The sequence below is a fragment of the Miniopterus schreibersii genome (genome assembly GCF_964146895.1).
Source record: "Miniopterus schreibersii genome assembly, chromosome: 2".
In the NCBI taxonomy this organism is placed as follows: Eukaryota; Metazoa; Chordata; class Mammalia; order Chiroptera; family Miniopteridae; genus Miniopterus; species Miniopterus schreibersii.
This window is the reverse complement of record NC_138102.1, coordinates 128,781,413-128,899,632: the sequence shown is the minus strand read 5'-3', so window position 1 is coordinate 128,899,632 and position 118,220 is coordinate 128,781,413. Positions and strand designations below refer to the sequence as shown.

Sequence of the window (118,220 nt, the reverse complement as noted above, 5' to 3'; positions counted from 1 at the left end):
AATGCTAGTTCTTTCTGTGTTATATACATTGCAAATATTATCTCCTAATCTGTTACTTGTCTTTTAACTTTGCTTAAACATGTTGTACATGTTATTTAAATTGATCAGTCTTGTAACTTTGCTTATGATGCCTTTTGTAGTAGAGAAGTTTTACATGCTGTTCAAATGTATCAGTCTTAATGGAGTCAAACTTATCTATTCCTATATGTCTCTTGCATTTAGAGTCTGGTTTACAATGACTTCTAGCTTCTCAAAGTCATAAACATATTCCCCTATATATTTTTCTAATATATTTAGAGTTTTATAGTTTATGTTTGGGTCCTTAAACTCTCCAGAATTTATTTTTGTGAACAGTGTTAGGTAGAGAATCTAACTTTATTTTTACCAAATGATCAATTGTCCCAATGCCATTTACTGAATTGTTAGTATTTTCCTAAATTGGGTGAACTAGCCATCTGCAAGAATCACCCACACTAAGAAAGGTTACACATAGGCTGCCAAAATTGGACAAATACCCCAGACTTATCTAAGTGAGCAGGATTTGTCTTTAAAATGAAAAGTGTAACTTAGTTATTTTAGAGCTTGTCTGGAATAATATATAGGAAAGGTGGGTTATGTTTATATACAGGAAGTATATAAAAAGGGAAATTAAACAGTAAGAATTTGATAATGATTGTCTGGCATGGGAATAATCAATTCATTAGAGAAATACATAAAAATTTCCAGGCCTTTCCATGGCTTGAAAGAAATAGCTTTTTACATTAGTAGTGGGGGTTGCAATTGCAAGTATTTGGAAGTTCTAAGCAGTAGGTCTAAAATGGAGGGAAAATCAAGCATTTGTACTCAGAAATAAGAGAAGATGAACAGTCATTAACTGGAGAGGTGCGTGACCTCCAGGGTTTCACCTGTCAAACTGAGACTCAGGTGTCAAGAACACAATAAAAACCCCAGGCCTTTCCAGACTGGGGAATCATAAAGATTACTGGACCAAGAACTAGTGGACATTTAGGTGATTTCCAATTTTTTGCTATTATCAATAGTTCTGGGATAAACGTCCCAGGACAAAAACCCTTGTGTATATCTTAACTTCCTTATGACCAACTGCTTCCTGCAAGTGTATTCTCTGGATCAAAGAAAGGGAATGCCAGTTTACAGTGCTGCGACCAATGTAAGAGGCTACTTGTTTTTGTTTTTAAACATGTCTTTATGGACTTCAGAGAGAGGAACAGAGGGAGAGAGAGAGAGAGAAACAACAATGATGAGAGAGTCATTGGTCGCTGCCTCCTGCACGCCCCCCACTGGGGATGGGGCCCACGTGCCCTGACCGGGGATCGAACCGCGATCTTCTGGATCATAGGTCGATGCTCAACGGCTGAGCCTGGCTGGCCGGGCAGAGGTTCCTTGTTTTAACATGCCCTTGACTATACTAAATTTGGAAAGATATGGATGCATATAGGTCTCCACGAAAAATAAAACAAAATGTTTGACAATTTTATAGGTTAAAAATTTCTATTTCACGGCTCTTTTAATCAGTTAGAAAAACTTGTCGGTTATGTTTCTAGAGAAAGGAACACGCTTTACATTATATTGCAGTTACCACTGGGGTCCAAGTAGAAAGCGTTCTCCAGGGCTTCCCTGGTGACAGAGAGGAAAAACAGTGGCAGGAAATGTTAAGGAAAAAAAGGTAACATGATAAGAAATGAAGAACAGAACAAAAAACCCCCGGAGAAAGGAAAACGCAGGAGCGAGAGGGCACAGCCGCCGGCTCTCTGCTCTGCCGGTGCTTGTCCGTTTCCTTGCGCAGCTGTCCTGTTGGATGTTTTCAGTTCAAAAGTTCAGCAACTGCATCTTCCTTTCTCATTAGAGGAGGAAATTAAAGAGCAAGCGCAAGTATAGGCTGAGAAGTAATTACTGGGGCCAAAAGGAGAACTCAGTAGAGAATGTTCCTGTGTGTGTGGTTTTTTAAGGGAAACCCAGGTGTTGCAATGTGCTAACTCACCACCGTCTTAAGGCTCTGACTCTGAAAAACTGGCCACCCTTCCTTTTAAAAGATTCCTTCCCTAGTTTGCTAACTTGTGGCTGTCTTGTTACTAAATACAGCAGGAACTTTAAACCTCTCTGAAAAAATCTAAAAATGAATTCAAATTCTAATAGGCAGCATTCCGGTACCTTACGATGTTAGTCAATTGACTACTTATTTTACTTCTTTCTACCTCTTTGGATGGTTCCCATTTAAGGGAAGTCACTGAGCTAAAATATGATTTAAACACTTTCAAGAGGCTTTAGTTTTAAGGTAACAAAAGAGAAGTTTCTCTATAAAAGAATTTAAGATTTAGAAAGCGGCCAATGGTAGCAATGGCTCCCACTAAAGACCAGAATATGACACAATCTAACTGTGGTTTTGTTTTCAAGTTTAGAGGCTATGGTCCGTTTTTAAAAATCTCGGTAAAGGCTAAATGTTTTCTCTCATTACCTTACCTAAAAGTGTCCTCGTCATGTGTAAGTTATTTAAAGACATAAATCCACAAATACACCACATTAAAATAGGAACAAAAATTAATAGAGTAATTTTTAAAATTAAATTATTGTCTTTAAAAAGTAGGGCTGGGGCGATTGGAGAATTTGTCAAAGGGTAAGAACTTGCAGTCAGAAGATGAATAAGCCTGGAGAGCACAGTGATTACAATCAACGATTCTGTATTATGTACTTCAAAGTTGCTAAGAGACTTGATATTCAATGTTCTCACCACAAAAAAGAAATGATAACTATGTGAGGTGATGGCTATCTGACACTATGGTGGTAATTATACTGCAACATATAAATATATTAAACCCACATGGTGTACACCTTAAACTTACACAATGTTATATGTCAATTACATCTCAATAAAAATAAGTAAAAAAAAACTAAATACAAGACCAAGGGATATTTATTATATAATAATTATATAATTATATAATTTACTTGATTTGTGATATGTTTTCTAAATCAATGGATGCTTAAAATATTTTTTCCTAAAATTTTGGTAAAGCCAATATCACTTAAAAGGTGAAAAGAAAACATTTAAAATTTAAATATCAATTTTAAAAAACAGACTAGAGTCTTTATCACAATTATAAATAAATAAATAAAGTGTTGTTTGGGTTTTTTTGAAGCAAACTGGAATCTAGAACTTTGCCCAGCGTAGGTGAAAATAGTCATTTGGCTCTGTGTGGAAGGGTAAATTCTGTGTGACCAGTCACGTCAGGAGTTTCTTGAAACACCACTGCAGCCCTCTCAGACCAGTATCAATATATTTTAAGCGGGAATATGGCTGTGATCCTTAATTCATATCTTTATCAAATATTTATCGGCACAGTGCAAAGAATTGAAAGATAGTCTGATCAAAACAAAGTCCTCCTGCTTTTGGAGCTTGTAGCGAAGTAAAGTAGAAAGACTGGAAACAAATAAATACATAATTCTAAAATGTATTTTCAGAAGGAAATGCAATTTGTATTTTCAGAAGGAAAATAACTGGGTCCTTAAAAGAGAGACTAACAGGAGCTTGCAGATGTAGATGCAGACACAGACTCCATGAGATCTACATGAGAGGGAGTTATCCTGGCAGAGGGTGGGGTGAGCTTGGCAAACAGATGGAAACTCTGACAGACACTGTGAGTAACAATCACTGAATTACTCAGCCTCAGCGTTTTGGTTCAGCTGGTGATATATTAATATTTTCTTGTTCATGAATGTGTCATTGCATAAAAGTTCAGTATTTTGCATATGGTTGTGTTCTCTGGACTTTAGATTGAGGGCTCTGTGATGAAGGGAAATGTCTTTCATTTCTTCCACTTTCCTGGCTTTAGTACAGTGTGCTACATGCAGAGGACTCTTAAATCCTGCTACCAGCTGAATAGGGAAAGTCCCCTTGGTTAGATTATTTCACCGGGGGATTAAGTATTCCTAGCATCTAACTGAGTGTCTGTCCTAATCAGTGCTCAGTAAATATTTGTGAAGAAAAGACCAAGTGAATGAATAAAGGTTTCACTACACTCATAGGTCTATTTCCATGTGTCCAGTTTAACCACTCATTTAAGCATTCAGCATTTCAGGTAATCATTGAAAATACGCTGCATGCCAGGCACTGTGCCTGTGCTGGAGGTGCAAAAGTGAGCAGAAACAGACAAGGCCTAGCCCTTGTGGAGTTTATAGTCTCTATCCAGTACCACAAAAGTCAGAGGTAGAAAACTGATCAAGCATGTACTATATATATATTTTTTCTTTTTCAAAAAATATATCTTTACTGATTTCAGAGAGAGGAAAGGAGAGGGAGAGAGAGAGATAGAAACATCAATGATGAGAGAGTCACTGATTGAGCCCGCAACCCGGGCATGTGCCCTGACCGGGAATCAAACCCCGATCTCCGGGATCCTAGGTCGACGCTCAACCGCTGAGCCACGCCCGGCGGGGCTGTACTATATTTTCTTTGTCAGGAGAGGAAGGACACTGGGGCGGGGGTGAATGAAGCTGAAATTATACCCCAACTCAGCACATTCCACCAATAGACATTCCAATGCCAGAATCCAATAGAACCACTGCTGCTGCCCGGGTTCTGTTATCAAAGCAGTGGCAAGCTTTGGGACTACCAGCAAAATTCCTTACACCCCTGCCATTTGCTGTTGGGACCATTGACCTGCAGGGAACTCTAGCAACCTTTCCACACCAAAGGAGGGTGAAGTGCTACCCAACCTCACTCGTCTGTTCTGCCAGTTAAGTAGCTCAGCAACTTTCATACAATATATGATTGTTACAGGACAGAAAGAGTTTGTTCATCTGGCGCTAGCAAAGGCAAACACTAAACACCTCAAGAATTGCAGTGGAAAAAACTTGGTCATTTTATTTTATTATGAATTGCACCACCCAGCAGAAAAGCAAGCTAATGCTCAAAAGCCTAAACTCTCTGATCCAGGGTTTGGGAAGGATTTTTAAGTGTCTAGGTAGAATACTATGGCATGTGGAAGCATTGGTGGGGCAAGTTTTATTGGAGGACCTGGGAGCTTGGTCATTCGTGGTAAGGGGTGTCAACACAGGATCTTCCTGGACAACTGGACCCTCTGCTTCTGAAACTTATGGTGTTCAAGGTCTGGTTATGTCCTGGTCCTCTGGTTCCACTGGGGGTGGGGGTAGAGCAAGACTTTGGTTCCTGGCTGCAGGAGATCAAAGTTCTCCCCTCTGCAGATGCCTTGGCTGCATGACTTGCAGTTTTGGTCTGTTGTCTCCCAAAAGTAACCCAGTGTCTCATTAAACAGGATAGGGCCATTGGAGCTGGTTCCGAGGTTACATGATTACATGTCAGATTTGGTTGGGGAAAATGGGAGGTTATAAACTCCTCATTCCTCCAAAAGGTGACCTATATTGCTCCTGGTCCTCCCTTAAAAAGTTCTGCTGTAAAAGTCATCAAACATGTTGAGTTTAATCTTACCTTTGTGGGAACCAGAGTGTAAGACTAAGAATTTGGTTTAATTTGAACTTAATTTTGAAGAACAGAGTAACTGTTTTCAACAGGACAATATCCTCAAAGAAATCCATGAAATATTTGATTACCTCTAAGGACAGGATATGATATTAATTATGCTCCATATCATCCTATTACATATTCTGTTAAAAATTTGATTCATCAGTGTCTTAAAAAAACAACACCCATTATAACTATGTAGAGTTTATTACAGTAAATACAGGAGAGTTCGCTATTACAAAACCGATCACTATAATCTTACCATATTAACAGATTAAGGAGAAAAGCCACCTGATCATCTCCATATTCGTAAAGAAGCATTAGATAAAACTGAATACTTATTCATATTTTAAAATTTTCAAAGAAACAGGAATAGAAGGAAACATATAATAAAAGGCATCTACCTAAAACTTACAGCAAACATCAAACTTTAAAAGCATTTTTATTAAAGTCAGGAATACAACAAAGATGCCCACTATCATTGCTACCATTCCACAACATAATAATTATTCTAATGGTTACAAGACAAGAAAATGAAATAAGATATAAGAAAGGAAAAGACAAATTGATTTTTTTTTTTAATCCTCACCTGAGGATAAGTTTTTATTGATTTTGGAGATGGAGGGAGAGTGAGAGTGGTAGAAACATTGATATGAAAGAGAAATATTGATCGATTGCCTCCCATATGCACCCTGACCAGGGACAGAACCCAAAACCTAGGTACGTGCCCTGACTGGGAATCAAACCTGCACCTTTTGATGTACGCGATGATGGTTTTATAGATATTATTTACATAGAACATTCAAGAGCAGCTAGTGAAAAACTAATAGTATTTATAAAACAAAATGCAGTAATATTGCTGGCTGTAAGATCAAAATACAAAAATCAATAATTGTCCCATATGTCAGAAATAACTAAATAGAAATGAAATTTAAAAAGAAATAATTTACAATAGCAATAAAAATTATGAATTACTTCCTTTAAAAACTAGCTAAAGATACAAGAGCTTTAAGGAGGAGTGATAAAATATTATTAAAGGTTTAAAGTGAAATCTGAAAAAAAAAAAAAGGAGCAATATGTTATGTTTTTTTCTGAGGAAAAATTCATATTGAAAAGATGTCAAATTAACCCAATGAAATTTGAATAGAAATCTCTATAGGATTCTTTTTTATCTATTAGACTAATTCTAAAGGTGACATCCAAGAACAGCCAAAACAATACTGAGAAAGATAAGGAGAGTTTCCCTATTAGATATTGCAACTGACTATACAGCTTAATACCATATGGCCCAGCACTTTTTCTTGTATGTATGTAGCCTACTGTACTTACTGTTTATGGATTTATAAATTTATAGTCCGTGCATAAAAACATAGACTCAATGGATATACATCAAATTCATAATTATGGTTGTCTCAAGAGAAGGAGGGGACTGAGGTTAAGAATTAGAACAGGGGAATTTCAACTTTTTTTTTAATTGAAGTATAATTGACATACAACATCATATAAGTTTCAGGTAAACAATAGTTATTCAATATTTGTATATATTGCAAAATGATCACCACAATAAGTCTTGTTAACATCCCTCACCATACATAGCTACAGAATTTATTTTCTTCTAATGAAAACTTTTAGGATTTACTTTCTTAGCAATTTTCAAATATGCAATACAGTATTATTAACTATAGTTGCCATGATTTACATTTATTTGTAACTGGAAGTTTGTACCCTTTGACTACCATCACCCATTTTCTCCGCTCCACCACCCCTTGCTTCTCTAGCTACCACCAGTTACTTCTCGGAATCTATAAGCTTTTTTCTTCTCTTTTCTTTTTTTAAGAGTCCACATATAAGTGAAATCTTATGGTATTTGTCTTTCTCTGTTTGACTCATTTCAATGAACTTAATGCCCTCAAGGTTCATTCATGTCACAATGGGAAGTGAAATTTCATTCCTTTTTATGGGTGAATAATTTCAAGCGTATATCTATATAAACCACATTTTCTTTACCATTCATCTGTCAATGGATACTTAGGTTATTTTCATAACTTGGCTATTATAAATGATGCTGCAATGAACATAGAGGTGCATATATCTATTTGAGTTAGAGTTTTTGTTTTCTTCAGATAAATGCCCAGGGTGGGATTGCTAGATTATATAGTAGTTCTATTTTTAATTTTTTGAGGAACCTCCATGCTGTTTTCTATAGTGGCTGCACCAATTTACATTCTCACCAAGGGTGCACAAGGATTCCCTTTCCTTCACATCCTTGCCATTTTTTGTCTTTTTGATATTAGCCATTCTACCAGTGACAGATCATTGTGATTTTAATTTGCATTTCCATGATGATTAGGAATGTTGAATATCTTTTCATGTATCTTTTGGCCACCTGTATGTCTTATATATCAACTTTAAAACACATGTTCCATTTTTAAAATATATCTGAAGCAGAAACGACAAATGTGAATTCTAGGCAGTGGTTACCTTGGATATGAATTGTTCTGTGAATGCTTCTGCATATTTTAAACGTGTCAAAATAAAAGTTATTTGATTCTAAAAACAGAAACAAAATGTACATCTGAAAGGGGTGTGGAATGGCATCAAATGTAAATTGTGGTTAAAAATAAAATAAAATAAAAATAAATAAAAAAATTAGAAACAAAAAGCCTGTGTTTATATTCACTATTTGCTGGGACTTGCTTTTTAAGTAACACTATTCATCTCTAGACGTTTGGAATTTGGATTGCTTCTGTAATTTTAGATGATTTCATAAAAATTGTTAAACTTTCAGCATTCTAAACATTCTAAACACTGTTTCTGAGATAAAATCATGTTTTTGTTTTTTACCATTCTTTCTGAGATAAAATCGTGTTGTTGTTTTTTACCATTCTTTAAAGATTAGCTGTCTTTAATAAATACAAATATGTGGTCTTCGTACCAGGATAAAAATTTATTGTGGATGTGTTTACAGAGTTTAGGTCCCATAGAAGATAAACAGGCTCAAGGTATCTCCATGTCTTGGAACAAAGGAAGATGTCGACATACTGCTAAAAAATTTAGCAGAAGTTTGCCCCCAGAAAAGCCCTGAGTAAGCACAAGGGCAGAGTGACATGGATAACTGTGGAATGCAGAGAAACAACAGCAGCTGGTCTGCATCTTTTCTTGACGTTAAAGTCACAAATATCAAGAACTGTTTTTAGAGTGAGCAGATCCAGTGTGCTTACTCACTTTTTTTTCTTTTACTTCCAGCAATATTCAGTATCATTACTTGACTCCTCTGGTTCTTTAGACACCATTGTATGGCCCTGTGTTATTGTGATAAAGGTGAGAGTTTGTAATTTTTTTAATAAAAAAGTTTTAAAATAGTAACTTTTATTTTTCAATTACAGTCGACATACATTACATTAGTTTCAAGTGTACAATAGAGTGATTAGACATTTATATAACTTACAAAGTGATCACCCCGACAAGTCTAATAGCGATTTGACACCACACAAAGTTATTACAATGTTATTGACTATACCTTTACCTCCCTGTGCCTATTTTTACAACAAGTAATTTGTACTTCTTAATCCCGTTCACCCTTTTCACACACACACACCCCCATCTGGGGACTGCCAATTTGTTCTTTGCCCGAGTTTGTTTTGTTTATTTGTTAATTTTTATTTTATCCTCACCCGAGGATATGTTTTTATTGAGCGACAGACAGACAGACAGACAGAGACAGACAGACTGGCTGCCTCCTCCGCATGCCCGCACGGAGGGGCGGCAGCTCAGGCAAGCGCCCCGCCCTGGAATCCGCCCGCAACCTTGTAACCTTCCTGGGCCTGGGACTCGCTCCCACCACCTGGGCCACCGGCTGCGGCTCCGCTTATTTTTGTTGTAGCTTTTTTTAAAAAACCAAACGGAATCGTCCTTGAATAATGCTAATTAAATCAATTGACTATGTTTAAGAAAGATTCTTTTCTAGAAAGCTAGGGCGTGGAAGAAGGGAAAGATATAAAACGGCCCTCGTTCACTTGGAACCGAGCGCTTCTGGCCGCAGCAGCAGCTGGTCGTGCCCAATGACGGTGCTTTGCGGGTTGAGCCAACGCACTTCTACGCCCCTGTTCGTTTTTGAGATTGCCACGCCTGTTGCCAGAAAGGGGCAAGTCCCTCAGTCAGTGTCGAGCGCCTAATACCTGTATGTTTTTAAGGGAATGAATGCCTATGTTCCATAAACAAAGCCAAACATTCTAGAAGCATAGGGAAACGTAACCGCTCTTCTGTACCCACCAGTCTTTTATTTCTGAAACTAGAACATTTGCAGGCATCCGCGATACAAGCCTACATTGCGCTATTTGTAGTCTTACTTAAAAAAAAAAAAGTCTTCATAAATTCGTATGCGACTCCGCGGCTGGAGGTGCAGGCTTAATATATCGCACAGCTGTTAATTTTGGTTTCTTTTTTGGTAGCGGCGCTTAAATACTCATTTGCTTGCAGTTTCCATCCCGGTAAGGAAGTGTAAACACAAGAAATACAAAAAATAGCACAACGGGCAAAGTCCCAAAAATCCCGCGCAAACCAGGCGGCTGTGGGCAGGCCGGAGCCCCCAGGGGAACTCGTGGCGCGAGGGGTCCAGTCGCGCGCACCGGGCGCCCCTTCCCCACCTGCCGGGAGGCGCGCGCCCGCCGCCGGGACCGCCCCTCGCGGAGGCCGCGGCTCAGCCCCCGCCCCAATTGGCCGAGGCCGTGGTTCTCTGACGCGCGCGCGCGCACACAAAGGCCCGGATGGGCCGCGATTTCCGGCGCGCTGCCCTCGGGCGGTAGGGGTCGCGATTTCGGTGGCCCTTGTCCTGCTCGGCTCCTTCTGGGGCATGTGCGGGCTTGTGTTTCTAGAAGGGAAATGGAGCAAGCAGCCGGGCGATGACGGGCAGCCCTAAGCCCTCTGACCGAGGTCCTGCCGCTTCCTACGTCAGGAGCCTACTCCGCACATAGTAAGTTCGAGCGCCCCAGGGGCCGGGGCCCGCGAGTAGAATAGTCGCCGAAGCCCTGGGTGGAGCGCTGCTACGGCCCGTGAGGGGAACTGGGCAGCCTGGGGGAACCGCCACCCCACTCGAGGCGCGGAAAACCCAGCTTGGTGAGGAGCAGTTGTCGGCCGGGAAGCGCGTGGGCAGTTCTGGGTTTGCGCCGTGACTTGGGTCTCTCCGCTTGCTGGGGCTTCCAGCGTTTTCCCTGCGCGCAGCCTTTGTGCATTTTGTGGAAAGGGTTCGCGGAGGTTTTGCTGGAAGGAGGGGCGCTAGTAACCGCCCGGGGCTCGGGCCCGCGCGCGCGCTCCCGGCGGGCGGGCGGAGGGCTCTGCGCGCAGCTGGGTGGAGGTCACGTGGGCGAGGGGCGCGGAGGCCGGGCCGCCTCCTAGCTGGGGCTGGAATAATGACAGGTGTCTGCTCCGCAGCCAGTCGGGAGCGGGCGCGGAGTCTGGGCGAGGTCGGGCTGGTTCTGTGGACAGGTTGACTCAGCTTTTCCTCTTGGGCTGGTCAAGTTCGGACACGTTCTGAGTCCGCGTAAGAGGAGCTAAGCCCTGACTTGTCTCCAGCTGGGCTATTTAAACCGCGACTTTTGCCAGCTGTATTCACTGTGGTAACAGGCATACAGCAACCATTCTCTAGTGATCCAGGTAAGGACCCATTTGCAGATGGCTTTAGTTTTAGTAAACGCAGCTTTATTTAAAGGTATTATTTTAAGTTTTTATCGTTTTTTAATTTTCTTCCCCACCCTTAGGCAGATGTGCAATACCAACATGTCTATGTCTCCTGATGGTGCTGTAAGCACCTCACAGATTCCTGCTGCGGAACAAGAGACCTTGGTTGGTATTTTGTCTCAAAGTGTAACTTTAAAAAAAATTTACTTTATGATGTAGTCAGCTGAATTCCGTTGACCACCCTAATCATAGCATGGCTCTTTAAGTGAAATTGTATGTACATAGCTTAAATTCTGCTACTCAGGCATAACTGTGGAATCAAAGTTAACTATAAGAAACAGTATTTTCTTAGCTTTTCACCACACTGGATTTAAAAGTGAGTTCCATTCCATTCTTAAGCTTGGATGCTGAAGTTTATTATATGACAGTTTTTTTCTGTTTTGACTGGTTAGCATTTAACTTTTTAAATGGTTCCTAAAAGTCACAAAAGTAATTCATGCTTATAGAAATGTAGAAAGTAAAAAGTGAAAATTCTAGTCTTTTGACTGTCTTTTAAATTTTTAAAAAATGTATATACCCTTGTATATATGTGGACATGTGAATTTTAATGTTATTGTTCTGTTCTAGTAAAATGAGATTAAACATAAGTACATCCATGTCAAATAAAATTACAGAATTGTTTTTAATGGCTGCATAGTATTTCACAACAGTAGGCCATTTAAAAAAATTTATGCCTTTACTCTGTTTTAATTGCCTTTAGTTTTTGAGTATTACAAATAGTGCTGCTTTGTACATATATTCTAACACAAGTGTTACTTAAATATTTCTGTAAAAAAGATTTTATAGGCTAACTCATGGGTCTTAAATTATATATATATGTGATTGCTACTGGTAACTTGCTAGCTCACCAAAAGATCATTAACAGTGTGGGGCTAAAAAAAATATTAAAATTTTTCCTCCCACCTTCTAAGTTCTAGCTGGGCTAATAAACTAACAGACAGATTAACAGGAGAAAATCAAAGTTTTAATAAGTGGGCATGGGTAATTCACATAATCATGAAAGTTCCAAAGACAGTGAGGCAACATTGGATGTATAAGACATTTTTGGACAGGAGAAAAGCGGGGATGGGGTATTAGATTTGAAAAATGAGAGAGGGGCAATTTACAGGTATTTGAGGAATAACAGAACTTACTTATTTTTCCTTACTTAGAAGGAAAATTCGTGCTAGGCAACTCAGAAGTGGGGCAGAGGGTATCTAGCTAACTGGTCCCGGCAAGGCCTACTATTTATCATACTTAATTCAAATTAGGCTAAGGCGACATCCTGTGATCTCCTTCCTAAAGCAGGTTTTTCTGTCTGAATCTCTTGGGAAAGGTGGGGTGGGGAGGAATGGTCAGAAATTCTTTCTGAGTCCTTTGTTTCCTGATAAACAGCTTAAAATCAGTATCCCAAAAAGCAGCTTCAGTATAGCAAAACTTTGGTTCCCTTTAGTCTAGTTGGGTGGCCCTGGAATACAGGTCATATGTTTTTCTTTTTTTTTTTTTAAATACACCTGTGTTGATTTGAGAGAGAGGAAGGGAGAGAGAGCTAGAAACATCAATGGTGAGAGAATCATCATTGATCGGCTGCCTCCTGCACGCCCCCTACTGGGGATCAAGCCTGCAACTCCAGCATGTGCCGGGATCAGGAATGGAACCTCGATCTCCTGGATCCTATGTCAACTCTCAACCGCTGAGCCATGCCTGGTCGGGCTGTTTTTCTTTTTTTAGCAATACCTATCACTTACTGTCTGGTGCATGGTATAGAAGAAGCTCAATAAATGTTTATCAAGTAGATAATTGAAATGGAGACCAACTAAGAGGCAGCATGATATAGTAGGAAGAAAATTGTGGCTTGTAATTGAGGGACATGAGTTGCAGTCTCAGATCTACTCTTAATTATCTTGTCACCTTGGTTTGGTTATTTAAATTCTCATTCTTCAGGAACCTAATCTGTAGAAGGAAAAGATTGGCAAAAGGCCCCACACTAAAGATTTATTTATTTTTCTTGGATTTTGTAATTTAGTTTATAGTAAGCTCATTGGAATATTCCATTTATGGCTGAGTTTGTAAGGTAGGAAGCAGATGACAAATAGCTGGAGGAAAAAACGTAATTTTCACTGGATTGGCATGGATACTGGCTTTGATGGCAACTGCTAATACTTGAGAAGTCTATTTGGATAATAATTAGGTCCTAGCATTTTTTTTCAAACTCCCTAGACGGTCTGTGGTATTCAGTTTATGTAGTCTGTTACATTTAGTGAAAACATTATGTAACTTATGACTTATTTTTTGAAGGATAACCTTATGAGATTGTTAAATGTGTCTGCTACCTTTATTGAAATTATGGACATGTTTGCAGTGGGGCTTATAGTTTTGTAATAATTTTGGAAGTATAATAGCAAATTTTTTTTCATAGGTTAGACCAAAGCCATTGCTTTTGAAGTTGTTAAAATCTGTTGGTGCACAAAAAGACACTTATACTATGAAAGAGGTAAGCTGAACTAAGAGCTAATGAGATAACTAATGTCTTACTAGCATTTTACTATATTTCCTTTCCTAATATGTAGTACCTAGATATCTGGGCAGAGTTAAGGTTTGAAAAAATACATTTTAAGGTTTTATTTAACTAAATCAGAAGCACTGCCCCTGCCTCCATAAAATTAAAAGGAAAAGATTTGAAAGCAGCTTTTTAAAGGGTTGTTAGTATAGGTAGTTGTGAATGTGGTTGCTGGTTTAACCCTCTTCAGATAAATATTGAATGTATTTGAAACTAACAATTTTCTTTAATGCGCAGAAATGATATTTCTATTTCAGGTTATATTTTATCTTGGCCAGTATATTATGAATAAACGATTATATGATGAGAAGCAACAGCATATTGTGTATTGTTCAAATGATCTTCTAGGGGATTTGTTTGGAGTACCAAGTTTCTCTGTGAAAGAACACAGGTAAATTTTTCAGTTTAGTCTATTGTAAAAGGCCAGCTGGGTAAATGTTTGAGTTTACCTCCACCCTCATTCCCTTTTGTCAAAGAAAAATTGTTACATATAAAAGATGCTAAAATTTAATTTCTTAGCAGTATAGCATACAGGGTGGGACCAAAGTAGGTTTACAGTTGTATGTGAAAGAGAGTTTATTCTTGTATTATTATTTATTAATTATTGTTTGGAGATGTAATTTTTGGTATTAAAATTATCTTTGACTTGAATTCTGATATGTTGAGAGGTTATATACTAGGGAAATTATTGACTTGGAAAAGGATATGAATAGGAATATTTATTTTTGTGAGTTTAAGGAGCTGTATCATCAGTCCCAAAGGTAAAAAGAAATAGTTGGATTTGGCACTTCCCCCTTAACCTTGAGAATTAGAAATAATATCTTGTGACCAAAAAACATAGCATGATATCAGTGAATACTGGAATAAGTGAATTGTCTTCCTATTAGGATATAAGTTCCTTGAGAGCAGAGATTTGGTTCTATTCTTTTCCCCGTTTCTAGAACAGTGATTGATGTATAGTAGGTTCTCAGTCTGTATTTATGAAATGAAGGAATACTGCTTTATCTTTAATACATTTTAAGATCAAGGAAGAAAATCCATTAGATGACTGATCCAAGGTTGATGAAAGTCATAATTAAGTTCCTATAGTGGGTTTTTTATAATGCACTACTTTGTTTAGGTAGTCTACTTCTAAACACAGAGCTAGACAATTTCTTTTTGAAAATAAGTACATATGTTAACCCGCCTTCTGTGTTTATACCCATTCTCTGCGGTTTGTTAAAGTCCAAACAAGGCCCATTTCAGGAAATGGAGACAAAATCTTTCAGCTAGAGGGACCCTAGTAGTGATTGTAAAAAGTAGCTGTATGTAATTATTCTGCAACTGATTATGGTGCTTTTTAAGACCTAGAAGCTTGATGTAATTTGAATGCAGTGATTTAAAATTTGGTTTGTGTGCACTAGTTCATATAATGCATTTAAAAGTCTGGTTAACTCCGGTTTAGTACATTTTTATCTTAAAATATACATTTCTTTTTTTTCTCCCTACAAGGAAAATATACACAATGATCTACAGAAATTTGGTAATAGTCAATCAGCAGGGTAAGTTAATTTTTGAATACCATAAACATATATCATGAAAATATTTTTAAGACATTTTGTATATGTTTAGTCATTTTATAATTATAATTCTCTTTAAAAGTTGCTTTAATTTTAATAAAAATATGATAAATTTAACAGGAAATACATATGAACAAAACAACATAACCCTGAGGTTCTAATGCAGATTTACAATATGTAAGGTTAAATGTCTGTTTACATCAGTTTAAGCCTTGGGATATTAGAGTTAGAATTTGTTTTGAAAGGTAGATCATTTCAAAAGTTCCTGCTTAGTAGAGAAGTGATCAAACCTGAAATGTATTGAAAGGCTTTGGGAAGTAATATATATACCTAGGTAGGACCATTTGAAAGGATGGGTATTTTTTGTTGTTTTTTTTTTACTTTTATAATAGACAAAGCTTTGTTTACCAATTTGTTTAGGCAAGTGGCATTTTACTTTCCTACCTTAAGACTTGTTCTTAACAGGTTATTTTTAGGTTACTTATCCCTTTAATAATCTGACAAAAGCACTGGGTTCTCATTCTAGAAAGATACACATATATAGTGGTATGCTGGTAAATGTTTAACAACCCATTCTCCAGGGGAAAAGGCCTGATTTGTAGTGGTTGCTGATTTCCATGTTGTAAATACTCCCACCATGGCCATTTGTAGGATACAAACATACAGAATTGGGAAGAGATGTGCATAGTGTGTGCTTGAGTGATGCTAGGAGCTGGCTCCAATACACCACAGATTTCTTAAAGCCCATTCTAGGAAGTCAGTTGAGAACTGTTCTCAAAAAAAAGAAAAAGAAAAAGAACTGTTCTCAGAAGCTTTACTTCCCAGAACCCAATATGTACTGACCACTCCTTTGTGCTCCTACTATTCTGTATTTAAATTTTGTTATAATGCTTTGTTACAATTGTTTACATTTCTTTTTTTTTAAAAAAATATGTTCTTACTGATTTTAGAGAGAGAGGACGGGAGAGGGATAGTTAGAAACATGGATGAGAGAGAAACATTGATTGGCTTCCTCCTGCACACCCCCAACTGGAGAGTGAGCCCACAACCCGGGCATGTTCCCTGACTGGGAATCGAAACGGTGACCTCCTGGTTCATGTGTCAACGCTCAACCACTAAGGCACACCAGCCAGAGATATTTCTTTCTTATGTCCTGTTCAGGTCTGCATTCTGCATCACATACACGCAGTACAGTGTTTTATTAATACGGTGTTTAGTAAATGTGTTGAGTACTTATTCTTCCAAAGTTAGGATTTAAGACCCAGAAAAGGGCATCACCATCGGTAATTATTAGTCTGGTGACTTTATTATTTTACAAAGCTCTTTATGAAGTCAAATGAAGGCAAATAAACAACTATAGATAGTATCTGTAGTAGTTTTTTCTGTTTTCTAAAGTATTATCTCTGATGTATTCAGTTAAACTAACCTTGGTAGAATTTTGAAAAACACCAAAAAATAAACAAACATTGGTAGATTACTAAGAAAATTATGGTAATGAGATGGTAACTTGTAGATTACTTATGTTATTTCCATTCTGAGTTTGTTTCAGGTTTCAGTTTAGTAGCATTAGCTTTAGAACTCATAGTGTTCTAAACCTTGTCACACCTAAGTGCTTCCTTTTTCATTACATCTGCTTTGTAATACCTATTATACTAAAAATATGTATATGTACAACTTAAAATAAGTGTAATACCTTCCTCATACAGAAGAAATAAACTATTATGACATTGTATATAATTTCAAATTGTTATTACTCAGGCCTGACTTCCCATTAAGGTGAAAATGTCTCGGAGGGAACAGTAAAGCACATTGGATTATGATATTTAGTAATTTGTATACCTGAAACTTTGACTTTTTGAGATCTGTGCCTGTATATCCAATTAAAAACTAAACTCACCCACCTGAATAGGTTTCATCCACTTTAGTTCAGTATCTTCTCATTCAAATCTGTTTATCTTCTGCAGTTTCTGTCTTGGTGAATGGTACCACCCATTTATCCACCCAGGGTAGAATCTTGGAATCCTCTAATGTCTTTCTCCCTTGCCTTGTATATCAGACACCCTGATTTTTACCTTTTTAATTTCTCTGGAATTGATCTTTTTTCCATGCCTTAGTTTAGGTTTTAATACTTTTTCATTAGTAATACTAAACCTATACTTAGTTTAGGTATTTTTGTAGTTAATGTCCAATACTGGTTTTCCTGCCTCCGCTCTTTTTCTATTTTGCCTGAGTGATTTGTCACTCCTGTGCTTAAAAAGACCATTTAGGGGTTCTTTATTGCTCTCTGGATAAAATACTTGTGCACTAGCAAGTCAGTTTTATCTTTTGGATTATACCTTTTTTTTTTGAAATATATCTTTATTGATTTCAGAGAGAGGAAAGGAGAGGGAGAGAGAGAGACAGAAACATCAATGATGAGGGAGTCATTGATCGGCTGCAGCCCACAATCTGGGCATGTGCCCTGGCCAGGAATCGAACCTTGATCGCCTGGATCCTAGGTCAATGCTTAACCGCTGAGCCACGCCCGGCTGGGCTGGATTATACCTTTTTAATGGGGAGTGGTTGCAACAGTACCTTAGGGAAGATTCTGAAGTATCAGCCAGAAAGAGTGCGGAGAAGCGGGATTGCCAGTATGAGTGTTCCTTGCAGTTTTCATCCTTGTGTTGTTTAGCAAGACAGGATCCTTTATGGTCCTATTTACATTCCAGTGATTGTAAGTAGTTTCCTGCAAAAAGCACTGATAGTTCATGTCCGGATGTTTTGTTTACACAGTGTTCCCTCAGTATGGAATGGCCTTTTCTAGTCCTACTTCTACACCTTCTTTGAAACCTTTCCTGATTCCTTGTTCCTCATACCCCGTCCTGTCCCTCCCAAAAAATCATTCTTCGCCACTGATTTATCTTACACTTTTATTGTGTGTGTTATACTTTATAATTATTCTCATGTATCTTCTATATTGAAAGTGGTTATCTTATGTACATCTCCAGAGTCTAACACAGCGATGGCACCTGGGAGACACATATTTAATGTTTGTTGAAAAGTTAAATTGTGTGAGCATTTTGTCCTGGACTATCTATTGAGTAGCCCTTTCTTAGTTTGTGCTTTTCTGTTTTTATTTTCTATCAGAACCATCAAATTTAGGCACATCTGTGAGTGAAAACAGGAGTCACCTTGAAGGTGGGAGTAATCAAAAGGTAATTTTGAAATTAATTCATTCTAGTAAGATTCTTGGAAATTGGAAAGGTTACTAAAACTGAGAATTAACTTTCTGGTGTTACAAGTTAAGATGTGTGTCTTTTTTCCCTTGAATGCTTAGGATTCTGTGCAAGAGCTGCAGGAAGAGAAACCTTCATCTTCAGATTTGGTTTCTAGACCATCTACCTCATCTAGAAGGAGAACAATTAGTGAGACAGGTATTTTTGAATATTTGTCATTTTCAGACAGCTTTTTAGTGTTCATTTTCTAATGAAATTAGCACATTTAGGCTTAATGAAATTGTGCTTTTTTATTTTTATTTAGGTGAATGAATTTCTGAGTTTCATTCTTAGTTTTATGTGGTTTATTTGGTTTAAAAATTGCTCTCTTGGCAACATTTTTCTGGTTGACCACAGCAGGCATGGTTTCCTTTGCCCCCTGGATTTTATAGTTAGCCAGCTTCCTAGTCAGGATAACAGAGGACAAGGAGATAAACTCTGTTTCACTCATTGTTCTTAGTCACCTTAGCAGTTAAAGTATTTGTTTCTAATAAATGATAAAACATCAATGAGTTTGAAAACGGCAAATAGCGTCTTAGAAATAAAGACAAGATAAAGAAAATAGTTGAGAATTTGAGAGGCTGTTGCCTAATCAGAAGTCATCATAACTAAAACTATATGAATCAGGTGAAAGAAGATCAGTGACGTAGAGAAACCCAGATTAGAATCTTGTACATAAGGACAGAGGATGTCTTATTAAGTACATGGGGCTGGAACAAAAAGTTAGTTATTTGGGGGAAAATTCGATTTGTATTTGTAACTTATGCTGAAGTGAATTCCAGATGTACCTTCTAAGTATATTAAGCATTTTTCAGAAAAAAAAGTCTTGTATCTTAAAGTTTGATTTATGACAGAAATCCTAGATTATTTGTTTAATATAAACTGTGGATAGATTAAATTGTGACTTAATGGAGATAATGTCCTGAAAGAACTTTAAAAGGCTTTTAAAAATAGTTCTCTGGACAAATCCAATGAAACATTGTTGACTGTTGAAACAGCAGTTTAATTTTATTGGAACTAAATTTTAGTACAAACAGGTATCTCATGACAGCTCAGTTTCTAAATAAATCTGTGTAGCAATTAACTTGTTTTTCCTTACATATCCAGAAGAAAACTCAGATGAATTACCTGGTGAACGTCAAAGAAAGCGCCACAGATCTGATAGTATTTCCTTTTCCTTTGATGAAAGCCTTGCTCTGTGTGTAATAAGGGAGATACGCTGTGAAAGAAGCAGTAGCAGTGAATCAACAGGGACCCCATCAAATCCGGTAATCTTCTTGTTTAAATAAAATGACTTATTTTAATAATACTATTTTTTTAAAATCTAAGTTTGGCAGTTCTAATATTCAGGTAGAATGCACATATATGATATGCAGTTGCTACTGTACACAGTGGTACATTTTTTTCTCCTCTTTTTTTCTTTTTTTTAATATTTATAAAAGTTGATTTAAACCAACCTGGTGCCAATATGCCAGGGAGCAAGATCTCAAATGCTCCTGGTAAGTTTTTTTCCAAATAAACATATGTAGATCTTTATCCCAACCCCAGGTTTGGGGAGAATGGTGTAAGGTAGTGGAGTTGCATTGAGATGTGTTGGTAAAATTAGTACCAATATTAATAGTTATTAATGTCACCCTATATATTGGAGAATCTTGCAGGCCACAATACTAGTAGTAAATTCAAATAAATTAGAGTATAGGGTAGTCTGAGAATTTAGAAGTTTTGTGTGTTTTTTTTAAGATTTTTAAATAGATTTTTAGAGAGAGAGAAACAGTGGTATGGGAGTATAACGTTGATCGGTTGTCTCCTGCACACCCCTGACCCGGGATTGAGCCCCAACCCGGGCATGTGCCCTGTCCAGGAATCCAGCTGGCAACCCTTTGGTGCATGGGATGATGCCTAACCAACTGAGCCACACCAGCCAGGGCAGAATTTAGAAGTTTTTTTTTTTTAAAAAAATAAGGTAACAAAAATGAAAATTTGATTCAGTTAGATATTTTAGGATTCTAAGGCAAATTTGTCTTGACTATTTAGAATAAAAATATTATTTTTACTATAGTTGCCAGCAAATAAGTTGGCAGAGTCTGAGCTTCACATTTGCCATATGTAGATCTAGACATCAGGAAAGTCTGTTTACTAGTGCTGTGAAATGGGTATATTATTGCATGGATGACAGATACCAGTACTTTTTGATTGATAAAAATTCCAAAGTATTAGCCAGGAGTAAAATTCTTAAGAGATGTCACTGAAAGGAGTTCTGTGAAGTTTTTGCTAATAAGAGTACTTGGAAAATGGAATATTTTCTTGTCATTAAACATTGGTCTTTAAAATTTTATTAAAATGAGAACATTTGTGATATTGCAGTGCCTCGTGGTCCTTATTCTGGATCTGAGTGGTTATTTTTTAGTTCTCTAGAAGATGTAAGGGACTGAACCAGTTGTGATAGTAACCCTATTCTTTTTATGTATTCTTGTTGCTTGTATTTGTTTTTCTCTTCCAAAGCAGTTATTTTGTGGATATAGATGTGAACACTTCAGTTAGTATTTAGTAGAGCTGTTACTTATGTAGGCCACTAGATGGCATGGATAGAGCAAGTTTATTCAGTAGATATTTAAGTGTCTTTTCTATGCCAGGTTCCATTTGGGGAGATACACCATCAGTAATTAAATAATTAAAACATTTAGTAAATGCTGTGAAAAAATATAGGTTTTTGAAAGCAGATATGTGTGATCTGAAAATTGAATCCATTAAAAGAAAACTTGATGTGTATACAAACTTCATGTTCGGATAATTGTATTCCTTACAATGTCCCATTAAACTTAGTTTTTTAAAAAGTTAGTTTGAGAATTCTAGGTAAATGATATTTAAAGTCCTTGTTGCTTTCTACCTGGAACCACTGCCTTATCAAAGCAATGTAGAGGCAATTCCTTTTGTTTTGTTATTTCTATCCTACACTTTCTTCAAAAATTCCTTTCTATTAGAAATCTTGTTTTTCAGGTTAAGTCCCTAGTTGTGAAAGCTTTTGGTAGGGCAATTTTAAAATTTATTTTACTTCATATAAGAATGTTATAGTCATCATTTGGTCTCATCATTTACCAATTTGTAAATGGAGTTAAAGGAAAATGTATTTCCCTCCCATCTTTTCTTTACAGTTTAACAAATTTCTGGAACCAAGGCTATATATTCTAGGCTCTATACCAGGCAGTTTACATGATATTTTATTATCTCAGCAGCTTCAAACTTTATTTATAGATGGGAAAACTGTGACTCAGGGGTTTCAAATAATTTAAGATCCCTTAACTAATAACTGTCACAAGTGGAATTCAGATAAAACCAGGGATTTCTGACTTAAAAATGTAATATCTTTCTAAATCAAGCCTGTCTGGTGCTTTTAAAATATACAGTATTTAAAGTTTCTGGGTCATTCTCTTTAGAACATTAGCCAGAACTTTTAAAAACTTTTAATATTACTTTTTTCATAGTGCCCTAGAACCAGGGTGGGCAATTTTTTTCTGTAAAGAGCCAGATACTAATATTTTGGGCTTTGTAGGCCATATGGTCTCTGTTGCAACTACTCAACTTTTGCCATAAGGCAAAAGCAGCCATAAATGATAAGTAAATAAATACGCATTGCTGTAATCAATAAAAGTTTATTTATAAAAATTGCTGTGATCAATAAAGCTTTATTTATAAAAATAGATGGGTGCTGGGTCAGTTTGCTGATTCCTGCCATAGAGGATGCTTTCTGGGACTTAGTTTTTCTTGTGATTTACCCTCTTATTCTAAACTTAGTGTACTAAAGACTACTTCATTGAAATACTGTATCCAGTGTGTTGGGTTACTTTATTAAAGATATTGTAGTCTACCTTGACTTCTGATTTTATCCTGATTGTTAATAGAGCCCTTGTTAGGAATTAGAACTGCAACTTGATGAATGCTGCTTTTACTACTGCTTTCTTAACCTCACTTAAAAAAACACACCAGTATTTTGACTTTAGTGGTTATAAAATAATATACTTTGGCCCTGGCCATTGTGGCTCAGTTGGTTGGAGCATCGTCCTGTACACCAGAAGGTGGTGGGCTCAACTCCTGGTCAGAGCACATGCCCAGGTGGCAGGTTTGAGCCCCAGTCAGGGTGTGGGTGTGTACTGGAGACAGCCTATAGATGTTTCTCTCTCACATCCTCTCTCAAAAATAAATAAAATAAAACAATATACTTTGTTTTTGTTTTTATAAATGATGGAAACCTTATTAGAGATCATTTAATTTAAACTCCTTTCATAGATGAAGTAACTGTTGCCTTTATATGTTAAATATGTCCAAGGTTTAATAGCTACTTAGTGGCAAACCTAGAATAAAAATGTATGTATCCTAATTCCTAGACTTTATATACTTTGTCTAGTTCTAGCCTTTTGCTTTGCATGTGTTCCTACCCTTAGCCACTGACAGCAAATACTAAGACTGAAGGTCTTATTAGGTTCTTATCCTAGTCTAAATTTTTTTTGGATTTCTAATGACTGAAACAAAAAAGATTTAAACTACAGCTTCTGGAAGAACCATTTGTTCTTGCAGGTCTTCGGACTTGACCTTGGCCTCCCATTGGGACTTGCATTTCAGAGCAAGGTCTTTGGAGATGTCCTTGTTGACAACAGTTTTGTCCAAGGGGACACCCACAGAGTACTCTTGTGGGCATGAGGTGATTGTAGTTATAAACTTTCACAAAAGACTTGATTTTTGTCTTGCTGGCAGTTTTCTTCTTGCCCATGGCAGCTGTCAGTTTGCAGCGACAGCAGTCAATTCCAGCCACCAGAGCATGGCTGTAGGGGCTGTCTAATGTGCTGTCATCGGTGTTCACGTCTGGCCAGGAACAGGATCAGTGTTCACATCTGACCCGGGTTGCATAAACTTGCCCATTTATACAATAACCACTCAGGGCTACAGCAGAAAGGAAGTTTTTACACTATTAGTTAGAGACCTAAAATGAGGGATCACATTGGCAGATACAGAATTTTTTTCTGAAAATTTTTTTGAAATAGCTTTCAAAAAATTATTTCTGAAAGCTCCTCCAAAGAAATTCTCAGAGTTCATTATAAAACATAAATCTCATAATTATTGTTGTAGCTACTAGCATCCTTCCAATCTGAAGATATAAAGATGATTAAGACACAGTCTTAACTTTTTTTTTAATCCTCACCTGAGGAGTGAGGGTATTTTTTTCATTGACTTTAAGAGAGAGTGGAAAGGGGGGGAGAGAGGAAGAGAGAGAGAGAGGAGCAAGGGACACATTGATTGGTTGCCTTCTGCAACGCCCCAACCCATGGTGGGGTTTGAACCTGCAACCCAGGTATGTGCCCTTCATGGGGAATTGAACCTAAGACCAATGCACCACAGGCTGATGATCTAACCACTGTGCCATGCCAGCCAGGGCAACTTTTTAAAAAAATCCTTATCCAAGGATATGTCTTTTAATTGATTTGAGAGAGAGAAGCATTGATGTGAGAAACATCAATCAGGTGACTCCCACATGTTCCCCGACTACGACCTGGGTATGTGCCCTGACTAGGAATCGAACCCACCACCTTCTGGTGTACAGGATGACATTCCAACCAACTGAGTCACACCAGCCAGGGCCATGGTCTTAACTCTTAAAGTGAGCATAATTCAGATAAGAAACAAGTGTTCATAATTATGTTTCACGTAATATGTGTGGGGAAATATAATAAGTAATATATAAGTAGTAAAAATAATAAAATAAAGTAAAATAATAAAATAAAAATAATAAAAATAATAAAATAATAGTAAAAATAATAAAATGTTCATAGAGTTTTTTAAGATATGATTTGACAGAGACTTTGGCAAAAAAGGATGAGCAGGTCTTAAAAACTAACGCAGTTAGGGAAGGTGGAAGTTGAAGTGCCAAGTTTGGTTGAGGAAACAACCTAGATCTGGCTGATAATATTTATGGGAGGAAGGGAGTGTCTTGTTGGAGATAAGCTGAAAATGTTAATATAATCATATTGTATTATATGTTGAATACCAAGGAGATTTGCCCTTTTTCCTAAATGAGGTGTTTTTTTAAAATGTTAAATTCAGTCTTTCTTTAAAAAAAAAATCTTTATTGGTTTCAGAGAGAGGAAGGAAGAGGGAGAGAGATGGAAACATCAATGATGAGAGAGTCATTATTGGCTGCCTCCTGCCCGACGCCTACTGGGGATTGAGCCCGCAACCCAGGCATGTGCCCTGACTGGGAATCGAGCCATGATCTCTTGGATCCTAGGTCGATGCTCAATTGCTGAGCCATTCCAGCTGGGCTATAATGAGGTTTTGAACAGGGAAAATGATGTAGTAATGACCCAGAATCTTAATCTCGTGTCAGTGTGCAGGATAGAACTGAGGAAGAGTTAGGCACAGGGATGATTTAGGAAGCTGTTACAGAGGCCAACAAATAATGTACAATGTCACTTTTTTTTCCTCGATGTTTCTAGGATCTTGATGCTGGTGTAAGTGAACCATCCGGTGATTGGATGGATCAAGATTCAGTTTCAGATCGATTCAGTGTAGAATTTGAAGTTGAGTCTTTCAATTCAGAAGATTATAACCTCAGTGAAGAAGGACAAGAACTCTCAGATGAAGATGATGAGGTAGTTTTATTTTCTGTAATTATTATCTAAAATTTTTAAAGTATTTTTCATATTTGTTGACTTATGACATTGAAATAATATATTCAGATTTCACTTTAAATACTTGAGCTTGATTTGTTCAAACTAGAATATTGTTACGTGGACTTCAGGCTTTGTAATTTCTTGTCTGATATATATATATTTTTAAATTTATCTTTATTGTTGAAAGTATTACAGATATCCCTTTTCCCCCTCATTGATCCCCTCCACCCTGCATCCACCCTCCCAGGCCTTCACCATACCAATGTCTGTGTCCATGAGTTACGCATATATGCATATAAGTTCTTTGATTAATCTCTCCTCACCCACTCCCCAACCCCTGCTTTCCCACTGAGATTCATGTCTGTTCCATGTTTCTATGTCTCTGGATCTATTTTGCTCCTCAGTGTATTTTGTTTATTAGATTCCACATATGAGTGAGACCATGTAAAATTGAATTAGGAAGAATCAGAAAACCTGAATAGGCCAATAACAACTGATGAAATGGAAGCAGTAAAAAAAAAAATAACTTCCAGCAAACAAAAGCCCTGGTCCGGATGGCTTCACAGGGGAGCTTTCTAATTCTTTAAGTTGTGGGGTTAGATAGTTTTACTAAAAATGTTTCTTGCTTTTTGAGGTAGTCCTGTAGTGTTATGAACTTCCCTCTTAGGACTGCTTTTGCTGTGTCCCATAGATTTTGGGTTGTCATGTGTCATTTTTATTTGTTTTCAGGAAGTTTTTGATTTCTTTCTTGATCCTATTGGTAACCCATTCATTGTTTAATAACATGCTATTTAGCCTCCATGTGTTTGAATGTTTTTGAATGTTTTTACTATAGTTGATTTTTAATTTCATGTCATTGTGATCTAAGATGCTTGATATGATTTCACTCTTCTTGAACTTATAGAATCTGGTTTTATGTCCTAACATGTGGTCTGTCTTTGAGAATGACCCACGTGCATGAACGTATATTCTGCAGCTTTGGGGTGAAATGTCCTATAAATGTCAATTAGATTTATCTCATCTAGTGTGCCATTTAGAGTCACTGTTTCTGTGTTGACTTTTTGTCTGGAAGATCTATCCAGTTAAGTCAGTGGGGTGTTAAAGTCCATGACTATGACTGTACTGCTATTGATCTCTTCCTTAAAGCCTTTAAGGTTATTATTGATAGGTCCTTATTTATTGCCATTTTAATTCTTTATGCCTGTGTTTCTCTATTTCTTGTTATTACAGCAGTACCTTTAACATTTCCTGCAATGCTGGTTTGGTGGTGATAAACTCCTTTAGTCTTTTTTTGTCTGGGAAGCTCTTTATTTCACCATCTATTCTGAATGACTGAATGATAGCCTTGCTGGATAGAGTAGTCTTGGTTTCTGATCCTTGTTTTGCATTACTTTGAATACTTCATGCCATTCTCTTCTGGCCTGTAAAGTTTCTGATGAGAAGTCATCTGACAGCCTTGTGGGAGCTCCTTTGTAGGTAAAAGGTTGCTTTTCTCTTGCTGCCTATAATATTCTCTCTTTGTCTTGAATTTTTGGCATTTTAACTATGATGTGTCTGGGCATGAGCCTCTTTGGATTCTTCTTGCTTGGGACTTTCTGTGCCTCTTGAACTTGTGTGACTTTTTCCTTCACCAGGTTAGGGAAGTTTTCTGCCATTATTTCTTCAAACAGGTTCTCTAACCCTTGCTTACTTTCAACCTCTTCTGGCATTCCTATAATGCAAATATTGTTACATTTCATGTTGTCCCACAGCTCCCTTAAACTGTCCTGTTTTGAGGTTTTTTAAAAAAATATATAGCTTTATTGATTTAAAAGAGAGGCGGCAGGGAGAGGGAGAGAGATAGAAACATCAATGGTGAGAGAGTCATTGATTGGCTGCCTCCTGTGTGCCCCCCATTGGGGATTGAGCCTGCAGCCAGGACTTGTGCTCTGACCAGGAATTTTGAACCTCTGTCTCCTGGATTATAGGTCAGTGGTCAACCTCTGAGCCACGCTAGTTGGGCTGTCCTCTTTTTTAATTGTTTTTTCTTTTTGGATCTCTGTTTGAGTGATTTTTTTTCTACCCTGTCTTCTAATTCACTGATCTAATCCTTAGCTTGTTCTAATCTGCTGTTTATTCCTTCCAATGTATTCTTTATTTCTGCTATGTCATTCTTCATTTCTGACTGGTCATTTTTCATAGTTTCTGTATCTTCTTTCATGCTGTTGAGCATCCTTACAATCAGTAATCTGAACTCTGTATTTGATAGATTGCTTATCTCCATTTCATTTAGCCCTTTTTCTGGAGACTTCTCTTCTTCTTTCATTTGGAGCTTTTTTTTTTTCTTCCCCATTTTGGCTGCCTATTTGGGTTTGTTTCTACATATTAGGTAGGCTTGCTAGGACTCTCAGTCTTTTTGGAGGGTCTCTGGTGCAGGCCAATGTCAAACACTGTTTGTGACTGGCCTTGAGGTCCCCTCTGTCGGGGCTGGGTGCATTTGGACAGGATCAAGATGCACACCAAAGTCTGCTTTTCCAAGGCCCAGGTCCAGAAGCAGATCAGGCAAAGACTCAAAGCACTCTGAAGTCTGCCTCTGCCTGCAGGCTGATTAATCTGATTCTCTTAATGAGCTTCAGGCTGTAGAAACGCCAGGGGTAGGGTGAATGGTTTTCCAGCAGGGTGGGGTAATTGCTTCCCCTCAGGCAAAAGGTGCTTGGAAGGTAAATGTCTGCCTGAGAAAGATGTCCTCTGCAGTATGGGAGAATGATTCAGCACAGGAATCCAGAGGGGTGGCCTTGAGCTCTATCTCCAGAGCCTGCAACACTAGATTCTCCTCACAGAGCTCCAGTCCACTCTGCCCGTCCTTTGCTGGAGCCCAAGGTGCGTGGCTGCACACAAAACTTTGTGCATTGGCTCTTTAAGAGGGAGAGTGCCTGCATTTCCAGCCGTCTCTCCCTGGCAAACAAAAACCCTGCTGTTTTTCACAGCCAGATGTTATATGTGGGCACCTTTCTCAGTTCTGGTGCTCTTGGCTGGGAAGCACAGCCTGGGGTTTAGGCCCCAGAGTCCTCAGTGGGAACCCCCCACAGCTGAGATATCCCTCTGGACCTTCAGCTGCTGCTTGTGGGAGCCCAGCCATCCCTCTTGCACCTCCACACTTCCTGCCAGTCTCTATGTGGTCTCCACTTTTCCTCCTTGGTTATGATGGTGCCCTCCAGCTCGTCTTCAGTTGCAGTTGATTATTCAGGATGGTTTTTCTATATTTTAGTTGTAATTCCAGTTTGGTCCTGGGAGTCAGTGTAGCTTCCACTCAGCCTGCTGCTGTCTTTAATCTCTCCTGATTTATATTTTTATAAATACGCCAAGAAGTAAGTAGACCTGAATGAGCATTGTTATAATAGTCTGCTCATTAAAAATACTTAATTTGGTTCCCCTCTATTAGTGTTAATTTACTTTTTATAAAAGTGAAGCATGCGTGCAGTTATATAAAGTCACATAGTATCTCTAGATCTGTTGCCTACATTTCTAGCTGTTTCATTGTTATTTAATAATGTTTACAAAATAAGATGCTTGTACTGAGTATTTTGCTTTATTCATTTTAAATATCCTATGTGACTTTTTACCATATTGGCTCAGGATTTCCCTAATCTCCATTTCTCCCCTTTTACATTCCCTCATTCCATTTGACCTTTGTCTCAGAATTTCTTATATATAGTAGTACATGCTATTTCTTTAGAACTTACTAAGAAGCCTTCTTGGTAGAAAAAATAATGGATTTATTTTATTAGGTATATCAGGTTACTGTGTATCATGCTGAAGAGAGTGATACAGATTCATTTGAAGATGATCCTGAAATTTCCTTAGCTGTAAGTATACATCTATTTTTAAGGTGTCAAAAAATTACATTGAAGTCAAGATTAGAATATGTCTAGTCTACTTCCCCGTCAGGCAATTTTTATAAAGTTAAAATCTTTAAAATTTTAATGATTGAAAGCATTTTTGTTCTTTTATTCATTATGTTGGGATCTGTTGCTACATTTCTTTAGTTTTTTGAGATGGAATTTGAACTTTTAAAGAACATTATTATGGAAGGTGATCTAAGATGGCGGTGGAATAGGCAGAAGGTACACCCACCTCTTCCCAGGACTAAACTGGAAATACAGCTAAAATATAGAGCAATTAACCTGAATAACCAACTGAACACTGGCTCAAGGGAAGTCTTATAACCAAGGATTTATGGAATAAGCCACATTGAGACTGGTAGGAAGGACGGAGATGCAAAAAGGGCTGGCCCTGCTCCCATGGGCCGCAGCTGAGAGTCTAGAGGGATGTATCAGCTGCAGAGGTTCCCCTTTAGGAGCTGGAGTCTCAGTCCGAAGCCAGCCCTCCAGCCCAGAGCACCAGAGCCAGGAAGAGGTGCCCATATAACATCTGGCTGTGAAAAGCAGTGGGATTTCTGTCTGCCAGGGAGAGGTGGGATTCTGCTAGAAATTCAGGCACCGTCTTAAAGGGCCAACACACAAAATTTTGTTCACAGCCACTCACCCTGGACTCTGGAGGAGGGAGAGTGGAGCAGACTAGAGGTGTGTGAGAAGACGGGGGTGAGAGCTAAGGGGACAACTGCTGGGACCTCCTGTGCTGAGTCCCTCTTCCTCATCACAAACCCTGTCGTTCTTGGGTGGAGCGTGCCACTCCATGCAGCATCTGCCTGGGAGAAAGCAATTGCACCACCCTCTGTTCTCCTGGTGGGCTCACCCTGTGGAGCTTCTGCCCTGCTAAGGAGTCAGCAGCCTGGGCTGGGGCTTAGTGGTCTGGGCAGACTCAGGGTATGTCAGTGACTGAGTTGTGTGACTTGGGGGCAGGGACTGTTGCCGTCACTTTCCGGTGATCCTGACTGGTGCCTCCCCTCACTGTAGATCCGATAATCCCATTCTCCTCGCTCCTGATGGCCCCACCCTCTTGACTCTTGGTGGTTCCACCCTGTCAAGGTCTGGGCATGATCCTGGACAGTGAGTTGTGTGACTCTGGGGTGAGGACCATACCCCCCAACTTTCCCCACACCTGACCAGGACCTCCCTCTCTGTGGACTCCCAGCAGCCCCTCCCTCCTGAGATCAGGCTCCTGGCAGAATCTAGGAAAAAAGACCTGAGTTGTGTGGCTCTCAGGAAATTTTTCTCTCACATGCCCAACCAGTGCAGAGCCTTCCTGTCACACTGCCAAATCTTAGTTTGTTTAGGCCTGATAAACTCTGCTTTCCTCACCCTGACTACTCCCTGAGACCCTGCCCACCACAAAGGTGTATGAGGACTCAGTGGGTGGCAGCTAGACTTACTATACCCTGGGACATTTGCTGAGTGGTCTCAGACCCAGCACTGGCACCAAGATTGAACCCATATAGATATGGAGAACAACACTTCTTGCCCCTACCTGGGCACTCAGAACCTATTGCATGCAACTGGAGGACTGCCAGAGGTTCTTTTCAGTGGCTGAGGCTAACAGGTAGCCAGCAGGCAGAGGCAGGCGGAGGCGGACCTTGTGGTTTCTAGGGACTTTTGCTGACCAGCCCCCGGGTCCAAAGCTGGTAAAAGCAAGCCTTGGCACACAACTTAATCCTTCCTGCACACACCCAGGCCCAGCAGAGGCAGCCACAAACCATGGATCACTTTGCAGCTCCAAACAGGTTGCCCAGGGCCAGTCATAGACAGCATCTGACATTGATCTGCACCAGAGTCCCTCCCAAGAGGCCTCACAGACAACATCAGAGCAGGATCCATTAAGCTTCACAAGTGGCATATCCAAAAGATGTTGGCAGGCACCAAACACTGATGAGCTGAATTCTGCTTCATGTGGTCAGCACCTGCACAGCAGCTTGTGCACTGTGGTCGGGATTGATCCTCACAGTCAGCCAACCTGAGGGTTGACTGCACACATGAATGGGCCAATAGCAATCAAGAGTCAGTTACAACAGGAGAGCCCACGTAACCCACACAAGGGACATATCTGGATCACCCAGTGCAGGTGATCAAGGAGACTGCGCCAGTGGGTCCCACAGGACACCTACTACATAAAACCACCCTACCAAGACTAGGAGACATAGCAGATCTACCTAATACACAGAAACAGAGGAAGCCAAAATGCGGAGGCAAAGAAACATGCCCCAAATGAAAGAACGAGAAATCCCCAGGAAAAACGAAATGAAATGGAGGTAAGCAATTTACCTGACAGAGTTCCAAACAATGGATATAAGAATGCTCAGGGCACTTAGGGGGATAATGGATGAAATCAATGAGAACTTAACCAAAGAAACAGTCAATGTAAAAAAGGTCACAGAAACCGTAAAGAAGAACGCGTCAGAAATGAAGAGTACATGAGGAGGAATAAACAGTGGGTTGGATGGTGAGGATCAAGTCACGGATTTGGAAGACAGGGGAGAAGAAAACGCCCAGTCAGAGCAGCAAACATAACATTACTATGGAAAACGTCACGTATGTACAGCATACACAATAGCTCAGGTATACTTATCACCAGCCTCTAATAGTTACCAAAATTTGCCAGTCTTGTTGATTATAAACATTTTTATATTATTTGTATTAGATATGCCATTAAAGAAATTAAGACTTAATATTACATGCTTCACTGGGTTCCTGAGGTATTGGAAGTTTTTTTAACGGAATATTTGCTTTAATTTCTGTTAATATTGCCTTTTATATTTGAATAGGAAATCTAACTTTTCTTTCTGAGTTGAAACAATTATCCAGATGCAAAAGTGAAGTTGTAAAATTTCTGAAAATTTTTTTGCTATATTAGAACATAATTCAAGTAATTAGACTCATTTGATGTCAAGTTGAGTGCAGTGTTTCAGATACAGATTTTGCAAATTTTGGGGCTTTTGGAAGGACCCCCAACCCCTGATATTACAAGACCTTTGTCTGGTTTTATCAGTTATAAGAAACTTACTTCAACTTGAGAAAACCAATGTGAAAGAATGAACATTCTCAACGTTTCTTGCTAATGTCTTATGTCATTTGTTAGGCAATTTAGATATGGTTACATTATTCATGGCAAGATAGGCAGGACCTTTTATGGCAAGTGTTACGTATAGTATCCTCAGGCAAGAACCGTGATTCAGTTAAGACAGGGAGATGGGGATGTTAGGGTAGTTCCTTATCCAGACTGCATGGTGAGAAGGTTTGAGAAGTAAGTTGGGATAGGGAAAGGCAATGAGCACTTACAGAGTTGAGAACATGGGGAAGGCTGGACAAGTAAGGGGCATACATTTTGGATAGTGACAGGGATGACAGATTTTAGCTGGCAGTTGTTGTTGAAGAATGTTTCAGCATTGCTTTTGTGGGTGAAGTTAGGGAACACTCAGCGGAGAGCCCTGGTTTTAGACCACTTCTAAAGGAGTCAATGGCAGATTGAGTGGTCATTTCATCTAGATTGATTGGGTGGACTCGGGCACTATCCAGGGTTGAGGCTTTAAGGGAGTGGAGTGGGTGTAAGTCTCATTACAGAATAGATTTACCCCATAGCATTTGTTTTAACTCACTGAACCAGCTGTGTATCTGTGTCCTCCAACAGATAACTCTATAGGTGCATGGTTAAGAGTTTAGCTAGGAAAAAGTACTTAAAAATCTCATACTTGAGGAAAGACTGTTTACTTGTTGAATGTTTTATATAAACATGTAATGCTGAAAATTGAGCTGTGTGATACATTTACCTTAGACATATTAATGTTACTGTTAATATGACTAGTCACTAAAGGGTTACAGAAACTAACTCTGTCTTATTTCACTGAAGGACTATTGGAAGTGTACTTCATGCAATGAAATGAATCCTCCTCTTCCATCACATTGCAACAGATGTTGGGCCCTTCGTGAGAATTGGCTTCCTGAAGACAAAGGGAAAGAAAAAGAAAACATGCCTGAGGAAAGCAAACTAGAAAACTCAACACAAGAAGAAGAAGGCTTTGATGTCCCTGATTGTAAAAAAAGTACAGTGTGTGATTCCCAAGAATCATGTGTTGAGGAAAATGATGAAAAGATCACACAAGCCTCCCAGTCCCAAGAAAGTGAAGACTATTCTCAGCCGTCGACTTCTAGTAGCATCATTTATAGCAGCCAAGAAGATGTCAAAGAGTTTGAGAGGGAAGAAACACAGGACAAAGAAGAAAGTGTGGAATCTAATTTTCCCAGTAATGCTATTGAACCTTGTGTGATTTGCCAAGGCCGACCTAAAAATGGTTGCATCGTCCATGGCAAAACAGGACACCTTATGGCATGCTTTACCTGTGCAAAGAAGCTAAAAAAAAGAAATAAGCCCTGTCCAGTATGTAGACAACCAATTCAGATGATTGTGCTAACTTATTTCTCCTAGTTGAACTGTTTAGAAAAGTAGCCTAGATTTGCCCTGCTGAGTGTGCCTCAGCGGTTGAGCTTTGATCTAGGATCCAGGCGATCTCCGTTCAGTTCCTGCTCAGGGCACATGCCTGGGTTGTGGGCTTGATCCCTGGTCTGGGGCATACAAAAATAAGTTCCACTTTCTCTTCAATGAGAAGTACAGTGTCTGATCTCTTAAAAAATATTTTGGAGATCCAAGGTGGTGGGAGACAAGGTGGATGTTACATTCACCTTCCAGGACCAAACTGGAATTATAACTAAAATGTAGAACAATCTGAATAACCAGCTAAAGTTTAGCTGAACAGAAATTTTATAACCAAGGACTTAGAAGAAGCCACATAGAAACTGAGAGAGAAAATGACTGACTTCAAGAAACCACCAGCCCCGGCCAGGTGGCTCAGTTGGTTGGAACATCATCCTGTACACCAAAAAGTAGTTTGTCCTGGTCAGGGCAAATACCTAGGTTGCAGATACGATTTCATGTCAGCGCGGGAGGCAGCCAATCAATGTTTCTCCTCCCCCACCCATTTAAAAATCAATAAAAGCATCCTCTGATGAGGATTAAAAAAAAAAAAGGCATATTTTATTTTAAAAAAAGGGGGGGGGGGGGAAGAAACTGCCAGAATGCTACTGTAAACTCCCATTTCAAGGAAATGGTGTGGTGTTTGTAATGGATAAATTTGAAGAGACAGCCAGTAGTAGTCTCATCTGTGACATTTCTGCTTCTGATAAGATCTTTTAAGAAAAAAATGCACTTTTTATTTTAACTTCCTACAACTGTATGGTTACCACTTGGTAATAAAAACAGCGCCCCTCCCCAATACTTTCAGGAGAACATTTAAAGTGTAACTAACTTAGTACCTTTCATGTAAAGAGAAAAGTTTGTGTAAAAGACTTAATATTTAAATTTTAGATATTCTTAAACCTTTTGATCCTTAGTTTCTGTTTTCAGAACCTGTTAAAATACTCTCCGAACAAAAAAGAAATTGGCAGTTATATTTGCTCTGCCAGTAAAAATGTTCTTGTCCAGCTTTGGTTTAGTAAAGGATAGGTGGTAATGTCAGTTTGAGAATAACCATCATTTACCCACAGACAAAACTTTAAGACTCCCTAGTACAATGTGGACTTGTCCTAGGCATCTTAACCTATATGTCAGGCTCTTTTTCACACCTAATTTCATGATTTAGTGCAATCTGTTGTTTAAGTTGAATTGTTAAGGCACTTTGAAGTGCCTTCGTGGGCTGGGTTTCACAGTTCCTGGTAGTTAGGTTTCAGACCTTTGCTTATGCCCAGTTTTGGAACCAGTGAATTGACAAAGAGTAATTAAGAAATTTAATAACAGCTGGAAATGTCATAACTTTGCTCTAAATAGTCTAGAAGTTTTGCATCACGTTTCATCAAGAATGATAGGATCAGAACAAAGGATTCCAAACTATCTCAAACTGCATAGGTTAACATCTTGATTTATATTTAAATATGAATCTTTAGCAAAATAAATTACCACTTTGATTGAAGGTCCCCAGTGTTTTACTCCCGTGTATGACAGTTGTACACCCTCAGGTAAGACAGTAAAATCGACTGAACTGTGTTTAGAATAGAACTGAAGGATAATTTCACACAGTAAGTTTGTGCCAGTTACTAATTAAACTGTAAAAACAAAACTGCACACGTGACTTACCCATGTGTACACATGCAAGTAGGAAACAAATGGCTGATGCAATTATTACCTTAGCCATAGAGTGGCCCTCAAATACAGTAAAGCTTTATTAATTTGGGATTTGTAATACTTCAAATATAGAACTAAGTAGAATTAATCTTTTCTGAGGAGAGTTGGTAGTAAAAATGAGATTATAAACACTACATTTAGGGTATGTTAATGCAATGACTGTGCTATTTACAGAACATTCGGATCTGTGCAAATAGTCTCTTTCAGGCCTATGCATTGCTAAGGTAGTCTTGATTGTCTAATCAAGTTTTGGTTTAGTATACTTAAATTTATTGATTTACAAGTTAAGGATTTATTAAATGTTTAAGAATTGTTTAAAGAATGTGATTATTGGATCTCAAAAACACTTAATATTTTCCCATAATAATGAGTCTTGTTAAAATAGAAATTATATTTGAATACCATCCTTTTGTGTAACCAGAGGTACAGGTCTGAATATGCTTGGTTTTGGAATGGCCACGCCTGCCCACTTTGGAGGTACACATATCAGTGAGCAACCTGATGTAATTGGGAGCCTCCAAGGTACTGAGTAAGGCCAACTTGAGAGAATGTTAAATTTTAATAGGGCCATGACATGTGTTTCCCCTCATCCTGTTCACATGGTACCACATTTCTTTCTGGTCGTCTTATGTGGTTTCTCAACAAGTAATAGTGAACTGTCTCTCCTGGAAGGGATGTAGCCTGGGCAGGGAGGGGCTAGCTAGCCACTGTGCCACTTGTCAGCATGAAAAATCCCTCTTGTGATTGCCTGTAATTTCTTTGGGTCATGTACGAAACTACATTCCTGAGGTCAAGAACCTCTTCTTGATTGGGATACACATACATACAGGTACTCAGTAAGAATTTATTGAATGAGTCAAAGCACTGAGACTGGAGTCTTGAAGCTGACTTTAAAGCAGGAGCCTGTGGGCCCCCAAGCTAGACTAGGGTTAGCTGTTGGCATCATTTAGTTTAGATTTTTATTTTTAATAAGGGTTCTAAAGACACTGATTAGTGTAGGTCTGTAGGCTCGTGACGATGACTGCAAGTTATGAGGTGTATTGTGAGAAGTTTGTAGTGGCACTTTATGGTTGGTTGGGTTCTGAACTGGGTTTTGATTTAGCATTTACAAAAATTTCTTCAGCTTAAAAAATACCCGTTGTTTAGATTGTGGCCATATTGTCTAGGATATAGCCAGCTTTCAATTATATGTAATAGGGAATTTTTGACATTTACAAATGATGTTTTAAAAGGATAAATATCCACTAGAAGGTGTTCAGAAGTGTTGAATATGTTAAATTGTAAAATGGATTGTAGCCAGTCTAATAAAAACCAAAAGAAAATAGAACAAGAGCAGTGTGAAGTGGAAAGCAGATGGAAGGCCCTACGAGTTCAGTAATTAATAGGTAATGCATTTGGAATGATATATAAAAGTATTGCTAAAATAATACTGTTTGGGATAAGAGAACCATAATTGTTCAATTTTTCCATTACTGACATGTTAGATGAATTTCATTTCTCAGCTAAATTTTAGTACTTTTGTGTGTTTTAAAAAATGTTTTTATTGATTTTAGAGAGGAAGGGAGAGGGATAGAGAGAAACATCGGTTGCCCCCTGCATGCTCCCTACTGGGGACTGATCCTGCAATCCAGGCCTGTGCCCTGACTGGGAACTGAACCAGTGACTGCTTGGTTCGTGGGTCGACACTCAACCACTGAGCAACACTGACCGGACAGTACTTGTGTGTTTTTGATTCACACCCTAACCTAGGCCACACCTAGTATTGGGCCTTTTGTCAAGAACACAGTCACATCTGTCTAAATTGACTTCACCGCCTATGGTCTCCCCCATTTTTGGTTCATATATGGGAAAAAACTTTATTGCTTGTTGGATATTATCTCAAATGTGCTGCCTGATCATTTTAGACTTTTAGAGCTCTAGGTGCTTCTTTTTCGTCATTCTCTCACCTTTTGTAGTGCAACAAAGTTCATTTGCATTCTGACTCTCCCAAGACTTAATTTTCATACTATGGAGTGGAAGGGGCTAAGTTCTAATAGCAAATCTGATACTTGCTTAGTGCCCTTAGAATTAGAGACAGTAAATGTATAATAGAGCCTAGGATTCAGTCTGGCAGGTAGTAACGACTTCCAATAAATCAGATGTTTAATCTCATTGCATCCATTCATGACCACAACTTCCAACACTCAGCTGAGGTAACCTTGAATTAGTCCTGTCTTTTTTCCCTGCATTGTCTCAGCTCAGTACTCTTCACCTTCACTGACATGCCGCTTTGTCCCCTGCCACAGCAGATGATTGTAGCATCCTTTCATGCCACCTTCCCCCGGGTGCATTGTGTGCACAGTAGGCATTCAGTAAAGGATATTGATTGGCAAGGAAAGCAACCATACAGTTTTTCCTAGTTTACACCAGGAAAAAAAGGCAGTTTTAAAAATCCTGAAAATAAAGAAACAGTTATCTTTAAAAGTTGATAAGGTGTCAGAGTAGTAACAATTGGGAAAGCTTTTCTTAAAAAACAAAACATCCCTATTAAATACTTTTTCACCTTTTATCACAATCATTTTTTTTAAAGAGGCATGTGAAGATCAAATCTTTTTAGTTACGTATTTTTTAAACCACAAGGTGGAAGCACCACACTGGGTTCTTGACTTTGGACAGAATATTCCAGGAGAAATTGCTGGGCTAGAGAGAAAAATGAGAGTTCTGTTCCCAGTTACAGCAAGCTTCACATTTCAGTCCTGAAATCCTTCACTAGTTAGCCTTCAGAATTTCATGAGACACCCACTATGCATAAAAATACTGCGCATTAGTGTTGAAAGGTCTTTGATCAATTTATTAACTTTGACCTAAGTTAATCACTAGTATAAAGTCTGAAAATTTTTAGTGAATATGTAAGGTGTAGCAATTGTGTAAACTGGTGCTTCTAAAATTTGGGGTTCCATTTTTTAAATGAGTTGCTTTTCATTATAAAACTAGTAAATAGAAAATTTCAAAAAATGGACTAATCACTTGTTTATACTTCATTTTCTTTTACCTTTCCCCCTATGTTTAATATTTTAAAATGTAGTTGATTTAAAAATTGTACCTTGTTTTTTTGTGGGGGGTTGAGAGAAATGGATGCTCTCAGTTGCAAATTTGAATATGGAAGTCTGTCTAAAATATACGGGGACATTTCTGCAAATGAGTTCTTTTGGAAATAGGAAAATTGTTCCCAATTTATTTTCTAAATTGAAATGGTTCTCACTTTTAGAAATTGATACCTTATGTAATTCAGCTGTTTCCTACTTGGCCTTTTCTCATTTAAACTTAACTTTTTTTAGCATGTTTCAGAGGGTAGACATAAACTCGAGCCCAACTTCTCTGTGACTGGAAATTTGATACTGGGTTTCCCTGATGAAGGGTAAGGGCTGTTTTCTAATTCCTGTAGGAGGCAAGTTAAATGTATGCTCTGTGTTTCAAATACACTATATTATTTAGGACATTTATTTATTTAGCAATTAGGAATAAAGGCTTCTCCCTGTATCAACATTTCCCAAAATGTGTTTGGAAATCTAGGAAGGCAAGTTCAAAGGGATGGTACTAGGCTAAATTATTTAAGAAAATGGTTCCATGGCTATGTTTGGGAAATCCCATTTCTTTGTTGCATGATTTCTCAGACCCTTTAATACATTCATGTGCATTGTGAATTTTCCAAAGCTTTTTTTTTTTTTTTTAACCAGAAGGCACACTTTTCATTATCTACAAATTAATTTGGAATGTAATGTGAGTATATATCATAAACTTATGAAAGAATTACCTGGGCTTTGAAGAGTTATTGCAGTATTGTTCCATAAAAGGTCATTAAATTTGGTGTTTCCCAGGCTTGATTCAGTGGTAACCAGTTCTCTAGCATGTGGACTTTGTTACACTTGTGTAACTATTTATTTTCAAAGTAATGTAAAGAAACAGCATTCATTGTTTACATGAATATTAATTTATTGAGAATAAGAAACAGTCTACATTTACTGAGTTCAGAGGTAGTCATGGCCAATACCCAATAAAACTTTACAGTCTTAATTTGCTCACTTAAAGTTCTTAATTAGAAAGTCACCGAGAAAACTGAAAATCATCGTGAAACATCTATAAATGTGGAGTAGTTCATATGCTAAAGCCTGATAAACAGTTTGTAAGCGATACAGTACAATACCTGCTTATTAGTGAGAAAAAGCCTATAACAAAGTTAGACTTTCTCCAAACTTCTGTTTTAGGTGTTAAATTTTTTTCCTCTTTAACGATTTTCTCCCTCTCTCCCCATGTAAAGTCATGAAGATATAAGGGATCTGTCATAAAATAGATATTAACTGGTATTTTCACTGTGTACAAAGAAACTTTTCAGTAAGCAACTTACGCTGTTGCCATGAGACAATATGCTATGCTCATTTTTCTGGATTCCCGAGGAAAAGATATTTCCAATCAAGTGTCAGATATTTTTACTTTCTGAAGGCAGAACATGCAACCTTGCTTCTGGAACAGAATGTTGAGTACGCTCAACAGCTTGTCTGAATGTGACAAATGAGGCACCAGAATCAATACTGACACTTATCTGCAGGGAGTTAACAACATTGCTTTAACCCCCACCACCTAGATTCACTAATTCTTACAGAATTTGAGTAGGTACATCAGTTACTTCATGAAAGTTTCCTTAAATATAATTAAATGATTATTCTAGCTAAACAATGTTTTCAGTTTTCAGACCAATTCTGTTTGTATCTGAGGCAAAAGATTTGGTCCTGGAAAAGTTACATTGCCTTTAAAATACCACTGAGTGTTAATTATCCTTCCTCCACCTGGGCAAGCACCAAAAACAGCACCTGTGTGGCTCTCACACCACTGCTGCTGACAGTCACAGAATCAGTCAAGCAGACGCCTTCATTTTACAGGTAAGGAAACAATGTGGGGTGGGTGTGAACCCAGAGCTCCTCCTGCCCAATAAACATTTTATTTCCACGTACGTGCTATCTTTTCTTCTATCTGGAAAACCTTTAGCATATTGGTTTCTCTATAAAAGGAGTTATACCTGAACTTAGAATCTGAGGAACATACGAGAGAGGGGAAGGGCCTTAAATGCGGGGAGATGTGGGGATTTGGTCGGACGGTAGTCAGAATTCCATAGTTGTTTCTCCTCTTGGACACTTCACTGGATTAGTAGAGGGTGTAGCTGTATTTACTAAACCCTTGCTACAAACTGGGGCACAGCCATTGCTGAAAATATGTATCCCAAACCTCCTCTGAATTAAATTCAAGTTTGGTTTGGATTTGGTTTGGAGATTATTTTCATTGTTTTGCTTATATCTAAATAATTGATTCTGATAAAATTTCTGATTTAAAAAACATTTCCTTAACATTATGGTTCATGAACCAATTCAGATTTTGGTTCATGTTTCTTCAAAAATTGCTATCATAATTTTATTAACCAATGTCACCCCAATAAATTTAACAATAAAAGAATAAAAAATAAGATTAAAAAAGATAAAGAATTGCTATCTTGGAAAAGTTAGAACTCATAATGCCTGACTGAAAAATTGCTTAGGGCTTAATGGTAAATCAAGCCAAATTTCATTACTTTTATATGTAATATACCAAATCATTTTCTGCAATATATTAACATATACTTTCAAGTATAATGAATTATGGCTTATTTAAATAAAAATGATCACGATATTTAGGTTATTACCAGATTTAAAAGAAGTGATTAAAAGATTACAAATTCTGTTTAAACATGTATGATTTTGTGTAGATAGAATAAGCTGGGCACAAGAATAGCTCCTAAAGCCCACATACCTCCCATTTGTGTATGGTTCACAGTCTTTCACCATGTACCAACCCCGGTATAGGTTCATTTTCTGTTTGACATTTCCCCTTAATTCTTACATATGTTTTAAGTTGGGTTAATCTTATTATAGTGGAGAGTAATTGCTTCCTGTTGAGTACTGATGGTAAAAATTTTGTTTTTCAATTAAAAAAAGGTAGCTATAGTGTTAACAGGTAACATAATATCTTTACTATGAACCTTAGGATAAATGCAAAGTCCACTGAAAGCACCGTATTTGAATTTATTTCTTGATACATATATGAAAAAACTTCAGTCAGTGTTACTAGGGAACCGGAAATTGCCAACGCATGGGATCTAGTTTCATTAAATGACTCGAAGCCCTCTACAGTTTCTGGGGGAGAGAGGGAGTAGTAGATTGCCGGAACCCTTTGTTCATTCTTTCAGTTCCTAATATGTTCTCTGAGGATATAAAAATGCATTTTTCAAAAAAATTAAATAGCCCCCGGTCCCAAAGAGCTCACACTCTACTAGAGAAAAATCCCTCCTGGAAGTAGAAGATTATAATACAGTGTCATAAATCCGATAGTCGAGGAAACCAGTTTCATTTGGGGAGCAAAGAGGAGGGTCCCCCAGATTGACTGGGCGGGGGTGAAATGGGGAGGAATGGGATGACCGTCAGCAAAGGCTTCCTGGAGGAGTCGATGCCTGAACTGAGCTTTAAAGGAGGCGGGAGGAAGAAGATGTGGGTCAGGATGGCATTCCAGGCACAGGGGACACACAGGACATTAGGTGTGTAGGAACTACAAGCAGTAGGCTGTGGATTTTTGTTTTAAAGCGACCCCCTTCCCCAGCACTGTGCGGAGGATGGTTCTGGAGAGGAGAAAGCTGGGAGCAAGAGACGGGGAAAGCCGTTACAGCGGTGCAGGTGAGCTGTGACGGCCGAAACGTGGCAGTGTTAGTAGCCGGGGGGGTGGGGGTGGGGTGGGGGGTGTAGAATCAATCAGCACTTATAGTTAACATCAGTCTTTAGTGATTGACTGAATATATGGGATGATGACTCCCAGGTTTCCAGTTTGGTGGTGCCGGTAACTGAGAGAACACAGGCGGAAGAGCAAGTCTAGGGAGAAAAGTATGTTCAGTTTTCGACAGGAGTTTGAGCTACCTCTGGGTCGCATCCAGGTGGATATATATCCAGTGGGCTGTTGGATGTGAGTCTGAAGCTCAGGCAAGAGGCAAGAATTACACATTTGGGGGTTATCAGCATAACAAGACTGTGGCATTCAGGTACAGAATGGCAGGGACACTTACTTAATTGACCCCTTGTTTTGGGACTCTGTCGGCACCACCTTCTCATTCCATTAGGCCCACATTTTCTTGGGCCACTGAGACATGGTTGCCTATCTTCTTTCATATTTCCTTAGAACATCTGCAAAACTAAATATACCCAGTCCTGTCAACATTTTTCCCTGCCCTGGGAACTATGATATATGGCACTCTCTCTTCATATATAGGACTCACAGCAAGGTGTGGCATATGATAGGTGATCAATAAATGTTCACGTTCATTGCTTATATCCATCTGTCTCACTCTATACAGAATTAGCTTCTTTTTTTTTCTTGCAGGAACTTCATTTTTGCTTCTCAAGTTTAACTTCTTACAGATTTTTAAGACAACTTTAAAATTCAGTGTAAGTGGGCAGTACTGGATAGGTGGGTGTCTTCCATTCATCATCAAGACTAAATCATTCCTTTCGTTATCACCGCACATTGCTTGTTGCAGGATTTGGAAACAACCATTTATCTTCTTAGGGAAGGACAGTGGAGTTTGTCCAGTTGTCCCACGGAGGGAGTTAGATTTGCAGTAACCTGGCATGAGTGATCCCTGATTCCAGGTGGTGATGGGGTTGAGTTTCACATTTTGCTTTATTTGAACAATATGTGAAAAAGAGTCACTAAAAATAAGAACAGGCAAGGCTTTGTTGCAGCTGAGTGGCTTGGCAAAATTCTGTATAGAGGAATCATAGGACATGGAGGATTTGATACTGGGATAGAATCCAATTTCCCTTGGAGTGGAAGTAAAATATCCTTTTTAAGAGCACTGAAGTCCTGGGATTTTTTTGGAATAATCACCTTTGTGAGGTGTGGCTCATGTCCAGGGACTGTAACCTGAGAAGAAACAAGAAACAATTACCTGAATGATTTCAGATGTTTTGTGGTGCCAACACTGAAAACACTAAAATGCAGCCTTTATGAAACACATGTAACAATCTGCCAGGCCTCCCAGGCTAGTAACCACTTCGGCTCTGCTTGTTGAAACAGTTATCCAATGTCTGTTGATATGAACCATAGTTGTTAATGCTGTTGCCAAGAATTACAAAGTGAAATAAAGACAGGTCCGTTATCTGGAGATGTAAGTCAGGAGAAGAAAGCAGCAGACTGATCCTGTCCCATCACTTCCATGGAGAGTAAAGGTAAAGGGTTCACTGTTTCCCTTGTCCCAAGTCTGTACTTAATATCCTGACTGGGTAGCAAGATTACTTATAAGTAGGATTTTTTTCTCAATTTATTCCATTTTCCTTGCAGCTGATCTAAGTGTACAAGTTTATTGCTTCCTTAAAAAACTTTGATTATACTTGTTTTTGTTCATTACAGTCTGAATCTTCAGCTAGATTTGTGTTGTTGTTGTTGGGGGAACTGAACAGGAAAAAGAGAACAAATGCTGAACTAATTATAGATCATGTCTACTGAGAAATGCTGTCATTATATATGGTGAAGAGAGAGAGAATGGAGAATAACATTTACAAAACCATTCATTGGTGTGTATTTTAGCCGTGCATTTCAGCTTCCAAAGTCTTGCCTTCCAATCTTGTCCTTTAACTAGTCGCTAAAGCCAACATGTACTGTGTTAGTCTAATTGGAAATGAACTATTCATAACTATTCTATAAAGGTGAGGCATAGTTATGGGATTACATAAAATAATTTAGATTCACTACAAGGAAAACCTCTTTTTTATAGAAATGTCACAGTAAATAACCGGGAAATAGCGAGCCTTTTTTTTATACAGTCTCAGTGAATTGAGGTTTCCAGCTCTATCCACTCAGTGGGAGGAGAGATCGATGAGCTCCGCTGCTGGGCACTGTAGGAATAACTATGGAGCAGGGAGGCTCTGAATTCTATACTTTTATAAACTGAAAACCATGCCTTATTATGTCCTAAAGATGAAAAAATGAGATACAAAGCCAGGGTTTCCTACAAAATAGACTACCTTCTCCTAGGAGTAGTTCTGCTCAGAACAACTTCTATGATTGACGTTAGACCCACTAAGCAAAGTGGAAGAACCTTGAATTTCTTAGAGAAAAGTTATATCATCAAAGAGTAAGAGAGACAATCTGGCCAACTAAGTCAGGTACTTACTCATTTAGTTCATTTACATGAACCTACTTGGGTTTCAAACCAGTCCATGCTTCCTACCAGGAAGAAATGACCCAGAAACATGCACCTTAAATTAGAGTTAAAACCTGGAATTTTACTTGCATTGATTGGAAAACTCACTGTCATTTGCTTATGAAAGGACTGTAAAATATGTCCATTGCTTAATATAGTGGTAAATTTTACTTATAATGAATCCTAAAGAAATTGTGTCCAAATCTATTTTTTAATAGTAGAAATTATGTTTTATAAAATGGGCATTAAAATTGTATTTCATAAAGCTTACATGTACTATGACTACATTGTTTAATTATTATTAATAAGGTCTTTTCCCTTTTTTTATTATCATAAAAAGTATCACAAGAAATAGGATTTGGCCTTTATTAAAAAAAATTAACTGCCAGTTGGGGGAAAAACATGATTTTTTTGGTTTGTGCCTGTCATGCTCACCTCTCTCAGGCCCTGATGTACTACTTTTGAACTTTCCAGACTTATTTTAGATTCCTTCTGGGTGAGTAAATATTGTGAATTTTGTAATATTTTAATAACAATAACTAGGCCTGTGTACTTACATTTAACATATATGACCCAGGCAAGAGAAGAAGGTAATATTCTCCAAATTTGTTGGTTTTATAGGGGCAGATATGTTTTCTGTCTTGGACTTCTACAATTACATTGGGTAATGGATTTCCCTTATGATCAAAAACTTGACCCTTTACACCTGTAAGACAAAAAGATAATTAAATGTTAATACTATGTTTTATGGCATTTGAAAAAATTTCTTGTAATTATTTAAGTAAAATAGGCCCAATATTTAATAGCTGTGCTGAGTTAATAAAATGTTTGAGAAGAAAAACTTAAAAAAAAAAAATTGAGATATAATCAACTTATAACATATTAGTTTCAGGTATATAACATAATGATTTGATGTATGTATAGATTGTGACATGATCACCACAATATGTCTAGTTAACATAGTTACAATTTTTTTTCTTATGATGATAATTTTTAAGATTTACTCTCCTACCAAATTTCAAATTACAATACAGTATTCTTAACTATATTCACCATTCTGTGCATTACATCTCCAGGACTTACTTATTTTAGAACTGGAAGTTTGTACCTTTTACTGCTTTCACATATTTCTCCTACCCCCTGCCTCTGGCAGCTACCAATCTGTTCTCTGTATCTCTCAGTTTAAGATCAGGGGTGTGTTTGTTTGTTTGTTTTAATTCCACATAAGTGAGATCATATGGTATTTGTCTTTCCCTGTCTGATTTATTTCACTTAGCATAATGCCCTCAAGGTCCATCCACATTGCAAATGGCAAGATTTTATTCCTTTTTATGGCTGGGTAATATTCCATTGTAAATATATACCACATTTTCTTCATTCATCCATTGATGGACACTTAGGTTGCTTCCATGTCTTGGCTATTGGACGTAACGTTGCATTTCTATACAATAATAACAAATTGTCAAGAAATTATCCCATTTCCAACTGCATCCAAAAGAATGAAACACCTAGGAATAAATTTAACCAAAGAGGTGAAAGACGTGTAGTCTGAAAACTTTAAGACATTGATGAAAGAAATTTAAGAAATCACAGGTAGATGGAAAGATCTTCCAGGGTTATGAATTGGAAGAATATTGTTAAAATGTCCATACTACCCAAAGCAATCTACAGATTCATGTAATTCCTTATCAAAATTCCAATGGCATTTTTCGCTGAAATAGAACAAACAATCCTAAAATTTATATGGAACCACAAAAGACCCCAAATAGCCAAAGCCATCTGAGAAAGACTAACGAGCTTGAGGCATAGCCCTTGGACACACAATAGAGAGGTGAAGGCCTGGGGAGGGGGTGGGAACAGGGAGGAGGGAGTCAAAGGTGGGGGAAAAACAGGGACATCTGTAATACTTTCAACAATAAAGATAAATTGTAAAATGTTTTATTGGTTCTTAGAGAGAAAAGAAGGGAGACGGGGAGAGAGAGAGAAACATCGACTGGCTGCCTCCTGCACGCCCCCTACAGGGGGTCAAGCCCGCAGCCCAGGCATGTGCCCTGACTGGGAATCCAACCGGCAGCCTTCGGTGCCTGGGACGACGGCCAGCCGACCGAGCCTCACTGGCCAAGGCCACCATAAAATGTTAACCTTGAACATTAAGGAAGCTTCTGTCTGACCCAAGTTGCCTTTTACTTTCTTTCCTAATTCTTAACTCTTTATTTTTTTCCCTCCAGAGAAAGAATTATTAAATGCCACAGCTCCTTCTCAGTTTTTCAACACAGGTCCACTATGTAAACCTCTGCTTTCATGTAATGTTTTCCTCTTTTGCATCTTTAAGATAATGTTTTATTTGTATTTATTCCTGCCACTTGGTATATATCCTTTTTAATCAGTAGGTAGCACCCAACTACAAACATCAGTCATCATTTAGTAACCCTATTTATTTGTTGGGTTTCAGTGGCATTATTCTTTGAAAAGATATTTCTATTGTGTCCTTCTTAGCAGGTCCTTTGATACGTTGTGTGAACACAGCACAGCTTGGTGCGACAGAAAGGACGCGTCGGGTCTCAAGCAGAATCCCAGCTCCGCAGTCACTAAACATTCCAAAGCCTCAATTTCTTCACCTGTAATTTGGGGGATAATATGGACCACCTTCCAGGATGGCCGAGAAGGTTAAACACAAGTAACACAACTGGAAGCTGAACAAATATTAACCCCCCTTCTTTTTAAATAGCCTTGCTTAGCCCATATAGTTTTCTTAATCTTTCTTATTTGGGTTAGGAAAACTATACACAGGACTAGAAGGGACGCAGCTATAGAAGTTTGGAGTTGAGACAACTGGATAAGTTTCTGGGATGTCAATTCAGCTTCGTTCCACCAAGGGCAGGAGTATGTGAAGGAAGAAGCTGTGTGTGTCCCTTCCTTCTTCAGGCCTCTGAACCAGCTTATCTTCCCGCCACTTAGAAAATCTGTGCAAAAAAAAAGCCGGGCTGGGCGTGGCTCAGCGGATGAGCATCAACCTAGGATCCAGGCGATCAGGGTTCGATTCCCGGTCAGGGCACATGCCCAGGTTGCGGGCTTGATCAATGACTCTCCCATCATAGATATTTCTATCTCTCTCTTTCCCCCTCTCCTTTCTTCTCTCTGAAATCAATAAAGATATATTTTTAAAAAAAAAGAAAAGAAAATCTGTGCATGTGAGAAACAGAGCTTGTGGTGGTGGTGGTGTGTCTGTTGGCATCTTCTGTACTTTTCATTACTTCTACAAAACCAACTAAATCAAACAAAACAAAAACCAAACAAAAAATAAAAACCATCTTTGAAACTGACTTAATACCATCCTTGAACATCTACGATAATACGGAAACAGAATTCAGGATGCTAATAATGAGTAGTTGGTGGATGATACCAAGAAAGAAAATGTCATGGTTCTTAAAAAAGGGTAGCAAATTCCTTCTTGGTTAGAATTGGTTATACTTGAACAGAACAGACTTCAATTTTCACATGAACTGTTTTTGGATGGGCTCAGGTACCCATTTGACACCCATGTATCAGTATGTTTCACCAATGAACAAAGATTTCAGGTCACCTGTAGTCGGCCTACCCTCAATACGGAAAAAGAGGAACAATTTGGATTTAGAGGAATCACTAAAAGTCTCCATATTCCAGTTTGACCCTCATTAACTGACCTCTAAAAATCCAAAGATTCATTTCCACATGACCCTTACCCAAACCTGGAGGCAGTTCTTCAAGCTAGGGAAGGCTGGGGTATTTGAGTATCACCGTTGCTGCCCAGATACAGGCCATGTCTAAATACGGAGTTTCTATTAGAGGGAAACCCCATACAGCCAGCCAAATAAAAGCTGTCTCCATATCTTACATGTCTTTACAATATTCTGTCCAGGCACCACCAAGCCTTTCACTTAGGAGAAGTAATTGTTTTACCAGAGGACATGATTTATTTTTACATGTTGAATTTGAAACATTGGAAAAAGACCAGTAGACCCAAAGAGATGCAGGGAGAGCCAGTACTATTACATCAGGGAACAAAAAGTAAAATTTTGAAAAGAGCTCAGATAATAAACAAAGGTGAATAAAATCTGAGACTTAAATTTTGTGGCCCCGCCTGAGAACGAGGGGGAGAAATGTACAGCCCTCCTTCCTTTGGAAATGTCTCAAGTTTCATGGATGAAAAGCCCGTGCCTGGTGGGAACTGGAATTCTGTGTCTGTTGGGCACAGTGCGGAGTCCAAGGTGGGTGGTGCTCGGAAGCGGCCTGTTTCACTCCCTTGTTTCCACCTAATGATCACAGTTGCCACCTATCCGGCATCTGGTGACAGATTTGTGTCTGTGTCCCACAGTCTTCTGGAACGCGGCATATACCAGATTCTCTTAGGCCAGGTTGCTTAGGTTTCTGGGTGCTGTGGGCCATCCCCCAAACCTCTGGGTTCAGATCTGCTTTGAGGAGAGAAGCCAGCAACAGGTAACACTGTGTCTTGTCATCGTTGCTTCCCCTTGGGGAAGGGGATAATCATTCCGGGCCCCTGCGGCTCAGACACCCTCCTTCGCTACCTCGGCCTTGATGCCTGCAATCCCTATTAGAATATAATGGCACTCTCGTCAGAACTAGAACTAATCCTACAATTTATACAGAACCACAGAAGGCCCCTGAGTAGCCAAAGACACCTTGAGAAGAAACAAAGTGGGAGGTATCTTGCTCCCTGACTTCAAACTGCACTATAAAGGTATAACAATTGAAACAATACAGCACAACAGATATATAGATCAGTGGCGTAGAACAGAGCCCAGCAGTTGACTAAAACTGCAGTTTGGACATGTGGCTTGCTCAAGGTTTTAGACAGGGGCAGACAGCGAAACAGCTTGGGCCTTACCAGGCTCCTGTCATCTTGGCCAGGCCCTTCCATTAGAGCAAGAGGCCTTTCCTCCCCAGATAAGATAGGCCAAGGCTTCACAGAGGTCAAAATCTCAGAGATTCAGAGGCATCTTAGCAAGTGGTGAGACTGGACCAGTGAATGTGACTGACAAATATCAACAATTTCCTTAGACCAGAACAATACCAATAAGGAGGTGTTTGTTCCCGTAGCCCACAAAGATATCCTTTGGTTTTCTACTGGGCACCAGTATGAAGAGAACCTTTCTTTCTATAAAGTAACAATAACTACACTGTATCAGTGTTTTGAAATAGGGTTTCATGATTAAACTAGAAAAAAAAAAGCAAAAAAACCCCTGTCTTAAACCACAAGGGGGCAGGGTTGATGTGCTAATGTATATATTTTTAGGCGGGTTGTGCATGTCCAATTATAGAGACAGGTAGACAGATACAGATTCTTTATAAAACCTAGTATAAATGAACTTGTAAGCCTTCCAAATTAATAATGACAATAGTTTTGCTACAGTTTGTATGTTATTTAACAGTTTACAAAGCTCCTTCACTGGCAATATTATGTCAGCATAATACTTCAGAGTCGGCCTTAATTCAGTGCTTGGTAAGTAACCTTTACAAGCAGGTTGGAATTCCAAAAATAGTGCAGTTTCGTGGTCAGTTGCCCTCCGCTGTTGATGCTGATGAAGAGGGATTGTAGAAAGAGCAGGCAGAGCACACACTAAAGGATCGATACGGGGAGAAAGACAGTAGAGAGGTTAAAGTAGTATGTGCCTCATGAGGGAAATCTAGTGGAGAAACACCAGAATATTAAACAAGAGAGGAGCCAAAACAAAGCTTGATGACAGTTAGAAAGGTGAAAGACCCAATAACAAGCTTAATAAATGTTATTAAGATACTAGTGAAAAAGAAAGATGAAATTTTGTAACATCTGTCACAGGGAATCAACCTACCCCGTGTGCCTCGGCCAGTCAGGCGCGGCCCTGTGAGTTCACCCACAATCTCTGTGTGCTTGTGTTGGGGGGGGCATGGGAATGGGGACACAGGTGTGAAAGGGGGAGGGGCATGGTTTTGGGATGTGTGGTTAAGGAAAGTTAATTCTGTTTGTACTCAGGCCTGTACCTCTGTGCTGCTCACTTTCCCCTCTTCCCACCATTCCCATCTCTTTTTCGCAGGTGTGAAGCTTGCAGAAAATTACAGCAATTATGCAATTATGCAGCAGCACACAATACAACCCTCTTCAACACAAACATACACACTCCACTTTGGCTTGAGGCAGTGGCATAACTATTGTGCCAATTCCCGATGTTTCTTCCCCCAAGTTGTTCTGAATGGAGAAAAGTAACTTTCACTCTGGCCGTGCAGAAGGGCTTCCACACCTGCCCAGGGACACGGGCTGGTCAAACGAGCGAGCCGTGTGTGACTCCACCACCCAGCAGGCCGCTCCTCTGAATCTGCAGCATCAGTATCACCGGGAAGATGTTAACCATTCAGGACCCACTGAGCACACTCTGGGGATGGTACCTGGCAATCTGTGTTTTAACAAATCCTCCCAGTGGGTCGACTGCTCATGTTTGAGAACAACCACTCTCTCCACATGTAGTCTGTCCAGACAGCTGTCAAAAACCCGGGCCGGGAAGATTCCCAGTGCCAGGTCATTTGGCGGAGTGGAGGGGGGGGAGGTGGTTAAAGCTAATGGTGCTCGATTGCTATCCCAGTTCTAGAAAAATGCAAAAACAGCACACCCAATGTTCTCTGAGTCTGTGATCTTGCATGGCGGGTGACAAGCAAGCTGGGTTTTCCTAACTGGGAGATGATACAACAGCAACAACCCGTTCTCCTGATCTTTTGTCAGGTTTCCAGGTCATTCAACATGAGAAAGTAGAGACATTCTGGATTTCACACCCCCACATTAAAGCAATATACAGCATGCTTTCTCTTCCATGAACTCATGGGCACTGCATTGCCCACATGCTGCAGAGGCCCAGCACAGAGAGTTCTCAACTGTTACTTCTGCCAACAGTTGCAAGTAGGGGTTTGCACTTTCTCAACCCAGAGGTTCTGCTAGATGTTACATTTTGTAACAGGAATTAATAAGAAAATCTTACAAACCTAGGTGCACCTGTTTTATGTATTCAACCAGCGAGGCTTTGTTAGACTCCCAGAAGAGCGGAAGCTTCTCCTCGCGAGGGTATTTACAGCACGACAGCTCCAACGTAATTTCAAAGCACTGCGCCCAGATGTAGTTATAATCTTGCATCCCACCTAAACACAAGCATATTTAATATTTTTTAAGGTCTGAAACTGGAGTGGAGCCAAGCGTCCCATACCTTGAGGACAAGTGAATCAGACAGTTGCACGGAAAATACATGTAAACAGGAAAAGATGAATTTGACATATTAGCATATAAAATCAGGGCCTGACAATTTATTACCCAGGCATGACCGGGCAGCCCTAAATATTCCCATATGGGTAACTAGATCACAGCTTACTGAAGTTCAACTGTGCATAAAATTAAGTGAGGGGGTAGGAGAAGGGTCCTATTTTGTAATCATACGTTGCAAAAAAGGATTCTTCAAATTACATTCCTTTCCTAAATTATATTTTAAACAGATGTACACTACAGTGAGATTGCTTTAAAAAATATTCCTACAAACCACTTATAAATACATTTATTATGTAACGCTAAGTACGCTGATTTGGAGGAACAATCATGGCCAGCGTTTACTGCGTATTTGCTCTTGCTAGGCACTATTTGAAGAGCTTTGTATCAGCTCACTTAATCTCACAGCAGTTATTACCCATACGTTACAGACGAGGAAACAATCACAGGTGGTGAGTAACATTCTCAGGGATTCCAGCCAGGGGATGACAGACCGGAGCAGAGGCTCCTGCTCGAGCCCCATGACAGCAAACTGCTTCTGGGCCAGAAAAACGGGGCTGTGCTGACTCTCGGGAGGGGAGGGCCCTGGGCCGCTGCTGCTTCGGGGGAGGCCGGCACCCACGCCTGCCGTCCAGCCCTTCCCTCCGGAGAGCCTGTTTTCAAAGGGTTCTTCTAATCATATTTCATATTTTCTAAGGTGTAAAACTTTTCATGTTTTAAAACCTCTGAACTGCAATGCGTCTTAAATTTGATGGTTGGAAAACACCGTCATTAGTCTGGCTGGAAATATTTTCCTTTCGTTCTCGGTAGTGCATTGTATTTTACAATCAATGCCATTTTGGATTTGATGAACTATACTGTAGTAACTCTGACGGAAGTAGTTTCTGCCAGATTTTAATATGTTATACTTGATATCTGCCTAACAAAATATGTATTCTCAGCTCCATCAGGGTATTGGGGAAGTACTAAAGTAGAAAGAAATGCTATACTTAAAAAAATGGTCAAAATAAATAAAAATATTATTTAAATATTAAACAGTAACTAGACTCCAGCCAGGAAGAATTTCTCTGTCCTTTCTATTTTTTTAAATAAGAGCTTTGTATTTCTCTCTGACCTCATTTTCACCATGAAAGAGAAGAGCGGAAAAATGGGGAGACAAACAAAAGCACTGGGCAGATGGCTGTGTCTCAGGTAGATAGGACTGAAATGGTAGAACAGGTGTGCAAAGCAGGAGGGACTGAGAACACCGAGTGTGGAGGGCGTGCGCCTCTGGGCGAGGCCAGGCAGGCCTGGCTCACAAAACCTCCAGGCTGAGCCAGATGCTTTGTTTCAAGCTCCTTCGAGTAGCTGGCTCTGCCTGCCTTTTTCCCCTCTCAGAAGGATACACAGCTTACACGCAAGCACACTTGGGAACAATTCCTGACAACAAGATTGGGTTCCTAGCTAATTTCCCACACATCTGGATCTGTCTTGAAATTTACACACAGTGCAGGTGAAGGACGGCTCTCCCGGGCGGGGGGCTGTATTTAGGACTCAGAGGGAAGTCCGGGACGTCGTGGTATCTAGCTGGCCCTGCCGCCTATCACTCATGTCTACGCTTATTTATATTTCCTGGAAAGCTGGCAGAAAGCTGCCCAGACACAACAGTGTCAGCTTATGCAAGACTACTGATAGCCTCTGCACCCAGAGTAACAACTGGGGAAGCGGCCTGTGTGAAGGACAGCCAGAGCTTGCTGGGGGGGGGGGCAGGTCAGGCAAGCCAGCCTCGAAGGGGGCACTGTCCACTGAGGCCAGGGAAACCCACTCCAGCCCACTGTCTTCCCTCTCATCCTTCCATCCGAGGTCCCCATAGGTCCTTCCCTCTCATCCTTCCATCCGAGGTCCCCATAGGTCCTTCCCTCTCATCCTTCCATCCGAGGTCCCCATAGGTCCTTCCCTCTCATCCTTCCATCCGAGGTCCCTATAGGTCCTTCCCTCTCATCCTTCCATCCAAGGCCCCTCCTATTATCTCTCAGTTCCCAGACTAGGACGAGTTCTCTGACATCCCTGGGCTCCTGCTTATATTATTCCTTCTGATAAGAGCACCCCCCCCCTTCTTCCTACCTGGCAGTCTCCTTACCTCCCCTCCCTCACCCGGCCATCCTGATCCACAAGGCTGGAAAACCAGAGGCCCCCCTCCCACTGTATCCAGCCTGAAGAGCTCTTTTGTTTAGCCTGCAAAGTGGCTTTAAAATCACAAGACTTCACGTACAAACCCAGCTTGTTTTACAAACTGGAAGATCCGGCAATGCTGGGACCCACTGGGGCACGGCAGCAACCACCTGGCTCTGAGCAGGGCTGTCCCCACCAGATGAGGCGCAGCGTGAAACTTCTCCCAGGTCTTTACCGCCTCCCATTGTATTTGGGCTTTATGCCCCCGTACACTGTACCTTTTCTAAATCCTATTTTTATGCTAATTATACTCCCTTTACAATTACTTATTTGCTTGCCGCTTTTCCCTACTAAACGCGGGGTGAAGAGCCGTGTTCCGTTCGTCATTCTTGGCGCCGCTCCGGCCTCACAGGAGAAAGGCTGGGCGAGTAGAAAGGCCGAACAAGGCAGCCTTGGGAGTGAGGAACGTGTCTGCGCATCTCTCCAGCGACCGGTCGCCCCCACTGCCCCTGTGATTGAAGGGACTGTCCTGTGCCTAACACACTTACGGCAACTGCCGGGGTCAGCAAAAACCAGCTGGTGTCTCTGGGTGCAGGCAATGAGGAGCCCGGTGGAAAGGACGAGAAACTCACCTTTGAGTGGGTACCAAGAGTATCCATTTGTAATCCCATTGGGAAAGTTCATTTTGCTTTTACACTGATCTCCTTTCTTCATGTTGACATTTCTGGAAGCGTAGGAATTGGCAAGATATTGAAAAACATCATCATCAGGGGTTAAGCTCCGGGAGTGCAATGTCCCAGTTGCTGTATGTGAACGACAAACCAAGACCTTTGTGTTGACATTAGAGGGAGCACGCAATAAATACCATATTAGCAAATACATCGTCACATCACACAGAGGTCCTAATTTTCTAGAGAAGTCCCCTACCCACGTCCGTGAATGCTCCCTCCACTCTCCTTCCTAGTGTTCAATGAACATACACAAGGTGACATCACACAAAATGAGCCATTACATAGCCAAACCCCTCCTGAATCAGCTTAACAGTTAAATATCCTCTTAGTCACTCTTGCTAATTTCTGGAGGTCAATAGAGCTTCCTTAGGCGCTATAGGGGTTAAATGAATCCACTGTCCTATTTTAGGGCCTTGGTACATACCTCATCCTGGAGAGTTTTAAGAGCAGTCGGCAACTGTTACTCATGATTATCAAAGAAAGGGAGGTTGCTCTAGTTTTATTTGCTCTTAGCCAGGCTGTCTCTTGTGAGATCATCTAAATACCAATTTTACTATTTCATTGATGAATGTCAAGTAATCCTGTTGTTGCCTGTCGATTCAGCCATACGGGCCATCTGCTGTTTGTAAACTGTAGCAGGATGGCTCAGGGTGAGAAAACGAGGCTCTTTCCGCCCCTGCCAGAGAAGTTAAGTGGGGAGGAGAGCTGATCCCTGATCAGAAGCAGAGAGTTTACAGTTTCCCTCTGGACGCAGAAAGCCAGCGCCGGCCCGTGTCTGCTTACCTGGAACACCATTATCAAATGGGTAACTGGCCACCAGGGCACCACCGTGGAGGTTTGCAGAGAGGACAAATGTCTCTGTTTTCAGCCACTCCATGATTGCCACAGTTTCAGGCTGCCTTGATACATTATTAAATTCAAAAGCATCGGGGAAATTTCTATTCAGGTCATAGAAGTTATTATTTTCCCTTTAAAAGAAAGAATTTTTTAGGGTTTACTGGTGGTATGTGAGGGAGCGGATTCGTGCAATGAGTAAACCTTTTGTTTGGGCTCCAGGTGATTTTCCAAATATGAATGCGGGGCTGGTGGATGGTTGCCTTGGCAGCCTCCAATGAACCACACCTGGCATTCACACCATACGCAGTCCCCCTCTCCTGTGACTTGCTCTCACCGATGGGACAGTAGCTACTGGGATGTAAGCAGGGGTTTGATAAGCGTTTCCATTTTGGGGCTTTAGCTTTTGGAACACTCCCTTTTGGAACCCTGAGATCCCAATGTTAGCCACGTGGAGAGTCCACACAGAGAAATGAGGAGCCCAGGTGACAACCCAGGTGAGACTCCAGACATATGGTCCCAAGTTATTTGTCTCAGCCAGACTCCAGCTGAAGCCCCAGACACCATGGCACAGGGATTAGCCATCCCTGTTCTGCGCTGCCCAAATTCCTAATTTACAGAGTTAAAAGTAAATAAAACAGTCGTCGTTTTATGTCCCGAAATTTTGGGGTGGTTTGTTACAAAGTATTTGATAACAGAAACCACTGGAACATGCTAGTTTATACAAATGTATTTCTGAAAAGGGGACTGGCCATGTTTAAATATGCTAGAAAAACTTGAAGGGAATCATGCGGTGAGATTTTATTTATTTTTGGTAAAAGCAACCAAACTTTCAGTTGCACAAATATAAATGTATATTAGACATTTGAGAAATTCCAAACTTCCCGAGGCAGCTTGAAACAAAATAAACTGTTTAAACCAGAAAGACTACTTTCCATGCTGACGGCGCTCTCACAAACGTGGTGAGCGCCCCTAAAGCCCGCGGGACTTTCTGTGAGAAGCACCAACCCCCCAACCCCACAAAGTGACACAGCGTGAGAAGGCCAAGGGTTCCTGCACGCGCAGGGACAGTGGCTTAGGACAGGAGGCAGAGGGGCTAAGGTGGGCAGACTAGGCCAGCTGTCCACAAAAGGGCTAAAATTACAACGAAGGTTGTGCTGAGGCCTGAATGCATTGAGCCCAACCGCTGGCCACTGGGATGCAAGGCAGCATTTTCAACAGGGAGGAGGTAAGAAGAGAAAGGGCCGAGTGATTTGGTTCTAAGCTGTCTTATTCTGAAGACAAAATCTTGAGGATCTGTTTATGTAAAGGAAGAATACCACAAGGCCCACTCTTCATTTTGGTTAGTTCTTGTACTGGCTTAATGAAGCGGGGGGCATTGTGGAGGCCCGGGCACCCCCTGGGCCCGGGGATTTGACAATGATGAACACGACGGGCGGGATGCCCGCCCTCAGGTAGCTTCCAGTTTAGTCTTTAAACAGGAAACGAGGCAGTGAGAATGGGGCGGGAGGGAAAAGTGCCAGGGGAACAGTGTAATAGGGGACGAGGCTGGAAGGTGGGCACGGGGGGGGGGGGGGGGGGAGCGGCCTCCGTTGGGATTTTACTTTTCATCCTAAAAGCAACACAGGCAGCCCTGAGGAGTTTTCAGCACGGCAATGGTGTGACACACAGGCTATGAGATGGTTCCCTAACTCCTCTCACAGGGCCAAGGGGACCCTTTCATGGGGGCCTTTTGGTTGTTTTGTTTTACTTTAAATAAAGATCAACTAGCCCGTCCTTACCTTCCGTTAGTGTAAAAACAGTCAGGCTTTCTGACAGCTTCGAATCCATCTGGGTTCATTGAAGGCATGATGTGGATCCGGGTACTATTGATTAACCTGGTGATTTCAGGGTCTTTTCCGTCGCTGGTTACGAGATATTCAATTAAATGTAGCAGCAGTTCCCGCCCGACAGTCTGCACGTGGGAAAAGGGAAATCACTAGGTCAGAGGAAAACAGCCCCCAAAGCACAAATTCCCCAGCAAGGCACTCTGCACGTGGTAAATGTCACCAAAACCAGCTGCGAGAGAGGCCACTGTTTCTCAAGCACATGGACACTCTGGCAAGTGGCAATCACGGGTGTGCTAAAAATTATTTGTTAGTAAAAGTTTTTTTAAAAGTTAATTTAAAAAATACCCATCTGTAAATAATTTACTTTTTAAAAAGGAATTAGAATGAACCCAAACACAAATTAGAAAGAATATATGCACCCCTATGTTCCCTGCATTATTTACAATAGCCAAGCTATGGAAGCGACCTAAGTGTCCATCAGTTGACCAGTGGATAAAGAAGCTGTGGTACATAAATACAATGGAATATTACTCAGCCATAAAAAAGAATGAAATATTACCATTTGTGACAGCATGGATGGACCTAGAAGGTATTATGCTAAGTGAAAGAAGTCAGACAGAGAAAAACAAATACCATATGATTTGTGGAATCTAAAGAGCAAAATAAATGAACAAACAAAATGGAAACAGACTTATATAGAGAGAGAACAGACTGGTGATTGCCAGAGGGGAGAGGGTCTGGGGGGCTGGGTGAAAAGATGAAGAAATTAAGAAGTACAGATGGTAGTTACAAAATCGTCATGGGGACGTCAAGTACAGCATAGGGAATATAGTCAATAACATTGTAATAAGTATGTATGGTGTCAGATGGGTACTGGAAATATCTAGGGGAACATTTTGTAAAGTATATGACTGTCTAACCACTATGCTGTACACCTGAAACTAATATAAAATAATATTGAAAGTCAAAAAATTTTTTTAATGAAAAACTTGGTGTCATTACCATTTTGCTAGGTATATGTTTCTAATGTACATTAAAAGAAAAGCATGACTATGAAAATAACATGATCTTCACATCCACCTAAAATTATCTTATGTACCAAGGACTGGTAAACTGAAGGCCTGTGAGAGATCTTGCTTTAAGATTCCCAAGGAAGAGACTTACTATTTTTCTTATTTAAAAAACTCCCCCAAACCAGTAATTTGCATTTCAGCCTTACTATAGAAAGATTTGATTAGGCTGTATCTTGTAACCCTGGGTTCAAGGAGTCTGTTTCGGAGTAAGGAATGTCACCTCTTACATAAGGTCAGATGCTGTCGGGGGTTAGGAAATGGGAAGTCGGGCAGCAGGTGATAAAATAGGGACAGCAGGCAAGAAAAGAGTCAATTACAACCCCACTGTGGGAATTCATTGTTGTGACAAAGGATGAGCAATTCCTTTATGGCCCTCACTGGCAAGCATGCAAAAGACCATATTTTATGAATTTGCTATCCTAATAAACACAAAGTAATCGGGACTAAGAAAATTTGGCATATGTGAATCATATATTCATAGGTAGCCATGAAATTCAGGGTGGAAATATATTCAATTCTGACTTCATTTTTTTCCCTACTCATCTCTATCTTTTCCCTCTACTGTGATTTTCATTTTTACAATCAAAACTGCCCCCTGAAAAAGTCCTTACAAACTAATAACCAGAAAAGTCAAACTGGGTTTCCAATTCTGTGTTTTGCAAGCAACCTCCATGAGCCATTTATTAGCTACCCTAAAACCAGCGGAGAAGGGGCTGATGACTTTAATTTTCAAGGGTGACATAGTTGAAAGTGTGGTTGATTCAAGGAGCTCTTCAGGCAAGGGGCTGGGGAAGGGGAAAAGGTAAAGGAAAGGGAGGAGGGAGGGACCAGGAATCTCTTGCAGCTCCTGAAAATTTCAAACGTGGTTGGAGACCGTGCGATAGTTCGATTAGAAGGACGGATCAGGAAAAACCTGAGGCCCATCCGAGTCCCACGCTGCACACAGAGGGGAGCCACGTCAGAATCCCCACGTGGTTCTGAGTGCGAATTTCCCGCTCCGGCTTCTGAGCAAACATCCTCACACATGCCAGAACTCAAGACCGGGGTAGGCAATGAAATTCATTCACCCAAAAGCAAATGAAAACAAAGAAGAGGGGAAAAACTATGATTAAACTCTAAAACTAGACTAAGAAACTGTGGTAATATGGGTCCAGAACAGAATATAAAAGTGAAGGTTTATGCCCCGGGGAATGTGGCTCAGTTGGCGGGAGCATCGTCCCACACACCGAAAGGCCTCAGGTTTGATTCCTGGTCAGGGCTCATGCCTGGCTGGGGGTTCGATCCCTGGCGGGGCCTGCGCAGGAGGCAATCGGTCAATGTTTCTCTCTCACATCAATGTTTCTCTTTCTCTCCCTCTCCCTTCCTCACTCTATAAACCCAATAAAAACATATCCTCAGGTGAGAATTAAAAAAAATTAAAGCCAAAATTTTTCAGAAGTTAAGATTTATAATTAACAGAGAGGGTAGAGGCTGGGGGCAAGGAAAGTAGAGAAGAGAGGACTTTTCAAGGCACCAATTTTTCTTCACTTTTCATAGCAATACTTGTAAGATACTATCAAAAATTTTAAATATTTTAAGTGATCACAGTTTCAAAGTTTTTCATAAATTTTTCTTGACTTTAGAAGAATCTCCTGATAAGTAATTTCTTATTTTGAGAAAATATGTATCAAGTTCACCAATTATTTTAGTTTCACTTCAGTTTTATTGTTAAATCCAAGTAAAATTAAATCTCGTATTTATTATTTATTTTAAAATAACATAATATGACACATATTTTATTTTATATCCTTTTAATCCCTTTCATTTTCTTACTATGGAAATATACAGATGTCTTGAACGATGTCTGGCAAATATTAATGATGGTTATTTTTAGTGACGATGTCCTGAATGACTTTTATTTCCTCTTATTTTTCTGGTGTCACTTTTCAATTAAAGAAAACCTATTACTGAAAAAAGAAAAATCATGACTTTTTTCAAGAAAAAAGTATGTGACAAAGATATTTTCTGTTTGTCTTTATATGCCAAACAAATCACAAGTTCTTCACTGCAGAGGGTAAATAAAAATCTTGGAAATACAATAAAGCACTAACAAAGAGTCAGATGATTTAAAAATGCTGAGGTAAACAGATGAAATTTCAGAGGGAGTTAAACAAAGTCCTCTCTTTTCGTTGGGCCATATTTTTGCTGCCTCTGTAACAGATTTTTGCCAAATAATATTCAAATTAATTCTTTCCAACCTTAATATAAATGTCTCAAACACTCATGTTTTATGTATAAATTCCCTTCATTTAAAATTAAGTCTTTGAATATGAAACCTTAGAGAGTCCAAATTTTAAGAAAGAATGTGATCAAAACAGTGTCCAGTAGCTTAACCGGCCTTTCATTCAGCCGCTCACTTCCTCTTTGGGAGAGGGTGGACTTAACAAGAGAATCCCTAATTAAGAAACCAAAAGCTGAACACACCAGCCCCTGGAGCCTTCCACTCGTGACTTATCTGGTAGTTAAAATGGCAACAACCCAGAACGCAGAAAATATTCCTCTATCCGTTTTCATTCAGTTCAGTCATGTTGGAATTTGCCGGATAGATAAAACTGAATGCTTGAGCTCTTTCAAGACTGTTTATAAACAAGTAAAAATGTTTTGTAGAAACAGTCCGCACAGAGGCAGTGTGCCGTGTGAGACGTAGCACAGGAACTTCAGCTATCCCAACACTGGGACTGGTTTTGGAAATGCTACACTGCAGTGCAGCGTCTGGGGAGAAAATAAGCCTGTCAGTTCTGTGTCACCACAGTGGTGTTACAGATTTAGTTCATTTGTCTGACTGATTAGCTAAATCCTTCAAATAGCCTAAATATGACAGTATCCGGCACACGTTCACCTGGGTTCCGTCACCTGCCTGTGGCCCCACAACTCTGCACACTGTGCCCTCCTAACAGTGCTCACATCCGTACAATGGCCGGAGGGACCCTGACTGACCCCGCTCCCCCCTCCACCAGCTGAGCCTGGAGGGCAGAGATCTCAGGAGCTTGCTCTGTAGCCCTGGTATCTTACCCAGCTCCTGGCGTATCATGTACTCAAAAATTACTGTGGGCAGATCCATTACAAGGTCAAGACTACTCCAAGGAGGAACTTTCTGAAAACATGAGGACTTCAGGCCCTTAGTGAGGGCAGATGTACAAATGCTCAGGTTATTTCATTTGAAGGATTTTCAGTATTGAACAAATTTCACAGGGGTGGGGCTAACAATTCTGGTCATGCCGAGTATTTGGGATTTCTGGTCACCCCAGCCCAACCTCACCAAAAGGGAGATAAAGGGAAAAAAAAGGATATTTATATGAGGAATTAAATACATGCCTAAAAGGAATGAGATAGGTCACCTGGAATAAAGATTAGTTATGTCTAAATCCACAAAGAAAGAATTAATTATCCAAAGCCACACTGCAAAACTGAGGACATTCTGCTATCATCTGGGACAGGAGTGGGGGGAAAAATGTGGGAAGTGGCATTTGGAAGGACAAGCTCTAAATTTTCTTTTTTTGTTTTGTGTTACTAAGTTTGGAGCCCCTTCTGTATGTTGACTACACATCCCAGATTGTCCAGGACAGGCATTTTCAGATAGTATGTCCCACTGTTCATGGAAACATTAAAATATCCTCTAAATACAAACATTAAGAGATACAAACTACATCTCATAAACTGTCTCATTTCTAGAAGGTGTGTGAAAATCATTTATCTTTTAAAGTTGAAAAACAGGGTCCCTATTATCTAGGAAATGTTTTTCCCTTCAACCTATATGCCTGGAATACAATTAATGATACAAATTAATGCCACCAAATGTGAAATTCTAAGTGTGATGTGGATATTTCAAAAGTCTATACTCGAATAAACCACTGTAGTAAAAATAATGCATTGATGTTTAAGAAACAGCTTTTGGAAAAAAATCTCCAAAAAAAATAAATAAATCAGAATTGGCAATTCAGTTAAGCTTAACAAACACATATTGAATACCTACGACCCCTGTACTACTTACCACCATGGGCCCTGAGGTCAAGGGTACCTTGTGAACCCAGACTCTGACCTGTACTTTGCCTATTACTGGATTAGTTTAAATCTATTGGCATCCAACTTTTTAAGCACATAGTCAGGCCTCACCTCAGTGTTTCCATTAGAGAGGAATTAGATATGTCTTAACAATCTGGAGATTATCCAAGTATAAGATTTTTTTTTTCTACAAAGGAAAAAAAAAAGGGATAACCCAGTCGGCATGGCTCAGTGGTTGAGTGTTTACTCCCTTCTAGGTAAATGTACAACAAACATGCCTCCTGCAAAGGTGAGCAAAAGAAGCGATGCCCGCAAAGCACTTACTGTGGTCTATGCTCCATACATGTTGGCTTTTTTTATCATTTTCCTGTAAAGCACTGTATAGAAGGTAACCCCTTTCCTCAGCTCCTAGTGGCACCAGGAAGGCTGAATATACAAGATCTCAAATTCATAATAACAAGTTCTCAATGGCCCTTAGAGCCCACAAACACTGTTCCCAGCTGGGACACACAGAGGGTAACAGGACTTCAGGTCCCCACCCCAACACACACTGGGACTTTCCCCAGCTTAATCTCAGTCCTCAGATCAAAGGGAACTAGAGAGCCTTGATCTAATGGGTCACATTAACTACCCGGAGAGCGAGCCTCCAGAAACTCGGGACCGTGCATGGAAGGAATGAGCAAATTCAGAGAGGAGACAGGGAAAGGACTCTTGTTTACCTTTGGAAGTTTCAGTTCAGAGAATCAATTTTTGAGCAACAGGCTGCAACCTCTGAAATGCCAGAAATTCAGTAATAAACGCCTGAACTCAATGAGTATCACATGTCTCTGATTAAAAATGGGTTCCATGGGACCTTGATCAATGGGCTAGATAGCAAAAGGGAAAGGAAGTCTGGGCTGCTATCTGCGATGAACGGTTGCTTTATTAAAAACAACTTTGGTCAGACTCCCAGCAATTTTAAGTCTTTTAAAGCACAGCCCGTCATGCTCAGAAAGGTCACAGGGGGATTGAACTTCCACCCGCCTACAAATCAGGTTCAAAGATCAGCTCCTTTCTTGGAAGCAAGTGTTTGTGTCTTAGTTCCAGATGCCAGCAGTGCCCTCTCGGGGCGGGACGGGTTGGCAGTGCGCCGGGAGGGCAGGCTGTGTGCGGATGTCACCGGGGTGGGTGCCGTTCCTGTAGAGCCCAGGCTTGGGGAGGGCGAGCAGGGCAGGAGGCTCAGCATTTGATCAGGGCATGGGGCCCACACCTGCACCTTCAGGAGTTTTAGCAAGCTGGCCGGCCAGACTTACTGGACACGCATTACTTTGACATTCCTTAACGTTAGGTGTGTTTTACAGGGTGTCCCTCATCATTCCTATGTAAACCTTCTTTACTGTGATGACTGGGAACTCTCTCTGCCCACCACTTGATGGCCTGGTTGTATGGAGTCCTGGTGAACTGAAAATACTGCAGTCGTCATATTCTAAAAATATGCTGAGGAAGTGAGGGGAGAAAGTGGTAAGCATTTTCAAATTCCTAGTAAGAAAGGCAGGGCAGGAAGGAGTGGAAAAAGGGTATTTTGCAAAATACAAAATAAGTAACAGAGAACAAAACAAAATAAAAATACAGCTTACCCCTAGGATCCAGACGATCGGGGTTCGATTCCTGGTCAGGGCACATGCCCCGGTTGGGGGCTCGATCCCCAGTCGGGGGCGTGCAGGAGGCAGCCGGTTAATGACTCTCTCATCATTGATGTTTCTATCTCTCTCTCTCCCTCTCCTTTCCTCTCTCTGAGATCAATAAAGGTATATTTAAAAAAAAAAAAGAGTGTTTGTAGAATGGTGGGTGTGAGAGAACCCTAACTTTGATTGTCTAAACTTGAGCATTGAAAACATTGAGTATTAGATGAAAGGCAAGTGACAGAAGCATTAAAAAACCCAGATGTTATGAGTTTGGATAGTTATTTGGGATCTTTTTTTTTTTAACCCTCGCCTGAGGATATTTTTTCCATTACTTTTCAGAGACGGTGGAAGGGAGAGAGAGAGACAAACGTTGATGTGAGAGACACATCGATTGGTTGCCTCCTGCATGACCCCGACCAGGACCAGGGATCGAGCCTGCAACAGAGGACATGCCCTTGGCCAGAATCGAACCCGGGACCCTTCAGTCTGTGGGCTGATGCTCTAACTACTGAGCAAACCTGGGTAGCCCAGGATCTTCTGATTGTTTCGAGTTGAAATCGAATGTAGCCCCTCCGCTGGTCACCTTGGCGCCGACCGGGAGGTGGGGAGTCCACCCAGGAAGGAGCCCAGGGACGCGGCTGGCAGCTGAGTCTGGGCACCGCCGGTCTCCCAGCCCCAACACAACAGCAGCTCCAGGTATCCTCACAGGACACTGGGTAAGTAACCAAATGGCTGCAGTTGTTTGGGCCCTGGTTCCTGAATTCTCAGAAGGCCTAACAGGAAAACCTTTCCAGATTCTTTGCTATAATTTATGCTGCCTCCTTGGCATTTACACAGAGCTCAGAAGGCCTGAGGGGGAGTTTCTGTGGTGACACTTCACAGATTCAAGCCCCATACATACCTCATCTCCGTGCATGTTTGCCACGTATTTGAACTCTGGAATCCCAATTCTGTGTTCCTTTGGTGAGCGTCCCACAACAAGAACCCACAGGTTTCTGCCTTTATAGGGAAGAAAAAGATCGACAAATAAGTTGTCTTTGAAAATGACAAATGAACTCTGGGAGGATGACCAAAGGAAACAGCCGGTGCTGCTTCTCCCACCTGATGAACGTTTCATGATGACTCAAGTTTATGACTAATACCTCTGTGCTTAAAATGCTCCCGGTTTACTGTCAGCCCAAACCCTTTCAATTTAGCACAAATATTCAACTTACTCTTTGAGAGTGTGATCTTTAAAAACTGAAGACTTGTTAGGCTACACAGATCTTATTTTTCCAAAATGCTTATATGCTTTGCTCTGAGCTTCTAGTGCTTTATAGAAATGCTCTTGCTAATTCACACAACTGCACAAACTTAAATTGTAGTTGATGGTTGACTGGGAGGTATCATAACCCTCAGGGCAAGGAAAGTGGAAAAATAAAAAAATCGACAGCCGGGAAATAGGTAACTCAGGAGGGAGTTTGTTCTTCAGGTGAGAAATCTGAATCTTGTATTCAAATACCAATGGGACACAGCTCCTTTGCAGCAAGTGTCCTTGATGTGTGGGAGTCTGGTCAAATAAACTGGGACCCACGGTGTATCCTAACCAACCTCCAGGAGAACTTCTAGGTGCTAACTGTGTCCCAGATGGTGTGAGTGGGCAGGAAGGGCAGAGACGGCAGATCACTGGGGATTCGCTTTGTGCAGACATCACAGTCGGTACCCGGTTCACATTATCTCAGGCCATCCCTTGTCATAACTCACTACGATGGCTTTTTAACCAGACTTTATAAATGAGAACGCTGATCTTCAAACAGTATTAAACTGCTTATGATCACACAGCCAGCCAGTAAGAGGCTGTGATTTGCAGCCCAGAACCAAGACCTGAATCCTGCCTATTTTATTTCAATTCTAGGGCTTCTTCCACCAACAAAAACTGCCCGTCTCTCGAGAGACTTGGTTTCCTAATCAGGAAAATGAAGAGCTCCCTTTCAATGCTATGATCTCCTGGCTCCTCAACGCAAGCATTTTAGAATTAGAGTTGGGGAATGTATGTTTCATATCTATCACATATATACAAAGCTCAAATATCTGTGATATCTAAGCCTTCTGTGGAATTCAAGAGCCCAGGAAAGGAATTTAACAGCAGCTCATGGGCGAATGTAGAGCAGGTTTCCCTAGAATCTCAGATCTGTCCCTTAAATCGGGGGTCCCCCAGACTGGGAACACTCAGTAGCTATGAGGAATCTGGAAAGAAGCAGATACGGGACTTATCTTTTTCACCATTTATTCTTAGTGTAACAGTATTTTAAGGAAATTTGTCATGACAGGGTAATGGCTTTGAATTTAGTGCAAGAATTCCCAGACAATAACCCAAAAATGCATTTTATCTCATTGATGGCACATGCTCAGTGCGGAATATTCATTCATACATGCGCTTACTGCGGCTCTATCCAGGTATTTAACCAGGTGATTAGACTTCCAGAGAAGTAGGTCACACTCTACGCCCAGCTAGTTTCTGACCCAGTGGAGAGGAGCAACATGCAAACGTAAAGTTACCCCAGACTATGGCAGACGGTCATAGAGCCGTGTGTAAGAAAGACATTGTTGTGGATGTGGGATAAAAGGCATGGTCAACCTTTTCCAAGGATGGGGATCATGTAAGACTTTACAGATCTAGGGTTTTAGATCTGATGTCTGAACAGTGTTCTGAAGAATGATTCTGCATTTGCCACGTGGACAAGTCCGACCCACCTGAGATCTCCCGCCAGAACCATTTCATTAACCAGAACCTTCCATTACCCCATGACACCAATTCTCAGCTCATCTGGAGTTAACTGCACAAAGTTAACATCTGCATGTGAAGCCAGGAAGAGCTTGTTCTGAGGAGCGAGCTATCAAACCTGGCTCTTCAGGTTTCCTTCAGGGGAATTCTTTTAGGCGGCTATTCATGCTTTTAAAGCTAGAATAAGCACAGGTTTGTACAGAATATGGTCCCCTCATAGGCAAGGGGAAAGGTTCAATATCATCTCAACATAATATTTCCCAATTGTTATAGTTGTCACTCTACACCTGCGGCAGCTGGCCTGCTATACCAAGGAGAGTATAAGACATTAGAACCCTGACCCGATGTTATTTGGTTTAAGCAAAGAGAGAAACCAAACCAATAAAACCAAGACGTACTTTGATGGGAAACTCAACTTCAATTTTAGCACAAATGGCCCCTAAGTGAACTGCAAGATGAGAAACTCACCTTGAATAAACCTCAACGGCAGAGTCTAAGAAAGAAACCAGGCAATAAATCCAGAAGATATTCACGCTGCTTTAGGAAGGACAAGCCTCTTGAAGGGTTTTAACCGCCCTCTCCAAAGAACACTGGCTTGGACCAGAGCTAATACACAAAGGACAAAGTATTTACTTTTCACAGCCTAACTGCCAAGGTAAGAGTAACTTAAATAAGATTTTTTTTTCCTATCAAGGTTGGAAAGGTTACCTTTATTCCCCAAAGTTCTTGCTAATACCAGGTGCGCTTAAGAGCTCTGAAATGCTTGGTCTCTTTCTCCTCATTACAGGTAAACAGAACTTGGATTCCAAATATTTCAGTATCTGGGCACAAATCCCAGTGCTGCCCAACTGGGTTTGCTTGGAGGATTGGGGAAGTCTTACCATTCAGAAAGCCTCACAAGGATCCACAAGACAAGAAAGCAGGCAAGGAGTGCCACAAAGTTCTACAGAGTTGAGAAGAAAGTAGGAGAAACTTGGGAAATTAACTATAGCTTCAACAGGCAGAAATGGGAGCAGTGTCATTCCCACATCAGAATCACCTGGATCCTTGTAAAAATGCCAGTCTCTGAGCCCTGTCTCCTAAATCAAACTCTAGATGAGAAACCTGAAACCTGCATGTATCAGGCTCCCTTGGCGATTCTGAGGTCCATTAAAGTTTGAAAGCTGCTGAGACTGAGGCAGTGAACGTCCAGATAGATTTGGCAGGCAGTCGATCTTTTGGTAAAACCATCTCATTTTATATACAATCGTGAACATGTCTCTATGTTAACAAATATACTTCTATTATATCTTTTTAAATGGCTGCTTAATACTTTATAAATGAATGTACTACCATTTGCCCAACCAGTGCTCTATTGGTAGGTGTCCAACAGTAAGTAATTTTATGTCAATTTCAGCATGTCCACTGAAATTTATGTACAGAATTTATAACATAAAAACACTTTATCATGTGAAAGAAATCAGGATGCAAAATTATATAACTACAACCATGTAAAACAGACTGTTCATTAAAAAAATACCATGGAAGGAAATAGCTCTGTAGCATATAAAGTCTTAAATTAAGTAATGGATGAATCCCTTACCAGAATTTTTAAAAAATGAAGTTTCTAAATAAACCATATAAATTACGCTAAAAAAAAAAAAGTTGAAAATAGCACAATACTTAAGTCAAGTTATAGACTCAGCCTCCAAAGTTCCCACCTGCTAAGTGACTCATTACAAAAAGAAAACAAATACTGGCACACAAAACACAGGAACAAAAGGCACAGGCAAAAGTTCCCAGGTTGGCTGTGCCTGCAGAGTGGTATTCACGTGTAGTCACTTAACAGTGACAAAGATGAGCAGCGGGTACTAGGACTATCCTTTCACACGGGTGGACACGCTTAAGTGGCCTGAGGCCGTGGTTCTCAAGGTGCCGTCCCTCAGAGGCACCTGGCCCTCTGTCACAAATATGCGCCCTTGAGCTCCACCCCCAGGGCCTGAATCAGAAAGGGGGGGGGGGACCAGCAGTCTGCGTTTTAATAAGAATCCTGGGGATTCTCATTTGCACTAGTTTGAGAACCACTGTGACCAGGAACGGAGCTGGGGAGTCTACCCACAGAATCTGCTCTGTTCTTAACCTCTCTGCTGCACTGCTCCAGTCACCTAAGAGATGGAAATATCAAAGAAAAATCAGAGAAATGTGACCCAAGCTTGCTACGTACCATTTCTGGTGCTGAGGTATTTTTCTTTCCCCCCACTGAAGAGCTGGAAGGAGGCGGTTGAGAAGACACTGTGAGGTGCCTTTGAGAAGTTGCTCCCTTTGGTGTGCAAACCCAAACTGGTTTGCAAACCAGTTTACCAGTTTGTCCCCAAATTGCTCTCTATTTAAGGACATAGGCCAGCCCCAAGGTTGCGGAATCTGGAGTGACTGCACTTCAGGGGATCTGGCCGCTAGGTGTTTTCCCTGCAAAACGTTTGGCTACATGTCTACAATGAGGCTAAAAAGCAGGGTGGATGAAGTAGCAACAGAAGGAAAGACAGAGACAAAACCCATATGCTGCCTACAGACGCTGTTTCTGCAACACAAAATTCATGCGAATGTCTCTGCTTCACGGCCAGCTGCCCAGCGTTCACTGTGGCTTCTGTGCGGAGTCGAGGGGTTCTGGCCAGCCAGCGTGAACACCCAGCCTGTTTCTGTGCTTGCAAAGCGGGGAACCCACACTTGGACAGATGCAATGACTTCCCACCCCCCGCACCCCCCAAGTCAGCCATGTAAACCTCACGAAGCCTAACTGCTATTTCTGTGCAGTGGGCAGGAACCCCTGACCTTGTTCATGAACACAAGAACTTGTCAAGAAGGGGTCTGGAAAGGAATCGGGAGTCCCGGGAGTCCTGCTGCTACGAGTGCTCTGCTCTGCTGGAAGCAGCAGGGGCCTGGGCCGTTTCTTTTGCCCAAGGCAATTCTATACTAAACTATCACCTGCTACACATGCTGTACAGTTTTGTTTTCATAGCACTGGAAGGTGTCATGCGCATCCACCACACCTCTAGGCTGATCATGGACAGCCAATGAATCACTATTAAATGCACTGAAAACACTATATTAAGAGGGACTACCACAGTAAGACGCACTGGCAAAGCCTATCTCTCAGAATTTTCCCCTGGGTCATCTCATTGTATCTGCTTTGCACCATCAAATAGTATTTGTATGTGGACAGATACGACTCCAGAGCTGAAGTAATGCTTTTGAATTCTAGGAGTGCAAAGTTGGACATGAATAGAAAAAAAAAAAAAGACAACAAAAGCACCTAAATACTTGCCACGTGGTAAGTAAAGGGGGCGCTCTGGAGCGAGGTGAGCAGGGAGGCCCTTTGGGGACGCACTGAAACACGCGGAGGGCAAGGGCAGTGGGGTGGCATCTGGGCCACAGCGGCCCCAGGAATCAGGAACCGCACAGCAGGGACTGGCTCAGCCACAGGTATGGACGAAACAAAGCGGCAGCCGGCACTGCCACCTGCCACTGAAGCCTTCGTGGACTGAACGCAGCTTCCCAAGCTGACCAGACTCATTTGTAAATCTGGGTATGAATTTTTTTAAAAATCAGATACATCTCCATTGTGTAAGCGACCGTCTTCTACAAAGGCTTAACTCTTCCTTTTCTCACTTACTCATTCAACAAATAGGCACTACCTACCCCGAGCCAGGTTTTAGTCAGCTGAAACAAATGTAAGTCCCTCACGCCTTCGATTGCCAAGAAAAACACTAATTCTGGATTTCTGACATTGCTTTCATCATTTGAAAAAGTCCAAAAGCAGCACGATGTTTGGTAAAGTTTCCATTACATGGGGGTTAATCAAATGTGAATTGGATCCTTTGGCTCCACGGCTTATCCTGCAGTGGCTCTAAGGCGCCAACATAGAACAAAGCCTGCCGGCTGGTGTGGCTCAGCGGGTGAACGTCGTCGACCAAGAGGTCACTGGTTCCATCACTGTCAGGGCACAGTCCCCAGTAGGGGGTGTGCAGGAGGCAGCTGATCAATGTTGCTCTCTCATCAATGTTTCCTATCTCTCTAAAATCAATAAAAACTTTTTTTTTAAAGCTAGAACAAAGCCCTCAGCAAGGCTCACAGACTCCTCATGGACTGTCCCTTCCTTCCCCGAGCCTCCACAATCCCATATGCCAGGCCTTACCCATTCTCTCTCTCTCTTTTTTAATGCTCACCAGGATCTTACGTTTATTGAGAAGTGATTAATGGTGAAAAGAAAGCCAATGCCTTTTCCTCATCGGCTAAACAAGAAACTGAAGAAACATACACTATGTTTTATAATATTTTTCTCTTCCAAATGCATTTCTATAAACAAGTATTTACCACTGTTCTTAGCTGTGAAGTAAAATTAATCCTGACTCGATCACTATAATGTACAAGGACAGAACATTTCTTAGGACTCCCAGTACTTTCCTTTGATAACAAAGGGTCAGAGAAAATGAATCACCCTTCAAGACACAACCTTGGGTAACGCCATTAAATTCTCCAAGACAAAAATTCTTCATAAAAATGTTCTTCCAGTTCAGAAGGGAAAAACCAAATTCCCACTTTCTTGAAGCAGGTCCATAGTTTTGAAACTCAGGTGTTTTCCAAGTGCAAATGTCAAAATGGGGGGAGGGAAGGGTTTAAAAATTAGAGAAAACTGAATGTACTAACAGACTTTAAAATCCTAAAAACAGTAAAAAGACAAAACAAAACAAACAAAAATCAAGGCATTATGTTCTGAAATCATAACCAAAGCCAAAATAAACGGGACATTTTTCACCTAAACTACCTAGAGAGATTTTTTTTAAGTTTTTTTCTTTTTTCCCCATTTTCCAGTTAAGTCTTATGTCTTCTGTGAAATTCTAATACTTAAACTGCAAGTCTGCAATCACCTCTGAAGACAGTGAAATTAAGAAAAAAGTCCTAGTTCTCCTGAAACTCATTTTTTTCCTCTTAGGATATGCAGCTGCAGCCTTAGTCACTGGGTAAGCAGGAGTCTGGCCTGGCAGTATGTGCATTATCGGGCCTTGCCTGTGGACTCAAGTAGGGTTCAGAATCGTCATCATTTAATCCACCTTTTGATGTACAGATCCATTTTGCACTTTGTTTCCTTGACCTTTTGGTTTCTGCTCCAAGAGGCTGCTGGCGGACATGGCTCTCAATCCTCATGGGCGGTGACTGAGGGGGATGAATCCCAGCGGCCTGATCAGGCTCAGTGGCGGTGGCTTTTGTCTCTGACACTCAGGGTCCTTGGCCTGCCATTCTTAATTATGTGTATTTCCACAAAGAGCCAACCATCTGCCTTATCTTAATGCTTTCTCTTTCTTCTGCATGGACAGTCCTCAGTCCACCCCATCAAAGGGGCCAACTTCCACTTGCCTTTTCAAGGCTCAACCAACAGCCCCCTCATCCAACACCTTCCTCCCCTTCCCCTCCCTCGGCCCCTTCCCTGACCAGCCAGGCACTCTGAACTCTGATAGTGCTTCTGCATCCCCTCTCCTCACTCTTACTGAAGCCACAGGCTTTCCTGCCGGCAGGGGTTGCGTATCTCTGTGCTGTAGCACTCAGTGTCATGCCTGCCACATGCATGGGCGACTGATAAATATTGGTGAGTGAATGAATGGGTGGATAAATTAACAAACAACTGAGGAAGTCCAGTTGGATCCGGGGTCACCTCTGACCCAGAGATTAGATGATTTTCCAGTATTGATGAAAAAGTCTGCTGCTACCCTTCAAAGGCTCTGAATAGGACTCAGTTTTCTAGATCAATTCCAGAGCAAATGCACCTTCTTGGAGTATTTCAGTATGAGAGAGTGCCAAGATCTAGACCAACCATATGGCTTTGGGTTAGACTCTTCCGACATCATGGGGAGATGAGATTTCATTTGCTTACACATTTGCCCCCATGGCACTGATGTTTTTAAGTACCTGAGAAATGTAGGTGTTGGGTTCTATTTTCTTTCTTTCTGAACAAGGGAGTGGAGAGGTTTGGGGATCTCAATTTCTAAATCAGGGATTCTTTTTCACTTGAAAAAAGGAAAGGAGAAATCAATAAAGATATATTTAAAAAAAAAAAAAAAGAAAGAAAAAAGGAAAGGAAAAATCTGAGGATGCATTGAGTTGGAATGCATTTTCTTTTCTGATTTCAAGACAGTCAAGACTCCCAGAGAAGAAGAGTGACTTGTCTCATTCATTACCAATCATCAACCAAAACAGGATTCTGGACAATTCCTCCACCTTCCCCCTCTGCCAGCTCCACTCTCTCTATTCCTCCCACTCTATTCCCAGATCAGAGGCTGATGAATCTGTTCCCCTTCCTCTGAAAATTTTAATTTTTAAGCTATAAGTTATAAGAAGTTTTAAAAATTTGAGTTATTAAAACCAGCCATAATTCTCATGTCCCAGACATCATAATTTTCCTGTGTTCCCTTCTAGTCTTTTTTTTTTTTTTCATAGAGAGACGGGAAACTTGGTTTTAAATCCCTGAAGTGAAAACCTCCAGAGGCCTCATACTATAAAAAGCTGAGAACTTCCCTTTTTGGTCCCTTGGGAGAGAAGTCAAACATAATCAGGTCATCTTATCTAAAAGTACAAAAAGTACTTAAAGAGATTTTTTAAATGTTACTTTAAAAGATTCGGCAATTACAGCTAACACTATACGCTTAGTGTCCATTTAAGGCTTCTCTTTTATGGTTGGTCGGGCCATTCTGGCCCATGGTGATGTTTTGGCTCTTCCTCCCCAGTTGGTGTCTTTATTTCTGATGAGTTCCTGCAGGTGCCATGTGGCTATCATTTAGGATGACGTCAATTCACATCCATTTGACCCAAAGAAAAGACAGTCTGTTGGAGGTCTGCTCACTCTTAATGCCTATTTTTTGCTACCATAGGACTCATCTTTTAGTGGCAAAAAAAACAAGGGTAATTTATTTTCTAGTGTCCTCACAGGCTGCTTTGGAGAATAAAACTTTTTCTTTCCATTATCCTACTCCCTGAGTTTGTGCCCTAAAAGGCGTCCCTTTGAAAGTGGAGCAGGTCAGAGCCCAGGCAGAAGGATGGTGAGCTCCTGATAACAGGAGAAGCCCTGACACTGTCAAAATGAGGCTCCTTCAAGAACTAAACAAAGGTGAACTTCTCACTAGTACCATCGTTTAAATCTCACAAATGGCTCAATCGTTTAGTAATGACATCAAAACCAGTATTTCAGCAGCACACTATCTCAAATAGATGCCTCAAAAGAGCACCTAAAATTTCTTAAAAGATATGCCCTTAGTGGCACCTCATAAAAGGATGAAGTGTTTAGGCTCTAGCACCAAACTGCCAGCTTTAAACCCCTCCCACGTGGTAGGGGGCAAGTTGCTAAATCTCTCTGAGTGGATGAGTTTTTTCTCATCTGTGTTATGGGATTAATTTTACCTGCATATTATGGGGTTGCTATCTCATTTAATCCTCACAATCTTTACAAGGAGTGCCAGAGACACGGTAAGCTCATGTTTGTTTGGGGGCTTGAGTGCACAGAATTGGCTGATGACAAACTATAGGCCCTAGCAGATGACACAGTATTAGAGCAATTAAAGAAAAAAATTCAAATATAAACAGTGTCCATAAAATATAGATAGAGGCCATATGCCAACAGTCAGCAGAAAGGCATGTACCAGAGGGTCTGCAGATCAGTTCCGACAGACTGCACGCACGAAGATTTTTTAGAAGTGTGGATTCAGGAAGCAAGAGGCGCTACCTTGAAAGAACATGTCCTTCAAATTCTATTAGCACAAAAACTGTCACGAATATTCATACCACCCGATATCAGGTGAATTTACTTTTTAAGTCCAAGGGCTAAATCTCATTCAGGATTCCCAGGACAAAATGTCCAAGGACAGTGCTGGGCCTGGAAGCAGGTCACCTTGGCTAATTGTGCTGAAACATTAACATAAACGTGTCTTTCACAGCATTTTCCTACACGGTCTGTTGCCAAAGTGATTGAAGCCATCACGTAGATTTTAACTATCTCCAGGCTTAACCATGTTAAGATTTCCCGTCTGGCCCTGCAGTGGAGAGATTTCAGCTCATTACTGTAAGAGGGCAACCTGGGAACTTGTCGATGAAGTATTGGTTCATTAGGAATCAGTCAGTGACATAAAACTGGCTCGATACGAGCTGGCCAATGGCAACAAAAGGCAGGGGGACGGTCCCAGATTACCAGACTAAAGAGATATGACACCATATGCAATGTGTTTCCAATCCTTGATTGGATTCTAAGAGGGAAAAAAAGTTATAAAAGGCATTCTTGGAACCACTGCAGGACTTTAAAATGGTTTATTGAATGATCATTATTTTTCTTAGTTTAATAATGGTTGCTGTGGTTAGGTAGGAAGGAGTCGTTTTTAGATGGTGCTGAAGTATTTGGTAAATAAGCATGCTGTTTACCATTTCTAATAGTTCAGTAAAATCTAGATAGAGCTCACGAGAGACAGAAAGTAAATGTGACCAAATAGTAAGACCTGGAGGGCCTACATGAAGACTATATATTTATTTTACTGTTTTTACAATTTTTTCTATAAGTTTGAAAATTTTAAAAATAAAAGGCTGGGGTGGTGAGTTTTTACAAAGGTAAAGGTAAAAAATCATAGCCTGATCTACTGGCTTCTGGCTTCAGTATCTTGTAAAGGTGAGATGCACAATCACGAGAAGTCAGAGTTGATCGAGGAGGGAATGAAGCTCTGAGGTGAGAAATTCACAGGCTGCCTCTTCCCTTTGAAAACACAGAACTATACTAGAGAAGGGGTAAAAAATTACTATGTAAATATCCAAAACTAAGGCACCTTAGCGGGTTAAATCTCCGTATATATTGAGAAAGAAAAATCATCCTGATGCAAATGTGAATGTTGACTAAAGAGCAGACATTTTTTATTTTTATACAATCGGGAAAAAAACCTACAAAAATATTTTAAAATTATATGATTTATGTGGTCATTGAGCCTTCTGGTCACCAAGGCATTAATCTAGCCAAGTCCATTTGATTAACATAGGATACGAATAAGGAATCAGTAAAGCTTGAGTGTTGGGCAATTTAATCATGACTTCTATCTCTTCATCAAGATTGGACTTTGAAAGAAATATAAATTGAAATTTTTCTCTCTGCCTCAATTCTATCACTACCCCCTTTGGGCTTTGGTTAGAACAGATCAGCAAGACTATTACAGGAGAGGGAGGGCAGGCGAGGCAGGGTGAGTGGCTCTTGAGGAGAGTATGAGAAAGAAGGGCCCGATGTCACCCAGCCTGCGCACCTGGACTCAGGAGAAGCCCTGCTTTATCAAAACAGTGGACATCAGTGAAGGACCATGTTTGTGGCTTTCAAGGATTCTTTCAGTTTATCCCTTAACAAAGTCATAGCCTACATTTGAAGTCAACAGACTTAAGGAGCTATATGGATAACCATCCAACCTCCTTCAAAGGAGTGGTGAAAATGGGATTCACTTCATTTCTGTTGGTGTTCACTTTTAATATAGCCAAGAATATGAGCATACTTTAACATTATAGTTCTAGATCGTTTAAGCCAATTAATAAATTTCTGTAACAAAGTAGCATGTTAAGTTTGCTGTGCCTCCTGTTGTCAAGTCAATAAAAATATATTTACTTGAAAAAGAACAACAAAAAAAGAACCAGTGCCTACACATTCATATCACTGCAACACCCTACTTCAGAAACTGTCAACAGATTTCTCAAGCTCATGAGGCGATCGACAAGGGCGCTTTCAGCAGACCCATTGGCAGTGGTCACTCATTGAGGAGCATTACGGGGTGAGCTGCCTTAGTAGGCATTTCCATTGATTTGGGACTTTTCCAGCATTTCACTGAGAGTTTGATTATTAGCATTATGAAGGGGGTAGCATATTTAAATATTATCATAATCATGGGATCTGAGGAAGAACTCAGAGGTTTCAGGATCTGCTTAAAATGCTGCTATTTTACATAATACCCAAAGCATTTTCATACACTTCATCTTATTTAATCTTCAAGAGGAACCCTATGAGATAGGTAAGACAGGTGTTATTATTCTTGTTTTACAGATGAGAACGTGGGCTTTGAACTGTTTTTTTGTTTGTTTACTCTCAGATTATCGTTTGTTCCACATTGCTCCAATGTTAAACAGAACTTCCTCTGTAGCCCCTTAGGCACAATAGATATTTGCCTTTCTGAGAACAAAAACCTTGAGGCATCTAACTCCCAAATTCATGGGTCATCTCTAATGCCCAAAACAAAGGCTTCATCTCCCATGTTCCTCTCCCCCCCCAACAAAAGCAACTATTACTAAGTCACTTCTCCAAGAGTGGCATTAGACTCATAAACGAGAAGATGCTTCTGGAATACCGTGTGTTTACCTTCTTTTGTGTCTATAAGAGCTCTGAGACACCAACTGGTTACCACACAAAGCCAGTGTTATCTGCAAAGTAGGCCTGTGCACACATAAACAAAGAAACCAGCATTTATTTTGGAAGTTGCTAAATTTCCCAACTGTTTCTCCGGCTGTGTATTTACAATTGATTGATCACAAGTCTTTCCTAAGCTGAAGACCTTAGCTTTAACAATGCCATCTTGCACCCACAACTGCAGCTTTTGTTCTGTCTAAAGGAGCAACACTGACTGCTCAGACTCTGAACTGTCTGCCAGAGCAGACCCAAGATTACACGAGCCACCACCAATGAATGAACATCTCCCAAGGTCCAAACATCTCCCAAGCCCAACTCTCAGGCTTCATCAAACTATACAATTAGCTTCATCTCCTATCAGCTCCCACCTGAAAATATGGGTGGAAAAATGCCCATTTCGGAAGAAGCATCAGGAAATGCAGCTGTTACTAAGCCACGGAGCTTGCTCACCCATTAAGGCGCATCTTATCTTGATCTTTGCTAGTTTGTAGATATTTAATTAATGACTCATGCCCTGCCAATTTCACAGCGGATATGAGGCAGCTTGGTCACATAGCAAGCACATCGCTCACTGGCAAACTATTCTCAAAAAAGAGTGGGCCAGATGCCTAGAATTGATTTCATGCACATAAATGTATGATGCAAGTCAGGCCTCTTGAAAGGCACCTACGTTTCCATGGGCTGTGACACAGGAACCTCAGTGGGAAGTACAAATAAATATAAGGAGCCATTCCAGCGATGCTTTTTAACTCTCTTAGACACTTTCTCACAATGGGTCGAGGTAGCCTTGGTTCATCTCACAATCCCAGCTCTGCACCCATCATTTGCGGCACGTGGTGGCCAGCCTTTATCCTTTCTGACAGTGTGCCTCTATTTACCTCAATTGAGTTTAAGACAGGGACCTTATTCATGGCCTCACCTATTTCACTTCACTGCACTCAATGAAATGGCTGGGCTGAAAGGACAAGGCAGATGCTTACGTGAAGATGGGCAGCAAGATTTGCCAGGGTTTTCTCACTGCTCAACAAATCAGCAATACCCAGCCAAAGAATTACTAATAGGGCGATACCCTGAGACGTGCCCAACCCTCACTCAGAATTAGATGCGCTCTTACAGGCCAATAACAATGTATGGTTTAAGGCACCTTCTCCATTTAACTCATGTGTAAGTTGACATGACAAATGGGATGACAAAGGCCCAGTGGAAAAGCTGGGGAGGAGCAGTCTAACCATGGCTTTTGCAATTGGGTGGAAGGGGCAGGAAGAGGCAGTGGAGGGTGTGGATGGTGATGGAGCCACATGAGGATGACATCTATCTAATGGAGATCACCTTTGGTAGGATAGAGCCACGCCTGGAATCAACCCTCTTACCATTAAAATGCAGTAAGATTTTAACACGCCTCGCATATAGGCATCAGAGGGATTCAGCGAAATCTTGTTGCAGGTATTTTATATAGTGTTTCTGCGTTTTTGTTCATTTTTAAAAATCATGTAAGCTCTGTCTTACAGTGAGAGTTCAGACATTCTCAAAAAATCTTTTGCTCAGCTAATGTAGTCCTGCTGATGGCCACAGTTAAGCTGATCAACAGCAGACTAGGTCAGTAGCACCACCGTGTTTCTTACGAGCATCTCTCTGGGCTACCTGCAGCAGAATTTTCTGAGGTATTTATCACAACTGCAAACTCTTGGGCTCCACCCAGAATGGGAATCTCTAGATGTGAGTTCAGGAGTCTGAATTTTTCACAACACCTCAGCTAACTACCGTACACACCATTAAAACAACTCTTTAGTGAAATAACACATACAGAAAACTATAGATTGTACAACTCACTGTGGATTTTGTAGTGAACATATAGTTGTGTAACCAGCACCCTAGAAGCACCTCTGAGCCTACTTCCAGGCACTACCCCCTATTGTGGTTTCATTCACACTGTTGTGTAAATGTGAATCATTCATTCTCAGGGCTGTATAGTATTTCATCATGTGATGCAAACCAGACTGAGAACACTGCCTTCCAGAGTCCAGAGTGAAGCACAAGCAGAGCTGTTCCTGCATGGAAGTGCCACCACCTGTATCAGAAGGCACGCTGCTCATTTTTCCCACAAGGTCAAGCTTTGCCAGGAGCTACAGAACTCACACTGTAACCAAAGTCAGGTGGGCCAGAGCAGCACAGAGGCTCCTTCCAGGGTGGCCAGATAATCAAGGAGGCAGTACAGACATCTTTTCCTGACCCAGATGTTTCGGCTCTGCCGCAGGAGGGCTCTGCAGAGTAGAATTCTTTTCTGCCCACTGTCTTTGCTGAAATAGCCCATGTGGAGGTATTAGCACAGTGGTTATGCTTACCTAGAGCCAGGCTACCTAGGTCCAAATTGTAATTCTGCTACTTCTTATGTGGCCCTGGGCACCCTATTGAACTCTTTGGGTGTTTCCACATGAGTAAAATAAGGCTATGATTTATGTCTCAATAAAACTTGGAACAAAAGGCCCCCTTCAAAATAAATAAGACTACGATTATACCTCATGGGGTTGTTATAAGGAGTAAATGAGCTAACATTTGAAAAGCACTTAGAACAGGGTCTAGCATGTAGCGAGCAGGCCAACGTGTCTGATAGATGAATTGGGATTTCTAAACTCACTGGTGTAACACAGACACTAAAGGGTCGATGGGACTAGTCCTAAAAGAAAGAAAGGTATTAAGGTGATTTTGAGTGGATTAGCCCAGGCCAGTTCTCACCTCACTCCCTTTAAAGAATTGTATCTACTGAAGGTTCATTCATTTGTTACCCATATTTCTGCCACACAACATTCTCCTTCTTAAATCTAAAAAGGTGTTCATTAACAGGCCTACACACATCAGTAATGTATTTTTATTAACCTCTAGTAGCCAGAACTAATGGGAACCAACTCAGTCATTAATCGGAGTTGGGTTATTTTTAAATAGGATGTTATCCCAAACTCGATTTTGTCCCAGATGATGGATTCACGATTCTGTTACAACTAGAAATACTGCAGAATGCAATCTCTGGTTCATTTTAGCTTGTTTTCTGAAGCTATGACATTTTGTATATTTGAGATGTTTCATGTATTTCCTGAGCTGTGCAGCAACCAGGACACAAGGCCAGCCTCAGGCTCATGTTTTTGCGTCTGTCCCTATCTAGATCCTTAATGACCCAAATCTACTCCACAGGCCCACAGCCTTCTTTCCCCATTACTTTACCTTTCCTCCCCTGGACGGTCATTCTCTCAGTGTCTTTTCAAAATCTTCATGGCTCTATCTGCTTACAGAAATCATACATGATTTTTAAAAATGTGAACATTCAAAAACATAGACCGTAGCATGTGAAATTGACCCACACACCACTCCACTCACAAAAATAGATTCCAGATGGATTCAGGTGCTAAACATAAAAACTAAAACTATAAAAATATTGAAAAAAGTACAGACTATATTTATGACCTTGGGGTAAAGAAGGCCTTTTTAAATGAGACATAAAACATAAAAGCATAAATAAAAAGATTGATGAATATGACCTCATAAAAGTTAAAAAGTTCAGTAGGGCACAAGATATTGAAAATAATGTTTAAAAGACAAACCACAGAATGGGTGAAAATATTTATTACATATGTAATAAAGAATGTCTAAGAAAGCCTACAAATTAGAGAAACGGGCAAAGGGCATGGGGAAATATAAATGGTCAATCACCTTTGCATGTAAGTTCCACAAGGGCAGGAGCTTGTTGTTTGTTCACTGATGTCGCCAGCATCTAGAGCACAACCTCAATGTTGATAGAATGTGAAATAAGTGTAAAACATGCCCATTCTGATTTTTAATCATGAAAATACAATTTAAAATGGAAATTAAAAAAAATGTTTTTTAACCCATTGGATTGGAAATTAGGATGTGGGGAAATGTACATACTCATGTGGTATTGGGAATGAAATAATACATCTCATTTAAGGGAAATTTGCTAGTACCCCCCAAGTACAAAAATGCCTGTACGTTTTGACTTAGCAATGCCTACCTTGGGAAATTACTGAGCTCATGTGTTTGTTCAAGGGTATGGATCCAGCATTGCTGGAAATACTTCAAAGTTGTAAATGCCATAAATACTCATCAATAGGGAAATGATGAAATACTCTATGATAAAATCAAGCCAAGAATAGTATGAAGCAGTTAAAAACAGTGAGGTATGGCTACATGTACCAACCCCCAACACAAAGAGGGAAAAAGGCAAGTTGCATGGCCATATGCACGGAGTGATACCCATAAAATGAAACTGTATTCATGTGCATATATGTAAATGTATAGGAAAAAGTTTGGATGTGAACTTTTTTCCTTCACAATATATTCTGGACATTTCCCATGTCAAAACATAAAAATCTACCTCAATCAATTTTTATTGATTTTTAGAGAGAGGGGAAGGGAGAGGGAGAGAGAAACATCGATTGGTGGCCTCCTGCATGCCCCCTACTGGGGATTGAGCCCTGATTAGGAATCAAACCAGCAACCTTTCGGTGCACGAGATGATGCTCAGCCAACTGAGTTACACCAGCCACGGAAAAAAATCTACCCGATTCTTCAGGAAAGGTTGTATAAAGTTCCATTGGCTGGGTGCAGCATGAACTAACCAAATCTCTATTGATTTTGTGGGGTTTTTTTTAACAGCTTTATTGAGATATAATTCATATACCATATAATTCACCCATTTAAAGTGTATATACAATGGTTTTGGTATGTTACATTAGTTTTTAAAAGTTGGGTATAATATATAACATAAATTGTCATTTTTACCATTTTAAGTATACAGTTCAATAGCATTAATTAGGTAACTATCATTTTCATGTCTTACTATTATAAATAAATCTACATACTTTGTACAAACGTGTTTCTCTATAGGATAGAAAGCTCTCCTATGCTGAGGGCCAGTGATAAACAGTGATAAGAAATGTGGGCTGGTCTTTGCCTAAGATTACTACATTATTGTTAAACTTAAAAATATAGGGATATCCCAAAGCAAATGCAAACATGGGAAAACAAGAAACTCTTATTTTTCTATGTTCATTCACATTGGAAAATGTATAAATACAAGCCAATAAAAGAAAAAGATGATTTGTTAACCAGAAACTGAGTGTACATATGCTAGACCCCGATGGAATCAGTTGTCTGGTATCTGACAGCTTATCCTGAGTCTTCTTTGCCACCAACAACTGGGCCCTCACAGAGAGACACAGCCTTACTGTTAGATCTGGTTTCCTACTGTGGACTCCACAGTCTCATTAGACGGTGACGTTCACAATTCGCTTAATTAAGTGGCCTCCTGTTCCTCTTCTGAGAAATGGAGGCTCTAGCCCGGACGCTATAACTTGTATGGCCCAGGTCACAAGGTGTGCTGACAGGAATGAGGTCAACCTAACCCTGCAGGCATGGTGGGGGTAGGAGCCAAGCTCTGCAGACTGGGAATTCAGGTCTGGATCTGCCGGCTACTTGCTTTAGGGCCCTGGGCAAGTTTCTTAACCATTGGTAAGTCAATATCTAAAGTTGTCAGTTGGTATTTATCATATAAAATGTTTTGAAATTCAATGACATAAAGCACAAATTATGCCTTTCTTATGCCTGACACTGAAGATGTCCTCAATAAACAGCAGCTTTAAGTATTTTAAACAACAAAGCATGTGTCAGGGCCACTCTTCCGGGTTGCCAAATATTCTGATTCCTGTGACAGCAATAACAGTAGCACAGACTTCTATAGCATTTACTGTGTGCCAGTCACATTTTGAGCACTTAGCATCTAGTAACTTAGTTAATCCTCTTATCAAACTTATGATGTAAATACTATTATTTCCGTTTAACAAGAGAAAATAGGCACACAGAGGGTAAGAAACTGGTCCAGGAAAACAGTTACCCAATAGCAAAACCAGGATTTGAACCCAGGTGGTCTGTACTCTTCATAGTCTGTGTTCTTAACCACTATTAAACTGTTAGATTGTTTCTACAGATATCTGTGGATTTATGGGTGTGGGTATAAATATGGCATTTCCCCCTATTCTGAAATCCTCCAAATTTTAATACCTGATACCAAGATCTCTTTCTTACCAAGATTTTTAAAATTAAGATTACTTTGCTAAACACTTAATCTGTTTAAAATGACTGCCAGATGATAACTTGTTTTAAAGGTGGCTATACGAAAAGAACAGATATGAGAAAAGGCATTATTATACTTTCATTGGTCACTTATGACCTCTAAGATCACACTGTGATTCTTAGGAGCTTAAGATGTTTGGAACTCAAATGCTTGGAGAGTTACCATCTCTCATAATGGGCAGCACTCCGGTCCATTAGCTGACTCTATTTCCCTAGAGTTTCCACCTCAAAATTGAATGGTTTCTCACTAACCACATGGACCATTATGCCAGCTCATAATATGCCCCTTAGAGGAAACATAGTCTGGACTGCTGATGAATGGAGCATGCCCCAGGGTTGGGCAGCCTGGATCCCGTTAATTTACCCAATGTAAAAGGTTATTTTGTTTTCTTGCTTTAATTCATTTCTAGCTCCATCTCTAGCATGCAGGGAAAAGCTTTCCCCCCACCAGCAAGTGGGACCCCCGTGGCGAGGAATGACATGGTTACCCGTTAACCCGACCACCTCATTCGTAGGGTGCACAGGAGCTGAGGCTGGTCAGCATAGCTCAAATGTCCCTCTCGGCACCGTCATCTTCTCTTCCCATATGTCAAGGACTCTGAGTGCACTATGTCCTACCAATCTGTGGCTTGACGTCTTATGCACAGTCTCCCCTCGGGTTCTGCAGCCTCAGCATCTCAGCTGTCTTAGTCTGTGCTCACTGTAAAGCCCAAACTTCCTAAGAGCCAGATTCTGCCTCCTACTCTCCAGTCCCACCTTGTCTATCAACAGAGTCTGTATAAGTCTGAATCTCAGTTGTGAGGAGGGAGCTCCCCAGCCCAGGCAAATCAGTAGAGGTGGTGGACTGTTTCTGAGCATTTTGAGGTATTTAGAGAGATGGTATCTGCCCCGAGCATAGCAAGGATGTGGGTGAGGGGCAGGCCAAACGATCTTTTGCCTAACTCTACATATAGGTGATCACCCAAGACACTCTGTTATTTACACAGCTCCTAGCATTCGGCTGGACATGCAGAATATATTCGAGATTTTCTAATAGATACAATCTTGTTCCGATCCATTTCGGAGGGTTCTGAACCTTTGAGAAGCATCACTTACACACGTCCCACTAGAATACTGCGTTCCAAAGGGTGGGAACTGATACCCCTTGGCACACGCCAGAGAGCCTGGCACACTGCTTTGCTCATGGCACTTCCTCAGTCTATTCTTGCACAGGGATCATGGTCAATGAAGCAGTTTTCATGTTACCCACACCTGGTCGTGGAACCTTTACACAATGAAGTCCTATGTGAAAATTCAATGTAAAAAGTTAAAGCTGAGCTGCTCTGGTTTAAGGAAGGGGACCCCAAGCTGCCAGTCTCCTCACCCACTGAAGTATCCTGTAGGCTCTAGAGAGCATTTGAAAACTGGAAGACCTGGGGCCTTGAATCCTGCCAGACCTGGGTTTGAGTTCCCAGCTCTGCCACTTTCCAGCTAAGTTGTCTTGGGCAAGTCACCTTTTCCCCAAGCTTCAGTTTTCCATGTAAAACCGGGATAACACTACCTAGTTCCCTGATGGCAAAGGATTTCAAATAATGTGTGAAAGTAGCTAATATGTAGTAAGCATTCAATGAAGTGTCCAACTTTATTACTGATTCTCAAATACCCCTTTTTATTCCTTTTTAAACATATTTTCCCAAGGACAGAGAACAGAATGTTCTATGAAAACAGTTCTCTTGGGGCTACAAACACTTCATTTTTAGTGACGTTATGTGAGTCAGATATTTTCCCTATTTATCACTAACAATCTGTTTAAAAATCCACCATGATAACAAAAATCCTTCTGGAAACAAAATTACAAGTGCCCATCAGCAGATGAGTGGATAAAAAAGCTGTAGGACATTTACACCATGGAATACTATGCAGCTGTAAAGAAGAAGGATCTCGTATCCTTTGGGACAGTATGGATGGACCTGGAGAATATTATGCTAAGTGAAATAAGCCAGGCAGAGAAAGACAAACATCAAATGATCTCACTTATATGTGGAATCTAAAGAACTTAATAAACTGATGAACAGAATAGATTCAATGACATGGAAGCATGGATCAGACTGACGAATGCCAGAGGGATGGAGGAGGGTGGGGGGGGGAAAGGAGGAGAGAGTAACCAAAGAATTTATATGCATATATGCACAACCCAAGGACACGGGCAATGGTGGGGAGAGGGACGGGATGGGGTGGAACGGCTCATTGGGGAGAAAAAGGGGCCTCTGTAATATTTTAAACAAAAATAAACAAAAACAAACAAACAAATCCTTCTGCAACTTTGTGTTTTCCAGTGAGCACAAACTAAGACCCCTCTGTGCTAAGATACATGAGAATTGCCATCCAATCTTGACACTTGCACAAGGGCGGTTCCTCTCCTCAGCATGCAGACCTCCAGCTGCTTCCTGCAGCACCACCTACCCCCTCACCTACCTGCCTGCTAGCATCCAAAGCTTTGTTCAAGCATCAGCTTCCCTGATGAGCCTTTCTCAGCTTTACCAAGCACCCCGGAGGCCAGGCCTGTCACAGTGCTTTTCCCGGTACAGTGATTGTGCATAAGGCTCCCAGCCTTAGCTCCTCAGGAGAAGATCTAGGCCACGTTTTCCCTTGTATCCTCCCACACAGATTCTGGTGGGCAGCAGGAGCTCAATAAATATGTGTTGAACAAATATATAAATGAATTTAAAAAGACAAATTTGGGTTAATGACCCAAATCTATCAGTCACCAAAGATATCATTTTGGATCCCTCATCTCTTCATCTATAAAATCTACTTGTTCTCGGCTGTAAAATGGGAATGTAAATAACATGTCGCAGAGTTTTAATACAGCATAAAGGAGGAAAATTTGTAAAGGGCCTAGCACAGTGCCTGGCACATAATACTCAATGAACAGTAGTTGCTTTTCTTTCATTTTTCCCACCCTTGCTGCTCCTATTGAATAGCTTACCTAGAGCATGAGACCAAGATTAAGTTCCCGCTCAGTGCTATTACCTACCACCTGAAAATACAAATTGTTGTATTTCATAATAACAATGTGTCAGCCAGGATAAGCACCCCTGCCACAGACCACCCCCCCTCAGGGCCAATCGCATCTGTGTTTATTGAATGGCTCTTCCACCCACCCACCCCTCAGACTGTCAACTCCACTGGGGCAGGGACCACATTTTTTACTTCCATATTCCTATGCCAGCCCATGCCACAAACTCTATTAAGCATTCGACAAATGTTTGCTGAGGAAATTAAATCAATCTGTCCAGACAAAAATACTATTTAACTATCCTTAGAGACATTTTACTTAACTTTACGGCTATTAATTTTTACTTAGAGCTGCATTCAACATGGTTAACCATGACCGCAGCAAGGAAAGAGTTAACACGGCCAGCCTGTTCTAGCCACTTATCTCTGGGAGCACCTGCAGTCACAGCAACGACCCTGAACCAAACTGAGCAGTAAATTCCTGAAATGTTCCCTAATTAATGATGTTACTTTGTACCCTCAAGTCAGTGGGTCAGGACGTACCAGCCGAAGGCGCTGTTTAAAGTAAACATGAGGGTCCACGATGTGCACCTGGGACCTGGGACCTGGTGTGGGCCGCACCCCGGTTGGGTCCGTGCTGAGCGCCCAGCTCCCTGGAACTCGGGGCTGCTGAGGCTTGAGCGGGCTTCCCCAGGCGGGGTGCCGCCCGCAGCCCGAGAGAAGCGCGCACCTGCGGGACCCTCGCCGGGGGAGGAAGGCCTAGGCCGCCTTCGCCCCGCTTTGCCTACACACAGGGTGCCCTGCTTCCCCACGTTAACAGCTGACCACGCACTTAATTTTCACTCCTTTTCAGGTTTAACTGACTTGAAATAATGGGTGATGCCAGACTAAGCTTTGAACGAAGAAAATTTATCCTGAAGTGCCACTGGACTTTATTTATGGGGATACACAAAAGATAAAGTTTATGGTACAAACCGGCAACAGTTGAATTGAGGGCACACAAATGCCGAATGAAATGGGTCTTGAGCTTGTGATTCCACAGCTTCGAGTTACAAGCAGGGCCTGGACCAGAACCGTCATCAATTTGAAAACAGGCATTGACAAAAAATTGTTCACTTCTGTATATTCTTTTAAATTTTGAAAATGAACTGTATGTTAATAAACACTGACTTTATAATCACTTAAAGTGTGTATACATTTTGGGGGGGCACCCTGTGTATTATTATCCCGCTGTTCCTGCACTGCATCCTTTGCTTAATAACTCTTGCCTGTGAGTAAGACTTTATGTGGAGTCGTTAGTCCTTCTGGCAGTTCACTAGTGGGTGGCCATGGGACCCCAAAACAGCCTCCTTCTTGAACCGTTGCCCTCCCTTGATGTCTGTGACCCCAGTCTTCGTTTTCCTCCTACCTCGTTGCTGACTTTCTATCTCCTTTGTTGGCTTCTAGCTCTACCAGACTCTAAACTGTATATTGTCCTACAGCTCTAATTCTGGCCTCCTTTTATCTCCACCCTCTAGGTTATTTTATTAGTCTCATGGGTTTCGATATCATTTACATGTTGATGACTCTCAATTTTATTTCTACAGCCCAACCTCTCCCCCAAACTCCGCACACATACCCACTGTCTGCTGGACATCCCCATTGTATGTCTGTCTACGAAGGATTTCAAACTTATGAAAATTTGTCTGAACCAGGGCTCTTGATTTCACCCCAAGCTGCCCTCTTCCAGTTTCTCCCATCTTGCTAAATAAAACCTCATACCCTCAGCTGGCCAAGCACGAACCCTAAAGCTCATCCTGGATTTTGTATTTTTTTCCTGCCCACCCACCTTCCAATCCATTAGCAGGTATTGTTGGTTTTATTTCCAAAACAAATCTCCAGAAGTGGAATCCCTCCACTTCTCCCCTTTTCTAACCCAAGTCACCGTGACATTTGCCGGACTATTCCAGTTGGATCATTCCCCGGGCTTCTGTACTTGCCCCGAAGTAATTCTCAGTCAGCAGCCAAAGTTGTTTTTTTCACACCTACATCAGATTACCCTGCTTGAAACCCTTCAATTCTATTCCCAGAACAGAATTCAAACTCTCCATGTCTGCCTGGCTCCTGAGGCACTCAGTGGACGGTCCTCGCACGCCCTCCCACTCCACCCGGTACCGCTCTCCCGGCTCCCGGGCTTCAGCTCCTCTGGTCTCCTAACGAGGCGATGGCACCCTTTCCGCCTGCAGCCCTCCGCGCTCACCGCCACCTTTCCGCTCTCGACCAGCATGTGCCCGGGGGTCTGAAAACACATTCTGTACATTGAGAAGTACATGTTCTCAATGCAAAAGATGACCAAGTCCAATTAAATGTTCGTTAAAATTAGAAGGTGGTATTTCCCAACTTTTCTTTCTGTTTCTTCATAAATAGAAAGGAACTTACCAGTAACAAATGACAGACCAGCTAGGCTTATCTCTAGGTTATCTCTGGTACAGTGAGATTGTTCATCTGAGCCCCTAAGAGTAATAGAAAAAAAATAAAATGTATTCCCCAAAGGAGCAACCTCTATCTGAAGTTTAACTCCATGTGCGCCTGGTATTATTATTAAGGTGTAAATAAGCCTTTCTAATAAAAAATAATGGGAAGGCTCCCGTGGAATTACCACGTTGGAATAATCTGTGCTTCCCACATGTCCCCAGGTGCCTACACTTTCACAAGAGTGAATGTCCCCACCCACATTAAAAGAATGTTACTGGCCTGGCCGGTGTGGCTCAGCGGTTGAGCTTCGACCTAGGATCCAGCAGATCGCAGTTCAATTCTCGGTCAGGGCACATGCCCGGGCTGCAGGCTCGATTCCCATCTTATCGTTGATGTTTCTCTCTCTCTCTCTCCCTCTCCCTTCCTCTCTCTGAAGTCGATAAAGACATATTTAAAAAAAATTTTTTTTAAAAAAGAACTTTAACAGTTGGGCTCAACTGAGTTACCAACAACGGCACGGGAGGGAATATTAGGGACTAAAAGTTAAAGTTAAAATACCTTCAACAGTCTATCCATCTGTGTGTTTCCAAAACCTGTATCTTTCCGAACCACTCACAGCAAGAATAATTAAACGAGTCAGCTGCCTTCATCTTCAATCTGTACAACATTCCTGAGTGTGGAGGGGGGAAAAGACACTTAAAATGGAGGGGTTTCAACTCTCTGTTTACCTTTTTTGGGAGAAAGGCTTCATCACATGATCCATTTCTCTCTTTTTACATTCTCTAAATAGACACCTGAGCTATTCTTGTGCTGCTCAAATAAAACCAGGGATATTTACTTAAACTCTTCTTAATGGAGGTGTGTGTGTATCCTGTATTTACCCTCTCTTCTTTAGACCCACGTTTGCTTAGGTTTGGGGGGCCAAGGGGAGGGGGGAGAACCACTTTAGGCTTGTCACGGATAATTGAATGATGCCTTTTACCGCCCGGAACACACTAACTTCCCTGCTGCCCCCTCCTCTCTCCAGGAACCAATCTGGAGCTGCGGCCCACGAGGTCCTCCACCTCTGCCTCCAAGTTACCACATTACTGGCCGGGAAACAGTTTCAGCCAAAAAAGTTTACATGGTGAAAAAACAAGTTCATTTTCTTGAGAGACTGAAGTACTCACTACATACAATATGTGTGACTATGTAAAATTATATACTAAAGTTGCATATAGTATATGTAAGTATATAAAAGTATATATAAGGATATACATTCTATGCACTTATACAATAACATACTATACACTATACTGTATAAAAGTATATTTACATTCATGTTTCATTTACTACACATGGAAAAACTCTTCAGCTTTGACCCTTAGTGTGTCTGTCACATATAAGCACGTACTGGGCTGGGGTAAGAAGAGGGACAAAGCCTGGTCCCGGCTCTCCAGGTGACACGTATAGAGCTCCTGGGAGACGCTCAGGAAGAGGAGCGCAGATTCTAACCGCCCAGCGGACTAGAAAAGACTTCCAGGAGGAGGTACCATTTTGAACCAAGCCTCAGTTAACTGAATAAATGATCAAATGGTCTGTCACAGCCCCACCTGCCCTAAAAATGTGACGTTATGCTAAGTTTCAGCTGCTGTATTCATAATGCAACTGTGTGCTTTGTCGAGAGGAGCCCTGGGTACGCATCTGAGTACGCTGCCAGTTCTCACGGCTTAGTTGTGCTCCATCAGCGTGGCCTGGCTTCCTCAGAGGGATTCCTGTCGGGGAAAGTGAAAAACTGGGAAAGCGACTCATCGAAAGCTCTTCATTTAAGCAAACGGAAGAGTTCCTTAGTTGCTTTCGTCTGGTGAACTCTGTGGTGGGGAAGCCCTCCAAACATGTAAACGTTATCGTTAATGCCTCCAGACCCAGCAGAAAGGCGTTATCTTCAGCTCCGGGGAAATTCCTGACAAGCCCGTGGGGCTCGTCTGAGGGCGACGTGTTTGAAGTTGGCCGCACTCTGCCGGGCGGTGGAGACAGCCCTCCGGTGCGAGCTTGCGTGTGTGAAAGGTCACAGACCAGAAAATGTGTACCTGAATTGAAACAGCTGACATGCAGAGGGGGAAACATTCTGAATGCGCGACTCATGTCCGTTTGAACACATTCTCAAATCAGGACTTAGAAACCTCTCAGCGAACTGCTCCGCGGTGTGTAGTGCGCGGAGCTGCTATGAAGCCAGGAGGCGTGTCAAATGTTTCAGATCACTAGATAGGAAGATTTGATTAATTCCCTCCCCCTAACCCAAATGCATGTTGGCATTTAATATAATATTTAAACAAAAAATTTACCTGAAGATTCTTTTTATACTTTCTTGCTTTGTAGCCGTAGAGAAAGGGCAATTCTAAATACGCAAACGAAAAGAAGGAAACCGAGCTAACGGTGGCTCTCAGCCCTCACCCCCAGACACTGCTGTCAGCACCGTGGGACCTCCACGCACGCATGTTCGCTGACTAAGAGCAGAAACCAAACACCTTTGGACGCTGCTCGGTATTCGCAGAGGGTCGCTATCAGCTCTCTGCCTGTGACTGGGGACTCAGTTCCTAGCCTATCAGCCTACGACTCTTTCCATGTCCTGTATTTTGCAGCTCTCCCTTCACCGTGCTGACGTTAAATTAATAGAAAACATAACACATTTATATACACAATTTCAAAAAGATCAATGTAATGTTCAAACTGTATATAAAGGAGAAATAAAAAGAAAGCAACTTATAATAAAATGTGATATCAGTATGTAAAAATTTGGGCACGGTCCAGTAGAAAACATAATGAAAATGTCAGACGCTCATATCTACAGGGGCCTCCCTCTGTATCTGTGGGTGATTGGTTCCAGGACCCCCTTGGATACCAACTCCGAGGATTCCCGAGTCCTTTATATAAAGGGGTGTAATATTTGCATATAAGCTATGCACATTCTCCTGAATGCTTTAAATCATCTCTAGATTACTTATAATACTTAACACAATGTAAATGCTAGGTAAATGGTTGTTATATGGTATTGTTCAGGGGAAAATGACAAGAAAACAGAAATCTGTATATGTTCAGTACAGATGCAGCCATGGAAGGCCTAACTATGTAGTATATATACATCAGCAACAATATAACAGTTTTTTCAATTTTTTTTTTTTATTCCTCACCTGAGGATATTTTTTCCATTGCTTTTGGGAGAGATTGGAAGGGAGAAAGAGAGAGAGAAAGAGAAACACTGATGTGAGAGACACATATTGATAGCCTCCCGACCGGGGCTGGAGATCAAGCCTGCAACCGAGGTCTGTGCCCTTGGCCAAAATCGAACCCGGGACCCTTTAGTCCGCGGGCCGATGCTCTAACCACTGAGCCAAACTGGCTAGGACTCAAGTATTTTTGATCTGTAGTGGGTTGAATCCAGGAATGCAGGACCCATGGATATAGAGGGCTGACTGTATCTGAGAGTCACGGTGATTGCATCGATTACAAATGCAGACTAATTCAGCTGTGTGTCAGGATTTTATGAATGTGAAATATCTCTCAGTCAAGTTCAGAGATAAGCAAAATCAAATTTTTCCTCATTTTATCTACAGTTACATTCCTGGAAAGTTCAGTGTATGTTAACATTGTGGGGGAAACAGAGTTTGGTTTTAGGCTCAGGTAACTGTAAGCTGGTCTTTCCCCTATGGAGGACATTAGAAAATGTAGGGGACAGCCCGGCCCGTGTGGCTAAGTGGTGAGCGATGGCCTATGAACCAGAGAGTCACAGTTCGATTCCCAGTCAGGTCACATGCCCAGGTTGCAGGCTTGATCCCCAGTAGGGGGCGTGCAGGAGGCAGCTGATTGATGATTCTCTCTCATCACTAATGTTTCTCTTTTCCCGCTCCCTTCCTCTCTCTGAAATCAATTAAAACATTAAAAAGAAAATGGAGGGGATGATTTTTACTATGCACTGCTAATAAGATCAAGAGTATACACCAGGAGGGAAAACAAATGTATCCCCACCTCCCCACCCCCACCACCGCCCATCCCCGCCAAGACTTATCAGGCCTAAACCTCCCCTCAATTCCCCAAATTCCCTCTAGAGGGGGCTACTGCTCTTAATGAGAACCCCTGTTTTCAGAAGAAGGCAGTTTGGCCAACGGGTGTCCTGTATGTCCTGTAAGTGTGTAAACCAGAATCCCTGCCTTCTTCTGTTTTACAATCCAAGAGTTTTGCATATAGAAAAAAATCCGGTTTATACCCCAAAAATGGAATTCAGATTGCTTTGGATGAAACTGAATACTAGAAAGGGTTGAAGGATTTCCACAGATCACTCGCACAACAAAACCCCATGAACATTTAATATAGGGGATGCTTGTCAACTTTTTCAGAATCACAGAGGTTAGGGACAACATGTGGAGGCAACAAGAACAGAGAAAAGATAACGGGAAACTTTTCTCTACAGCAAAGAGGTTTAAGGGTTTATTCACTTTTTGGCACTGGACAGACTGGTTCCAGTCACCCCTCTGTCATTTACAAACTACGGACAATTCATTTTATCTCAGTTCTTCACATGTAAATATGAGGGTAATAATGGTATTCCATAGCACTGTTAAGATGATTAAGCGAAACGTATTTGTCAAGAGCCAGGCAAATAGTAAAATTCACTTGATGTTGGCTGTCATACTTTTTTAAGTTTCAAATGCCACCTGCTCCTAGAGTATTTCTGTTTAGACATAGTTGAGATTTGGAATAAAAATGGTTTCTAGATATAAGAAACAGTAAAATTCTGTGTTACTTTTAGGAAATTGTTTCAATTTTCTCTTTTAAATTATACTACAAACAGGGTAAATCTAAATAATTTCCTTATAAGAAAACAAAAAAAGCAGTGTCTTTAAAAAACCTTGAATGGTTATAAAACAAGGCTGATATCCAAAAGATGTTTCAGAAAAAAACTTGCATTTCAAGTTAAAGAAGGGGAAAGTCTTGCTAAGTCAGTGTAACTTTAAATCACAAACATGTGTATTACAGCTGAAATTTCTAGATTTTAGTGGTTTTCTTGATACTTAGTCCTCAATATGTCCCCCTCTTTTACATCACAAGGAGCGTTTTATACAGGATCTCAAGCAAACTGGCTTCATGACCACACTTGAGAAATGAGCAGAGCGACAGAGAACTAAATGTGGCAATATTTAACATACAATGTTGTTGTTTTCCTGAACAAGTCACCAGCCCAAATCTACACAGTCAAAGGCAGTAGACAATGAGAGATCCGTGCATGTGAACACAGTACATGCCTCTTAGGGGCAGGAATCTAAACCAAATCTAGGGAGACTTTTGAGCATCTGAAATAGTATAAAGATTCCTGGCAGAGGAGTTAAATAAATATCTGTTAAATGAATATATGATGGTGAGAGTTCTTGGGGAAAAAAACCATGAGAAATAAATTCTCTCTTATACATTAAACATAATGAAAAATTAATAGTACAGTAATCTTTCATCATTATCATCATCATCATCACCTCAACACAAGAAATCCTTAAGCATACACTCCAGTATTATTTATAGGCATTATACCGTATAGAACTCTAAGACATATTCATCTTGTATACCCAAAACTTTGTACCCTTTAATAAATACTACCATAATGTTTCAAAACCACTAATGCTAGTATTGATTTATGAGTAGTCTAAGACTTAGAAGAGGGTTTTTTTTTTCTTAGCATACATTTCTCTTGAGATTATAAATCAATACAATCCTTTTGGAAGGTAATTTGGCTACATGTATCAAATACATAAAACTGCTTAAGACCCAGTAATTTCCTTTTTGGAAATGTATTTCTAATAGCTGCTAATGTATCCCTAAGAGTAGCTTTTATGTAGCACTTACTACGTGCCAGGAGTTATTCTAACAACTCGGAGTCACACTGCCTACAAAGTAAAGAATCCAGAATTTGAACTTGGGCGCTGTGGTTCCAAAGCCTGTCCTCTGACAGCATTTGCTGTCTTAGCTACAAAGATGTTCACTGTGTCATTGTTTATAACAGGAAAAGTTTAGAAGCAAACTAAATGTCCACAAGGGGTATGAGTTAAATAAACAATAGTACATCCATTGATAGGATGCAAAGCAGGCATTAAAAATCAAGTTTTCTAAATAACATGTTTGCATGGACAAATAAGACATGGGGCTCAGTGGGAGAGAGGAAAGGCACCTGTTTCCTTTGGATGGTGAGATTATAATTTTCTTTTTGGTGCTTTGTTGTATCTACCAAATTCTCTAAAGGAACTTGAATTCTTTTTGACCCAGAAAAATATTACTATGAAATTTCTCCCTAGATCAGCATGGCCCACCAAAATATAATGAAAGTCACATACGTAATTTAAAATGTTCTAGTAACCATAACCATATTAACAAAGGTAAAAAGAAACAGATGAAATTAATTTTAAGTATTTCTTATTTAACCTATATATTAAAATATTATCATTGCAACATTTTATCAATATAAAATATTATGGAGTATTTTACTTTTTTGTATCAAGTCTTCGAAGCCTCTTTAGGACATCTCAGTTCGGTCTAGTCACATTTTAGCTGCTCAATAACCAAGTGGCTAATGGGTGCTGTAATGGACAGCACAGCTACAGATCCTTGCCAGGAGCTACACTTTCAGATCAAATGTGCCCAACCCATGAATCTTAAACTCTCCACTCCAAGTAACCATCTAAATTTGTGCAGGCTGCTTCTTTAAAGAGAAAAGAGATGTGCTTGGGAGATAGGTGAATCTGAATTTGAATCCTCCCTCTAACACTTATCAGCTGTGTGATTTTCAGCGAGTTAGTTAACTTCTCTGTGCCTTATTTGACCTGTTCTGTAAATGAAGATAATGCCTACTTTGAGTTGTTGAGACTGAAATAATGTACTAAAACACCTAATACAATTAATAACAGGGATTTTTATTATCTACCCTTTGCCCTTTGCAATCTTCCTTAATCAGATAAAGAAAACGTTTTAAGGCAAGACATGATTCTTAAAACAGATGACTAGAATTCTCATTCAGAATGGTCCTAGAACTAATTTTGGGGGGTGTGAAGAGTCAAGCAGTGGGAACCCACAATAAATACATTTGTATTTTAAAGCGTGCTACCTGATGGCAGGGAACAAATGGCACACATCTTTGCTTGCTTCACACAGCATTTGCTCAGCAAAATTCAATCCCTTAAACAAACATATAAATTACTGAATATGTACCAGGCATCCTACTACACAAAAGGGGTTAGGAAAAAAAGGGGGGTTGGTGGGGGGGGAAGAAGCTTCCTTAACTGAATGAAGGAATGAACCAATGACCACTGTACTTGTACTGATTTTTCTCAACTCAGTTGTTAGGGTTTTTTGTTTGTTGGAGGTCCTCTTGTTTCATGTAGATTTTCTTTACTATATCATTAGGTAGTGGGCTTTCTCCAAAGATTCAGCTGAAATACGGTCGGTCTACTATATCTGAATCTAGGTATAATGTGCATTCAACTTTTGTGTGATTTTCAAACACTTAAAAACTGGGGAAAAAAGTCACCCCATATAATAGGAAGTAATTATCATGACATACATCAATGGTTTTATAGCATCACTGTTTATAAAAAAAGATCATCAAAACTATACAGATGCCCCAAAGAGGTGAATGACTAAGAAAATTCAGATCATCAAGAAGATAAAATACTGTATAGCAACCCATTCACACCTGCAGGCTCTGTCAATTCATGAAACTATGCACTGCAATGAGGGAAAAAGCAGAATGGAACCCGGGATTACGACAGTGAACATATATGAAACATGCATTTACAAAAATTAAACAGTGTATTCAGCAAGGCAGAAATATGACTTCCCCTTCTGGGTAGTTTGCCCGTGTTCCTAACAGAAAAAGAATAAACATCACGTATGCTGAATCCTGTTTGCTAAGCAAACGTATCCTACACTAGAGGGCAGGTTGGCCAGGAAAAATCGCCCGTCTACGGAAGAGGCCAGCAAAGGGGCACTGGGTTCCCTGCTTACCGAACCCGCAGAGGTGCTGTAGCGGGGGACGCCCAGCTCCCAGTGCATAGTTTAACCCACCACTTGGAACCTCACAGCAGAGTGGGGATTTTTCTTAATCTGAGTCAATTATGCAGAACATACTCAGCACAAACATTTGACCCCCAGTGTCAGGTTTTATTTTTACATGATAACTCCTCAGTCCTTTAACCACAGGAGTGAGTACAGAGTAAAAAAAAAATTGAGCCTGCTGGTCTATGGTCTCATATCACACAGGACAGATGGAGAAGAGCTGGCTCGCAGGAAGAAGAGTCCCCAGGATTCCCTCACAAGCGCTTTGTGTTTGAAGAAATAAAATCGTCCCGAATCTAGTACTTCACTCGGTGCTTAAAATGAACAACATCCTCCTCATCTTGTGGTTTAAATGATAACTCAAGCTAGTTGTCTTCTATATTTCCTTTATTAATATAATTAGCATTCTTAGATCTTTTAAAATTGTTCCTCTTAGCCTTAGGGGGAGATGATCTCAGAAGGTTGAATACATATGCTGATTCGAGATATGATTTCTCACACATCCAACCTCTGTAATTTTGGATTACAGGGCAATATAGAGTAATTCTGGAACCAAGTCTTTGGTAATGTTGTTTAAAAACAAAGGCACCATTATACACGTAAGCTCAGGATTTTTATTTTGCATTGCGCATGAGTAAATTTATGTAATACTTCTTTATGATATAAAAATCTTGACCTTAATTTGGGAGGAAAGAATAAGAATATAGTCATGAAGAGACTCCCCATTGGCTGAAAAGCTCAGAGCTAAAATCCAGGCGGGGTTTGAAGATATAAAGAGTTGAGATCCAAACTGCATAAACTTGACAATACTTCTGATCTAAGCGTTAAGTTTTTCGGTAATCTCTTTGTGGGCACCAGTGCAATAAAAGAGGGTTAAGAAGTAATAACTAATAAAATTATTTGCCTTGCCCCCCAAATGCCCAAGTCCTGAAGTACTGATCTCAGTGCCCATCCTTGTTATAAAACCTACCATCTGGGTGATCTTGGGCAAAACACTGAATATCTTTATGATTCAACACCCCCATCTATAAAAATGATAACTACTTAACACAAAGTTATACATTTCTACTTAATATATAGTTTCTAAATTAAATCAATAAAGCAATTAAATGATAGATGTGGAAACGCTAGAAGCAGTGCAAATAAATAATTATAGAAGCAGCCTTTAACAGTATGGGAGCCACTTTTTTTTTTTTTTGCATCACTTTAAGCATTTGGACTAATTATACATGACATGGAAATCTCACCAACAGAACTGCACTGTCTCAGTTTAAAAGAGACCTTCAGACATGATATTAAGAGTCCGCTTCATACTTAAATAAGTCAGCTAAAAGGGAAACCTCAGATGGACAAACGCACTTCCTTGGCAGAAGCTCATTTAGGAAAGGAACCGAAACACAAGACCCAGGCAACCCCTGTCCGCAAGACTCCAAAAGGCGGGCGTCAGGAACTCCCAGGACTGAATGACACCGAGCGACAGCGCAGACGGCCAGTGAAACTCAGGTCGTCCTAGGAACGACTCCCCCTGACAAAATACGACAACACAGCACAACACACAGAAGCACGAAACCACCGCCCCCCGGCGCTGGGGGACCTGCGCGGGCCTCGGAGCAGCTGCGCGGGGCGGGGGCGCGCATCAGGGCCGCTTCGCGGGTGAAGCGCGCGGGGCCGACCCTACCTTGCACCGACCTCCCGACACTGTGTAAGTGGGTGACGGAACTGTAGTTCTGGGCAACGTTCTTCAAAAACGCTTCCATCTCTTGCTGGTGGTGGTAGCTGAAATCCAGCGCGGCCACCAAAGGCAGCAGCAGCCCTAGCCAGAGGCGGGCGAAGTCCATGCTCTGGAGACGAACAGAAATGACAGCAAAGCTGAGACCAGACCAGGAAGGGGGGGCGGGGAGCGGACGTTACCAGCTTCTGCACCGAGGCTCTGGCGTCCGCTCCCCTGACACTATCGTCCCCAGCTTTCCAGGGAGGTAAAAGTTGGAAGCGACACCTTCGGGCGTTCGTGCCACCGGACCGCGGGCAGCCCGGGGTGCCGTCCCTCCCACCCCGCTCCCCCCTTTCCTGCCCGCGTCCCGCCGCGGGTCGCCGCCCGGCAGCTGCGGCAGCTGCGCCCCCCGCGCGCCCCCAGCCTCACCCCGGCCGGCGCGCACCCCACTCGCCGCGGCCGCACCGCCCGGCCGGCGATTATAGCCCGGCCGGGGGGCGGGGCACCCGGGACCTGCCCCGTCCCTGACTGACGTCCCGCCGGCCCAGTCAGGCGCCTGGGCCCCTCCCAGGCGGGGCCGGCACGCGCGGCCCGGGCTCCGCCTCCTTCGCACCTGGGCCGGCGGGCGGGCGCTCCAGCCGCGCGGCGCGGACCCGCCGCCTCGGGTCTCTGCGGCCCCGCTCGCCTCGGCCGCAGCTCCGGCCAATGACGGGGACCCGGGCGGTCCACCGAGGGTCCTCGGGCGTTTGGTGTCGCCAGCTGTTGCAAGTTTGGAGATGTTAAAAGCTCGGCGGCTCCCCGCTCTGGGCGTTGCGGACCGGCGCGCGCCCCGCCCCCCCGTTCCCCTGGAGCCCCGGGGTGCGCCGCTGGAACGGGGTGCCGGAGTCCCGCACCGGCTCTTACGGGTCTCTGCGGCCCGAGTGCGGGGACCGCGCCCCCGCCGCGCCAGCCCCGCAGCCCCGTTCTGCGTGCGCCTGGGACTGAAGAAAGAATGCGTGCGTGCAGGAGTTTTCAGTGCCGTCGAGTGTGGAGTCCGGGAGGGAATTTCCAACAGACGGATACGGTGTATGAGATTGGACTAAATCGGAGGCAGATTTAAAACTGAAAACCGCACCGAAGAAAGCAGAGCGTCTATGTCAATCCAGCGCTCCGCCCTCACACCCCCGGGTCAAGATCCGCTCTCTCTTCCTAGGACGCTTCTTTCTGGGAGGATCGGGTGGCCCGTGTTTACCCAAGGACTTCGCCAAAACCCCAGGCAGTTTGTGGGGGGTGGGGGTGGGGGTGGGGGCAGAGACCTCACACACCTGCCCCGCATTACCTGTCGGGGAAATGAGGGACTCGTGCCAAAGGTCCTGTGAATATAAAAAGTTTGAAAACCACTGATTTGCAATAACATTCCCCTTCAACAGGTTAAAAATGGTGTATGCCAGGGCCCTACCCAGATGAACTGAACAGGATTTCTCTCCATGAGGCCCAGGAAAGATTTTTTTTAAAGAGCTTTGGGCGAATCAAATGTGCCTTCAGAACTGGCCTGCCCCCGGTTTGTCACAGACCCTATTGTAAAGCCGAGCTCCTAGGACCCTGAGGCGGCCTGTGTGGCCCAGAACATTGAGGGTTAAGAGCTAAGACCATAGCATCACACATCTGGGTCGCTGTGGCCTGAGGTGTCGAGTCAAGAAATAATCTAGTTTAATTAATACCTCTGTAAGCCGCATTTTCTAGGAGTTGGAACATTTTAATACGATATTGTTGGATTTTTAAAAGTGACCTCTAGATGGTTTGAAGAGGTTCCCCTTTCATCGTGTGCGGAGTCCTGAAAGGAAGGGGATGGGGCTTGAGATTCGTTAAATTTAGGCAAAGTTACAGTAAAGATGGGAAAGGGGACCGACTGGACGCCGGTGAAGGACTGCCGATTGACGTTGGAAATCGTACACTTGTTAAGGAGCAGTGGCAGTTCCAGGGCTCCCTTTCAGGGTGCTGTGGCCGGAGGCTGGGGGTTTTATCAGGACAGGGACGGAGACTGCCAGGGTGGTTGTTCCAGAAAGGCGAAGCGGCAAGGTATAGTTGAAATTACTGCCCTTGGAGTTCACAGTAGGTAGGAGGGAAGCAAATTCAGGAGAGAGCCCACCAGAGAATGGAGGCAGGGAGTGCAGAGGGTCGAGGGCTGAAGGTCTAGAACCTAGTGAATCAAAGTGTGGTCCAGGGACAGCGTGGACATCGCCTGGGAGCTGACTCTTTGTCTTACCCATTTCTGTAAAATGGGGATAATGCTCTTATCGATGATGTGGCGTTTGTGGCTGTAGGGATCTGATAGGGTTGCATATGATATTTTTTCCTTTCCTATTAAGAACTTTCACCGTTCCACTTAAAGGAAGCACTTTATGGCTTCTCCTTGGCATATCAGAATTGCCAGCATCACTGCTCTTGTACCTGGGACCATTACTGAGTGAAGTAAGTACCTGAACACAAGCGCTGAGATACCGAAACAGTCTGTCTGATAACCCAGAAGGCTACTGAATGACTAATGGATGCGCAGTGGACAAAGGGATTATTCACATCCAGGCAGGACAGAGCAGGACAGTTGGAGACTACTCAGAATGGCATGCAATTTAAAACGTATGGATTGTTTATTTCGGGAATTTCCCATATATTGTTTTCAGACCGTGGTTGACTGCAGGTAACGGACGCTGCAGGAAGCAAAACGTTGGATAAGGGGGAATGCTCTAGTTGATACTTGTAAGGTCATTGAATCACTTTCTTTTCAACGATCCTTTTGTGTGTGTTTTTGTTTTGTTTTTTGTTTGTTTTTTTCAATGATCCTTTTGAGAACAGCCTAAATCATGTCCATTCAACAAACCTCTGCCAAATGAAATTATAAATATACTCAGGCAGCACCCAAAACAAATTATTTTGTCTCCTCATGATTGATTTGTTTAGTCAATCTGTCAGTAATTATTAAACATCCAGTGATATGTTAAACACTGTAAATACCGTGGTGGAAAGGAGAAACCTCCTTCATTTTAGTAGAGGTCAAATGCCCTTTGGGAAGGCTCCGAGAGAAACAACCACTCAATTAGCATTTTGATGTGTGTTAAGAAAGGAAATGGCAGGATATTATGGGACAGAGTAACCGAGGCAGAGGATGCTGTTCGGGTTGGGGTGGGCGCGAGTGGAGGTCAGAGAAGGCTTTTTGAAGATGTGTCTGTTTCAGGTGAAACCTGAAGGGTAGAAGGTCCTGGCAGAGAGAATAGTATGTTTTATTTTACATTCTCATATAGTTTTTATTACATTTCTTTATACACTTTAGAAACGATATTGAGATAATGAGTAGTTTCATTTTTTTAAACAGATGTACACTGTCATGTGTTCTACCCATTTCTAGCACCCCTACATTCCCTACAACTCTAACAGCTGCTCCCCATCTAAAGAGGTCCTGAACCCCCACTTTTTACAGGGGGCTTGTTCTTCATCACCACTAAGCAATTCTCCAAATACCAGCTGGTCCCCGCAGGCTCCCGGTCGTCCTTGCTCTCTCCCACTTCATGTCCATCTTTCCTTCCCGACCACCTACCCTGCGATTGCAGGCCCCCATGACTGATTGGGATCAATAGCCTTACAAAGAGCCACTCAATAAGCTCCAAAAATTGTTGCTTCAAGGTCCGATTCCTAAAACAAATCTATGCCATTCCTAGTGGTACTGCTTCTCTGATTGAGCTCCAACTGGTGCAGGGAATTAAACATAAATTCTTTAATGTCCAACAACCTGATGACACCACTTCCAACTATATGACCTTGGGCAACTTAATCTCTCTAAACCTTACTTTCCCCATCTGTTAAATGGGAATACTAATCCTTACCTTCTAGGATTGTAGTGAGATAATAAATGAAAATCACTGAATGTCTAGCCTTCAACAGCATTCAATAATTTGGGGTGGAGGGGGTGGAGGGAGCTGCCAGGTTTTAGGAATACAGTGGAGAACAGGGCAAGCAAGTCCCTGTCCTGACCACATTGGGGTTGGGGGGAGGGTACAGGCAAATTAGCAAGAATGTGGTAAGTATGGCGTGGTAAGGATTCCTATGTGGGGAATAAGGTGTAGGATGGGAGGACTGGCTTAGTCTTGGTGGTGATCGGGGGCGGGGGGTGGTTATACCAAGGAAGGAGTCCCAGAGGAAGTGGCATCTAAACTGAGACCTGAGGACAGGTAGGAGTCCTTGAGCATTCTAAGAAGGCACTACATGTACAAACCTGAGAGGTAAGAAAGAGTCTGATGATTGCCATTATTAGAGTTCCCATTGCATATGCTGAATATTGGCCCTGCCACTCCCCCCCCCCAGCCCATCACCAATAAACCTTGTGTCCAAAGCAGGGAAGAGGGATGGAGGCTGGGAGGTGGTGTAGAGCCCGGGAGAGCAGAGCCCCACCAGGAGCCAGGAGGCCTACCCTGAAGCCAACTAGCCTGACTGTGAGGACAGGGCGCCTCTAAACTGAGAGAGGAAATATAAAGCAATTTTAGGGCTGTGTTCTGGCAAGCAAATGTGACTTTCTGTACTGGGAGAGGAAAAGGAAGGAGAGCAGAAGAAAAGGAATCAGGCTCCATGAGTTACATAACATGCCAGTGAAGGCCAAGGGGACCGCGTGAGGCAGGGAAGAAGCTGGAGTCCTAGGAGTGGGGATTTGCTGCACTGGACCTTGGCCTCACCGCCCCTGGCCCTGGGTGCCCCCACTGACACAGCATGGAGGTTATTTGGCAGCCAGAAGACCCTCATGCCCAAGGGATAAACAGGGTGTATTTTCTTGATGTCAGTCTTACTTAACTACTTTTTGGGGAGGGGAAAGTCTATCTTATTTTTTAAATGTATCCAACAGATACAATATAGAACAGCATGCAAATATCACTTTTTTTTTTCCTTTAGGATAAAACATAAGCCTTCATATAAGCATATATGCATAGCCCATGGACAGACAATAGTGCGGGAAAGGCCTGGGGAGGGGGCGGGACCGGGGTGGAGGGAGTCAAAGGGAAAAAAGGGGGACATATATGTAATATTTTCAACAATAAAGATAAATTTAAAAAAAAATTTTTAATGAAACTTCAAAGAAACGTCACAATTGAGGAGAGCTGTTTCCTGCTTTTCCCTCAGACCCAGATTAGTGAGTCTAAGCACCCTCTATTCTGACATACTTGGGAAAAGAAAGTATTTGACTAGAAACTGGCCAAGAAGCACCAGTTGAAGGCCCAGTGACAGTCAGGCTTGAGCTTGCTTTCCCCTGAAAGATAGTTCTTGCCACCTCCCCACTCCAGGGCTCGCTACACTATTTGTAGGCCTGGTACAAAATGAAGATGTGATGTCCCATGTTGAAAAATGATGGAGAATTTCAAAACAGTGAAACTATGGCATTAAACCAAGGGCTCTGAGTGATTGTCCAGATCCCTGCACCCACGAAGCTGGCTCTGCCCACTTCTCTCCCCTCTTTCAAACACACATCTGGGATATTTCTGAGGCAGAGCACCAGCCGAAGAGAGGAGAGAGACTTTCCCCGAGTTTGTCGTATTTATAATCTTTTCACACTTCCCAGAGTCTGTGCATCCTTCACCTTGTTGGGAAAAGGAAAACAGCGTAAGAGTCCATGGGGGTCCCCTCTCGCCAGCCAGCCCTGCAGGTGTCCTTGATGCCAGCCTGCTTCCCATGAAGGGAGGGAGGGAGGAAAACCACTTGCTTCCCTAACCGTATACACCTCACCTGTGCTTGAGGGTGGGTCAGAAGGACATGAGGCTTGAGCTCTGCTACCTGTGGAATACCCTGGTCCACTTGCACGGCTGAGGTTGGATGATTGATTATCTTCATCTAAAATTTATAGGTGACCTAACCAAAACCACTATTTCTCAAGAAGATAAGGTCAGGTGGGGGAGGTAGGTATTAGGTATAGAAAACAGGTTTTCCTGTAAGTTCTCACTGTGAGACAGCTCAGGGCATTGCTACACGTTGCCCTACAGAATGTTCGGCTCAGTGTCGGATAACAAAGCAGTATACTCCACCTGATTCAATCTTTAAATGGTTGTCTTTTGTGGTTAAAAATCGTAAAGGAACATTTCTGTTTCCATGCTTAGAATATCTTTCCTTCTAACTCTCCCTGTTAGAGTTCTATCTAGCCTTCAAGACCTCTTTCAGAAGCCACAATCTTTTCAAGAATCTTTTCTGACAATCCTAAGCCTGTATCCCTTTACGCTTTCCCTACTTATTTTGTAATGTATCCTAAGATATTTGTTCAATAAATATCTATTGAACACCTACTATGATGTGCCAGATATACTAATTTTTCTCTATTTTAAAGTCATTCATTTGTTCAGAAATGTTGATTTGGGTGCTGCCCTGGTCTGAATGCTTGTGTCCCTCACTAAAAATTCATATATTGAAAACCTCATGCCAAAGGTGATGGTATTAAGAGGTGGGGCCTGTGGATCTGTCATGAATGGGATTAATGCTGTTATAAGACAGGCCCTGCAGAGCTCCCTTGCCCCTGTGAGGACACAGCCAGAAGATGGCTGGCTGTGAACGGAGAAAGCCCTTACCAAGCACCAAGTCCGCTGACACCGTGTTCCTGGACTTCCCAGCCCCCAGAACTGTGAGAACCAAATTTCTGTTGTTTATGAGCCATCCAGTCTATGGTAGCCTGAATGCACTAAGACAAGTGCCTCGTTCTACAGACAAACTCGGCCCCTGCCGCTGTTGGGTGGCAGCCTGGTGGTAGAGACAGTTCTATTAGTGTTTTGAAGGCAGAGACTACCTGTGACTCATCTGTGTCCCCTTTAGCAGCCAGGGCAACCCCTTCTCTATATTATCTGCTCAATAAAGACAATTGTTGATTAAATGGAACATGATACAATTTCAGTGGAGCTTTGTGACAAGTGAAATAAAAGCCTGTCACAATTGTAGACAGAGTTTTATCAGTTGTGGGATTTGATGTACTGGGAATGCCGTAACCACAGACGTCAATACCATGTGTTTACGGTAGCTTTGTTAGCGTTACAACATAGACATTCATCAGGCATGAGTTACTCCCAGTCAGGTTTTCTATTTTTGTTAGACTTTTTACAGGTGCTTTTATTAGTTTTTTCTTCATGGTGTCTTGGAGAGCTACCCCATAAAATCATTAATACTGGTTATTTAGGAACTCTTTCAGGACATCTCAAGATTTATGAGCTAGATAGGTGGCAATGAAAACTTCACAGCATTTTTTTGTTGTGTGCTTTCTGTGTGCCACGTAGTTTAGAAAAAAACCTTAAAAACCTTTGAGAACGCCGTGTGTTCCTAGACCAGCACAGCTTTGGGTGTCTTGAAGAGTGTGGCATGTGTAGGGTATGCCCCCCAAATGTATACACACACTTTGACTAATTATAAAGGCAGTGTTTATTAAAGCACATTTTATTTTCAAAATTGAGCTATCAGCTGTTAAATTGTGTTTACATTTTGGGGGGACACACCCCATCTTTCTTCAATCCCCTCACTCTGAAACTGCCCTGTCAAGGTTGCCAGCGGCCTCCGGTGCTCACACGTCTGCCTGCATCGTGTGCAGCCTCCCAGCAGCATGTGGTACAGTTTCCACACTGTCTCCTTGAAACACTACCCTCTCTTGGCTTCTGACACACACAGTCCAGAATGTTATCCTTTTCGGTGACTCTCGCTGCCTGCCCTGCTTATCTCTTACGTGGTGGCGTTCTTCACGCCTCATCTTCTCCGCTCACCCTCCGCTTCAGATAATCCCACCCGGCCCCGTGGCTTTAACTTCCCCCTGTCGGTCAACAACTCTCCAATTTACATTTTTATCCCTGGCCTCTCCTCTGTGCTCCAGACCCACACATCTAAATGCTCACTTGACAGTTCTACTTGGATGCCTAACAGACATCTCAAACTTAACACCTAAAAAATATTACCCACGATTTCCCCCTCCAAACCTGTTTCACCAAACGTCCCCCGCCCCAGCTTTTCCATCTCAGGAAATGACACCACCACACATTCAGTTACTCAAACCAAAAACCCAGACCTCGTCCTCGATGCCTCTCTTTCCTTTCCTCCCCACCCTATGTAATACATCAGTAAGTCTATGGACTCCATCTGCAAGACATATCCTTTCTCTGCTGACACCTGTGCTGGTGCCGTCCTGGCCTAAGCGCCGTATCTCAGTCCTCATTGCCCTCCTTGCTTCCTCTCGGGCATCTATAGTCTAGTCACAACTCAGATGCCAGAGGGTTGTTTTAAAACATAAGCAGAACATGTTGTGCCCTTGCTTAAAGCACTCCAGTGGCTTCTAGTCACACTCAGAATAAAATCCAGCCCAGCCGGATGTGGCTCAGCAGTTGAGCATCGACCTAGGAGCCAGGAAATCCCGATTCGATTCCCAGTCGGGGCACATGCCCGGGTTGTGGGCTCGATCCCCAGCAGGGGGTGTGCAGGAGGCAGCCGATCAATGACTCTCTCATCATGGATGTTTCTATCTCTCCTTCTTCCTTCCTCTCTCTGAAATCAATAAAGATACATTTGAAAAGTCCATAAACTCTCCCTGGTCCCCCAAATCCCATGCAAACTGGCCCCTGCCTACCCTCTCTCCCTTCATCTCCCTTGGGCATCCTACATTCTGGCCAGATAGCCTTGAGCACACAGAGCTGCCTCTCATCTTCTGGCCTCTACACTAACTCTTCCCCTGTGCCAGACATGTTCTTCTAGAGTGTTGCACACCCTAGTAGTCACTTCTTTTCACATCACCATGACTTATTTTTTCAATATTATTTTCATCATAGCACTACTAAACATTTATTTTTATTTTTTGTAGACACTCTCTCCACATGCCTAGGATGTAAGCTTCATGAGAATAAGAACCTGATCATCTTGTTTGATGTTGTATGCCCTGGCACAGGCTCAGGCCTTATTACATGTTTGATGATTAAATAAAGAAATGAATAAGTACCTTTTTGAAAGAGCCAATCCCGTCCATAGACTGCCATCTAAATTATGAGACTCAAAGATGTTTCAAAATCCCAACTGCCCAGGCAGAAATTTTAACTTTTAGAGTCACTCCATTGGCCACTGTCTTGATATATGATTGTTATTGTAAAAATATTACCTACTAATTCTTTAAAACATGAGTCCAAATGGGTCATTAGATTATTTTCATCTTGGGAATCAGAGGGCGTGGGACCTGGAACAAAGAAATTATAGTGGAAGTCTGAAAGAGAGAACACGAAAAGTTGGCTGCCTGGGAGCACTGCCCAGTCAGGACAGATCTGCGTGAAAAATTAGCCAGAGAAAGGAGGTTGTTCCCTGAGAGGCTTAAAATGGAGAGAAGGTGGAGAGAAGATTTTCTGGGTACTTTCCATGTGCTAGCATTGTTAGGGATAAGTTAGAAGTAAAACCCACACTTTGGACCTCAGTGTCTTTTGAGAAAGCCGACTCCATGGTGATTTCTGGTGAGAAAGGATGATCATGTTTAATAAGTAGGCACAAATATTTCAGTTCTCCCATAGCCAGTGTTCTTTCCCAGCATCAGTTGATGTCTCTACTTTACATGCAAAAGTCAGTTAGCATCAGGGTTTATAAAATTCACCAAAACATACCAATGTAAAGTAAATGTTACTCTGCTAATTTGGTATGGACTCTGGCAAGCATTCTCAGATAAAGATACAAATGCATTCTTTGTTCATTTCCATGAACGGCCCTTTTATGGCTTTTGAGACCTAGTCTAAGTTGGTAAACATAAGCATTAATGCTTCCGATAGGTGTTGGCCTTATAAAACTGGAAAAAGGGACCACATTTTCTATACCATATGAATGCACAAGTGATTCATTCTCTGGCTCAAGTTGGAAACATTTATTTTTGGCATTCTTGGTTCTTCTGTCTGCATCAGCTTCACAGATTTTTCCCAATAAGATGTAGCCACTGGATGGACTTCATTCACAAGGAAACATCAAAATAAATGGAGTGACTAATGTCCAAGAATTTAAAACTTGTAAATATTTATGAGAAAATTATATTCGTCTTTGTGAGGATTTCTCTCCGAGACTTGGTTATAACTATTTATTCTGTGCTCTAAATTCTCTTTAAATTGTGGATACTCTTGTTAGTTTTGCAAAGCTACATGGCCAAGCCAATGTGAAAATTGTGTACAAAGTAGCATGTTGAATCTTGAATAAAAGGGACAGTACCGCTTTACTCACATGACCTTTCCTCCAGGTGATCCTAGAACATCGCGTTTTGGAATCAGTGACCTAAGTCCTGGACCATCTAGATTTACAGGGCCCTGGGTAAAATGGGAATGCAGGGCCCCTTGTTTAAAAATTATTTAAAATTTTAAGATGGCAACAGCAGAGCATTAATCCCATCTCAGGGCTCATCTAAGCGTGGGCCCTATGTGACTAATGAGGTCTTGGGCTCAGGAAGCTGACCCTGCCTACATCTTTATTTTAGATCCTCTAAGTATGGCTTGTTTAGGGGAACTAGCCATTCTTTTCCTACCTGCAGAACAGGTAAGAAGAATTAAGCATACTGGTTCCCTGTAACAACTGAGGGAAGAAATTAAGGTGCTTATGTAATTGTAATCTTCAAGTAAGAGAAAATAGAATTATAAAAAATTTTCTTGTGTAAGGATTTCCCCTGACAAGGGTCTTCTATTTTAAACTTGGAATTCTTTTAGTAAGAGCTTCAGAATCACCTCAGAATATTAGTCTCAAATATTGACTAGCCGATGCAAAATTTTAATGTTTTCCCTCTAGTCTTGTGGTTCCCAGACCTATCTGATCATCATAAATACTTGAGGATCATTTAAAAAATACAGATTAATGGGCTCACTGTAGACCTATGCAATCAGAATCTCCTAAGCCTAGGTTCCCAGTAAGAAAGCATATCAAATGAATGGATGGATGAATTGGATGGATGGATGGATGGATGGATGGATGGATGGATGGATGGATGGATGGATGGATGAATAAAACATTCTTTTTGGCCTACTTATCTTGATTTTTACTATACCCTGTCAGGCAAGTGGAATCATACAGTATTTATCTTTTGTGACTCGCTTATTTAACTTAGTATAATGTTGTCAAGGTTCATCCATGTCATAGCATGTATCAGAATTTGCTTGTGTTGGCCTCCAGGGCCTGCGCCGTGCTCATCTCTCATGATCTGGACACTAAACTAGACTCCTCCGCTCCACCTCGCGTGCTAACTTCTGTGGAATAATGGGACTTGGGTTGCGCTTAAAATTACTGTAATTCAGCCTCCCTTCTTAAGGCTGAATAATATTCCATTGTACATACAGACTACACTTTATTTATCAGTTCATTTGTCGTTGAACACATGGGTTGCTAGTCTTTTGTTTGATACTCCCAAAGGCCTTACCAAGACATGCCTTTGAAACAAGTGCAGTGCTGTCCCCCAGAAGAATTCTGAATAAAATTTCTCCATCATTACCAACAGCAAATTAGTGTTTTGGCTACCAGGTTAAAAAAAGCAAATGAAACCATCATTAGGTGAATGTTATTCTGTTTGAGGGAGGTATCATCATCTATCTGAGAGCTGCAGGGTCCCCTTTGGTAAACTCTGGCTAACTACTGAACTTGACTTGTCTTTGCAGCTCATTTGCGCATGGTAGCTTGGAACCAGAAGGATTAATAGAAGGTTTGGCAATGAGGACTTGATTTTGAAGACCACTTTTCTTGCCAATATGACTTCATGGAGAAATGAAGTTCATCAAGTTCATGTAAACTCAGCTGGAATCTTTATATACATGTGGTAGAGTAAAGGAAATCCACCAAGTTCCCATAAACATTCTCAAAATGCTCCTGGCCTTCCGGTAGTTTCCCTTGCTTCCCCTTCCCTCTACCTCATCCTCTTTGATCAGAAATACATGTGACTCATTGTATCAGGCTTCTGCTTGCTTTGTGTAAAGGAAATAAATAAACATAGGACAGGTCCTATAGGTATGTAAGGAGAGAAGGCGTGACTAGTTGGGGCATAGAAGGACAAGCAAAGACGAGAGGGGATTTCTCAGATGGGAGATGCACAGGGGACATGTTAAAGACCTAAGGTAAGTGAGCAGATATAGCGTAATGTTCGAGTTGATAAATGGGGCCAAAGAGAGACTGTCAAAGGGAACTGGCAAAAGTTGGAAGCATAGATTAAAAGGCAGGACAGATAAAGCGTTTTGCTTCTATTCCTTTTTTTTTTAAAATGTATTTGTATTGATTTCAGAGAGAGGAAGGGAGAGAAAGACGGAAACATCCATGATGAGAGAGGCATTGATCGGCTGCCTCCTGCACACCCCCGACTGGGGATGGAGCCTGCAACCCGGGCATGTGCCCTGACTGGGAATCAAACTTCGATCTCCTAGATCCTAGGTCGATGCTCAACCGCTGAGCCACGCCGGTCAGGCTGCTTCTGTTTCTTGAGCTGAGCTAACTTGGACATGGATTTGCTCTCAAGAGTCTACAAACCAATGTGGAAAAGTTGATAAAAAATACATAGAATGCAGAAACTCCCACCTTCTCCTTGCTAAGCTCCCAGAATCTGACAGTTTGCCAGACCTTACCCTCCAGGTAGGAAACTTCAAGACTCTTCTTGGGGAAATTTTTGACCATCCCAAAAGTACTTAAGGAAGTACTTAAAAATACTAATATGAGGGTAGAGGGTGGAGACTCAGCAAATAATCCATCCATATCACTTTGGGCCTAGAGTGAGGGTCAAAGTTAATAAGCCTCATTCTTGAAACTCCAATCAGTTTTTCATCTCCATTCTTATTTGGGGGTGTTAGTAAGCAAAATAGACCAAAGTCCTGTTCTCTATGAGTTTACATTCTAATGGGGGCGGGGGATGTAGAAAAACAAAGGGTAGAATATATACTATTTGAGAGAACAATAAATACTTTGGATAAAAATTAGGTGGCGGTGGTTGTGAGACGCCACCCCGGGGAGGTATTGCAATAGTAGATTACGTTGGGGAGGGAAACCTCACTCACCTATTGAACTCTCCACCTTCCCCTGGAAGCTCCATGTCTGAACGACGCTGCCTGAGAAGAACTTGTCTGTGCGGCCTCCAGGGCCTGCGTGGTGCTCAGCTCCCATGATCTGGACACTTGACTACACTCCTCTGCTCCACCTCGAGTGCTGACTTCTGTGGAAGAATAGGATTTGGGTTGTGCTTAAAATTACTGTAATTGGTTTAGCCTCGCCTATTTACTTTTATTTGCACAACCTTCGCAAGGAGGAAAAGTTTCAGATATTATCCTATGCCGGGAAAACCCACAGTCTTTTATACTGGTTGAGTTCATTATAACTGTATCCACGAGGTCTTTCTGGTTAATTATCACAAGGTCGGTGAGCTAGTTAAACCTCCCAGGACAAACAGTTTGCAACCTCGAGTGAGGAAACAAGGTTCTCCTCAATGACATCCTAATATGCTGCATGTAGTCCTGCAGTGCAAACATCCATAGTCTCAGGTTAGGGATCAGCAGCCCCTCGAACTATGAAAACACACCTCCGGATATTGCAGGAACACCTATTGCCTTTCTCAGTAAACAGACAGAAACCTAACTTTATGATTACAAGATAAAAATATCATTATAGACTTAAATGTAATGGAAACAGGTATGTGAGCATTTTCTAACCTCCTTCTGTATTCTCTTAAAGAGGGTAACAGCTAAGCCAGTGCTATGTGAAGTAAAGCATTTGCATCCCAACTCACAATTTCTCATTAAGCACCACTGCAATGCCTGTGGCCTCAACTATGATTTTAGATGAGAGTGAGTTAAAAAATTTGAAACTTACAGTAATTTTATTTCACTCTCTATATCTCAATTTAGTTATCACTCCTCTGGGAAGCCTTTCCTGATCCCCTAAGAAGGGAATTACAACCTGTACTCCCCCATTATTTATTTATCACAGTGTGATTGCCCTTGCCTGCGTCTTCTTTTTGAATACCGCAGTAGACGGGACACTTCTCGGAGCAAGACCTAAGTTTATCTTTTTCTCAGTTCAATTGATCCCCAGGGCTCAATACAGTGGCCAGCCTTTGGTAGAAACAAAATAAACATTTTTGAGCAAATGACTAAATATATAAATGAACAAAAATTACACATCATACTAGGAAATTAAAATAGTTTATACTCTTTATTCTCAGCAACTGTTCACTTATTGATTGTGATGTTATTTAAATTTAAAATAACATTTAAAAATGCTAGATCAAGAACTCTAATTGCCCTGTCTGGTGTGGCTCAGTTGGCTGAGCGTCGCCCTGTACACCGAAAGGTGGCAGGTTCCATCCCAGGTTGGGGCAAGTGCAGGAGAAGGCCAATAGATGTTTCTCTCTCACATCAATGTTTCTCTCTAAAAAATCAATGACAAACATTTTTAAAAAAATCAAATGTTGAACTCTGCTCAAGTGTCCCTTTCTTCATTGTGCCTTCTCTGACTGTTCTGTCTAAAACTGCACCTGAGTCCCTGGCCCCCCCTTTACCCTCCCCACGGTCCTTGTAGAGCCCCTGACGCTGAGCATCGCCTGTCTTTGTGCTCTGTGGGAGCGCCGCGAGAGTAGGGGTCTCAGTTCACTAGCAGCGCGTCCTCAGTGCCTAGAACAATGCCCAGCACATGGTAGCAGCAAATAAATAATCCTCTTTAAAACAAATTTAAATTATTAATGGAGAGTACAGCCAAAACTTACTTTATTGTGCTTCACAGAGGTTGGAGTTTTTTACAAATTGAAGGCAAGACCCACCAGCAGCAAAAAGATTACCACTCGCTTTACTGCGATACTCACTTTATTGCGGTGGTCTGCAACTAAACCTGCAGTATCTCCCAGGCATGCCTGTAATTAATTGTTGGGGTGAAGATAGAGTTAATTAAGGATTTTTTTTTTCCAAATGAGAAGAACACTGGCTATTATGTAAAGTCGTGTGCTTCTAACTCTATTAGACCACAGCCCATGTATGGAGTCATTAGACATAGCGACCTGGCATATCATATGAAGTAATACCTTTATTACACACAGTGTTCTTTTTTTTCCCTTCCCTTCCCTTCCCTTCCCTTCCCTTCCCTTCCCTTCCCTTCCCTTCCCTTCCCTTCCCTTCCCTTCCCTTCCCTTCCCTTCCCTTCCCTTCCCTTCCCTTCCCTTCCCTTCCCTCCCCTCCCCTCCCCTCCCCTCCCCTCCCCTCCCCTCCCCTCCCCTCCCCTCCCCTCCCCTCCCCTCCCCTCCCCTCCCCTCCCCTTCTTCTTCTTCTTCTTCTTCTTCTTCTTCTTCTTCTTCTTCTTCTTCTTCTTCTTCTTCTCCTTCTCCTTCTCCTTCTCCTTCTCCTTCTCCTTCTCCTTCTCCTTCTCCTTCTCCTTCTCCTTCTCCTTCTCCTTCTCCTTCTCCTTCTCCTTCTCCTTCTTCTTCTTCTTCCTCTTTTAAAGCCAGTCTGACCTACTTATTTCATGACCCACTCACAATTTGGAAAACACTGATCTAAAGTGTTTTTATTTAATAAAATATCCAACTCGTGTAAATAAAATGGTGACAGCCTTCACTGTGGCATTATAAGTATGTCCTGAAAGTTCCATGATAGCTCTGATGATTGCTGAAAATAAACCAAGAATTAGTGTCGACTACTTTTTTTTTTTAGGTTTGTTGGACACAGTACAATCTTTTTCTAAGCAATTTAATTTATTTATAGTTAATGTTGTTCATAAGGAAATTTTATGCTGTGTAAATAAAATTTGTTAAAATAATGGCCCAACATATTAGTTAAATTACTTTGGGGGGCACATTTAGATGTGGAGAAAGAAAATTTAAGAGTTATATTTGCAATATTAAGGATAGATGAAAAATGTCTTTGGCAATGAATGATTATAATAAATTATAATAAATTAAGGGCACATAAGTCCTTAGGTATCTTAAAAGTTTTTTTCATTTTAGGACGAGGTAGGACTTTAGCTGGGAGATATTAGACCCTGAGTTTTGATATGAGATTATGTAATAGTTTATTCTCTAGGATTGAAAAAAGTTGTGTCATAGTAATCATCATGGTGTTAATGTTTGTTATTACTCAAAAGGAAATGATCCAGGCAGAAAGTATTTGCAACAATACAGAAAAGAAGAAATACAAATGACTAACATACAGAAAGCTGTTTAACCACACTGGTAATAAAAGAAATACAAATTTAAACAACAGTGAACAAATTTTAACCTATCAAAAGAGCAAATATTGTTTTAATATTTGTATCTACTCATTTTTTAAAATGAGGTCCCTAATGCAAGTAAGGGTAAAGAAAGTGGCCATTCATACATTGCTGGTAGGAATGAAAACTGCTACAACCCTTTTAGAAAATAACTTTGTGATGTAGCTTTAAAAATGCTTATTAAGGTAATTTTACTTCTAGGACTCTATCCCAAAGGCATCATCAGAAATTTGGAAAATGTTTTTTTCATGAAGTTAGTAATCACAAAATTATCTAAAATAATAAAAAATTGGAAATAAGGTTTAAGCTAAAGAAAATTAGGCTATAACTCTTAGTAACATATTGGTATTTATCTGTCCATGTTTTTTGTCTGCATATATATCTGCTTTCTTTGTTGTTGTTGTTGTTCTTTAAAAATGGGATAATTCTAGTAAAAATTTTTAGTTACCAATATATTGTCAAACCTGTCCATGCCAAAAAATATAGTTCTACTACATTATTTTTAATAACTGTATGTATTCTGTATTATGATTATACTGAAATAGATTTAACCAAATTGCCCATTTTTGATATCTATATGCCAGTGTTTTTCAAAGTGCAGTTCATGACCCTTAATAGGCCATGAAATAAATTTAGAAGGTCATAACTTGCAGACTTATTTATTACGCTTAAGTGTTATAGCTTTATAAATATGTTTTGGTAAATAATTGATAGGACAAGTCCTTCCTTAACCATATTCTGTTCTTCTAAATTATATGGGATATTCTTTATTGATTTTTTTTTTTTTTTTAAGACAGAAGAAGAGAGAGAGAGAAACATCAATTTTTTTGTTCCGCTTATTTATGCATTTATTGGTTGCTTCTTGTATGTGCCCTGACTGGGGATCGAACCCACAACCTTGGTGTATGGGGATGATGCTCTACCCTACTGAGCACCCGGCCAGAGTTATTCTTATAAGTTTAGTCTAAAAAGTTGATGCTTTAAATTATTTTAAATAGGTCCAAGGAAAAATACTGTGGAAAATTTCACATTAAATTTATAAATTAATTTGGGAGTATTTATAATAATGAATCTTCTCATCCAGAAATAAAGTGTATCTCTTCATTTAATTATTTTCTGTCTCTAAGTAATGTTGCAGAGGAGTCTTCATAAGCCTTCCTGCTCCATATTTCCTGCTCCATTTATTCATTGGTGTTTCATATTTAGTTTTGCTTTTGCCAAAACATTTCCATTATTTTTTTTTCCAACTGAACACAGCCCTCTGCAGGGAGGATACCAGTGTTTACACACTTATTTTGTAACCGAGCATACTGACTTCTAAAAATATTTTCCCACCCAAGTTGTGCAAGTCAAATGAGAGCTGCAAAACGTAACTGAAAAGTTTTGCTCCCACCCCTCTTCCTTCCCCATCACATTTTATTTGAGTCATTTTAGTTTTCATTAAACATAAGTGGCTGGCCTATGACAACAAAAATAAGAGCGAAAGGGACATCTGTATGATCAAATCTCCTTGAAAGAGGGGAGTGAATTTCCAAGTAAACACGATTAAACAGCAACTAACAGGAGCCACCTGCGGTTGCTTCCCCTGTCCCCCCTGTCAGCAGCTGCGCGCCCTGAAACCACGCTCTCCCCTGAACGGGAAGAACATAGGGGACCCCTTGGCGAGGTGAGCCCTGCTCCTGCGTGCTCACCCTGGCTGTTGCCTGTATATATGTGCCGTTACTGTCCTCATTTCACAAACGAGAAAACGAGGCCCAGAGAGGTTCAATACTTCATTCACTCAGTAAACACTGAGCACCTACTATGCATAGGCTCTCTTCTATGACCGTGAACTGAAGAAAGTTCCCATCCTCGTGAAAGCTACATTTTTAAAAATTTTTTAAAATTTATTTTATTATTGAGAGTATTATAGATGTCCCCCATTCTCCCCCTTGCCCCCCCTGCCATCTCTCACCCCACCCCAGGCCTTCACCTATCTTCTGTAAGAGGCCCTTCTTTTTCACAGCTGCCTAGTGTTCCACTGTGTAAACGGACCACAGCCTTTTTGTCTGGGTCCATGAGTTATGCATATATGCTTATAAGTTTTTTGTTTGATCTCTTCCGCTCCTCTTCCCACCTTCCCTCTGAGACCTGTCAGTCTGTTTCATGCTTCCATGTCTGTGGTCCTGTCTTGTTTGTCAATTAATTTTGTTCCTTAGATTCCATGTATAAGTGAGATCATGTGATGTTTGTCTTTCTCTGCCTGGCTTATTTCACTTAACGTAATATTCCTCAGGTCCACCCATGCTGTCCCAAAGCGTAAGATACCCTTCTTCTTTACAGCTGCATAGTATTCCGTGGTGTAAATGTCCCACAGCTTTTTTATCCACTCATCCACTGGTGGGCACTTGGGCTGTTTCTAGATCTTAACTATTAATTGTGCTGCTATGAACATAGAGGTGCATATATTCTTTCTGATTGGTGTTACAGGATTCTTAGGATATATTCCTAGAAGTGGGATCACTGGGTCAAATGGCAGTTCCCCCTTATGGGAGAACATATTTCCCAATGATACATCTGATAAGGGGTTAATTTCCAAAATATACAAAGAACTCATACAGTTCAACAAGAGGAAGACAAATGATCCAATTTTTAAAAAATGGGCAAAGGACCTGAATAAACACTTCTCCAAAGAGGACATACAGATGGCCAACAGACATATGAAAAAATGTTCAACATCACTAATCATCAGAGAGATGCAAATTCAAACCACAGTGAGGTATCACTTCACACCTGTCAGAATGACTGCCATCAACAAATCAACGAATGACAAGTGCTGGCGACTGTGTGGAGAAAGGGGAACCCTGGTACACTGCTGGTGGGAATGCAGACTGGTGCAGCCCACCATGGAAAACAGTATGGAGGTTCCTCAGAAAATTAAAAATGGAACTGCCATTTGACCCAATGAAAGCTACATTTTAATGGGGCAGAAATGCATAAACAAAAAAAATGTACCTTAAGTAAGGTCATACAGCTCAGATGTGAGTCTGGCTGCAGAGCCCATGGGCTTGACCACTACATTATGCCACATGGAGAGAGAAGAGAATATGGGTCTTGGAGAAGGTCATCTGCCATCTCCTGAAGAGCCTTATAAGATGGCATGGCTTGGGTGATCTGACCACTGTCCAGTGTGATCACATTCTACAGTTCTGCCCAGAGAAAGGATATCTGTCTTCCTAAGAGAGTTGCTTTTTGAC

The 118,220-nt window shown here is 41.2% G+C and overlaps 2 protein-coding genes across 7 annotated transcripts; one reads left to right on the top strand and one right to left on the bottom strand.

Annotated features, from left to right (window-relative positions):
• Nucleotides 1-10,052: 10,052 nt before the first annotated feature.
• MDM2 (MDM2 proto-oncogene) lies at nucleotides 10,053-36,654 on the top strand. Of its 4 annotated transcripts, none has more exons than XM_081130497.1 (12): nucleotides 10,257-10,469; nucleotides 11,015-11,149; nucleotides 11,254-11,338; nucleotides 13,632-13,706; nucleotides 14,030-14,163; nucleotides 15,264-15,313; nucleotides 18,458-18,525; nucleotides 18,648-18,744; nucleotides 19,693-19,853; nucleotides 25,071-25,226; nucleotides 29,015-29,092; nucleotides 33,027-34,546. In XM_081130497.1, the coding sequence occupies exons 3-12, from the start codon at nucleotides 11,258-11,260 to the stop codon at nucleotides 33,600-33,602; spliced, it is 1,476 nt and encodes a 491-aa protein (XP_080986623.1). In that variant the 5' UTR covers nucleotides 10,257-10,469; nucleotides 11,015-11,149; nucleotides 11,254-11,257; the 3' UTR covers nucleotides 33,603-34,546. The 4 variants fall into 4 exon arrangements, with proteins under 4 accessions (XP_080986624.1, XP_080986621.1, XP_080986623.1 ...); XM_081130496.1 differs by having other exon boundaries at nucleotides 10,928-11,149; XM_081130495.1 differs by lacking the exon at nucleotides 11,015-11,149 and having other exon boundaries at nucleotides 10,235-10,469; nucleotides 33,027-36,654.
• A 5,622-nt stretch (nucleotides 36,655-42,276) lies between these two features.
• On the bottom strand, nucleotides 42,277-99,252 carry CPM (carboxypeptidase M). 3 transcript variants are annotated; one of them, XM_081130500.1, is made up of 9 exons: nucleotides 99,214-99,252; nucleotides 98,752-98,914; nucleotides 65,108-65,205; nucleotides 57,381-57,553; nucleotides 55,549-55,733; nucleotides 54,667-54,837; nucleotides 51,613-51,765; nucleotides 45,162-45,310; nucleotides 42,277-43,325 (listed from the first exon to the last, which is right to left on the bottom strand). In XM_081130500.1, exons 2-9 carry the CDS (start codon nucleotides 98,909-98,911, stop codon nucleotides 43,083-43,085), a joined length of 1,332 nt encoding a protein of 443 aa, XP_080986626.1. In that variant the 5' UTR covers nucleotides 98,912-98,914; nucleotides 99,214-99,252; the 3' UTR covers nucleotides 42,277-43,082. The 3 variants fall into 3 exon arrangements, with proteins under 3 accessions (XP_080986626.1, XP_080986627.1, XP_080986628.1); XM_081130501.1 differs by lacking the exon at nucleotides 65,108-65,205 and having other exon boundaries at nucleotides 99,214-99,241; XM_081130502.1 differs by lacking the exons at nucleotides 55,549-55,733; nucleotides 65,108-65,205; nucleotides 98,752-98,914; nucleotides 99,214-99,252 and having other exon boundaries at nucleotides 57,381-57,513.
• Between the last annotated feature and the right edge of the window lie 18,968 nt (nucleotides 99,253-118,220).

What these genes read in the sequence shown, in the direction of transcription:
- CPM (XM_081130500.1), bottom strand. Translation starts at nt 98,911, where the DNA reads ATGGACTTCGCCCGCCTCTGGCTAGGGCTGCTGCTGCCTTTGGTGGCC. An exon ending in TGTTTTTACACTAACGGAAG is followed by an intron (nt 55,734 to 57,380) that starts GTAAGGACGGGC and finishes TTTCTTTTAAAG; the next exon opens with GGAAAATAATAACTTCTATG. An exon ending in ATTTGATAATGGTGTTCCAG is followed by an intron (nt 54,838 to 55,548) that starts GTAAGCAGACAC and finishes GTTCACATACAG; the next exon opens with CAACTGGGACATTGCACTCC.
- MDM2 (XM_081130495.1), top strand. Translation starts at nt 11,258, where the DNA reads ATGTGCAATACCAACATGTCTATGTCTCCTGATGGTGCTGTAAGCACC. An exon ending in ACACTTATACTATGAAAGAG is followed by an intron (nt 13,707 to 14,029) that starts GTAAGCTGAACT and finishes TTTCTATTTCAG; the next exon opens with GTTATATTTTATCTTGGCCA. An exon ending in ATCCTGAAATTTCCTTAGCT is followed by an intron (nt 29,093 to 33,026) that starts GTAAGTATACAT and finishes ATTTCACTGAAG; the next exon opens with GACTATTGGAAGTGTACTTC.